Source organism: Ictalurus punctatus, chromosome 5, assembly GCF_001660625.3.
Source record: "Ictalurus punctatus breed USDA103 chromosome 5, Coco_2.0, whole genome shotgun sequence".
NCBI classification, from domain to species: domain Eukaryota; kingdom Metazoa; phylum Chordata; class Actinopteri; order Siluriformes; family Ictaluridae; genus Ictalurus; species Ictalurus punctatus.
In genome coordinates, this window is record NC_030420.2 from 19,107,423 (window position 1) to 19,218,985 (window position 111,563).

Sequence of the window (111,563 nt, forward strand, 5' to 3'; positions counted from 1 at the left end):
CTCTCAAGCTCCATCAGGTTGGATGGGGAGCGTCGGTGCACAGCCATTTTCAGATCTCTCCAGAGATGTTCAGTTGGGTTCTAGTCTGGGCTCTGGCTGGGCCACTCAAGGACATTCACAGAGTTGTCCTGTAGCCACTCCTTTGTTATCTTGGCTGTGTGCTTTGTTGCCCTGTTGGAAGATGAACCTTCGCCCCAGTCTGAGGTCCAGAGCGCTCTGGAGCAGGTTTTCACCAAGGATGTCTCTGTACATTGCTGCATTCATCTTTCCCTCGATCCTGACTAGTCTCCCAGTTCCTGCCACTGAAAAACTTCCCCACAGCATAATGCTTCCACCACCATGCTTCACTGTAGGGATGGTATTGGCCAGGTGATGAGTGGTGCCTGGTTTCCTCCAGGCATGACGCTTGCCATTCAGGCCAAAGAGTTCAATCTTTGTCTTGTCTTTGTCTGAGAGTCCTTCAGGTGCCTTCTGGCAAACCCCAGGCGGGCGGTCATGTTTCTTCCGTCTGGCCACTCTACCATACAGGCCTGATTGGTGGAGTGCTGCAGAGATGGTTGTTCTTCTGGAAGGTTCTCCTCTCTCCACAGAGACACGCTGGAGCACTGTCAGGGTGACCATCAGGTTTTTGGTCACCTCCCTGAGTTTGGCCCTTCTCCCCGATCGCTCAGTTTGGCCGGGTGGCCAGCTCTAGGAAGAGTCCTAATGGTTCCAAACTTGTTCTATTCACGGATGATGGAGGCCACAGTGCTCAAGTTGTAGAAACATCTCAAGGATGATCAGCGGAAACAGGATGCACCTGAGCTCAATTTTGAGTGTCATGGCAAAGGCTCTGAATACTTATGTACATGTACTTTTTTTGTTTTTTATATTTAATAAATTTGCAAAGATTTCAAACAAACTTCTTTCACATTGTCATTATGGGGTATTGTTTGTAGAATTTTGAGGAAAATAATTAATTTAATCCATTTTGGAATAAGGCTGTAGCATAAAAAAATGTGGAAAAAGTGAAGCGCTGTATTTAAGTTGGGTTTTTAAAAAATCAATCTGGGATGCTGGGTCAACATTGCTGAGTTAAAGCAACCCATACTGGGTTAGAAGAACCCATGCTGGGTTAGTCCATATCGGACCCAGTGCTGAGTTTCTATATTGACCCAAATTTTTAGTCCCTTTTTTAAGTGTACTGTTGGTAAATAAATAAAAATAAATCTGAAACATTAAATTGCTATTAAATTGCTACTTGCTTAAGCCACGGGGGAAAAAGGAATTTTGAAAACAGTGAAAAACTTTGGCAGACATTGCACTACACTAGCATATGGCAGAGGATTTATGCTTGATACACCTGACAACCTACAACCCCATTTGCCACACATCGAGTGTAAACCCACACAATAATTAAGGGTACATGCACCCAGCTCAAATATCCTGTCCTCCCAATACCTTGAACTCACTACTTGGCACACAAATTGCCTGTGGTGCTTGCCACGTGTTTCTGTGCAGAGGTTTACATATGAATCATTAAAGTGTGGATTTCAAATATACTGTATACTGGTGTTATATCTGTTATTGAGCTACCTAGATCTTTGAATGCAGTTTAATGTCTTCCTTTTATTTACTTACCAGGATCCCCAACACATTCTGCCATATATATATATATATATATATATATATATATATATATATATATATATACACACACACACACACACACACACATTAACAATCTAAAGCTGTCAACTTTTCACACCTGATAAAGTAATTTGTTGTGTTGGCAGTGTTTTTTGGCTCATTGTCTTGCTGCATGATGAAGTTCCTCCCAGTTAGATTGGATGCATTTCTCTGTAAATGGAAGGCACGTTGTTTCTGTAATGAGCCGATTCCAGAAGCAGCTATGCAAGCTCAAGCCATGATACTACTTCCACCATGCTTGACTGGATGAGCTTCTATATTTTAGATCATGAGCAGATCCATTCACTCTCCATACTTTGGCCTTTCCATTACTTTGGTAGAGGTTAATCTTGGTTTCAGAAATGTTGTGGGTCATCTCTGTATTTCTTTGTGAACTCCGATCTGACCTTCTGATTCTTACTGCTGATGAGTCGTTTGCATCATGTGGTATGACCTCTACATTTCTGGACAGAAGTCTTCTTCTAACAGTGGATTGTGGTACCCATGCCCTGTCAAGGATGTTGGTGATGTCACTAGCTGTTGTTTTTGGGTTTTTCTTCATAGCTCTCATAATGTTTCTGTCATCAACTGTTGTTTCCCTTGGCCGACCTGTTCCATGTCTCATTGGTAGTACACCAGTGGTTTCTTTCAGGACATTCCAAATTGTTGTATTGGCTATGCCCAATGCTTGGGCAATGGCTCTGACTTAGATTTTCCCTCTTTTCTCAGCTTCAAAATGGCTTGCTTTTCTCTCATAAACAGCCCTCTGGTTTATCCTTTTTAACAACAAATGCAGTCTTCACAGTAGACATTCAGAGCTATTAATCCTTTTAAGCAATCAATTTTCAACAGGGCACACCTGGGCAGCAAGAAACACCTGTCACATGTTCTGTCACATGTTCCAATATTTTTGATCACTTGAAAAATAGGTGGGTTCAAACAAAAGTTGCCATGTTCTAAGTTGTTCAACACATCTAGATACATGCATATACATATATACATATCTTACCTTTACAATTGTACAGCTTTGGTTCACACATCGAGATACTGCAGTATGGTATGTAAGGTGTTAACTAAACTATTAATTAAGATATTAGAAGTTGTTATTATTATTATTATTATTAACAAATTTTAAATTGGACACCATTCCAGTGGACAAAATAATTTCAGAGAGATATGATGTAATGATGGTTGCATCAACAGGATAAAAAAAGGAATAATTTGCCTCTTATCTGAAGGATATTTGATATACATCAAATTAGGTAAATGCATTTATAGTTTGTAAAACTTATTTGTGAAAAAAGAGAAACAAATGTAAAAAAATAATAATAAAAAAAACAGGAAACATAGAAAGGTATGCATCAATATAATGGTGGGATGATGATTACAGTGCCCTCCACTAAAATTGACACCCTTGGTGAATATGAGCAAACAAGGCTGTGAAAAATTGTCTTTATTGTTTAACCTTTCGATATTATGTTTTTTTTTAAAAAATCACAAAAATTCTCTTCTCTTATGGACATCAAACAATTTCAAACATAACACAAGTTTATAAAAAAAAATCTTTGTTAAATATAGGTGTGCAACAATTATTGGCACCCCTATGAATTCATATTAGAAGAATATTTGAAGTATATTCACATTGATATTTTAAATACTTTTTAGTACACCTGGGTGACTAGGAACAGGAAATTGTTAAACCACGACTTCCTGTTTCACAGGGTTATAAATATAAGGTAACACATAGGACAGTTTCCCTTAGTCATTCATAACAATGGGTAAGACCAAGGAATATAGCTGTGATGTGCAATGGTTGTTGAACTTCACAAAATGAGAAGTGGCTATAAGAAAATAGCACAAGAATTGAAAATGCCCCTTTCCACCATCAGGGCAATAATAAAGAAGTTACAGTCAACTGAAAATGTTATGAATCAACCTGGAATTGGACGTGTGTCTATATTATCTCAACAAACTACAAAGAGGACGGTTTGAGTGGCCAAAAAAATCTCCACGGATCACAGCTGGAGAATTGCAGAAGTTAGTTGCGTCTTTGGGTCAGAAAGTCTCCAAAACTACAATCCGAAGTCACCTACATCACCACAAGATCTTTGGAAGGGTTTCAAGAAAAAAGCCTCTACTTTCATCCAAAAACAAACTCAAGCGTCTTCAGTTTGCCAGACACTTCTGGAATTTCACATGGGACCGGGCTCTATGGTCAGATGAAACCAAAATAGAACTTGATGGCAATAAACACCGGAGGTGGTTTTGGTCCACACAGAGACGTAACCATATGGAAAAGTACCTCATGCTCTTTAAAGTGGTTCTTTAATGTTTTTCTGCCAGAGGACCTGGACATTTTGTTAGGATACATGTCATCATGGACTCTATAAAATATAAACAGATATAAAACCTGACTGCCTCTGCCAGAAAGCTTAAAATGTGCCGTGGTTGGATCTTCCAGCAGGACAATGATCCAAAACATGCATCAAAATCAACACAAAAATGGTTTTCTGACCACAAAATGAAGGTCCTGTCATGGCCATCACAGTCCCCTGACTTTAAACCCTTAGAAAACCTGTGGGGTGAACTGAAGAGGAGAGTCCACCAGAAGAGAGATCTGAAGAGATTCTGTATGGAGGAATGGTCTCAGAACCCTTGCCATGTATTCTCATGTCATGTGGGGGGGGGTTCTCCCTTCAGTCTCCTCTTCAGGAGGTGAAATGCATGCTCAACTTGGTAAAGACATGTTGATTGACGTGGCCAGTTTGAAACTGTCAACTTTCCACACACTGAAGGTCCAGCTTGTGGCTCAGTTGAGTCAGACTGTACAGAGATCTTAAAAAGGCCTTTAGCATGCAAAGTTCTTTAATGGAGATCAAAAATTTTATGTGCCTTCCCCTTGCAACAGTAGGTAGATGAGTAGATTAAGGCAGGGTCAGTCCATTCGAGTCAAAAACACAGCTCTTAAGTTGATCATCAGAGATTCAGGTGGATGGACATCTAATGCCCAACTTACAAATGTTAGTGATTTTCTGGGATTTGACTGTTATTCTAAAGAGTAAAGAGGTGGACCAGTGTTCCTGCCTCTCCTCATCTAGTGATGTTGATAGGCTGTTGTTCAAAGCAAAGTCCTGGGGTGGAATTCTAGTCACACCCTGCCGACTGCACTTTGGGAACAACTTTTTGCATGTACAGACCCACCGAAAGTATTGGAACAGCAAGGCTAATTCTCTTGTTTACTTTGAAGACATCTATCAAATTCCTCTTTTGATCTCAAATTTAAATGTCTTCACTATATAACAAAAACAATAGAATTGGCCTTGCTGTTCCAATACTTTCAGTGGGGTCTACATAAAATGCTCATGAAGGTCATGAAACTGTAGTGTTGTGCATTCATGGAACTTACTCCAAACCTCCAAGCATGATTTTACAATGCATATGACACCAAGCATTTCCTAGTTGTTAAATTCCCTGTGCCTTTGAAAAAACAGAGGGATTACACATTCATTGAGCATACAATTATCACACCAATAACACAGATCATAAAAAGGAACTTATGAATGTCCTGATAAATTTTCTGAAATGTCTTTGAAAGGAACATGTTTTTTATTTTGTGAGATAACACCAGCGGTTTGGATATATTTCTGTCCCATTGTCTTGCTAAAGAGAGACTTACCTTTCAGGACTCCGCCCAAATTGGAGCAGAGAGGCCTGGAGTCTTGTGTTGTGGCCATCCTGGTTGTTCGTCTTGCAGATAACCTCATTTAAGCTTCACCATGCAGTTTTTGACCATCCCAGGCAGGCAGAAAGTGGAGTTTATGTAAAAAAAAAATATATTTGTCTTTGTCGACCTTACTTGGTATGGTTTATGGCTGTATAGAAAAGGTCATACTTTAGGTTCCTACACTGCTGTAAATAACATTTTGCACAGTGCAAATCTTATATTCCCATCCTACACTTGTGTCTCTCTCTCTAGCATCACAGATGAATGCAGGTTACCTGTGCCTGAGGGTTTTGCCTCTTGGAACACTGCAACCCAGCAGTCCAAGAGGCAGTCCTGAGCAGCGATTCAATCATCAGATTAACTGTTACCCTACTTAAATAGAGACTGGCCCACTGTGTGGACATTATCACCTTGGCCTACAGACATACCTACCGTAACATTCCACTCTTCAATGACTCCTCATAACTTTTGGGAATTGAAGATGATTTGGCAACAGGAATGGGCCAAATTTAACCACAATGCTGCAAAAAGCTAAGTACTTACTGTAGACATTTCAAAGCTGTAACTGCTAACAACAGCTTTGCAATAGAGCACTAATATTGCTCATTTGTGGTGTGACAATACTTTTTTCCTTATTAATTCTGTTTTTTAAACATGTTTTTTTAACATAAAAATATTTTTTTTTATGTGATACATTTTTGTTCATTTATCTAAATGCAACGTCGAAGGACATTTGAAGTGGATATATGCACTAGAAGTATATTAAAAGTAACGAGAATGAAATTGTCTGAATACTTTCCCCTCACTGTACACTAACATACCCAGGGTATCAGTGTTTTCTTTACAAATGTTCTGTATACGCTGGTTCTGAATCATGGGGCTCTGATCTTTTTTAAATCTGAAATCTTACCCCTATCTAACTCAAAAATAAAGGGAAAAACAGATACAAGTGTAAATTTATTAAATTCACCATAGAAAAATTTAATTTTATTTAATGTGATCTGTATATAATTCAAATATATGAAATTCATATTCAAATACTTTTGTCAGCTTCTAAATTTCATACCCTACCAGAAAAATAGCTAGTTAAACAATTAACTTCCACATTGTGTAAAGATTGTACAGTGTTAACTTTTAACATAAAGTTTTACACATGAAGAGTTTTTACAGCAAAACCAATCAATTTAGTCAATTTTTTTCCACTTCAAGCACTGCATATAAAGCAGAGACCCTTGAATGCACGCAAGTAGATAAATAAACGATTAAGTTAATATTAATATATACCACAGAGAATTATTAATGACAGTGTCTGCAAGACAGATAAGCAGTAGAATAAATATACAAGAAAGATATGCTATTAGTGCCGTATGCTACTATGAATTTCAACTAATGAAAAGTTCCTACAAGATAAATGAGTACAATTGGATGCTCTCTGGCAGATAAAGAAATTAATAGTGGTATATGCCTCAGGTGCCGTCGTGTCAAAAATTCAGAGGCATGTTAAGAGTATATGTTACAATTGTTATATTTTCAAAGGCTGTTAACCGGTGACAAAAATCATATAACAGTCCTGAAGCATATAGCAATATTAACCTAAAAAAAATTTCCTACTAAAATGTAAAAACATGTCTTCTAAGCATATAGGCCTATTATTATTTAACGTCATCTGAGCTAATTATTAGAAACATATCTAACTGTTGTGGTCAGTTCTAATCGGCTATCTACTGCCTTTTACGAAATAGCTGCTCAAAACACAGTTGTGTGTCTGGCAGCTCCGAGGCAGTGACTGACTGAATAAAAATTATGTTAATTTAATTACCTTAGGTTCCATGAAAGACTTGTGAAGCCTGTCATTTACACAACATAAACATCAATACTCTTGAATTAAAACTGACATTTGCACATTAACCCCACCGTGATTATACATTTTTAAATGTAATTTAACACAGGATCAAAACAACACAAACTGTATCCAAGTTATTATCTGCATTGTAAACTAGCTTAATATTGTGATTTAATTTGGATTTTAATTCTGTTCATTCAAATTCAAATGTTCACCCATGTAGGTTCTCTGCAAAATACATGTAAATAAATAGTTACTCAGAATAAAAAGAACTAAACAAGGCCTCCTGTAACTACTGAAAAGTTAATATTGATATACTTGAATAAGTAATGCAGTAGTGAAGAATTCATAAAGAGAAAATCAGAAAATAGATGACACATTTTAGGTATTCATGTAGGACATTTACTCTTCCAATATAGTATAATGGATATATAACAAAAATAGTTTTATATATATATATATATATATATATATATATATATATATATATATATATATATATATATATACTAAAAAAAATACTATATTACTAAAAAAAATTTTTTTAAAAATATATTTTTTTTTAAATTTAAAAAAAAAAAAGAAAAGATATTAGACATTTGACAGAGAATAAATTTGTTGTGATACATAGCACACTATCACTAATAAGAATAAGATATTTTTGTCATATCTTATATTTTAATAAGATATTACATCTTTCAATTTTATCTACACCAGTTAGATAATATTATATAACCTAAGGCCAGAATGTAATGTTCTATTTTTACACTAATTTGAGATGTTATTTATATTACTTTATGCTATGTTAAAACATCTGCCAAATGAATGTAAATCTACTATCTCTGATAGGAGACACAATGTTGTATGGTTTTACCTAGAACCTTTAAGGATTCTTCCCATAGGACCCTAGAGTTAACCTTTTTTTCTACCAAAGTACTGTACAGTAACTGTGATTTAACTTTTGTTTTTGCCATTACATACATTTTGATGTATTAAAAATAGGATTCTACAGGTTAAAAATGGCAAAAATTATCATCACTGCTATGCAACTTTTGACTCCTTGACTTCCCCAGGCGTCTGTGTAATGACTGACATTTTGGGATGATGACAACACTCTGCAATCAGTATCTGAAATTTAAAAAAGAAAGAATGTGCAAGTGAAAACTTATTTAACAATTTATGTGGCATCTGGGAAAACATAGACATCACTGTTGCTGAATTCCACAAAAATCTTATTTTGACTTTGACAGTTCTGCTTCATATTTCATCAAAACAACATAGAAATGTTTTTATTTACTTTTTAATCTTGCCAAGGCTTTCTGCAATGATCATGTTGGGTAAGGGGCCAGTGGTTGTAAAAACAATTGCTCTGCATAAAGCTGTCAAAAAGTTTGCCAGTTAAGTGTGATGTCAGGCTTTGGACATAAGACCAGGGGTGTCACCTGAAGCAATTTACTATGGCATGTGCCCTAGTAAAATTATGTTATGCCTTAGTAAACAAAATAGTAAATAATTTCACATAAAACACATTGATTTCATTTTTGAGCCACAAACAACTTGCTGTTCACATTAGTCTGTATAGTCCCTACCGTCAACATAATAGTAAATTCACCAACATGTTGTTAAGCTGCCTTCAGGCACTCCCTGGACGTTTGTGCATACCAGTTTGGAGGTCGTGACTATGACAGGGTGTGTGTTCAAGTGGTTGTGGTTGGAAAAAAATGGATTGAATATGCAGTATGCATATTATATATATAATGAATTTTTATTGCACACTGCACATGTGATGATTGTTACTCATGCTAACTACCTGTATTCAGTAGCAACTGCACCAAGCAATAGACCAGGCAATAGATCTTCAAACGAAATACAACTGGAAAACAGGAAGATATGACAGAACAAAAAAAATAAAGAAGGGGGAAAAAAAGTAAAAAAATGCGTAGGTGTTAAGGTGTTAATGTGTAGTGTGTATGTATTTAACGAATGGGAACATGCTGTAGTTGATGGTTCAGGGTGTTTATATCAATGCGTGTGTGTGTGCGCACATGCAAGATCATGTATGTATGGGCAATCATAGAGTAACTATAGGAGATGTATGACAAAGAAAATTTGGAGGAATTTTGGAAGGTCGGCCATTTTTGGGAAGGTGCACTACTGTGCCGAGTTTTTCCATTTGGAGATAATGGCTCTCACTGTGGTTCTTTAGAGTCCCAGAGCCTTTGAAATAACTTTGAAACCCTTCCTAGACTGATGTATTTCAATCACCTTCTTCCTCATCGTTTCTGGAATTTCTTTCAATTTTGGCATACTGTGTTACTGTGTAAGACCTTTTAACCAACTTCATGCTGTTGAAAAAGTTTTATTTAAATGTTGATTTGATTGAACAGGGTTTGTAGTAATCAGGCCTGGTTGCATTTGGCCCAGCTGAACCCCATTATGAATGCAGGTTTGGGGAATCAGAACTATGGGGCAAATACATTTTCACACAGGCCCAGTTGGTATTGGATAACTTTTTTGCTTCAATAAATAACATTATCATTTAAAAAATGTATTTTGTGTTTACTCAGATTGCCTTTGTTTTATTTTAGATTTTGTTTTAATTTCTGATATAAACAAAACAGAAGAAATCAATACTTTTTAACATCATTGTACCATTAATAGATGGTTCAGATTCACTGTCACTCATGCTTGAGTTGCTACACAATGTTCAAAGCGGCAAACGAAACACTGCTCTTCATTTCATACTAATCAAGATGACATTAGTTGACAATAGGACTTGAAAGCAGCACTAGTTTGCCCACTGCTGGCCAGTAAGCGGTACAGAAACATCAAATCAGAAAAAGGCAAGATTTTCATATACACAAAGAGCAGTAACATGAAGAGAAGCAACAGACAATGGTATTTAACTTTTGGGCAATACAATCACAGGTGAACTTTTGGATTGTGTTTTTAGGTGTTTTTTGTTGTTGTTGTTGTTGAATTGGACATGAGCAATCAGACCTAGCCTCAGGGTCAGATTGGCCATCAGAAGAGCGGGAAGTTTTCTTGGTGGGCCGATAGGCCAGTGGGCTGATAGGGGACTGATGCATGTTGAGATATATAAAAAACAAATAAATATAATAAAATGTACTTTTTCATTAAAACCAGCCAACTGTAAACAAATAAATATTTAAAATATGATACAAATATCACAAACATATAATTTTGCAAATAAACAATACCCCTATGCTCCCCCATAATTCTTCATTCTTAAATGTTATGTGCCACGGCAACGACATCACTTACAGACGATGGATCGCAAAAAGGGTGGTGCAGAAAAAATGTGATTTAAAAAGCTGAAAAGTCTGCAGCAAGATGCCTCAAAATGTACAAAATCACTGAACTTTTGTTCACAACAAAACCTAAAACGCTTCAGTGTCGTCAAGTGTTTCTCCTCAGGAGCTGGAGACAGGTGAGAGAGAGACCGAGCCTCCAGGAATGTTACGAGAAGATGAGGCAGCAGGGCTCAGCAGCAGCAGCCCTAGTCAAATGCAATTTGTCCAAGAGCGTACTGATTCTGAAAGTGATTCAGAGCAGGTTTGAGGAAAGAAGATGAAGATTCCACATTTTCCTATTTTGCACGGGCTCATCCAGGTGAGCTAGAATTGTTTTTTCAACATCATCCATACCAAACATCTTTAAACACCGAACTCAACAAAGCCTATTTTTTGCAAATATGGGACTAATAGGAAATGGCTTTCTTACTGTGAGAAAATAAATTCCCTGTTTTGCACTGTGTGTCTGGCATTTTCAAAAAGTGGCAGTTTATTCATTGATGGACTGAAAAACAAGAAGCATGCTTGAATTGAGGAACACGAGAAAAGTAATGCTCATGGACTTTGTGTTGATGCCTACCTTCTATGGACAAGCAAGTCAGGAATAGTTGATTTGTTAAAGAAAACAAAATGTTTGTTCGTAAAGAACAGATTAAAAAGAAACGACTGGTGCTGGAGTGCATTATAGACATTATTAAAGTGACTGGGAAACGAGGGCACAGTTACAGAGTGGGGCTTGACTCTGAAGCTGCATATAAACTTGAAGATACAACAGCAGACCACGGGATCTTTCTGGAATTAATTTTGCAGTTAAGCAAATATGACGTGTGCCTAAAGGAACATTTGAACCATTGCACTAAAAAAAAGTAAAACCATGCAAGAGGCAGGAGGAAAAGGCAGGGGTTCGCTCATCTCGTTCCTCTCTAAAACCACTGTTAATATGATAACTGATGCTATCCACAGTATCTTTCAAGAATCCATTTGCAGCAATGTCAAATATGCTGGAATGTACTCCGTGCAAACAGATACTACGCAAGACATTACCTCTATGGATCAGTGCTCTGTGATATTGCAATATGTGACTGATACTGTGTATGAGATACTAGTTGCTTTAGTAGATTATGAATCATCATCTGGGCAGCATTTTGCTGATATGGTAATTCAAACTTAAGAAGCACTGGGACTTGAGAAAGATAAATGCATCGGTAATGCAACAGATGGGGCAGCAAATAGGCAAGGGAGTTACAAAGGATTCTCTACTTTACTCGCATCCCAATCCCGCAGCAGCCACGTTCATGTCTGGTGTTACTCACATGTCCTGAGTCTTGTGCTCTCTGACATGACAGGTGTAGTGGTTGAGAGTTCATCGCTATTCAGCCTTGTGAATGACATTGCTGTTTTTATACAAGAATCGTACCAGAGGATGAAAATGTGGGATTCCAACACAAAAGACACAAACACACGCCATAAGTGGCTCTCACCAATCGGTGACACAAAGGACGTGGTGGGCAAAGGACACAGCGCTTAGAAAATTGTTTGGATCTTTTGACAAACCAGAAAATGCCCTCTATGTCAATCTCATGGTGACACTCGGAAAAATTGAGGAACATGCAAGCAACAACCCACACATTCATGTGAAAGCCAGAACATATAGGGAAGGATTACTTAAACTTAAATCCTCACTGCTCAAATATTTCTGTGGATATTTTAACATACAACTCTCCCATCAAAATACCTCCAAACAAACGGAATAGACATGTTCACTGCACACAGTAAAACTGTGCAAGAGAATTTGAAGCTTTAAAAGCAGCAGCCTCTCACTTTGTCGACTGGGCAAATGCCAAGTTAATGGATGATGAACATGAATGCCAGGCCCCTGTGGAAGTGTCCCTTCCAGAGAAAAGAGGATGAAAAAAGAAGTTAATGCCCGGTGAGTCAGCTGGTGATGAGACATTTTCAGACACAGAGTCAGCTTTCAGAATTCGAGTACACAAACTGATTTTCGACACAATAACCGATAGTCTTAATCGTCGTTTTTTTTTTTTTGGAAAATGGAACACTGTACGCAGATTTTGCCTGTCTGGATCCCTGGCACTTTTCTGATATTCATAACAGGGACTTGACTCATGTGCTCTTGAAGAACTGAGCAAAAGACTTTTGCCATTTGACAGCGGGGCGACTCCTGACAATTTGCAATTAGAATTGACCAATTTAGCAACTCACTGGGACAAGCTGAAATCCACAGCTCTCGAGGAACATAAACGGACCTCGGATCCTCTGATTCTGGTTTGTTACCTGTTCCGACTTCTCGTCTACACTCTATGGGTGACAGGGCCTTCTCTTCTTCTGCTCCAAAACTATGGAACTCTCTTCCCTCTGAGGTTAGGCCTGCTGAATCTTTGAGTATTTTAAATCTTCTCTTAAAATACACTTTTTAGAATTGCTTTTCTGTGATTATTATGTGATTTTTATTGTATTTTTCTGAATTGTTCTTATTGCATGTTTTCTGTTCATTTATATTTCATTGTATTTTTATTTCTTCTCTTGTAAAACGCTTTAAGATGAGACTTTTAAAGGTGCTATAAATATTATTATTATTACTGTTATTATTATTGTTATTGTTGTTGTTGTTATTATTATTATTATTATTATTATAAAGTATTTTGTCAGGCAACACCCCTGAATAAGTTGAATAGATGCTAATGTACCACAGTTGGAACGCAATGCCATTTTCTCCCTGTTATAAATTTACTTCTGTTTAAGGTACATAAGAAAAACATATTTCCATTCAGGAAAACCTGCTCAAAACTCTATACCGTATAGTAGAAACTGTCAAAATTTCACCACATGAAGGATTTTCCCAGGCTGCCACACACTTGGCAAAATCAATAAACATTTAAATAATTTGTTCAGTAGAATGTGCACTATAGAATGGGAACTATAGAGAACCACATATTTTCATACATAGTTGTGATATCTGGTCTCATTTATGATTGGCATTTGATAAAATACCAAAGAAAATCCAAAAGATATACATACACTGCACACTTACTGAGATATACTGCAACCAGATGTATGGACATAATTGCCTGTATACTGAATGTCACAGCGCATTATGTTATTGCTAAAGTCTGACTCTGGAACCTGGTAGCTTGGATTCACAGTTATCTGCAACACAAACACATAAAATGCATCAGACTCACACTGACAGGGCACACACATCACTCCATAGTTAAAACATGTGAAATCTAACCTTGAGAATGTACTTTCCAGGTTTGACATCAGTAATATCAATCCACTGGCAGTCAATGTCTGCATTGTAAGTGTCATAACATCCTGGGCTCAGACCCTATTAAGTCAACAAATCAATTTGTTAGAAATGTTAATACCAGTCTATAAAACAAAAAATACTGTACAATAGATTATACTTTCTTTTGTTTTGTGTAGAGAAGACCTCAACCACAAATGTGTGTTTATGGGGAAAATGGCAACTTCAGGCATTCATCTCAGAGACTCACACACTCTAATAATTTTACTGTGAACACTCTTCCCTCTCTGTTCCCTTGTTAACACTTTTCTTCTTTGTTCCTCTGTTAACACTTTTTCCTCTGTTCCTTTTGTTAACTCTTCCACCACTGCACGAAAGCTGTTTCAACCAGGTACAGACAGATAATGCCTTTGACCTTGTCTTCCCGAATACCATTTGCTCATATTCCTATAACTTCCTGAATACCATATATGGAGTTGTTCCTCTCTTACACTGATATGCTTCCTGTTTTATGCAAATATGCCCTTCAGCCTAGCCAATCAATTGTTAACCCGTTGTCTCTTTTGTGTGTCAAACACGATACATATACTCTGCCTTTCTTTGAATAAATTGAAGATCTTGCCATTTGAATTTTGTGTATCTGTGTATCATTTGGCAACTCTCCCAAGGCCTTGGTGTGGGAAGTGTGTAGCATGGTGAGGGCACAGTCTTTTTTGTGTACTTTCACTTTCTCTTTTCTTAAAAATCATAACCGAAGATCACAAATCCTAACACACTCTATTGTCACAGAGCAACCATAACAGTGCATATTGATGGGGATTGGGGAAATAACACACCTGAGTGTGTGATGTGCAGGCATAGCGCCTATGGTAGCCAGGGTCACAAGAGGTATCTTCCAGACAGAAACTGGCTTTGTGGCCTTCAGCTACTTTGTTCTGGGAGGAAGCATCCAGCAGATCATAATGGCAGAACTCGTCCATGCTGTGGTAGTGTCTGGGTAGAAGGGAAAGAACAACCAAGTTTCCCTTAAATATTGCTAGGAAAAGAATGTTTATATATTCGTCTGTTTTTCCAACACCATCAAAGTAATTTGCATATGTTTTTATTAAAACAGAAACATTAAAATCATGTATAATACAAAAATGGTTTTAAATGAAAATTTTTCTGTAAAAATTAATAGTACAACCAGAAGTAGAGGCCTCAAAGTATTAGATAGAAGATACTGCACCATGCCTGTTGAATTTTATTCTAGATTTTTAACAAATGTGGCCAAGATGTTAAGTTGGTTTCTTTGATTTGATTGAACTTATCCAATGTTTTTAGGTTAAAAAGCCATTATCTCACTAAGCATTCCAAAAAAAAATGCTAATCTGCACAAATACAACCAACACTGAACAGATCCAAATCCATGCACTGTAACTACATACAGGTACATATGAATTGCTCATTGTGATCACTGAAGAACAGGAACTCCTTCCGTTTTTTTTTAAATGCACATGAAATTTGGTGATGAAAATAGGAGTAGTATAATTTAATTGGAATAATTCAGTTTGTTTGAGCATAGAACATACAGTGGTGCTTGAAAGTTTGTGAGAATTTGTAGAATTTTCTAAATATCTGCATAAATATGAACTAAAACATCATCAGATTTTCACACAACTCCTAAAAATAGACAAATAGAACCCAATTAAACAGATATTATATATATATATATATATATATATATATATATATATATATATATATATATATATATATATATATATATATATATATATATATATATATATAATACTTGGCCATTTATTTATTAAGGAAAATGATCCAATATTTCATATTGGTGAGTGGCAAAAGTATTTGAATCTCTAGGATTAGCAGTTTAATTTGAAGGTGAAATTAGAGTCAGGTGATTTCAGTCAATGGGATGACAATCAGGTGTGAGTGAGCACCTTGTTATATTTAAAGAACGGATCTATCAGAGTCTGATCTTCACAACAATGTAAATGAACAATGAAAAATTGAGATTTCTGAGGAACTCAGAAAAAGCGTTGTTGATGCTCCCAAGGCTGGAAAAGGTTACAAAACCATCTCTAAAGAGTTTGGACTACACCAGTCCACAGTCAGGCAGATTGTGTACAAATAGAGGAAATTCAATGCCATTGTTTCCCTCCCCAGGAGTGATCAACTAACAAAGATCACTCCAAGAGCAAGACTTTTAATAGTCCACATGGTCACAAAGGAACCAGGGTAACTTCTAAGCATCTAAAGGTAACTGGCTAATGTTGGTGTTCATGAGTCCACCATCAGGAGAACACTGAACAACAATGGGGTGCATGGCAGGGTTGCAAGGAGAAAGCCACTGCTCTCCAAAAAGAACATTGCTGCCTGTCTGCAGTTTGCTGAAGATCACGTGGACAAACCAGAATGCTAATGCAAAAATGTTTTGTGGATAGATGAGAGCAAAATAGAATTTTGGTTTAAATGAGAAGCGTTATGTCTGGAGAAAGGAAAATACTGCATTCCAGCATTAGAACCTTATCATATTTGTGAAACATTATGGTGGCATTATCATGGTTTGGACCTTTTTTTAAGCATCTGTGCCTGGACGGCTTGCATTGATGGAACAATGAATCCTGAATTATATCAGTGAATTCTTAAGGAAAATGTCTGGAAATCTGTCCATTAACTGAATCTCAAATGAAAGTGGGTCATGCAGTGAAACGACGGCTGTAAGCACACAAGTCGTTCTCCCAAGAATGGTTAAAAAAAGAATAAAGTTAATGTTTTGGAATGGCCCATTCAAAATCCTGACCTTAATCCAATAGAAATGTTGTGGATGGATGCATGTGTGGAAGCATGTTCATGCGAGGAAACCCACCAACATCCGAGAGTTGAAGCTGTTCTGTACTGAGGAATGGACTAAAATTCCTCCAAGCCGATGTGCAGGACTGTTTAACAGTTATTGGAAATGTTTAATTGCAGTTATTGCTGCACAGGGGGGTCACACCAGATACTGAAAGCAAAGGGTCACATACTTTTGCCACTAACAGGTATATAATATTGGATCATTTTCCTCAATAAATAAATGAACAAGTATAATATTTTTGTCTCATTTGTTTTAACTCGGTTCTCTTTATCTCCTTTTAAGACTTGTGTGAAAATCTGATGATGTTTTAGGCCATATTTATGCAGAAATATAGAAAATTCTGAAGGATCCACAAACTTTCAAGTACCACTGTGGTAGGCTAAATTATTAGTATGTCAAAATAATACATAGGCCTATGGTATCATATTTAATAATATAGGTAGTATGGCTTTTTTGTTCCTAGCCTTTATTTGGGGAGTTACTCACTGGTGACAGCTGTGCCATTCCCAGGCATATCGTGGTCTGTTGGGGAGAAAGTCAGCAGTACCTTGGTTCTTAACGCGCTGGGGAAACCTGAGCAGGACGCGCGTATCGTAGTCCCGCGCATGCGCAGCTGAGCTGTCGGTATACACACAAGAAATGATCTTTAAAAGCTGTGATGAGTTTATCGGACTTGAAACAAGGACGTAAGATATTTAGATAGCTAAATAACTGTGTGTGTGTGTGTGTGTGTGTGTGTGTGTGTGTGTGTGTGTGTGTACAGGTACTGTGCAAAAGTCCTAAGAAATTTGATCTCATTAAAAATAATTAGATTAAATGTTTCTACATTAAATAATATACTATACAGAGCCTCAAACAGTAATAAATGAAACAAAGTCAATATTTGCTGTGACAGCTCTTTGCTTTAAAAAAAATAATCTCAGGTACAATTTGTTTTATAAGGAAATGAGCTGTAAATTATATTGAGCATCTTGCAGAACCAGCCACAGTTCTTCTGGAGACTTTAACTGTTGCACTTGTTTCATATTTCCTCATGCAAAACCCAGCAGTCTTCATAGTGATTTTGTTATGGTTTTTTTGTTTGTTTGTTTGTTGTTGTTGTTTTTGTCTGAAATGTGGTCTCGTATTATGCTTCTTTCTTTACTGACATGCAAACATTTAAAACAGTTCCAACCTTGTCAAGCAACGTTCCTCAGCCGCGCATCTAAGGTTGTACATTGGCACCCTCTGTATATAAGTGGAAGTTTGCACATAATACGCGTCTGGAATCAGATCTGGAAGACCTGTTGATAGTTGCATCGTAAGCGCATCGTAAAACTATGGTTTTCGCATTTGCACGTGAACGTAAACCTCAGCCATGCTCTTACCATACTGGAAATATCTCGTCTCATAGCCAGGTCGAACTCTGTTCCTGGAGCGCGGCTGGTAGTAAGAGTCGTAATAGTTGTAGTACGGGTTGTAGAGTTCGTTGCGAATGGACTTGTAAGGGTCGTACGGATTGTCTGCCATCATCACGTCTCCACTGTCGGTTTGCGTGGGTTCTGTCTGCGCGAGTCCGGAATTGGACTTGGCACGCGCGCTCGTGCGGCTCGGCACGGTGTCGTTTGATTCTCGGATCACCAGCGCAGGTCTGCTCGCGTCAACGTTCCCTCGTCTTCGCGATGGTAGATATTCAGAACCGTGGCTCAGTAGGTTATACACGCGGCCGTTACCCGTCCATCGTATCGCCAGGCGTGAGGCACCTGCCCGGTGTCCGCGTGCTGATTCTCTGGACCCAGCGCGCGGCTCACCGTGAACAGCCTGTAAAACGCAGCACATTAAGCCAAAGGACAACAGCACGAAAACTCTAAAAACTATGTTCCTCATATTTTCTGCTCAAAGGGGTATGGGTCTTCAGAAATGTGTCCCTTTCTGGGTGCTTGAAATAAAGGAAAGCGCGCGCAAATCCCAAAAGAACTCGTATTTTTTAGACGACTCATTGGAATGAATGAAAGCCATACATCTCGGGGAGAGTCTCATAAGGACTAGTGCACCTTTCGTTTTGAGAACCTGTGTGGGCTAAGCTTTTGCAGGGAGGGGGTGGATTTTTTGCTTTCTGGACTGGTTTGAAAGCACACTAGTGACACTGGTTATGCGCAGAATATGGTAACAACTTCACAGTGTGAGAGTGGACATCACATCTACATTTAGAGCATAATCAAATACAATGGTGAGTTGTAAGAGTCTTCTGCTGTAAAATGTTTGCTTAATAAATCTTTTCAATGTCATTAGTGCTCGACACAAGCAAAAAAAATTCAGTAAAAAATTCTTAAATAACACTAAATATTCATATAACGGGGTTATTTAGTTGGGTGTGCAATTTGGAAGCCATGGTATACTGAAGGTATATGACCATCAATCACCACACTAAATCATTAACCTTTTGCATCAAATTATCTTGCTAAAGCAAATAACTTTAATAAATTTATTAAATAGCAATATCTTGCTATTTAATATATATTTAATATATATCTTGCTATTATATATATATATATATATATATATATATATATATATATATATATATATATCATTAATAATGTATAAACCTGAATAAATTATGACTCAACTGGAGCTTTCACTTATCAGTGCTCTTTTGGTCATGTATTAGGAAACTGTATTTCAACACATAAGCAAGTTTATTTGTTTCTTATTTGAGCTACCTTTTACATTGGATAAACCTAAAGAAGCTAAATGTAGACACCAAGCATGTCTGGGCTGATTGACAACAATGTAAGTAAGTGGGTATTTGACAGCTCTAGCTGTCACTAATGAACACAGTGAAAATAGAAGAATTTTTAGAATAGAAGAACACAGAGAATTTTTGTGAAAACATGAATTTTACACTGCTCATTCTGATCCAGAATTGATTGTTTTAATGTCACAAGAGATATAGTTGCTCATGTAATTTACTATTTGGGATTGGAGGGTGTCATAAATCCTTTTGAACAAACTGATCTGTATTGCAGGCTGCCTCTTTTGCTGATGATATGCACACTATAGCACAATAAGAATACTTAAGAAAGCTTTTATGCTTTTTCTCATTTCCAAACACTTCTGGTATTTATGAGTGGTCATCGTGAACTCATAAGCCTTCCCTGCTATTGTGGTGAACAGTTTATTTTCTCCTCATCAACACTACACAGAAAATAACACTGTGTTAAGAAAAAAAACATTATGCACTCAGCGGGTTTCAAATTATTTTGGGACCTTAGGTACTTTATGCAATGTCAGCTTGCTACTAATCCAGCAGAGGCAAATGCTGCATGAAACAGCCTCCAAACACTAAGCATATGTTTTATTAAGGCCTCATTGCACTTCAACTCTCTTGCTACACAGCTGCCATCTTAGGGAACTTGAGGGTGTTTTAAGTGATATCATATGCAAAGGTAAGAGCCGTTATGCCCTCTCCTTAAGACAACAAAAAAAAGAGAATTAGTTTAACAGTTGGTAGTGGGGACTCTTTTACTTTGCTGAGGAGAAAGTGGCCAGTAATTAAAATGTCCAACATCATTTTTAAGATATTTTATAAAATTACATATAATCTGTTTGTAGTGGTGGGGTTAATAACGGTTAATGGTTTTTACTAAATGTGCATTTACAGCAGGAAATGCATATTAACTGTAATGGGCTATTGTAATTGTCTGTTTCCATTGACATTGTGCTACGTGAAGGGAAGCAATCCTGTCAAACCTTTGAAATTATTAAAGTGATTGTTTTGTAAGCATACGTTGCTTTGACAAATTGTATAGTGTTTTCAACAGATAATGTTTACTTATAAACTTGGAAAATTAATAATCAGTATTGATTATGAGCAATGCTAGTTGGATTTATTGCCTGCCAGCAGTTTCAACATCTGTCACTGTAGATGAAGTCATGTCTGTTTAAATGGTAGTATCATCTACCTTGTGAAGAATTTCCTAAACATCCCTAAATGGAATAATTCAGAGTAGCAGATTTCGATTCAGTATGGAATTTTCTTCTCTTAAAACATGTGTACATTTGCCATTTTGCAAAGTTGCCCTGTATTTATATCCTTATGGCACCATGTAGCACAAAGACAACTTATTGAACTTCATTATATGACTGGTTTAGATCTATATAAGCCATCTCTATTAACATCCCAAGAAATGCTACTGTTCTTTAAAAAAAACATTTGGGATTAGCTATTAGGTCACATGCAGTAGACCAGCTGTTCAATTGCCTTAACAGCTTTCCACGTTGGAAAAAGGGAGGGAATTCTACTGAATGAGACACATTTTATATGCTCTACAAAGATCAAAGTTAAAGCAGTTTACCACACTGAATGTATTTCCTACTGAATATACAGGCATTCACATTGTGTTACAATTAGTTGCAGGTGTGTGAGATTGACCCTGGCACTTTAATCTCTGTAATAATGAGGCGGCTCTCCACAGGGATACAGACTTCTAGGACCCCCGTAGGACATATAAAATACATGGAAAGTAAGATGCCATAAGATCATTCCAACTATTAGCATGAAAGTATAATACACAAGGGTAACGTGCCCTCCACTACTGCCTCTATGCAAGAAGTGTTTTTGAAGTTTCCAAAGTAGTCACAACATAACAGAAGTATTATGTTATATTGAATGTTGCTAAAGTGGATTGTAGGATACAGAACAAATTGTGACATTGTTCCATGTCCATATGTTCTATATTAAGAAGGACTGTTCAGAATTTGATTTTCTTTTTAAATGTCATATTTGCAGCAACAGTAAACAGACTTTCTCAGAAAACTTGTGGAATGTAATCATTGTATATATAGCAAACACCTCATGTTCTTTGACAGATTGCCCCATTACATCTGGTTCTGTTTACAGTTTGGAAAGCAACGTGGCACACAGCATGCACCTATCTACTTCCCAACCCTTCAGAGAGGACTACTGTTGTCACAACAGTATTCAACAGTGGGTGCAGTCCATGAAAAAAGCTGAACACTCAGCATATACAACATACACTATACAATATACACTGACTGATTGGCACATGACATATTTTAACATAAAATAAATAAAGTATAACTGATTGCGTTTGTCTTGTGTTTAGTTATGCACTTGTTTCAAAACTGGCAAGTCTTGTGATGCTTGTATTACTGTTAGCTCCTTTACACATTGAATATAATAATACATTATTATTATTAAAAGCAGTCCACTGTGGACTGCTTTTATGTCCCCACCAGTGTGAAAATCAAACCTACGCCCTTGGCTGTGAGGTCAACCACAAGTTCACTTTGGAGTTGTTCGGCCACCATTGCCAAGGCTGGTAGTGCTCATGTTCTTTTTGCGGAAGTAATCAATAATAGACGCCCTTCAGTTTGACAATCTGCAGACTCATATGGGGCAGCATTGCAGTATAATGGGGAGATCCTAGAGGGATCCACCTGGGAAAGTGTGGTGGACAAAAGTACCTTGCTCCTTTCAGAAAGGCTTTGACAAGTTTATGAGCCCTGAGTAAGACACCATTCACAGTGCACTCAAGTGTTGCAATGGCTTTTATACACTTTCTATGTAGATGGGGACTTTCCAATGTCTAGAAGCTCTGTAGTAAGGCAAGTACTTTAGGAACCAGGCAGTGCACTGGATTCAGGGGCACATGTATTAAGGGTTTTTGTGTGTATGAGCATCACTTCGCCAGGCGAGGATGCCAGGACAATTCCAATTATCTCTCTCTCTCTCTATCTCTCTCTTTACACACACACACACACACACACACACACACACACACACACACATACAGTCAGAGTAAAAAGTAAACCGTTCCTCCCTCTAAAATTATTAAGAGAGTAATTATCAGCTAGGTGTTACTAATGAAATGCACAACATTTGTTAATCATCAAAAAGTGTGACACTGTCTATAATAGCAGAAATGTTTGCAGTTTGGTGTTCTGGATCACTTAGGCGTGTGTCTACAGTACATCATACCAAGAAGAAAGGGCATCAGCCATGACCTTAAAGAAGTCATTTTTACTACTCATCAATCTGGGAAGGCTTATAAATCCATCTCCAAACAATTTGGTATTCACCAATCTACAGTGAGAAAAACTGTTTACAAATGGAGACCCTTCAAGACAGTTACCAATCCTCCCAGTAGCTAAACCCAAGAGCTACATCATGTGAGCTACAGATAAACAAAAAACATAGAATTGAAGGAGGGTGTACTTTCTTTTTCCCAGTCCACTCTGAAAGTATTGGAAGAGGAAGACCAATTCTTTTGTTTTTGCTATACACTGAAGACATCTGTGCTCTGTGGTGTTGGGAGCATAAAAATGTGCATCACAGAGATCCACGGATAAGAATCAATCATGGGCTACACAGCAATAATATCATTTGAATAGCACATAGGTTAGGTTGTACAGAGTTGATTTACATGTGTCCAGCAGTGTGGACTGTGCCATCCACCCTCCATATTAGCCTAGGTGTCCCACTGTCAGGAGTGAGGTTACCGTAATTTCATCACAGAGAGGTCATTACTACAGTGCTAGAAGCAAAATGGCTAATGAATTGGCTGTTTCCACCATATTCTATACAGTGCATCTGCGTTCAGTGCAGTGTTTGAGTCTGTCATGTATGTGAGCTAATTAATTTATGGATGCTGTTGAAACCAGAGTTAACTGTTGGTTTACTGTCAGACTGGAAATGTCTTCCAGGTGCAGCTCCCAGATGCATCCTTGCACTCCTTGAATGAGGAGAAGGAGGAAAAATTAACTCCCTGGCTATAAGGAGGACTCTACTGAAGGTTGCAAGTTTCTACTATGCATTGTTTCAGTTCCAGGATCACCAATTTCATTTGAGCCACTACTGATGCCAAGCCATCTGCACCCTAGAAAAAAAAGACTCTAATCACTGCTATTCACTATACTGCTAATCACTTCTATTTCTTAATGTTTTTCAGTTGTTGTTGGACATGGATATTTACAGTCAGAAGGTTGTTTAAGTAGCAGCACTTCACTTGGGTCACGTTCAACTCCAAATCAGACTCTAGAGACAGAGCCAAAGTTGTGGAAACCAGTTAGCCTACTAACTAATCCTAAGGATCATGCAGGATGAAACACTTTAATAAACCAGTAATAGTCTACACCTGGTAGTCTTCAGATGGTGGTGGATGTGGAAGCTGAGGAATGGATTGGCTTGGTGGAGAGAAAGATGGGTCGGCTAGATTGTTATGTGTGGATAGTGAGGGAGCATAAAGGAAGTGCAGATGTCTGGCTAACATAGCAAGCTCAACAGTAGATAGTGGCAGTATGTTGAGGGAGGCCATTCCATCGTGTTAGGCATGCTTAGCCGTAGTGGGAGGGCTGCGGCACTGAGCTGAATCACCAAAGGAGGCCCTACTTGCCATGGATACTGGAAAATGGCGGGGAACACAACTGTTTCCCCTGTATGTACATATGCATGTGAGCAGATAACTCAATAGCGCTAGAAGCATGTATTCACAAACCAGCAGGCAACAGATGATAGGACATGTGAAAACTCAGAGCGCCGGAAGATTTACCTGAACAAAGAATGAGCGGAGGATGAGGTACCTGACCAAAGACAGTTTGTAGGTAACTCATGGACAGCACGGGAGTGATAGGGGCATAAAGGGAGTACAGAGGTCTGGCTAACATGACAAGCTCAAGCTAGTAGCCATGGGGTTCCAAATGAAGTACAATATACAATCAGTGCAGCCTGTAAAGTTTAAAGGAGATGATAGGGGGTTATCACTAGCTTTGGAGGAGAGGTTAACTGTAGTTCTGACTGTAGTAAAATGATGTTAGCTCCTGAGATAGCTCCAAGATGCACATGAGGTCCGAAATGTATATGAGGCAAGAAGGGGAAAGGGAACGATGGCCATATGACAACAAAGTGTTCAAATACTAAGCCATACAGTTAATTGATGACTTTGTTGTATGTTTCTGCATGTGTGTGCTATTCACAATAAGGTATTCAGAAGATAATCACCATGGTTAGAAGGGGTGAAATAGAACAATGAAAAAGAGAATACCCAAAGCTCAAATAACAACAGTATGCAGCAGACACATGCAGATTTATATATGTAATGAGCAGTGGCAGCTCATCCATATGGACATTTATATCAACTATTCAACTTTAAAATCATTATAAAGGTCTCATTCACAATGCCATACATTTTAAATTCTACTGAAATACAATTAACCACTTTTGTGTGACCAATGATTATTTTATTTTTTATTTTTAAAACGTTGCTATTTCACAGCGAATGTTTCATTGATTTGCTTGCCTTTCAGTGCACTTACTGTCACACAATTATGTTATGGAAGCATGCACATGACAAGTTAGTTCGTGTTCTCATTTATGTTATGAACAGCTGCTCTCTCAACAGCCTCTCCTGTACTCTCTCTCTCTCTTGAAGTTAATGAGGTAAAAACAATGCAGCTTGTCATTTTACAGATTAACTGGAACGTATAAACTCCTCTACCCTGAAGACTGTACTGTGCTGGGTTAATTTACTGTGCTGACTCCCAAGATTCCTTTCACAAAGGTCACATATTAGCTTTGATTATGTGGCACATTCGGCATATCCCTGTGCATGAGCTGTTACTATAGAATCAATGATGTATTGGAATGAGCATTTTAACGAAATCCTATAGTTTATCTCACAGCCGGAAATACTGTCCTAGCCATGCTGTTATGTAAAAGTAATCCTTTTCACCAATCAGATTTGAGAATTCAACCATGCTGTGGTATAAAAATAAAACTTAATCCACAACATTCGATCAATCAGATTTAAGAATTAAAAGCAATTATCCGCAGCTGTACACTACAAAGGCAAGCAGTGCAATCATCTATCTCCAATTAGTCCAGAATGCAATAGCTAGAGTCCCTATTGGAACCAGAATGTTTGATCATTTCACCATTATTTTATCTACTTTACACTCGAGTGAAATCCAGTTAAATTTCACGTTGATTATAAAATAGTCAATGCCCAATAAAGCACTGAATGGTCTTGCCCTACAGTAGCTGAGCAAACTGTTGTCTTTTATTATTATGTTTATTATTATGATTTGCCTTGTTGGCTTTTATCAAATGGCACAGATTCTTTAGCAGTACTAGAATAAAGAAAACTACAGCAAGAAGCATTTTCCTACCCCAGCTATGGCATAACTGTCCTACCAATGTATGAAGCTTAGACACAGTAGTAATCTTTACATTTAATTTTAATATTTAATCCTAATTTTTATGTTTAGGTTGAAAGCCTATTTAGCCAGGCATTTTGTTAACTAGCCTTTCGAGAACCTTTCACATAATCACTCAGATTTGTTAACTGTGGATTGGCAGGATGCTAATGTTCTAGAGTGTCTTTATGACACAAGTGCTGCATGTCAGGTAGTGAAAAATACTCAAATACTACGTGCATTCTTCATTTCAATGTGGCTTGTTTGAATATGAATCCCAGAAACATTTCAAAGTATTAGCAAACAAAATCCATCTTTGCAGTCAGAGCAATATTTGTAATAATAATCATTTTTAAATAAATGAATAAAATAAGAACAACCTCATGTGGGGTCAGGACCTCTAGTTTGGGAACCCCTGCTGTAGTAATTATAATCCCAGTGTCACCCAGGAGAGGATGGTTTCCCTTTTGACCCTGACTCTTCTTGCGGTTTCTTCTTCATGTCATCTAATGGGAGTTAAGTCTATACATAAAAGACAAGTGCCTAATTAGAGCCTAATTTTGACTTTTTGGGGTGAGATTAGATATAGATAACTGCTGTTTATATTCACAAATGATGATCAAAGGATGAGTCTTTATCTAGTTGTTTAAAATGTTCTTAACCTTTCTGCTTGAAGAACTAAGAACATGTGTAGGTTGCCATCTTGTGCCATGTTCTTTCATTACAGTGGTTAAACTTCATATATTTTGTTGGCTTGCAAAGTAACTGGTACAGTGACCAAACTCCAGCTTCGTTCAGTGTAGATCAGTCAGGCAAGGTAATTGACTAAAAATTAGAAAAACTTAATAGCAAATACCACACCCTGCGAGTGTGTGTGTTCCCTTTCAAAAGAAACTCAACATTGTGTGTAGGAGTGCCTTCGCGCACAACCGGTATCTGAAGTCTGTGTAAAATCATTGCCGTGGTCAGCTTCTTTGTCTTCAGTGAAACAGCACATACATATATATATATATATAAATATATATATATATATATATATATATATATATATATATATATATATATATATATATATATATATATATATATATATATATATATATATATATATATATATATATATATATTTCTCTCTTCTGTCACTATCCTGTGCATGGGTCAGAGAGAGTTCAGAAAGTGTGTTACTCCCTGCTCTTGTTATATTACAGAGGGGGTAGACACATTATTAAATGTCTGTTGCAGCAGCCCTTGAGGGGGCTGACTGCACTCATTTTGAATGCCTCACAATGAAGCAGCTTGGCTCTCGGCTCTCTCTTCTCAGCTGAAGGGAGATGGGTTCCGGAACTTTAGGGCTCTTGGCTGGCCGCTGTCAAAGTAGCTAGTAGGCTCAGATCCTGGGAGTCCTTTATGGATCTGGAGGAGGAACTGGAGACAAGCGCTGCTCTATCTCTTGCTTTTCCCTCCGGATCTGACTCTCAGATTCTGGGTTCTGGGTTTGGAGCTCGCTAAGCGACTTCTCCTTCTGGTATAGAGTCAACCCAAGCTCTCTGACTCAGAGCCAGAGTGGGGAGCCAGTGCCTCAAAATCAGAGAGCAGCTCTCATTCCTATAAACAACTGCTTGGAGTGATCACTAGGGCAGTCGAGAAATTAAAATTAGAATGGTCTGGGGAAGGGGAAGAGGCTCTTGGCAGGCTGCACAAACACTTCCTTTCCAGTGAAACTAAAACTCTCTCAAACTGCTGAAAACTCCCCTTTTTTCAAGAGGTGTATCATGAAAAATTGTCCTTCTGGGGAAAGCCAGGCAGGCAGACCTGCTGAATGAGCTAGACATTGGGGAGGGAATTGGGCCTGAGCCGGTGATGGAGCTTTTCTGCGCCATGGATTTGTCTGTGTGACCAAGCAAACTGCCCATCATATCAAGCGTTCAATGGGTAGCTTGATCACAACAGAGATGCACCTGTGGCTCAACCTCTCGGGCATGGGGGATAAGAATAAAGTCTCCCTTCTGGACACCTCTGATACACCTTCCGGCCTGTTTGGCAGCATGGTTAACAGCATCATCAACAGGTTTTGGGAGACAAAACAGCAAACGGCGTCAGTCAGCCAGTTCCTTCCTCATCGTGTCGAGTTCCCCCAGGCCACCATGAGTGGAGCCCGGGCCAGTACAAATGTGAGGGAGGCACATAAGGTGAGTGTGGTGGCCCACCACCCCCTGCAGAAAGCCAGGGGGGTGGGTAGCCACAGTCACAGCCTGCTGTTAGGCCTGATTTAAGAACAATATTCAGTGCCAAAAAAGCAAAGAAGAAATTGTGCTGATGGGCCACAGAGGGAGGTATCCGGTGCTAAGAGGTTGTTAGGGCAGTTAGCCTCCAGTATTACTGTAGGGCTCCCACTAGTCAATGTTGTCCCAGTTTTTCAGTGTTCTCTGGTCAGTGAACTGTCACAGGGCAATGAAAATCTGATGCTTTCCCTCCAACAAAATGTGGAAAAGTTAACATCACTAAAAGACCATTTGGCAGCATGGAAACTACTGAAAAATGTATCTACATGGGTTCTATCCAACATAGTAACGGGTTACCAGGTCTAGTTCAGAGCTCAACCCCCCCCAGTTCAGAGGTGTGCTCACCACAGTAGTCAGCACAGAGCAGAGCCCGACGCCCAAAGTAAGATCTATCTTGAACAAAGGGGCCATAGAACATGTACCTCTTTCTCTGAGGGAGGGAGGTTTTTACAGCCATTATTTCTTGGTCTGCAAAAAAAATTTAAGTATGCGGCCAGTTTTAGATCTGCGTCATCTGAACTGTACTCTTCGGACATACAGGTTCAAGATGCTGACCCCAAACTTATCCTTCCACAGATTCAGTTTGAGGACTGGTTTGTGACGATAGATCTAAAAGGTGCATATTTCCACATAGAAATATCGCTAGCTTTATCCCCTCGCACCTTCACAAAGTGCATGGATGTCATTCTGGCTCCATTGTGACTCCAGGGTGTACTAAACTACCTGGAAGACTGGTTAATTCTAGCAGGTTCCACTGGCGGTTCAACATCAAGAGCTTAGGGCTCACGTTGAACCTCAGGAAAGTATGCTTTCTCCAGTGCAGTGCACAACTTTTCTAGGGTTTATAAGGATTCTTCTACTATGAGGACGTTTCTATCCCTAACATGCGTAGGGTCAATCCTATCAACATTGAACAAGATAAAGCTGGATATTGGCATCTCCTCCAGTCGCTATGGGTGACTATTGGTGCTTATGGGCAGCCAACGTCATAACATTGGGCCTATTGAACAGGAGACTGTGCAAGGGTGGCTGAGAAGTTGGGGGTTTCATCCAAGGACGAATTTGAGTGTCCCTGGTTCGGGTGTCTCCTTAGTGCAAGACGGTAATGACAGACACCTCCTTCATGTGCTGGGGCACGGTCTTGGACAGTTGTCCAGCTCACAGTCTCTGGAGCGGCCCTCATCTGGAGCGGCATATAAAATGCCTATAAATGTGGGCCATATTTCTAGCACTGAAATTCCTTCTTCCTCAACTGAGAGGTCACCATGTGTTTACAGACAACACAGCAGTGGTCTCATATATTGACCACCAGGGTGGATTATGTCCGGGCCCCCTGTTCAGGCAGGTGCAACTAATTCTTCTCTGGGCAGAGGGAAAGTTTTGTTAGTGAGTCAATGTGCATTCTGGGCAACTGGAATATGCGGGCAGACTTACTGTTGAGGCAGGGGCTGAGGCCCAGGGATTGGTGGCTCCATCTACAAGTGGTGGAGTCCATATGGCGGAGGTTTGGCCAAGCAGGACTGCATGTGTTTGCCTCAGAGGAGATAATTCACTGCCGGCTATGGTTCGCCCTCACTCCTCCCGCACAATTAGGGCTGGACGCCATGGTGCACATGTGACCGAGGTCACATCTGTATGCTTTTCCCCTGATCGCTCTGCTCCCACAAGTTCTAGCGAGAGTTCGCCAAGACAGTCTATGTCTGCTGCTAGTAGCACCTTATTGGCCAGCTCGAATATGATTCTCAGAGATAATATCCCTGCTAGATGGCACTCCTTGGGAGATTTCCATCCGCGGGGATCCACTGTAGACCCAGTGAACTGCACAATAGCTACAGTCCTGGAGTTCTTACAAGAACGTTTCTCAGCGGGGTGGGCTCCTTCTACAATCAGGGTTTACGTGGCCGACATTTCGGCCAGCCGCGCCCCGTTGATCAAGCTTCTGTGGGGCAACATCCTCTAACTTCAAGTTTTATGCGTTCTGTCAGGCGGTTGAGACCCATCCGCAGGCCGCGCATACCTTCCTGGGACCTTTCTGTGGTCCTGGAATGTCTGTCAGGTGCCCCATTTGAGCCCGTAGAGTGGATCTACTGTCTCAAGCTGGAGGGCTGATTTATCACCCTCGGCCAGAACTATGGAAACTTTGGGTCTGGCCTCTGAGGGGCACCAGCTCATAGATTCTGGTCTCACAACTGAGGTTGTAGAGACCATGTTGAACCCTAGAGCACCATCCATGAGGAAATTGTATGCGCTCAGGTGGCAGCTTTTTGTCTTGTGGTGTGAGGAACGCCAGCTAGACCCAGTGAATCGTGCAATAGCTACAGTCCTGGAGTTCTTAAAAGGACATTTCTCAGTGGTGTGGGCTCTTTCTACAATCAGGGCTTACGTGGCCGCCATTTCAGCTAGCCACGCCCCTGTTGATGGAGCCTCTGTGGGGCAACATCCTCTAACTTCAAGGTTTATGCGTGGTGTCAGGCAGCTGAGGCACATCTGCAGGCCACGCATACCTTCCTGGGATCTTCTGTGGTCCTATAAGGTCTGTCAGGTGCCCCATTTGAGCCCTTAGAGTAGCCTCTGAGAAGCTTCTGACCCTTAAGGTAGCTCTTCTGCCGGCACTGACATCTCTCAAGTGAGTAGTAGATCTACAAGCTCTCTCAGTTGCCCCTTCCTGCCTTGCCTTTACCCCTGGATTAACAAAGGCCTTCCTGTATCCTAAGCCAGATTATATTCTTAAAGTGCCTACATCTGCTGCCCTGCCTGTGGTGTTGCAGGCTTTCTGCCCTCCTCTGTTCCTCACACCGGAACAAGAGAGAATGCCCCTGCTGTGACCAGTAAGGGCTCTCTGTACTTAGGTCCACCGCTCCGGCCAGTGGCATAAGTCAGAGCAGCTGCTGGTCTGCTTGTCGGTGACAATAGCGGTGTTGCTGTGTCAAAGCAGCTCTTCTCTAATTGGATAGTGGAAGCAATCTCTATCGCTTACGAGGTGCGCGGTCTCGCTATGCCTCTGGGCATAAGGGTTCATTCCACTAGGGCGGTCGCCTCCTCGAAGGCTTTGTCCAACAGGGTATCCTTACAGGATGTGTATGCTGCTGCAGGGTAGTCTACGCCAAACACACATTCATTCAATATTACAGCCTGGATATTCATCCCACCCAGGGCTCGAGTGTCTTGCAGTGACACTCTGGCTTGTTTCTTTTTGAACAGGCCGTACCCTCGGTATGACCGAGGGGGTATTCTTGTTCCCGTAGCGTTATGCTAAACGCAACGTTGAGTTCCCTTTGGAAGGGAATGTCTGGGTTCGGCATGTAACCCTGTTCCCTGAGAAGGGAACGAGACGTTGTGTTGCTTTGTCATACCGGGATAGGCCTGTGAATTGCGTCTTCGCTTCAGATAATAGAGGCTGACGGCATGGTTCACAGGTGCCAATACAGTACCTCACAAAATCTAGTACACCCCTCACATTTTTGTAACTATTTGATTATATCTTTTCATGTGGCAACAGTGAAGAAATGACACTTTGCTACAATGTAGTGAGTGTACAGCTTGTGTAACAGTGTAAATTTGCTATCCCCTCAAAACAACTCAACACACAGCCATTAATGTCTAAACCGCTGGCAACAAAAGTGAGTACACCCCTAAGTGAAAATGTCCAAATTGGGCCCAAAGTGTCAATATTTTGTGTGGCCACCATTATTTTCCAGAGCTGCCTTAACCTTCTTGGGTATGGAGTTCACCAGAGCTTCACAGGTTGCCACTGGAGTCCTCTTCCACTCCTCCATGATGACATCACGGAGCTGGTGGATGTTAAAGATCTTGTGCTCCTCCACATTCCATTTGAGGATGCCCCACAGATGCTCAATAGGGTTTGTGAGATACTGTATATATCACGCGACACGCTTAATTGCCATGTCACCTGATCATGGCAGGCCTATAAATAGGCACGATTTTACACAAGCTTCAGATGTCGGTCGTGCGAGGGGCGCTCCCATAGTGTTATGCTAAATGCAACGTCTCATTCCCTTCTCAGGGAACAGGGTTACATGCGTAAACCAGATGTTTTCTTTTGCTGTGCTGTTTGTTATAACTGTTTACCACTATTGTGTGTGCTATATGGCACTCTACAGAAACTTAGAGTTTTTAAGCAAACAGTTTGGCTAGTAAGTTAAGACTGACTAGCCTTTGCTCAACTCATGTTTTTATGGTAATTATGGTATTATTATCAAATAGTGAACCACTAATTACATGAATTATTGCAGTCCTTTAAACCATGGGCATGTTTTCTTTACAGGAGAGTGCATCGAAGTAACGAAACCATTGCCATTAGTTTATTAATTTGACAATTCAAACAGCTAATTAAAAGCATACTAAATCTATCTAGTATATTTGGCAAAATATATCAATTATATAATTGATGTGAATTTTAGATAGTTTACTTAACTCAAATGATGTACTTGTAGCTCAACTGATCTTACCTATTACAAGGCTTTGCTTTGCTTGGAGTGGGTGTGGCTCATAATAATGTTTGGAACCCCACTGAAATAGTGCAGTCTCTCTACTTGAAGCACTAGCAATGTGTACATTGCTATCTTCACTATGTTTTCTAACTACAGTTATACACTACCCCTGTGTCAGATTCATTAAGAGAATTCTATATATTTTACATTTATATTTGCAGCATTTACCAGACCCTCTTATCCAGAGTGACTTACAGAAGTGCTTTTTATTTTCCATCTGTTTGGTTTGCATTTCTTTTAGCAAAAGCCTAATGTGGTAAAAGATTAAATAGCAGGCAATGCTTACACAGAGAGATAAACACAGACAGACACACAAAGAGAAAGCAAATCTATTTCAAATCACTCTGTATTTAACATAGTAAACGCAGTCCTTTATCCTACTGTATACCGTCTTTGATTTTCAGTGCAAAGTGCTAAGAATGACATCTTAAAAACCCACAGGAATTTTTCTTTTTTTAGGGTCGTTTTTGTTGGACATGCCCATCTTTACAACTGTTATTTGGCTCAAATATGGTGCTACTGTTTAAAATAAATACGAATGGCGAAGAAGATGACTAAGAAGATGACTAACCATTTCCCAGTATTTTCACTGTCATTAGACAACACACAAGTAACTAGAGTGGACTACGTGAAAAAGTGTTCTACTTACTGGATATCTCCTATTGTTATTATCCTCAGAAGAGTAAAAAATATTTATTTAAATAGCTTGCAGCTGTTGCACAATTTCCTATATCTTTGAATAATACATAAATATATTATGTAAATAAATGCCCTTTAAAATCGTTTTAAGAAATATCAAAAATATGTTCATATACACACACACACATATATATAAATATATATACACATATATATATATATATATTTATTTATTTATATAAATAATCTTTTATAAAAACATATACTGTGTTTGCACACTTAAATATACATTTCTCTATATCTTCGAGAGGTTACCCACATCATTCAAAGGCAATATTTGAAAGGGCTTTGCTATTATTATTTAAATATGGTATTAATTACACAAGAAAAGATGTACAAAGCTGCAATAAATTTTCAGATCACTGTAGAATTTCTGCTACAGAAATAAAACAGAATGCCATATGGAATGAAAAAGAAAAAAAGAAAAAATTGTAGTCATGTCCTCCTTCTCCTCAAAGACTACACAAACTTGTCTAATAGAATCACATATGTGTTTCTACAACAAACTACATTTAATATCGTTTGGCCATTATGATTAAACAGATTGTAGATGACTCAGGTGAGTAGCCTTGCTTGTCATACATTTTTCTTTGTTTGTGATGGGGCCTTTGGTAGTGATCTAAGAGCTTTCTGAAGTGAGCATCACATGAAATTGAGGTGAGCAGATGGTCAATATGGTATTTCTTCAGTCATAAAGGGACCTGTAAGGAAAACATATGAAATATATTTTAGCATAGCATGAGAATTACACCTGAAAATTGAACTGAAAAAATTTAGGGAATGTGACAAAGGGAATACACGTAGCATGTTGAGCATGATGGAACTATAATATCTCATACACAAGCAGCCTTATATAATAGTGGTTCTTAAATATCTAATGTCGCATTTATGTGATTGGCTGTGTTTCATTTCACATTTATTAATTTGGTAGATGCGTTTATCCAAAGTGAGGCAGAATATAGTCCAAGCATAGAGCAAAGCAACTGAGGGTTAAGAGTCTTACGGGCTCTCTAGCAAGCCTGGGAATTTAACTCTCCCTTACAAGCTCACCAATGGGAACTATTCAGTCAGAGTACTATGCCTGAAAACCCAGCCAAAGGGATGAGCTGATGCCCACTGACCTAAAACTTCTATCTGTTTTGGAAGCATGACCATGATTGGCAGGCCTGATATCCACTGTTATTGTAAAGAGAAACCTGGTTTGAGCCCTGGTGCAGCAACAAGTCAATGGCCACAGCTGGACACATCTGCTAGTAATTTTAGGGTATTTTCACTGAGCAACACACAGAGGACAACCAGCTCTCCTCAGTACCCCTTACAATCGTTTTGGGTGCCCTTTAAAGTGTGTCATCATGAACCTAGTGATACTAGCATGTTGAGCATGATGGAGCGTACAATATCTCATATATAAGCAATAATTCTGGTTCTTAAACGTTTCATGTGGCATTGATGTGATTGGCTGATTTTCATTTTATATTTATTCATTAGGTAGATGCTTTTATCCAAAGTGACTTGCAAGTGAGGCAGAATGCAGTCCAAGCATAGAGCTAAGCAGTTGAGGGTGAAGGTCCTTGTTTAAGAGCTTAACAGTGGCTCTCTAATCCTGGGAATTTAACTCACAACCCTGTGCTCACTAGTACACAGCCTTGTCCTTTGAACCACCACTGCCTCTTTTTTGTATTTTTTTAAAATAAAGTTTATAGTAATCAGAACAAATAATTGGTGAAAGTCTAACAGTAATTCAATTCTTATACTGTACATCTCAAACTATCAAATCATAAAGCAAACAACAAATATTATTTTATCTTTTACACTGGTAAGAATATAGCTTAAATAATCATATCTCACTGCATTTCTGCCTCTAGTGAGCACAGTAGGTTTTCTCAGTGAATATAAGGTATGTGGGTTGGGAGTGGTGAAAGATATTGATTTTTCCTCCCACTCTGGGGAGTAGTGCATAAGGAAGCATAAAGAACATACTATACAACTACTGTATTACAAAAGGTGCAAACATTCACTAATGCTCAAGAAGGCAACATGATACATTAAGTTAACTTTTGAACAGGATGATCTACGAAAATTGTTTAAAGCTCTTTTTTTTCCATTTAGTACTGCCCTTCAGAAGCTACATAATATATTTACATTTTTTTAGAGAAGACAAAATAATAACAATTCTGCAAGGGGTATGTAGATTTATGAGCACAACTGTATATGAGAGTGATAATGTTTCTGGTATGACACTTATTTGACATCATTGAGCAATTTGAGCAATTTTTTGCTCAAAATGATTTGAGCAATTTTTTCTGCCTGAAGTCTTTGCCCTAACCAGCCAATACAGCTGTGCTAGCAAAGAGATTTGTTGTTCCTCCATTTACCTCTGGAAGAACAGCTGAGGCATCTGATCTTCATGCCATTATTTACAGCTGCTGCATGCTGTATTGCATGTTATATTGCTTTCAGATATCACTTTAAGAAACTTCTCAGTTGCTAATCACATTTTCTCACTACATTAGTTCATACTTGTCAGAATAACACTTTCAGCCATGATCAATGTCTTCAAAAGTAATACTTACTAAAGCAGAAATACATAGTCTGACACAGTGCAAGTTAATCCCAAGGAACATCTTGAATTTAGATAGCATCAGTGTTGCCATTAGAATATTTCTGACAACTATGTCAATATGGCTACAGTACATTTACTACACACTTAGGTTCAATGGAGGCATCCCACAAGATAGGTTTAAAAAAAAAATAAAAAAAAAAAAGGTTTCATATCTGCTGCATGTGCAATATAATGCCTCTGGGCTCTTGCATGTGCCACTGAGGTGGAGCTTCTACTAAGCACCTATGGCTGGAGAACTCCTAGCATAATAATCCTTATCCAAAATGACTTGAATAAGCCATTTGTTGAAGTCTGTTTAAAGTCCCAGCTGATGGCTGGCCTGTGTGGGCTCCTCTAGCTGGGATATCCAGGCCCCTCCATCAACTAACAACAGCTGATGACAAACATTTTGAGAGCTGTGAATCCTCCATCACCCTCCACAGGGCAAGGGGTGAAGGCATATAGAAGACATATAGAGCAGGCATATAGAGGCCACACTACAAGATGCAATACACTCATAAGTGGTAAGAAGGCCAGATTGGAATTTGCAAACAAAAATACAGAGATAAGCCACAAAACCAAGATTAACCTCTACAAAAGTGATGGAAAGGCCAAATCATAGATTTCCTCATAATCCAAAACATAAAACCTCATCTGTGAAACATGGTGGAGGAGGTGTCATGGCTTGGGCTTGCATGGCTGCTTCTGGAATGGACTCACTAATCTTTATTGATGATGTAACTCATGATGGTAGCAGCAGAATTAATCCAAAAGTCTACAGAAATAATCTGTCTTCCAATGTACAGAGAACTGCATCAAATTGGCAAGCAAGACAATGATTCAAAACACATTGCCCACTCAACAAAGGACTTTATAAGGGGGAAAAAAGTGGAAGGTTTTAGACGTGCTAAGTCAATCACCAGACTTTAACCCAGTTGAGCATGCATTTCCCCTCTGAAGAGGAGACTGAAGGGAGAAACCTGCCGAAACAAACAACAACTAAAAGAGGCTGCAGTAAAAGCCTGTAAAAGCAACACAATAAAAGAAACCAACAATTTGGTGAGGTCAGTGAGTCGCAGGCTTAATGCAGTTATTGCAAGCAAGGTTTATGCAACCAAATATTAAGTGTTATTTGCTTTAACTTACTTCAAGACTTTTCTGTTCCTATACCTTTTGCTCAGCTAAAAATTGGATGGTCTGATATAAAAGATGTGTAGTTTAACACATCTAGATGTAAATACCAAGAAATAAAAACTGAAATCCTAAACTCCTCTTGTCACATATCCATCTTTTGATCTCAAATCCAAAAGTCTTGCGTGTATAGCACAAACAATTGAATTGGCCTTGCCGTTCCGATAGTTTCAGAGGGGACTGTAGATAATTGGGTACGAATCCTATGCCAGAAGGAAAACAGAGTCCTTCCTGTCAGTCTCTATGAGCACAACACCTTAATGCTCCAGGAGAGGAGTAAGGGATCAAAGAAGTGGTACTTTCTGGCAGGTCTCACTAGCCCCAGAATCCCACCCTAAGACCAGCTTTAGCACATCCATGGACAGCAACTATAGCAAAAAAACAAATGCACCTCCCTACCTCTAATCCACCTGAAGTGTGGAAAGCACAAACCACCCATGGCTACGTGCGCACTCAGTATTATAGTCCTTCATAGCTGACAACCTATTTGAGGAGCAAACAGAGACAAAGAAAATGCTGACATTTCATTTTCACAGCCCGTGAAGTCCCACGGCTTTGCTCTTTTTTGCTATGTATTAGGAGACTCCTCTGAAAAAGGAGACCTTTTAGCTTAATGCTAAGAAGTTATCACACAGAGCCATAAAGCAGCAAATGCTCACCATCCCAGAGCTTCATCTCACCATTCCTTTTGTTTCCCCTGTAGGGATTTATGTTCCCCCATAAATTGTTTTGTGCCACACATAGTTAATGGCTGGCCTGCATTATTTTGACCAAAAGTATTATTTGCTGCATTATGCAAATAATACTTTTATAGCAAATAATACAGCAAATACAGCAAATAATACTTTTCTAGCCAACAGAACAGCTTCAATGCACATCTCTGGAACTGTGCTGGAGGGATATTGTAATTAATCAAAACATTCAAAACTTGAAGCACTGTCATATAACAAAATATTATAAAGGGGTTATTTACATATTGTAGCCTTCTGTTATATCAGTATTGCATTTAGACAAATATCAGTATCAATATTGTGCAAGATGAGAAATGCATATAAATGAGGCTGCACTGGAGGAAAATATGACACTCTATATTCAGAAGATAAATTTTACTGTATTTTTAGTTTCACAAAAATGACAAATACTTTCAATTACAGTACAGTAAAATCAGCAGTCAATCTTTTGGTTGTTTGTATATAGGTTATAAATTAAAGGTAAAACCAACATATGGTGTCTTATTAAGGTGTTGGGCCACCACTAGCCACCAGAACAGCTTCAGCGCACATCTCTTGAACTATACTGGAGGGATGGAACATCATTCATCCCCAAGATATTCCCTCTATTGGTGTTCCCTCAAAATGGTAACCCTGGTCCCAAATCAATTAGAATAATTTTGTATTGATTTGCATTGATACAATGCCAGCAAGATGCCCCCCACACCATAATAAAGCCACCGGAGTCACTAATTTGCACCAAAGGCACTTACCCAATATGATGCTGAATGACTCATATCACTTTTTCACATCTCTATAGACCAGTGTCTATGAATTTTTGCACCTCTGAATTTTCAAAGGTGCATTTGTCTTTGTAATGAGGGGTTTATGCATTGCAACCCTACAATATCCCACCCTATGCAGATGTCAACTGACTGTTCTTGTTAACAGTCTGATCACATTCTGCACTGACATTCTCTATAACCTGAAGAATAATTCCTCTTCTGTTTTTCCTTACATATCACATTAATGCATGAGCATTATAATAATTGAATGTGCATTTTTGACCACAATTTACAATTGTATTTACTGATGTCTTTCCTATAGACTTAAAAGTAAATGTCAGTTCAGTCACTGTTCCTATTGAAACACAGCCAGCTAAGCAGCCTTTATGTCTGAAGCTTCTGCTATCCGTGCCCCAATAATGAACCCCCTTTCAAAGTCACTTAGATCTCTTCTTCTTGCCATTTTCATCCAAAATCCTGAGTTATGTTTTAATACACTGCTTGAGTATCTCTAGTATCCTCCAACTATATATTTTAAAGCAAGTGGTTTCTTTTACAAAAATACAAACTGTCTGACATAATATGCATCTCTTTCTTTATTAGATGTCTCTTTCAGACAAATTGGGACAGCACAACTGTCAAAGCAAGACTTACAATTTTATTTATTTATTATCTATTTCATTTATAATAGCTCGCTGTTCCTGGTGCCATTTGCCATAGAAAAAAATTCGCTTTGTCACTAAATAACATTTGCTACATTTTATGGCACCATTTCAACATTTCCATATCCTATTCCTTGTGAACACTATTAGTATAAATTATATAACTATATTATATAATTATATTACTTTACTATTTGGAAAAAATACACATGGAATATTGGGAAATGAGAGGGTCAAAGGAAAATCATTTAATAGTTACACACTCATAGCAGAGACTCTTGAATGTGACCAATCATATGTTGATATTCAAATATAAAAACCTTATTTAACACACTTTATTTGATCACTTGTTCATTTGCATTTAGGCTCTTGCATAATTTGGAAGTTGTCCTGAATAAAATCATCTGCAAACGTAGTAAATGTAAAATAATTGTTTAAATAATAAAGTTTATCTATAAATCAGACAGCCCTATTTGCTAAATTTCCCGGTGTTCTAAATTTACTAATATGCACTCAGGCTCATAATGCACATTTTGCACAGCCTTATTAAACACCACCATGCCCTATAAACAACATTGTAACATAGGCACAATAACATAAATATCCAAAACAAATAACTTCTTTGCCTATTTAGATTACTCGACCACACTTTTCCTGGCTTTTTTCCATTTCGAAAACTCTTTGCCTAGCAACACTGATACGTGACCAACTATTGATTGATAACTTGATTATACTGTGATTATGATTTGAATTATGTATTTTCATTATGGAAATAGTCATTCATCTTCTGTAACTACTTTAATCTGGTCAGGGTCACAGTGGATGCAGAACCAGAGATTCCCAGGAACACTAAGCATGAATCAGGAATACACTCTGGATGAAAATCAGTCCATCACAGAGTACCAGGCACATACACACTCACACTCATTCACACCAAAGAAGGAAAATGGAAAACCAGCAGGAAACCCATATAGACACTGGGAGAGTATTCACAGAAACTCCACATAGACATTAAACCCAACCTCTGGATCAAATTGGGAACTGTGAACCTGTGAGGTGGTAACATTAACTGCTATGCCACCATGGAATGCTATCATGATAAGATGACACACATTATTAACAACCTCATATAATCTATTAAGTTGTAAGGAAATAATAAAAATATCCATTAGGTTACATCAGTCCAGCTGAGATGCACACAATCTATGTTACAGTGAAATTAATAAATAAAATATTTCTAAAATCAGAAAAGAGCCATCTGCTCTATATAGACAAACCACAGCATATTGACTTTACTACTATTAAATTCACTGCCTACAAATTCTCTGTAATGTAGAATAGAAGTGTCTTATTCACTCTTGGTATCCTGACATTAGCCTCCCACTATCACATTGAGCTGATTTATTTAAGGCAATCAAATGGTGTCAGATATTTCAGCAATTTGGACAAATAATCTCAAACTTTCCATGTGTATTTTGACCTAGCCTAGAGAACCGAGTGACTTCCAAAACAGAAGTGTATTCTTTGTATTTATGTATTCAAGAAATCAGTACAGCAACACAGGCCACTGAGGATTTTTGCATATGCTGGTGACCTAATAACTTTTGTGAATATTGGGAAACTTAGAAATCAGTTTTCTATTTTCGTTTGTTCTGTAGCACTCTAAGGAAAGATTATTTTAAACATTTGCAGGAAGAATTCAATGGGGATTCTGTTCTAAATATACTGATGGTTTCTATGGAATTACTTACTTATATTCTCTAAAGAGTAAAACTGTGAATTCTCAGTAATTTGCTCTGCCCATGTCAGCACAGTTTCTTTTCTTCTTTAGTGTATGAACAGTTCCATCACCTCAACCATTATCTATTAATCTATTATCCATTTAATATCTATTAAACTGCCTGGAATGATCTGCCTAACTGATAAAAGGAAGCTTGCTTTAAAATAAAATGAAAGGAAAAATTAAACATTAGAAAATGAAATATAAAAAAAACAAAAGAAAGAAAGAGTGATTAAACGATTTGATAAATAAAATAATAATAAAAAATATTGTAATACTGTAATAGCAGGCATTAAATTTTAAATATGCTTATCTGCATATTGATGATTATATATTTACAAAAGGGCACATCTAAGTGATTTTGTTTTGGCTTACCCTTGTAAGTTTTAATGCCTGTCTGGTTTTTGTCTGGTTTTTGTCTGGTTTTTGTCTGGTTGTTATCAATGAACGTTGTCAAATGTTATCAATGAACACTTCAAAAACTTGTCTATGTTTAGATTTCATTATTGTTTCAGATTACTGGGAGTCTGTCAAGTGGTATTATGTATAAGCCTGTCTTGGCATTATCCTTGTTTTTAAAATTTTTACTATTGGACTTGCAAGTGAGGAATTTTGTGATGATAATTGATTCAGATTATTGATAAAGGATGATCACTGGAATAGATAGATAATTTATTGTTACTGTTTGGTTAAAGGTTCAAAATGTAGTAAATACAGCTTAAATGGAAACAGTTTGTTTTTATACTGGAGGGAAAATATGCACTTCATTAGGATCAAATAAGCTTGATGGAGTTTTTACTAAATGTCAGCTCTACTTCTACCAATTCAACAACACAAGGAGTGTCAGTGTACATAGCAGAGGTGGGTAGTAACATGCTACATTTACTTTGCTACATTTACTTGAGTAACTTTTTGAAGAAAAAAAAAAAACTTTTAAGTGTAGGTTTAACTGGCCATATCTTACTCAAATTAATTTTTAAATCACAGAAATGTACTTTGACTTCACTACATTCAGTGTCATTCCTCTGTTACTGTTAAATATTAATTAATATATGTAGTTTTAATAATTTGATTACATCATGTATAATGAGGTCACGACACACACACACACATACACACACACAAACATATTAATGCGCACACTCACTCACTCTCTCTCTACACACACTTTCTCTTCTGTTCTGTTCCATAGTCTGTTCTTTTCATCTCTGTTGTCATGTTTAAATGCAGTTGCTGACAAGTTTGTGTTGTTAACATGTGAAAATAAGGACAGTCACCTGTTGGGAAAATGTTTGTTTTTTGGGGTGTGTGCGTGAGATTTTGTGTTGAAAATGACAGGTTCTGTGTTATTGTACCCCTGAGATATACTGCTTCCTCTTGAACATAGATTTTATAATCATATAAACAGAACAGACAGACTTTCAAGGAGAGGTGTGCCTTACAGTTCTCCATGTAGTCTGAGATTCAGGATATTCCCTTCATTTTGATCAGATCCAAAGTAACTAGAAACTTGCTACTTGAGTAGTTGTCTCATTGGATACTTTATTGCTCTTACTCAAGTAATTATTAACATTCTTACTTTTACTGTTACTTGAGTAATTATTTTTATAAGTAGTTTTACTTGTACTTGAGTAAATAAATTTTGACTACTTTACTCACCTCTGCATCTTAGTTTGATCATTCACAGTGTTACATTTCTTTACACAACTACACTGAATTTTGACACTTGAGTTGATATTTAGGTTGATGCAAAGCTGGGGTGAAATTCCATAATCAGCATTTGCTTAATTTCTTTAATTAGTAGAGGTTGCTATTTTCAGCTCCCTCCAGGGTATGCCCCCTTTCTAAACCCTTAGCACTCAAAAAGCCTCTCATCTCCCTCCTTGATTTGAATGTAAAAATGGCGACATGGTGTCTAGTGTCAGCATCATCATAACGTAGTGTAAGTTGCAAAAATATCTCAGAATAACTCTGACATGTTCATATACAGTATAAATTCTTAATCTTTCTGGAAGAGCTGTAGTGCAAATTCATAGTCTAGGGATGTGGATAATACATTACACCCAATTAATAACATTTTGGATATCTGCCATTCAGTGGAAAACCTGGGCCAGATTTGTCTTGGTGCCTGACCTCAACCCTCAGAAGATATAGCTCACATTTTCATAGACCACTTGAATTGTTATGAGTCTCCATAAATATTTAATGACCATAATGTCTCACCTGAGGTCATTATCAAATATACCTTTATCCTGATTCTCAGTATATTCTGCTCATTTGAAAAAGTACTCACCGATCACTTACTTTCTTTGGACTTCCAATGAAGTACTGTAAAGCATCCCCATAGCCTCTTTCCTTTTTAATCTTCAGATAATCCATTTTATACTGCAGTAGAAAGTGCTTATGACATCAAATAAAACATACAAAAGATTATTAAATGTCTCTTTAGGGGGATTTATATATCAAACAGTTGTTGTAGTGGACTTGCGCAGTATGGTTTTCTGCGGTTTTGGAGTAGCATGATGAGGCACACAAGATTGATTTGAAGGAGGAAAGCTGTGACTGAGGCTCAGGCCACCATTTTCCATCAGAACATGGGCTGGGGCCATAGAGGAGCACTGATGAATGGGGCTTAGTTTCATGTCAAAAAGATCACTGTGTAAGTGCATATCCGTGTTGTCAATGTCGTACTGTAGGTCACAGTCCGGGCAGTAGCCGTGGTACTGAACCTTTTCACTGAATCGCACCCGCTCCCGTGTCACCTGACGACATCGACTTTTTTTGTGCCGCAGAAGGGGTATCAGAGTCAGTCCTTTTTCCGTCGAGCTTTTAGGCATGCATACCGAATCTCTGCCGGGTATGCTAATGGGCTTTGTAGAGAAGACGCCATTGCGCATGAGTGTTCTGTTCTCTTTGGCTTGGTTCCCTGAGGACAGGCTCTTGCTGTGGTCCTCGACTCGGGCTGGCGTCAGGCGAGGAGGTAGGAGAGGAGGATGGGTCCTCTTCAGTACTGTGAGCATGCCAGAGGCCATGGATGGAGGTCTCAGGAAGGCGTCTTCAGGGTAGATCTTAATTCTCTCAATGCTGGAGGCAGTGGTCGTGGTTGTGGTACTGCTTGAGCTGCTGTTGAGTGTGTCAGTCTTTGAGCTGTTTGCCATCTCCTCTAGCTGGAGGTCTGAAGTCAGGGAGTCTATCTCATGAACAACCTGGAAAATGTATAAAAGACAAATATACATTAATACTGCAGGTATCTAGAGCACCATCCAGTTAGACATGCACTGTGATATTATTTAATGTGGCTAGGGTGTATTTAGGCTACACAGATAAGGATAAATACTAAATAGCCACATAATATGCTAAAAAAAGCCTAGGCTTATAGGATGCTATAGTATAAATAAATACAGTTTATGAATTTAGCAAGTGATGTCAAAGTTTAAGAGGTCCCACTCTCTGTTACTGTGCAGATGATTATATAAGAGCTATGAATGTAATTGTAAAATTGGGATATCTGCAGCATATAGACTTATAGACTTATATATAGACACATAAAAGCCACAAGTGCTTTCTACCCCTCCTACTACAATGTTCTGGACATGCTCTTCCCACACTCACTAAGAATGAAACGGACAAGCAACATCTGCATTGCAAATTAAGCTATACATATGATTATATATAGTGTCTGTTAGTAAAACAATACAAAGACTTTTTATGCCTGAATGGTTGCTGCTATGGCCTTTAGGACTGCAGTTACCACATACAATTTTGCACTCAAGTTTCCTTTAATGAACAGTGGGATTGGTTCAACAAAACAGACTTCATATAAAAACCATAATGAACTTCCCTTTACTTTCACACTATCCGTTGTTACTCAGATGAGGATGGGTTCCCTTCTGAGTCTGGTTCCTCTCAGGGTTTCTTCCTCATATCACCTTAGGGAGTTTTTCCTTGCCACCGTCACCACTGGCTTGCTCATTAGGGATAAATTCACACGTTTAAAATCTGTATCCTGTGTTTATATATGTTTCTGTAAAGCTGCTTTGAGACAATGTCCATTATTAAAAGCGCTATACAAATAAAATTGAATTGAATCGAATATTGGTATTTTCTTGTTTTGGTTTAGAGTGTGCTGGACATTGTCTGTCATCATTTGCAAGGAGATATTTACCACTATAGCCAACCTGGACTATTTTAAAGTAAGTTAGCTGTAGTGCTATATTCAGTTAATATATAGAGCCTATGTATCATCTGTTAGTAGTATGAGTGCTACATCCTAAACCACAGTGGCAGGACGGCAAAGACTGCAGTTTTCCTTTTGCTATCCACTGGCCTTAATATCAAGGATATAAACAATTAAACCAAATAAACAGCCATGTAGGGACGCCATTCATTAATGTACAGGGAAAGCCATTAGCCTCAGTGCGAATATTATCGCATGACACCGGCGACGCCAGACATTAGCCAACAAAAACGGAGAGCTTTTAAATGTCAAACCAAAAAAGCCTGTATTTGGGAGAAGTAAGCCATGTCAAAAAAAAAAAAAAAAAAAAAGTAAGCCATGTTTGGCATAACTGTGATAAAAGGCACTGAATGGCTATATGATATTTAATTTCTAAGCAAAACCCAAACATAAATCATTTGAACATGTCATCACAAATCTTCAACAAACAGCATGAAATATAGTACTGTACACGAAGGCCGGGTGACTGAAAGCTCAGACAGTGTGCTGTGAATCCGCTGAACCTCACTACAAGCCTTCATAAAGACATGTCATTCTACCACATGACGGTATCAGAGAAACATCTGATCATCGCATTACGCTAGGATTTTTATTCAGTACCCAGGTCCCATCACGGACACAACCAACCTCTTTGAGTTCTTTCGCTACATCCTTCAAGTCTCCCAAGATGTTCTCCAAATCTTCCACGATTGTCTTGATCTGCCTTTTTATTTGAACTTTGGAGACTCCCTCTGATTCCGCATTTGCTGTCCCTGACATTCTCTGTAAAACGACTCCGAATCAAGGACTACAGCTATATCCTCTCATTGCGATCGGCGCACTTTGTTTCGTGCATTTTAATGTTATGTTTTCTTCTCTTGGCTCTTTATACATTGCAGAAGAATCTGGAGGAGGAGGAGGATGAGGAGTGGGGGGGCGGGGGGAGGGAAGCGGAGGACGCGTCCCGGTACACGCGCATGCGCAATAAAGCATTTCATTGCCGAACGGGCAAGCACCCTTGTTCATTCATTTAAAAAAAATAAAATAAAATAAATAAAATAGAAGCAACAAATTGCAACGAATTCGTACAGAGTGTCCTGCATACGGCATCCAGCAGCCTAATTCGACATTAAAACAAGATCCGGGAATCAATCCTGAATCCTGATTGACATTTCACTTAAATAGCCTAATAAACGTTTTCACACACACACACGCACACACACACACACACACACACACACACACACACACACCAAAACAAAACAAAACAAAACAAAAAACAACCCAAAGTGCTCAGGTGTGCATACCAAATTTTGAACCTGTTATTAGATGTATTTATAGAGTTATTAGATTATGACAATAAATAAGCACAGATTTCCAGTGTATTAAAGCTCTGGGATTTTCTCGTCTTTGCTTTCTGTCTACTGTTTGAATTGGAAAGAGCAGCAGTTGTTCCAAATAATTATTTGTTAATCCGTATGTTAATTATATTTTTTGAGGGCAAACCAATTTATATATATGAGATATCTCCTGCTCAGCATTTCAGCAGTGTTGAAGATGTATGACAGTAATTCTGTCTAGTCTATTTTTGGCCTTTTGGCCTCAGCATGTTAGTGAAGGTGCTGCAGTCATGTCAGAATAATATGAACATACTACATAACACTTATGAAGAAAGGCATATTAGTTAAAATATATTGATACATTTTCATTCATTATCTTGCATTTCATTTGTCTTATTATGTAAGGATTGTCAATTGCCATATTTGATGCTGCTAATTAATGCTATGCCTACACCTAACCCTGACACTTACCTTAACCGCAGTAACCAAAATATAACCTCGTTTACCCACCCACTTTCAGTGAGCGTTTTATTCTGGTGAGGGTCACACTGGATATAGAGACTATCCCAGGAATACTGGGCATGAGGTGGAAACTCACACACACACACACACACACACACACACACACACACACACACACACACACACACACACACACACACACACACACACACATTCAACCACTCATTCATACCTAGGGGCAATTTAGTGTAGCCAATCCACCTGCCATGTTTTTGGGAAGTGGGAGAAAACATTAGAACCAGAAGGAAACCCATGTAGACACAGGGAGAGCATGCACAGAAACTCCATACAGGCAGTAACCAGAGCTCAAGGACTGAGCTCTTTAACTTATTGTGAGGACCAACCATTGCCATAATGGTCAGTGTGTCTGTCTGTCGATCTGTCTATCTGTCTGTCTATCTATTTTTCCATCCATCCATCCATCCATCCATGCATCCATCTATCTATCTATCTATCTATCTATCTATCTATCTATCTATCTATCTATCTATCTATCTATCTATCTATCAATAGTGTAGACTCCAGCACCAGTCAAACATGACCTTTATGGTAGCCTAGTTTGTCCATAAATGGCCATTACATACTTACATACATAAGTGGCCACTATGAACTAGTACAAAAAAAATTATGTTGCACCATGTAGCATAGTTTTAAAGTAGTCTTAAGGTGTAACTTTAAACATACTGAAATATTGAAATCGCTTGTATTTTTTTTCACTTGAGGTTATTTGTTTGTTTCTAGAATATGGTGAGGATCACACAATTGTTGTTCACATAAAAACACAGAATTGAAGGAGGGTGTTCTTTCTTTTTCCCATGACTGTACATGTGGTGGGAGATCTTTTTACCCAGAGTACAAGAAAATGCCAGAATATCATAATGGCAAACATTTCAAGCTAGAGGCGACAGTGAGAAGGATGATATGAGGAAGAACTCTTGAAAGGAACAAAGGGTTTGATTACTTCTGTTAGTATTTCTTTTAGATAAGATGAAGGTAACGGATTTCCTGAAAAAAAGAAGAAAAAATCCAACATTAGTTAACAAATGAAGCATTATGGGAAGATTTTCTTTCCTTAAAGGTACTAAAGTAATATACAAGTTGATACAGAATCGTGTCTATCCAGTTAGCAAAGGGACGTTGATTTAATATATACAACAAAGGTGTGAGTGTCAGTACTGTGTGAGAAACATTATTGTAGAATTTTGTATTATTATTAGTGTTTTGCGTTTTCAGGTGAAACATGCTCATGAAATGTTTCATTTGGCTCAAAAATACAAATTGTCGTGGATTTTTTTGTTGTTGAGAAACTCGTTAGCCTATTTGACACTCTATTCTAGAAAGTGTATAAACCATGCCGAACTGTAGACTAAAAACAAGCAACAATGATTAAAAGTAGTGCACTACATAGGTTGCTTCACGCCGTTCATTAGTAGTGAATCGCGAGTCATTTGGGACTCGCCCTTTAGTGTATCGGTTTTATTCAATCCCGAGCATAGCGCTGATTGGCTGGACGCGATGACGCGATGTCATGACGTCGAGGTCAAGGTGAACGCTGTCAGTTTTCCTGCAGAAACGCTGAGTTGTTGTCATGTCCGTCATCCCTTTGTCGTTTGCTAGAAAAGTTGTTCTTGTGACGGGAGCTGGCGGTGGTGAGTTGAGACGGCAGTGCCCTCTTTTAAACCGTTAATAACCCGCTGTTGCTAACTAAAACAGCTTCTTGTAGACTCGCTATCAGTAAGCTAACAAATAGTTACTAGCTAGCGATGCAAGTATGCTTCGAAATTGGGTAACTCCATTTCGCAAAAGCAAACAACAACAACAACAACAACAACAACAAACCAAAACTACGCTTAATGCGGAGAAAATATAAAGTTTTATTTCAGCAGCTAGCTAGCCGGAAAATATCAGCAACAACTTCCGCACAGATCTGTCGAGTTAGCTCACATTGTGTTCAGTAAACAAGCTAGAAAACTCACCCGTGGCTCTGAATTAAGTAACACACACTAGCTGGCTGATCCATGTCCATGTCCATGTAGTAGTGTTTCAGCTAAGTTGTCTTTAGTTCTGGCATCATGTATAAAAGCGTGTGTCCAGACACCAGAGCTGTTTATATATTTACAATATCAGGACAAAATATGTGTTGTCCTAAAAAAGACGAAATTCAGGCTATGTGACTGATCAGTATTACTGAAGTCAAAACTAGCATTTCTGGTTAAAAAAAGCAACAACAGCGCCATCTGTGTTATAAGATCATTTTAACTGCGTTAGAATGGATTATTTTTCTTTTCCAACTTCTTATTAGTATATTGTTTTTATTTATGGCACATGCTTAATCATTTATCTGTTTCCTAATGTTATCTTATTAAATGTATACATTTTAAGCATTTATGACACACCATGTAAATAGTGCGGAAGAAAAAAAAGCTAATCAGAAAGTATTCCTTCACCTTTGGTTTATGTGTCAAAGGTAAACGCAGCTGCTATAATTTGATAGTATACTGCTGGTAGTAATGATTATGTAATAAAGTTTTACACTGCTTTATAGAGATATAACAAAAATGAATTGTTTTAGTCAAGGCATTATTCTAATGGTGTGTGTGTGCACGCACTTTTGACTGTTAAAGCAATATATTCTTTTTGCTAGGTCATGATTTAAAAACTAGTAAATAATTAACCCTTGTGCGTCAATTTAAAAAAGTTACATATAGGTCCATAAAGGACAAAAATGTCCATGTCAAAAAACTGTCATAGAATGAGATATAGCTATCTATGTATAAAATATTAATGTTATAATAATATAATGTATATTATATTTTTCCACTTTCACAATTACCAAACATTTATTCATTTTCAGAATTGTAACCCTTTAAATGCTGGTTTGTTTACATAATGCCACAGATGTTTTTTTTAATGAAAAAAAAAAAGAAAAATTGTCATTATTTTCCGTATACTAAATGCAAAGCAGAATTTTGCTTCTTTGATTAATACAGTCTTTGATATGTCAATGATTAACAGCGACATTCATTTTGATGCATTCATATTTTTTTATGCAGTGTCAGATTTATTTTAAAAAAACAAACAAAAAAAAACCTTACCACTCTGGTCCATAAAGGACAAAAATGTCCATGTCCAAACACTGACATAGAAATATTATATATAATTTAAAAAAAAAAAATTCCACTTTCACTGACTTCAATTTTTTACCAGTGTCAGTTCTGATAATAATTACCAAACATTCATTCATTTTCATAATTTTAACCCTTTAAATGCCGGTTTGTTTACATAATGCAAATATGTTCAAAACTCAGTAATCTTCTCTGACTCATATACATGGGGTGCGATTTGTGATTTCCAGTACAATATCATTTCTTTCTTTCAAACTGTTCACACATGTGTAAAAAGTTGAATACAAACACACCCATGTAATTATAGCGGCATCATTTATTCAGCTGGTCTGCAGCGCTCTATAATACAGCAGAATCAGGAAAAAGGAAAAGCATGGATTTTCCCCACAGACTAAACCCGAGAAAATGCTACACATTTCGGAATTATTATTATTATTATTATTATTATTATTATTATTTTTAAATCAATGTTTTGAAAGCTTGTCAACAAAATAAAAGCCTGTTAACACAGAATGCATGATTTTATGCTTAAACATCATGGGTATTAAATATTGCAGTTTGAATGGGTTTCAGTGGGAACATTTTTCTGCTTAAGGTCCTGAGTGTAACTATTTTGTGTACCTAGTTTGAAATAGATTTATGAAAGCAAATGAGGGTGGAATATTAAAATTCCAATAAAAATACACACCTTTTGCAAAACTTATGCATTAACTATTTGCATTAACACAGACAAAATGATAAAAAAAATAAAAATAATTAAAAAGACAAAAATGTCTATAAGGACGCACAAGGGTTAAAGATTTTCCTCTTGTGTAATTAGTTTTTCTATTTAGTTGTGATTATAATTTGTCAGATAGCCTCTTACTAACATTGTCATTTTTATGATTTCATAAAAACAATCTTCTTAGCAGGATTCACTTTTAGCAAGATCTCTTCTCACAGTCCGTCTCTTTCCAACCTTTAGTAATCCTTTTCTCTCCGTAACTTCATTTCCATAGTACAGTTGCATAACAGCTTAAATGTCTGTATTCATGTCTGAGTATATTGTCTGTATGCCATTGTGCTTTTGTAATTTATCTTTTGTAAAGCATCCTTAATAAAGTGAATTTTGCTGCACAGAAATGAATGATGCTTTACTGCGGACTTTATACAACAATATGCATTTTATACTCTTGAGTGTCAGTGTTGCAACAGAGCCTTTTGTGCACAGAGCAAAGGGCAACTGAAATCACAGTATTAGTAAAGTAGAGGACAACAGCAGCACTATACCTTTGCAGTTGACATGATTTTTTTTTTTTTAGTAACAATTTATATGTTGGAACTAAACTATTAATACGAAAACTAATCAAGCATTCACCTTCAGTAATGAGTGTTTAATTCAGCTTATGCAGTTACTATTAAAGTCTCAGTACTGATCACATGAGATGCTTTCTGACATATTCTTTTCAGGACTTGGGAGAGAATATGCCTTAGCTTTTGGAGAGAGAGGAGCCTCTGTTGTTGGTAGGTTATTTTTGGAGACAATCTGTTTTAATTTTATTTATGCTGGATCGTTTCATACGAATTTGTCTATTGTCTGTTCTACACACAGTGAATGACCTTGGGGGCGATATAAAGGGAGGTGGAAAGAGTTCGGCAGCTGCCGATAGAGTAGTGGAAGAGATCAAATCTAAAGGTGGTAGGGCCGTGGCAAATTATGGTAGGTAATCTGGTTCTGTGAGTTTTATGTTTATTATTTGCTTGGAAAGGTGGTTTAATAATACCTGTGTCATCATGACATGTTGGAAAACACATTGAATCCTAACTAAAGTTTTTACATGTTTATTAGGGGAAAAAATACAATGCTTGCTTATACAGTCTTTCACAAAAGAAAATGTTTCAGTTGTATGCAATTGTTTGTATTTTTACAGATTCAGTAGAAGATGGTGAAAAACTAATCCAGACCGCTTTGGATGCATTTGGAAGAATAGGTGATTTAAAATAGATATATTTTAAACCATATAATGTTACTAGAGACATATTAGATGGGGGATTCTTATGATCTTTGCCAAAGTCCTATCAAAAGGTACAGTGCCCTCCACTAATATTGGCACCCTTGGTAAATATGAGCAAAGAAGGCTGTGAAAAAAATTGTAGTTATTGTTTAACCTTTTCATCTTTTGTTAAAAAAATTCACAAATATACTCTGCTCTCAAGGATATCAAACAATTGCAAAGACAACACAGGTTTATTTATATATATATATATATATATATATATATATATATATATATATATATATATATATATATATAATATAAAACCTTGTTAAAAATGTGTGGCACAATTATTGGCACCCCTATGAATTCATATGAGGAAAAATATATTTGAAGTATATTCCCATTGATAGTTTACATTTTTGGATCTTCCAGCAGGACAATGATCCAAAATCAACACAAAAATGGTTTACTGAGCATAAAATGAAGGTACTGCCACGGCTATCCCAGTACCCTGACTTGAAACCCATAGAAAACATGTGGGATGAACTGAAGGAGAGTCCACCAGTGTGGGACCTAGTAATTTGAAGGATCTGGAAAGATTCTGCATGGAGGAATGGTCTAAGATCCCTTGCTATGTATTCTCCAACCTCAAATTGGCATTATAGGAGAAGACTCAGAGCTGTTATCTTTTTTTGATAAACCTGTATTTTGTTTGCAATTGTTTATCACTGAGAGCAGAGTAATTTTGTGAATTTTTAAAAATAATTTCTCAATTTTTGATGCCTAACTTTTAATGCAGCTCTCTGAATCTACAAATGGCAAAAATAACATCCAATACCCGTAGTCTTGTGCTCTTGGATTAACTAACAGTGGGCAGAAACGGCTACTTTCTCACACATTCTAGCATGTACAATTGCTGTGTTCCATCATTTATAATAATGTGTAGAGCATCCTTGATTATAACCTTGGACCTTTTTGGTGTGGAGGAACTTGCTAGTTATTTACAGCTCTACAATCTGTATTTAAATGCAGTCCAGCAGGGCAATCCTTCAAAAACATTAATAAAGCTCTTTTTTGAGTGGCATAAAAATAGTCTAGGTTTTACTGACTCTATTTGTATGATTACAAATAGTTTTTAAAAATCTAATGTTAAGGCTTACTGCATAATGTAACTATATTGCAGGCATCCTGTTTCTTAATGAAAGTTTTTAGGATTAAACTATGGGCCCAGTGCATTGTATTTAAATCTCTTTTATATTTGTATTTAAATGTATTAATTTAGCTGACACTTTTATCCAAAGTGATGTACGACTGAGACAGGATACTACTAAGCGACTGATGGTGTTAAGGGTTAAGTACCCAACCATGTCAGCTTGGTAGTGCTGGGATTTGACGGCACCATTTAAATTTACCTAATGCCTTAAAACATTACTCTACATTCCTGTGTCCTATTTTGGAAGATGCTGCTTGGAAATGGGCAGTCTTTGTACTCACAAGATAGTCTGTCATATTTGGAAAGTAGCCCAGAAATAGCTGCGTCTTCTACAATCTCTTATTTATTAAATAACTGCATGTGTCCTTGGAGAAGGCAGTCTCATAATCTAGTAGTAACGTACTAATTGTTTTTAGAATATAGTGATAATGTTGTAAACTGTAATAAATGTGGCCTCCAATTACAATTATCCTGATATGAAAATGTAATATCACATGCCTACTCCTGACATATAAGAAACAATAGGGAATGGGTTGAAAAATAGTAAATCTAGTTAAAGCGCACCTATTATATTTTTGAAACGTCCATGGTTGTGTTTTAAAAGTCTCATACAATAGATTGACATGCATCTAAGGTAAAAAAAAAACACTTTAATGTGCTCATAATTTAATGTATCAAAAACGACTCGTTCAATGATCCATCCTCAATGATTCATTCTAAACTCCTCCTTTCAGAGAGCATACTCTGCTCTGATTAGTCAGATGTCTCAGTCTGTTTGGTCTACCGCTGTTAGTGTGTGTCGAAAAAGGAAACGCCCACTACCCTAACGAGTTTCAGCTCCGTCTTTTCACGGGCAGCCGATGAAGACCAGAGGTGGGGCATTTTATTACAAACGTTTGTAGGTTAGTGCAGGAAGTAAAGTCTGGATTCACTAATGACTCGTTTCAGCTATGCAGAATCGGTTCCTTCTTTTGGGAGTCAATAACCCCATTTGTCGTGCGCTTTGATTTTTGAAACTTTGCAGACTTTTTACATTCACAAACAGCTCTATGACACTACATGAAAGGTAATATTTGAAAAACCATAATAGGTGCACTTTAAAGTTCTAAAGTTTTCACAAAAAGTGACAAATTTAGTAAAAATAAAATATAGGTCAATTCCATAATTACTACTATCATTTAAGTTTGATCTGTGAATTGAATTTATTTAAGAAAATGAAAACAAATATTTGGATTAAATTCAGATGCATTTCAACAGTGACAGGTGAAAAATTGTTTAATACAATATCATAACTCAAATGATCTTAAAACAGGCTTCATTTCCTATTGGAATCTCTTTCCTGGTGATGATTTTAATGTGATGTATGACATCATGAGTATCCCCCAAAACATTACTGTGTATACTTGTATTACAACATGTATATTTTGTCTTCTTCTTTTCAGATATTGTGATAAATAATGCTGGGTAAGTTCATAATTTGAGTCTGAAACTCTTTGCTTGTATATTCTTTGTTCCTTTGCACACCACATGTAATTTACACCTCCAAATCTGTGGATTGTAATGTACTTCTTCCTCTGTGCTCCAACTTTAAAGGATCCTTCGTGACCGATCTTTTGCTAGAACAAGTGACCTTGACTGGGGTACGTACTGATGAGGATAGCAATGAAATTCATTTTAAAACCAAATACCTAATGTGCATATTCTTTTAAGGCATTCAAATAGTATCTTATAGCGAGTGTGTGGATGGCTGACCTGAGCGCACATAACGTTATCTGTGAGCATGGGCATTATAACAATGAGTGCAAGTTAGCATAAATTCTGAGCGCACAAAGGTATTGGCAAGTAAAGCGAACATGCACGGAAGGGTTCTCGTATGAGTGCTCTTCAGTTCTGAAAGCATGGAGCACTGAGAGATGTATGCTTCATTTCCACTCGCTCTCCAGGGTCTGCACTTTGCTCACAAGTCATGTCGGTTTGAGACTTTGGAGCAAGAATAAAATGCATGTCTTCACTCCCATGATTAGACACTCAACCAACCCTTTTTCAGGAAAGACAGAACGTTGTCTAATTCATAGTAGAATTGTTAAGATGATTGAGACAAATGAGGTTAATGTATTAATCACGCAAAAACAAAATGACCTCCTGAGAACTGGTGCATTGAAATTCTAGAATATTATTTTATAAAAATTCATTTTACCTGTATGTTACTTGTTACTGTTAGCCACACGCTGATAAAAACCTAAGACTATTTAAAATGGATGCGCTTTTAGATCGAGGGCGTAGATCAAGGACATAGTCTCTTAGCTGATGAGCCTAGTGTGGAAAAATTTTGACGGTTCTGTGGGGCCATAAAGGGGTTCACGCAACACAAGGCAGGGCCTCGTGCTGAAAAAGTTTGAGAACTACTGCTGTACCCTGTAATGATTTAAAATTCTAGAGGATGGGTTCCCTAATGAGTCTTGGCTCCTCACGAGGTTTCTTTCTCATGGTGTCTCAGGGAGTTCTTCCTTGCCATGGTCACCTCTGTCTTGCTCATTAGGGTTCTAGCTCTGCAGTCCGGATCTTGGTGACTAATTGACTATATTTTCTCCTGACAACAGTGCATGCTGAGAAGTGGGGTTGTATTCAACAGATCGCATAGCAAAGCAGGTTATTTGTCAGAAGAGAGCTTATATTATGTGAGGTGTAATAAACATTTAAAGTAGCATCCTCTTTATCTTAAATCAAGAAAAAAAGCTTCTCCTTTTCACAAGCTAATATGCTAGTAGCTAATAACACCCACACATGCACACGCACACACACACAAAGCAAAAGCAAAGTCTCTGTGCTGCATTCAGGCAGCCTTTTATGGCAGATTCTGGGTTAAAAAAAATCACCATGGTGACTGGAAAGACTCTACTCAGTATAGTAAAGAATGCAGGATTCATTCTGTTTGAGCTACAGAATATCTAACAGCACAACTGGAAATAAAGGGCACCATAACACATGCCCCATTCCCATGTAATTTAGTTCCATTCTTACGCATAGCTTTTGTTACGGTGTAAGTTAAGAGTCTGAATGAATCGCGCGCACACTCCATCATTAAAAAGTTTCAATTAATGTACCGTGTTGAATCAACTGAAAATGGAAACCTAAGGCACATGTTCAGCCCATGTTTATTTTTTCTGTATAGCAAATGTCTCGTATTGAAACACCACCACATATCAAATTTGAACTTTGTATTTTGGCACACTTCTACTGAACTTAACAGCAGGTGGCATTTACATTCACTGACTTTTGAGCTGAAAACCGAATGAATATATAGAACTAAGTCAAAATCGTAGCCTTACTTATTCATGTTAGCTAGCTAACAAGACATATAACATTATTGTACATACATTAGCCTTACCTACTTAATTCAGTTGTAGCTGTAGCTGGCTTCAGTTGAAACTGAGTTTAGTGTGTTGTGACCTCATCTCTTTCATCTCTGCCATATTGGGGGAATTTTTCTTTGAATCAGATTAAGGTTTGTTTCCTATGACGGTGTTTTAGGATCGCTGTTAAATTTTTTAGCATTCCAGATTTAGTCCCCCCTTTGATGTTATAATAACCTCTGAAGGGTTTCCACTAGATTTTAGAGCATGGCTGTGGGGATTTGCCCAATCAGCCACAAGAGCATTTTTGAGGTTTGGTGAGGAGACCTGGGATGCAGTCGCTGTTCATCCCAAAGGTGTTCAGTGGAGTTTAGGTCACAGCTCTGGGCAGGCCACTCCAACCTTGGCAAAGCGTGTCTTGTGCACAGGTGCATTGACATGCTGAAAAGTGTTTGGGTTCCTTACCTCCACTGAAGAGAAATTGTAAAGCTACAACATACAGAGGCATTATATACAGTTGTGTGCTTCCAACTTTGTGGCACCAGTTTGGGGAAGAACCACATATGGGTATAATGTTCAGATGCCCACAAACTTTTAGCCATATAATGTACGACATTGTCATGATATTTCAAGAAAAATGTCATAATATTTTATATTAAGAGAGAAATGTTGCAATATTTTGATAATCTAGTCATAATACCATGCATAAAAGTGCATTTTGATTCTAGTATTGGTTTAAACAAATAAAGAATTACTTAATCTTCTGGCACAACATCACCGGATTACTTGAATATTTTGTGTGTGTGTGTGTATATATATATATATATATATATATATATATATATATATATATATATATAATTTTTTTTTTTTGGCTGAAGGAGAAACCACAGGCAGTGGTCACCTTCAAGGCTTCTTAGATCTTCAGGATAACAGCTGTAACTCAATACAGCAGTCGAGGCGCTAGTGTGTTTATGGAATATGGACTCGCCATAAGTGTTAAATTTATTGTGCAAGTACTTCTGCCATAATGCATTGATGGCTCAATTGCTCTTGATTCAAATTGGCTGGATTTCCACTTCACACCCTCATTGAATGCCATACAAATGTAACCATCGATAGCCTTGAAGGTGACCACTGCCTACAATTTCTCCTTCAACAAAAGAGATAATAACTTCACCAAATCCTCAACATCCCTCAACACACAAACCCTGCTCTGATGTGTACCATTTTTCACAGCATTATGACTTCATTCTCAAAATCTGTGAACAGATTTTGAACAGATTCATAGTTTCCACCACCACCCCACATAAAAAAATAAATAAATCAGCTTACCTTTATGTACCTGCAATTCACACTTCTTTGCACGGTCTGTCAATAACTAAATGCACAGATAATGTTCAATGCACACAGTGTCTTCACACTCTCTTGTAAAGATCCTATTTAAATGCCATATTCTTCTTCTTTCAGACCTCATTCACAGAGTGCACTTGAGGGGTTCGTTCTTGGTTACCCGAGCAGCATGGAATCACATGAAGAATCAGAAGTTTGGGAGGTAATGTAATGACCATGTCTATACATAACAAAGTATTGTATTCTCTATTAAAGAAACACTTGTTATATGGCATCAATGATCTGCCCAATACTTTGCAGAATCATCATGACCTCATCAGCTGCTGGAATCTATGGGAACTTTGGTCAGGCAAACTACAGTGCTGCTAAGCTGGGCATTCTGGGTCTGGCCAACACTTTGGCCATTGAAGGCCAGAAGTACAACATCCACTGCAACACCATTGCTCCTACAGCAGGCTCACGTCTCACTCAGACAGTCATGCCACCAGGTTAGAGACCTTTTAGACAAGTAATTGAATAATAAAGCCAGGTTTTACTGTGGAACTCTTCATGCAAAGAATGTCATGCTATTCAATGCAATTTTTATCATGGCAGCTTTTCCATCTAAGCAGAAATTTCCCCTCCGAGTGTGTGTATAGTGCTTGTCTATCCAGGTGAACTGTACTTTATACAAAGCATTGCATGCAAAGCACCACATGGGCCTGTATTTTAACGTGAAACCTTATTAAACCATTTCATGGCCTATTCACTATGTTTATACTAACCGAGCACTCCTTTTGTCTTGGAAGAACGCAACAAATAAACTCCAGTCTAGCTTGGTACTGATATCTGCTGGATATGTTTAGAAATGCAGCATGTAAAGCTACAATACAGGAACACTGTGCTAGTATTAGTACTTTAGTCTACAGGGTGTCCCAGAATTCTCCACATATAGGGGACTATGTTTGCCAGTACCATGTCGTTTGTGCCTTCATCAGTGGATGTTAGTGGACGTCCACTTCTTGGTTGGTCCGCAACACTTCCAGTCTTTTTGAATTCCTTAATAAGTTTGGCAACAGTGGTGTGTAATGTGCTTGCCATGTTTCCTGATAAAGTTCATTGCAACCTTGAGACATCTTCCAAATCCAGGCATGTGAATGATTTCTATATGTTCTTCTTTTGTCAAAGGCATTTTTAAAGGCTACAGTGCCCTCCACTAATATTGGCACACTTAGGCTGTGAAAAATTTTCTTTATTGTTTAACCTTTTGATCTTTTGTTCAAAACATTTCACATAAATACTAAATACTAATAATAAAAAATGAAAACCTCTGCCAAAAAGATTAAAATGGGCCGTGGTTGGATCTTCCAACAGGACAGTGATCCAAAACATACATCAAAATCAACACAAAATGGTTTACTGACCACAAAATCAAGGTTGTGCCATGGCCATCCAAGTCCCCTGACTTGAAAACCATAGAAAGTTTTTGGCTGAATTGAAAAGGAGAGTCCAGCGTGGACCTGGAAATTCTAAGGATCTGGAGAGATTCTGTATGGAGGAATGGTCTCGGATCCCTTGCCATGTATTCTCCAACCTCATCATGCATTATAGAAGACTCAGAGCTGTTATCTTTGCAAAGGAATGAAGCACAAAGCATTGACTAAAATGGTGCCAATAATTGTGGCACAACTATATTTAACAAAGATATATATATATATATATACACACACACACACACATACATACATACATACATACACACACACACATATATATATATATATATATATATATATATATATATATATATATATATATATATATATATATATATATATATAATTTATTTTTGATAAACCTGTGTTGTGTTTGCGATTGCAAGAGTATTTTTGTGAATTTTATGAACAAAATATCAAAAGGTTAAACAATAAAGACAATTTTTCACTGCCTTCTTTGCTCATATTTACCAAGGGTGCCAATATTAGTAGAGGTACACTGTATCTGGAATTTTTTTTAAAAAATATATAAACTAGGTATGAATTTTGGAATAATGGAATAATTTCCACTATGTATGGAGACTTTTGGGATGCCCTGTAGTTTTGAAGAGCACAATGTAGTTGTAGGTTGGACAAAATCTAATAAAATAAATTTGAGAGATTCAAAAAAAAAGGTGAAATAAAGCACAATTTTTTTTTTGATCCTTCAAGGAGGTACAATGGATATAATGGATGGAAAGCCATTTTGAGCATTGTGATATGTGATCAGTTTAATGCAGATGTGTCTGAGAATGAATTGTATGTTTATGCATATCCACAGTTAAGTCATGTGATTCTACATCCTTCTATAGGCCAGTACTGAAACGTCTAGATAATCTGACATCGAATACAATTTCACAAATAAGTCAAAAGTCTCATTTTATTTTTTTTTATTTTTTTTGTCAATAATGCAAAATATAGGAAATCTTAAAGCTACAGGATGTAAACATTTTGGACTTTTACCCTCTTTGGAAGAAAAAAAAATGCTATTGCAAGTTACTTGCCTAAGAACACTTTGTATTGTGGCTTGCGCTGTGTCATTCTCCATAGCATGGATTAATGTGAAGGCTGTGAGAGACAAGTATTATACATTTAAACAAGAGTTCAAGGCTCTGTCCCAAACCAAGGTCTGTACGCTCAACAGAATGCCTAAATAGTACATAGTACTAAATAGTAGGAGTGTATTTTATTTTATTTTTTACATTTTTATTTAGTTATTTTTTAACCCTTTGCTCTGGTGATACAGGAGACATCTGAAAACTGCTTTTCTGCTTTATAAGCTAAAACACAAGTTGATCAAACATGAATAAAATTGGAATGTGCATTTAGAGGTTACTTTTGCTTTGCACTTGTAATGTGTTTTGCGAACGAGTCAGATCTTTGAGTCGGCTGTTTGGGTGAATGTTGAGAACTGACTTCATTTAATTGCAGTGAAGTTGTGTAGTTTTAAAACGTTTCCAATGAGAGCTCTTTTCAATGGTGAGATGTGTGTATGATGCAGTGTAACAGAGAGCCACTGCTGCTCGTTGAAGATTCCAGTGTGGAAGTGGTTAACACCGGTTAGAACTAACATAGTGCTGATCTGTGCAGCTTGACAGTAAGACATGATAATTGTTAGTCTACATGCTAACAAAAAGAGCTAGCTGAAGCTACATGGGAGAAATTGAAATCAGCTAACGATATACAAATATGTTGATTTTATAAGTAATCTGCTTTTCTGTGTCAACAGTCAGCGCAGGGTGGATTGTGCTAGCAGTTCATAGGGTAAAATTAATGTCCAATGATTAACAGGAAAGAAAAAGGTTTCACCAAAAACCGCACCTCCACTCCATCCCACCCCCCATCCTGCATTCATGTCAGTGCCAAATTAGAAATAAAGCATGGTAATTACCTGGAACGGATTAATAAATAAAATTAAAAAATATTTTTTTAATTACTATAAATTATTATTATATTGACACAGGGGTGGAATGCCAAAATATTAGCCATGTGTGGGGAAACGCTTCTAGAAAGACAGTACTGACTTTGATTTGCTCCATGAGTATTCATTTCCTGAAGTGCTGTTTTCTCAATATTCATTTCTATGCTGTAGCTTGGAGAAAAGCTTAGTGAGATTATTCTGCAAGATAAGCAGTTTAATAACCTTTGAGTGTTTTTGTGATTAAGTAGTGTGATCAGATTTACTTTGAGTTCCCTCTTGCTGTAATTGTTAGTGACCATATGGTATTTGTCCTTGTCAGATCTGGTGGAGTCCTTGAAAGCGGAGTACGTGGCTCCTCTTGTCCTGTGGCTCTGCCATGAAGAGTGTCAGGAGAATGGAGGCCTTTTTGAAGTGTGATTCTGAATTTTACGATTTTATTAAGTTATAACTGTTAGTTAACTTTTTATATATTGTGATTGTTCTGCTAATTCCAACTATTTCTTGTTACTTTTCACAGGTTGGGGCTGGCTGGATTGGCAAATGTAAGTGGAATTTTGCTGGTCTATATTTTTATTATTTTGAAACTGTTAATGAATTTAAGACTACTTGAAGGCTTTGAATTGCATGTGGATCTGCAGTGAGATGGGAGAGATCTTTAGGCAGTATCGTCCGTCATAAGAACCAGAGCATGAGCCCAGAGGATGTCCGGGATAAGTGGGACCAGATATGTAACTTCACCAATGCCGCCAAGCCAGCTACTATTCAAGGTAAATACTGAAATGGGTTAAGGATCACCAACTATGTGGTCCCTATACCAAGCTGAGTTTCTGGCCTTTATTCATCCGATAATAGCGCAAATGTAAATGCTCGTTTTTCCATTTTAAGCGTGAACTTGTAATTAAAGCCAAGCCTTTTCAATTCAGTTTTATTTGTATGGCATACTTGGCCAATAAACATTGTCAAAAAGCAGCTTCACAGAAATCTGGATCCCCAGTGAGCTAGCCAGACATGACGGTGGTAATAAAAACTCCCTAAGATGACACCAGTAAGATTTAAATGAAGATGAGTTGACAAAGTATATATTGCACAGAAAAATATATTTGTAGAGTAGTATATTTCATAACCAGTTAATGTTAATATATATATATATATAAAAAGTTTATATTATATATTACCAGTTTGATGTTCACTGATGAAGTAGAAATGCTTTTGTTTGTGGTGAGTGAATGTGAAGCCTAACAGGAGGTTTTTTTTTTTTTTTTTTAGAATTCAGTCAATGTTAATATGAATTAATAACATTTCAATAAGTTAAGAAATCTTAATCTTCAGAATTTAGTTCATGTGTTAATGTTAGAGTAATGTGTTTTCTGTTTGAGACCAGTTACTGTGAAACAACTTGTTGAAATGAGAATAAAGTTTTTATTTGCATTTATTTCAGAATTCTTTTAAATGAATTATTAATTTAAAAGAAGGCATAAAAGGCAGAATTGACGGTTATCAGTTTCAGCCGATATCACTCTGAGTAATCGGTTATCTGTATCGGCTGAGAAATTTAGTATCGGTGCATCTCTGTAAGTAATGTAATTTTATTGACATCAGTAACTGTAAACAATTTATATAAATTTAAAACATAGTGTGTTGCATTACTGCGTTATCAGAAAAAGTCAGAATAAAATTAGAATTACTTTAACATGTGTGTTGAAAGTATGTACAGTATGAACATCATACTCTTTACGACTACAACATCGGTACTTGGGTACTACATTCTACAGTATCCTTGAGATTATCCGCTGAATTGCCAAGGAAAGTTTTGGACAGTTACGTAGTGATACTGTACGGCAGGTGCATCTTTACTCAAAGTGCTACCCAAAGATCCAATCCACTTATTACACACGAGGACACTTCAGTGAGGGTCAAAGGGCAGCCCCCTCCATGGGGTCTGTCTGTGCACATGCATACAAATACATATGGAACTAAACATAAATATTTCCATTAGCAGGAAATCTAAGAGAGCCTCATCCTCCTGCGTGTGTTTGCTTACTATAGCTGCCCTCAGGATGGACTGCACAGAGAAGGGAGGGTTGCAAGAAGGCTTATTAGCATGGCTTTGTAGTGCGCATCACTTGTGTTATATTTGCATTGAGCATGTCGCTGTCTTTGTCTTCTGAGTGTGGACTAGTTAATTAAACATTCCATCTCCTTTTGTGCTCTGCTATTAAGAGTCGATGCACTTGCTGGTGGATGTGCTGTCGAAAGTGGAGGCTGAGAAAGGAATTGGAGCCCTGCCAACCAGTGCCGTGACCTCAGCATCATCTGGCATAAACCCTGTGAGTACTGAATATGCAGCTTTAAATGCACTTATACATTAAAATGACGTTACAGTTATGGTCATATACTCACACAGTATGTATAGACAAGAGGACACAAGTCTGTACCAAACAACAGATATATTTATTTTTTGTGAGCTGAATAATATCAGTTTAGAGCTTTTCAAGCCAATACAGTTATACTTGTACGTCTGCAGGCAGAGGCCGTGGGGAAGGTGCTTCCCGAGATGACATTTAGCTATACTAACATGCACTGCATCCTGTACGCCCTCGGAGTGGGCATGTCTACTAGAGAGTCCAATCACCTCAAGTTCATCTACGAAGGTCACGAGGAGTTCAGCTGCCTGCCTACATTTGGAGTCATCCCAGCCCAAGCGTCAATGCTAGACGGAGGACTAAGTTCTATTCCAGGGCTCAATTTCGACCCCACCAGAGTGAGCAACTTTTTTTAAAATGCTTTTCAGTAACGTGACTTTTTTTTTATTTTATTTTTTTTATTTTATAATTATGCACACAGTCGTCACTGATGTCATCAAGGCGTTTTGCTTGATCTTGGCGGATTCACTAGAGTTAACATATCTTTCTTGCTTGAAAATTTTGATCCCATTCTTTTATGCTTTTAAGGGCACACTGAGTGAAATGGAAGAATATGTTTTTGTTATAATTAATGCTTATAATAAGCTAGCTTTCTGTATTTTCATTTATAGCTCCTACATGGAGAGCAGTACTTGGAGTTGTACAAACCTTTGCCTACTTCAGGTATATCTGCTTTCCAGTAGGTTTTTATGATCAGGGTTTTTTTTTATTTAACCGGCTGGTTTTAATAACATCTACTGTATCTTCTAGGAACACTGACCTCAAAGGCATCAATAGCAGACATCCTTGACAAAGGCTCTGGTGCAGTCATACTCTTGGATGGTGAATTGTTTTATTTATTTTATTATTATTATTATTATTATTATTATTATTGTTAAAATATAATAATGAACTAATTACTGTAATGTGTTTGGGTTGGATTATATGTGAAAACTACTCAGTTTTAAATAAATAAATAGCTGAGCAAGAAACAACATGCACAGTACAACGATGCTGCATTTTCTTTCCTGCAGTTTACACATACAACAAGCAGGAGTTGGTGTGCTACAATCAGTTCTCGGTGTTTATTGTTGGTGCCGGTGGTTTTGGAGGAAAGAGAGCATCAGATAAAGCTGTGGTAATGAATAATATACCGTCTAGTCTTGTAAAGTATGTAAATAATGCAGTGTTTATGTATTCTTGTTTTAGCATTTATAATAGTTATTCTTCGTTTCTTCCCCCCCTAGGCCACAGTTGCACCTCCAAACAGATCACCTGATGCAGTGTTGGTTGATGAAACCACCAGAGATCAGGTAGGGTCAACTGTGATGGTGATATGACAATAGTTAATGAATGGATGATTTAAAAACCTCACATCAAAATTACCGTTGCGCTCTTAGTATTTTGTAGGCCGTGTTTATAAATTACAGTATACATTACAATTATGTTAATTCATATTCATGCAGGCATACAGATATTATGGTCTTTACTATTTCACAACTTTGTGAGGTCCCATTTTCTTTTCTTCAGTGATACTATCAAAAACCTCATTCCTGTATTGTAGGCTGCTTTGTATAGGCTGAGTGGTGATTGGAACCCTCTTCACATAGACCCAAGCTTTGCAGCAATGGGAGGTAAGAAGAGGTTTCACTTCCCTCTTTAAATGAGGAGGATGCTTTCAGAATCAATTACAGTAATATCATTTGTACTAAAAATGTTTGTAAAAAAGCTTTAAAAGTTATCTAAAACTTTAGGATTCAAATCTCCCATACTGCACGGCCTGTGCTCATTTGGATTTGCTGCGCGCCATGTCCTGAGGCAGTATGCTGGAAATGATGTTTCCAGATTCAAATCTATTAAGGTGATGCAAATTCATTTGGCGCTGCCACTCACAACCTCATTAAACATTTCTAACAGATATTCAGCTCATCTATAGTGATTTACAAATGATGTAATATCAATATCTGCAGTTTTTCTCATGTATGCTTAGTTAAAAGCAAATTGCTTTTATCTGTAATAATGTACAACCTGCTTGCTCCCTTTTTTTTTTTTTGGATAGGTGCGATTTGTGAAGCCAGTGTTACCAGGCCAGTCTCTGCAGACAGAAATGTGGAAAGAGGAAAACAGAATTCACTTTCAGTGCAAAGTGAGAATAAGTGCTTGTTTATACAACTTACATCAGTCTGTAGTGTACATTGAATGCTGAACCTATTTTATCCTATTTGTTATTCTGCTGTTAAAATCATTTCCTTATTTGTCCTGGCTGTTCAGGTGAAGGAGACAGGAGATGTTGCGTTATCTGGCGCATATATAGATTTACATGCAGCTCCCGGTGCTGTTGCCAGCTCTTCTCCAGCAGAGGTACAAGCATCATTTCTATTAAATATTAATAATATCTTTAAAAATAAGTGATTGGAAAGAAGAGCATAGATCCTTTTTTTGCGTTATATGCAGAGTTGGGTTTAACACATTACTGTAATCTAATGACTTTTTCCGATAACGCAGTAATGTAACGTGTTGCATTTTAAATTTATATAAATTCTTTAGTTACTGATGTCATTAAAATTACGTTACAGAAGTAAAATGCATTTTTAGACTAAATTACGTTTTGCACCGAAGATTTTTTTCTTTATTCTCGAATAATTCTCCACTTGGGGACCCTAACCCAGACAATGATGGCTTAGCGGTGCCTCCCCTTGGCTAGCGACACAAACTAGCCTAGTTAGAAAAGTTTTATATTTTATCGGTCTGGTAATCCTATAAACAGTGACAACACCTAAGGTTTTATGATAAATCCAACTTTTCCTGATCATGTCATACATTGATGTGATAAATTTACTGAAAGAACTACGAGTTTCACTTTATAGTGTATTTTTATAGGTTTTGAAAGTAAAGTAATTAGTAATCTGATTCATTTTTACATCCAGTAATCAGTAATCTGTAGTGGATTACTTTTTTGAGTAACTTACTCAACACTGGTTATATGTAAATATGTGAAAATCATTGTTAATCAGAATGTAACTTTACATTTCTAGATAGAACTTTATATAGAACTTTACTTTAATCAGAATGTAACTTTACAGAGCTTTTTTTTTTTTAACCATTTACAGAGCAGTGGACTTCAGAGTGACTTGGTGTTTGCTGAAATTGGACGCCGGATCAAAGAACTGGGTGCTGAACTTGTGAAGAAAGTTAATGCTATTTTTGGATGGGAAATTACCAAAGGAGGAAAGCCAGCTGCCCAGTGGAGTAAGACATCAGCTTAATCATGCAAAGGGCTTAATCATGCTAAGTGTCTGCAAGTATCTCAATCCTTGTTAAGCGGCAGTCACACTAGACTTTCAGCATGTGAAATTTCAACCGGATATGACATCACGCACCAACATTTAAAATATACCATCTGTTCCTGTATGCAGCAACACAGGCAACTTCTCTTTTGATGTTGACTTTATATTCATTGAAAGTAGTTTTGTGTAAACTGCATAAAATGGGAAGGTGTGACACCGCTATAATCGGCGCTTGATTTTCTGCAGAGGTCATGCCGTGATGTGTCGATCTTCTATTTGGTCAAACGTCTTCATGTGATGTGAAATCGCAGGTCTGAGTTCACCAAACTTGCACTGTGGAACACAGCGAAATGGAAACCTTCTTTGCATGAATCTTGCGTTTCCAGTCTCCAGCATTTGCATGAATGGAAGACAGTTTCGCATGCTGAATATCTAGTGTAACCGCCCCTTTAGATATTACAGGTAGGGACTCGGTGCTGATGTTCTCTCCACGGCAGGTTGCAAAACATTCGTTGTAAGGGTTCAGGGGGAGAAAAAAGAAAAAAAAAAAGTTCTCCAAAAGGGTTACATGGCATATGCTGTAACTCTCATTGCACATAATGTGAGATACTATGCAGTGATGATAATCTCATTCATATTTATTTATCCCTGTTAATCCAAGATCTGATCTGTTTCTGTACAGCCATTGATCTAAAAACAGCACAAGGTGCACTTCATAAGGGTCCATACCACGGCAAAGCTGATGTGACATTTACTGTGGCTGATGAGGATTTCATGGATGTAGTCATAGGGAAGCTCAACCCTCAGAAGGTACAGTTATGTAACGTTTTTTTATGAAAAAATTGAGGTTGATTCACCAGATGTGTGAATGTTAGGAGTAATCTACCACGTTAAAGCTGTTCTGTTTGTCCCCTCTCCAGGCGTTTTTCGCTGGCAAATTGAAAGTCAGAGGGAATATCATGCTGAGCCAGAAACTGGAGACAATACTGAAGGATTATGCCAAGCTGTGAAACTGCAAACAGTCCAGGGGCTTAGAGAAATGCAGACCGCATGACAGTTTTAATGAGGGTGTAAGATTGTTTCTAGAATGTTGAGATTTAAAATCGAACGTCTAACAGTTATTGATTTGTAAATGTAAGAGAATTAAACACTAATTGGAGGGAAGGAAAAATAACCATATTCAGGTTAGACATGATCTAGTTTTAATGTGTATTTCCTGAGTCTTTGTTGGGTCCAGATTTCAGTATATTACACCTTTCAGCCTTTTTCTTTAATTACAGTCAAGCTTGTCCAGACCAAACCTAAGCTGGGAAAAGTGAAAAACATGTAATGTAAAAAAATTCATACTATGTAACAATGATCTTGTAAACTTGGCACTTAACAGTTGTTGAAGCTGACTCCCTCAGGATTCCCCTGAAGTCAGTAGAATGCCTGAGTGTGTTATTGACGGGATGTGTCTGAATAATATTTCTGTGACTAACAACTAGAAGACAAAATCTTTTGTTCATTAACAATTACAAGAGACTAATAAAAATCATAGTTAATCTGATCAATTTAAAAAGTTACTCATTTCAACCCTACTCTTTTTGTCAAATTAAATGACCATGTATATTTAATATGCATTGTTAATTTGTAATAAATCCCACCGTTGTTTAATGCCTGGATGAAATTGCTCAATTCACTTGGTTAAAAAATAAAATAAAATCACAAACTCTTATCATTAATGTTGCAGCAGGTTGATTTATTATACCATTACATTTGATGTATATTACATTTCAATTTACAATGTTTTTATCCATAATAAAATTAGATGGATTTGTGTATATTCACATTTCAGAGATTAAAGGGAAAAGGCCTGACATGCTACACACTACAACTACAGTTGATTTCTTATTTCCAACTTGATCTTCATTTAGGTATTATTTCATTTTAATATGGAGTCCTATGACTGGTTGGTAATACCACTACTTGTAGAGCTTAAACTGTACAACATGAGTGACACCAGTGTGTAAAGTGTGCATGGGAATCTCATAGCAAAAGCTAAAAACAAAGGAATGAAATTATATATATAGCCTGAAGGCGTTTCTAAAAACAAGAATATATTAAGAGTATAATTTGCAAGATCTACTATAAATGACACACTAATCATAAATATTTATTTTGTTAAACAATCGTTTTAAATGGCCTACAGTTAGTATGGTTCAATCAAGATATTCTTTATTTTATATTTACATAAACAAAATAATTGTATTCTTCTCCGTTGCTCCCCGAAATAAAGCTAATGTACATTTTTACACTTTTACGTTTTATTCTTGTGCAATGGCTGACTGTAATCAGTCCTCATAAACCACAAGGCTGACAAAAACATCAGTCTAACTACTTATTCACCATAGGCTATCAATATGTACCCTTTACCTTTGATTCAAAGAACAAGTCAATAAATGATAAGCTGAAGGCGCAGAGTTGAACTTTGACAGATTTGACTTTGGCAGCATGAGAGAGGGAAAGGACACTCGGTTCAATTAAAATGAACACTTAGTGCTGCTAGAGAAGTGGCACAGCACGACTGAGATTCAACTATCCAAGGGCTTGATAATTAGCTGAACTGTTGAATCAGAAAAAAGTAAATAAAAAAAAATATATACTAGAAATAATCAGCTGTCAGCCAGACACCGTTGGACCAAATTATATATCTTTGTTGGAGGCAATAGCATTTATTTATAACTGACTACGGCAATTCTATTGCAGTTACGTACACATGAATGCTTACAAATTCTGATTACCTGTGCACAACTGCTACAGAAAAGTGCTTTGTTTGAAAAGTCTTAACCTTCTTTACTAGAACAATCTTGACTACAAGTTCATTTTTGGTGGAACAAAAAAAAAAAAAAAAAAAAAAGAAGCTTAAAAGCTTAGATTGCCTGCGCTGGTATACATATTTACTGTACAGGTCTTAAATGTATCCAATGAATGACTAGGCTACAACTACCTAAATACTGTTTATCTTATTATTACAGAATACCTTGCTCATACCATTAGGGATACAAGCTGAAACTAGTACACGGTTAACATGTAAGAATGGTCACAAAGTTAGAAGCTACAGTATGCAAAGACCTTTACAACCCTCACTTGAACCAACAGATGTCACAGAGGTCCATGGTTGTAGTTTAGGTATAAATATAAGGACACTTTCCACTATTTTATCTAGACCACAAGCACAACACTGCTTAGCAATAGATTATTTAAGGCTTATTTATGTGGTAAACATGTTCCAATAGGATTCGACTACCCATGAAATGCATTTAAAAAGGGATAAAATGTATTACCTAATGTGCTTAAATATAATGATGTTTCTATGCTCGATCCAGATTTAAGTGATATGAAAGGGAGTCCATCTAGAATTCAGTCAGTGTTGCTCAGTCTTGTGCAGGCCCAAAACATTGACTGCTCAGGTCAAAGATCCCCTTCCCAGTGGTTCGTATTGCTCATCTTACCCTGTGCAAAAGTTATTCCTAACGCTTCAAGTTGTGCTAAATGATGAACTTGACGTCATTCTTCACATTGTTGGTGTAGGAGCTGACGTGGTCGGGCAGCACACGCATTTTCATGGTGCCGTCAGCACCACAAGAAAAGATGTGATTGCCTGGTGCCGTCTCGATCTGCATGACGCCTGTGCCTAGGTTGCGGAAGATGGACTGCCGGGCGTGTTCGTTCGGGAACGTGTGCAATAGGCACTGCGTAAACATGTTCCACACCTGCATGAAAGCTCACCAAATTAGCATCATTCGTCTCTTGGCCATAAACACAAACATCATTTTACATGTTTACAATAATACATTTCATCAGAGTCGTCTTTAAATGACCAGTAGTAGTAAACATGACTTGTGCTGTTAGAATTAGAGGTGTGATGGTGACTGTGACGAAGAGGAGGAGGAGGAGGGAGAAGCCAGGGTGTGAGGATGCACACCTGGCACTGATTTGGCTAATGAGAGTGAGAGAGAGGAACAGCTGGAGTACTCGGTGTTCCTGTTATGTTTGAAGTCTGTTTAAAGTTTGTTTATGTTGAGAGGGAGAGAGAGAGAGGGAGAGAGAGAGAGAGAGACAGAGAAGCAGCTGGAAGTGCCAGTGACGGAGTACTTTGTGTTCCTGTTACGTTTGAAGTTTGTTTATGTTCAGCCGGTTCCTGCCTCCTCATTGGCGACTTTAAAGTTCCCCAATTATGCTTTTGCAAATATTACCTTTCATGTAGTGTGATGTAGCTGTTTTTGAATGTAAAAACATCTGCAAAGTTTCAAAAATCAAAGCGCATGACAAACCGCATTATTGACTCCCAAAATAAGGAAGCGATTCTGAACAGCTGAAATGAGTCATCAGTAATTCCAGACTTACTTCCTGTACTAACCTACGTAGGTTTGTAACAAAAAGCCCCGCCTCTGGTCTTCATCAGCTGCTCGCGAACAACGTGTACTTTGACCCGCCCCCAAACACTACAGTTGTAGTTGTGTTGAGGATTGAATGAGGATTAAAAAAGCGTCAGTGGGTAGAATTCATTTTTAAAATGATACCACAGCAACTCAGACCTTCGTTTGTGTTCCAGTCATTTCACTGACATCTGCTTCTCAAATCTAACTGAAGTCAGCGTGAGATTTGCGAAATGATTATTTAATAAAAACGAGGCCGTACCCACTTTATTCGGACCATCTTGAACCCTCTGGATCACAACCTGTTAGTATGACTAATTATTTGTGTGTATATTTTCTAATGAGTGTTCCAAATGGGTAGTTTTGTGCTGTATACGTCAACAGCCATTGCACAGCTGTAGGCCTCTGCTAACTGGCTAACTTACGTTATTGTCAAACTACATATAAACTTACCACTGAGAAATGTCCTGTTCTCGTCGTGCTTGTGATGGTGGTTCGGGTTGATCTTCCGATGCATCACTATCAGACTAGCAATTGATAAGGTAAAACCGACGACATTATTACTGAGCTGAAATTTAAATATGGTACTGGGTGTTTCCTTTCTGACACATGCTCACAACAGACTGGGACATCTGACCAACCAGAGCAGAGTAGGCTCTCTGAAAGGAAGAATTTAGACTGAACGGATCCTTGAGTGAATCATTTGTGACACTGAGAAAAAGAGGTCTTTATTTGTAAATGATGAAAAAAAGTGTTTTTTGACCTCGGATGCATGTAAATCTCTTGTACGAGACCTCGAAAACAAAATGAAGCACTTTCATATAGCAATAGGGGCACTATAAAGTTTGTTACACTGGTGCTGAAACCCGGGAAGGAGGATGGACACGCTGTCATAGAGCTCTCGCCACTGTGGGAGGATTGCGATGCCAAGGAGGCAGTGGTACTGGAGAGGTTACCGTTACAGAAGGAGTGGTAGCCGTACGCCAGAAAAGGGGAGGAGTCATGGGGATCGCTTCCCAGCAGGCTGAGAACCAGATGACAGCGTGTCAGGGGACCGGAGTGTTTTTTTTATCCCCTCGCTCTCCTCTCTTTTCTCTCTGGTGAAGGGGTGGGAGGGGGTGTGCGTCAATCCGGGGGCCTGAATCTGGCGGCAGAGGAGTGTGTGACGAGGAGGAGGGAGAAGCCAGAGTGTGAGGATGCACACCTGGCACTGATTTGGCTAATCAGTGGGAGAGAGAGAGAGATAAAGGAGCAGCTGGAAGCTCCAGCAAGAGAGCACTTAGTGTTCCGTTTGTGTTTCCGTTATGCTTAAAATGAAAGCTTATGTTCAGCCGGTTCCCGCCTCCTCCTTGCCCGACTTTAAAAGTTTGTTACAGTGACAGTATACTGCAAGCAGTAAATCAAACATTATTTAATAATACAATGTCCTTAACCCTCTTCTAAATATTTTGAGCATGGCAGGTAAATAAAATAGTACCTTCTCTTTGCCTCCAGTTATTTGCTGCAAACACTGAAACGGTCTCACTCGGAAATATATGTCTCAATACATCATAAAAATGTGGTATAATTTCAAATATAATTAACTGATGCTTACACTAATGTAAATGAGAACATACATTATTCATTATTTTGCCCCAAAGTGAATAACTTATATAACACCATGAATTTAACGTACCTTGATGTTGCCTTCAGCCGAGCCGCTGATGAAGCAGCCTTCAGTGCCATCCACAGCCAGCGCTTTGACAGCCGAGTCATGGGCCTGGAAGCTCTGGCGCTGGAGCTTAAGTGTGAGGTCCAGCACACTGATCCAGCCTTTCCTCCCTCCACTGAGCAGCAGCTGCTGTTTAGGAGCAAGAGCCAGCACAGTGGCACCAGACTCGTGGCAGCTAAAGCCTGCAATCAGACAGACACGCTTAGTGAGATTTATAGTGAGCCCCGATTATATAGGCTAAGGGTGTGGTGATGGATATGACTGGTACACCAGTATACACTACATAGCCAAAAGTTTGTGAACACTTGACCAACACACCCATATGCACTTTTTGAACATCCCATTCCAGATTTAGTTCCCCTTTGCTGTTATAATAACTTCCACTCTTCTAGGAAAGCTTTCCACTAGATTTTGGAGCGTGGCTGTGGGAATCTGCCCATTCAGCCACAAGAGCATTACACAAGAGGTCGTTTACCGGTGTTGTGTGAGAAGGTCTGGGGTGCAGTCCAGTTCATCCCAAAGGTGTTCTATGGGGTTGAGGTCAAGACACAAAACCATGTCGTAATTGACCTTGCTTTGTGCACAGGGGCATTATCATAGTGGAAAATGTTTGGGCTCATTAGTTCCATTGAAGGAAAAGTGTAAAGCTACAGCATACAAATACATTCTATACAATGGTGCCCAGTTTGGGGAAGACCCACATATGGTGTGTGGTGGTCAGGTGTCCACATATTTTTACCCATATAGTGCAACATGGTACACCTGTATACACAATGCTTAAAAACAAACAAACAAGCAAACAAACAAAAAAGCATTACTGCCAAGTGCAGTGCGTTACACGTAATATGGTCAGGGCTGCTGTTGTCAATATCGCCATAGCAACACTTAATTTAAATATTACCCGGCAACGCTACTTTTCACAGCAGGCAAAGAAGCAGTTTTGCTGGTGAATAATACATATTTGTTTGAGTAGTAAAACGATTGGCGGTAGAATCTAGTTAAATCCAGTCCTGTGTTTTTCTAGGTCATCTAGATGCAAATCCTGTGCCTGTCAGAGCAACTTGCAAATCTTCTTTTCCCACTGTTAATGGTCAGAGGTACTCACAGAAATGCCTAAAAAATGTGCATGATTTTTGAAGACCAGAGATGAGGGACACATTCATTAGGATTTATTAAGTAATGGCAGCATTAATGCTATTAATGTTATAACACTACTGCTAGCTAATTCATATTTACTGATTCAAGATTCATTTTTATTTGTCCCACAATTATGTACAGTATATAACTTGCAGTGAAATGGAAGCAAATGATAATATCAACCGTTCAGCTTTGAAATATCTGGCCCAGTGCCCTTATGTAGTTACATCTAGCATGCCTAGAAAGTTGCTCAGCAAGCATGTAATACATGTTTTATTTCCTTTCCTTTCTTTTTGCTTGGTCAAAGGCAGTCCTGGGATCAACGGCTTAAAGGTGTTTATGGCCAAGAGACCAAGCACTTCAGCAGACATGAACTTAGATTAACTATAACTACACGAGGTTTTTGGGTGGTTTTGGACCAAATTCATACGGAGTTTTAAAGTTATGTTTTCAATTTTTCAAAATGAGCTTCATTTGGAATAAAATGCTGCAGGATGATTTTTACAGTATTAGTCAATGACGACATTAAATAGAAAAGAGAAGCATTGATTTTCTTTTTAAAAAATTTTTTAAATAGGCATTTTATAAATAAAAATCATTACGTTCTTATGTGAATTAATATAAAATAAAATATTCTGTGATTGAAATCAAAATGATATAGTATAAAAGTATTATATTAAAAATGGCTGATAGTGTTGTATGGGCACAGCATTTATGCGATACATGTGAACTGCTTAGTATGGAATTTTGGTAATACCGTACCACTCTTACACAAGTAATAGCACCAGGTTTTTTTTTTGTTTGTTTTTTAAGGAGAGTGTTAAAAAAAAAAAAAAATAAAAAAAAAAAAAAAAAAGACATTTTTATTTCTCCGTTATGCTGATAAACTACTGAAAGATAAAAGTGAACCACTTAAGAAAGTGTTTAAAAAGAAATGCATATAAGTGGTTTCCTTAACCAAGGTAATAAGTGCACTTAATGGATTTGCTGCTGCTGCTGCTACAGCAGCGTTTTATGTTGCTTAATGTCATCATCTTTGAGCTTGCAGCATATTTACAGCATTTTCAAACACTGAGTTCTACAGTCATTATCTGTTCCAACACAAATTTAGAGAAACCAGAAACCTGTCGTGCTTAATGCATGACAGTGTAAACTCACCATGAACCAGGCTGTTGGATGGCATGACCAGTGTATCCCACAAACATACATTTCTGCATAGTGAAAGACAGGGAGGAAGGCAGGGAAAGAAAACAAGTTTACTTGAGTAGCATGGTGTTGAAAGAAGTTGGGCAGAAAAGGAAATCAGCTATGATCTGATGGCTTGCTTGGTCTCCAATGCCAGATCTGCACAGTGTACCTGTTGTCAGTGGAAAGGCCTGCAGTGGCAATGAGAGACGATGAGCCCACAAACACAAAATCATGAGCTGTTTTGTTATGGCACTGCAATGTCTGAAGAGGAACACAAAGAACACCATCTGTTACCACCCCAAATGAAAAAGAGCAGTATTAAGGAAAAAAAAACAAGAAAAAAAGAAGAAAGAAAATGGCACATACCAGGTAGGGTTTAGGGGTGTTCCCTGATGTATTTGTCTGCCAGAGACTAAGAGCTCCATCTGCATCAACAATACCAAACTGGGGGGGATATTGGTTAGTTGTAATAAGAGATACTGACAATCTAAATATTAAAGAACAAAAATGTATAAATGAACTTTAAAAAAAATAAAATAAAAAAAATAATTAAAAAAAAAATAGAAAAGAAATTGAATGCATATAATCTATACTAAACCTTGTATTAGATAAGCTATACTTCTTACTATTTTTAAATTCATTATAAAGCACATGAGACCTGTGCTTGCTCACACCTTATTCCCCTGGTAGTTAAATCTGATCCTCATAACCCTGGAGTTGCCAGGGCTCCTAAAGCAGATGATCTGCTGCGAATGGCCCCATTCAAACATCCTCACGCTGCCATCCTGAGCTCCTGTTAGGTCTGTATTCAAAGAAAAGATACCTGATTATACTGAAAAATACGAATTCTACATGATTTGCTCTAAATTATACCAGAATTAGGATTACTAGAGAATACTGGGACTAGTTGTGTTTTGGATAGGTTTGTCTTTCTCACTGGATAAAGATTAGCCTGTTCATGTTCACAAAGGGGGAATGCTTTGCCTGGGGTTTACTCTGTAATATTTTATCAGCAAAACATTTCTGGTGGCACTTACAGTATGGGAGGGTCGGGTGAGACGTCATCCTCCTGACGTTGTTAATGTTGCGTTTGATTAGCTGCACAGAGGATAAAGCATTGTGTAAGTTCTAGAAGGATGCTACATTTTTAGGATACAGCTATAAGGATAAAACGGCACGATCTTAAAGACGAATACACCATATATGGCCAAAGATTTGTGAACCCCCGACCATCACACGCATACAGTATGTGTTTTTTGAGCATCCCATTCCTGATTTAGTCCCCCTCGCTGCTGTAATAAGCTCCACTCTTTTGGGAAGGCTTTACACTAGATTTTTGGAATATGGCTGCAGGGATGTGTCCATTCAGCCACAAGAGCATTAGTAAGGGCAGGAGCGAGGAGGCCTGGTATGCAGTGCTCCAATTCATCCCAAAGATGTTCAGTGGGGTTGAGGTGAGGGCTCTGTGCAGGTCACTCGAGTTCTTCCACTCTAACCTTGGCAAACCATGTCTTCATGGACTTCACTTTGTGCACAGGGGCGTCGTCATGCTGGAACATGTTTGAGCTTCTTAGCTCCAGTGAAGGGAAACTAATGCTACAGCATACAAAGACATCAAAACCAGTTGTGCGCTTCCGATTTTGTGGCAACAGTTTGGGGAAGAACCACATATGGGTGTGATGGCTAGGTGTCCATTAACTATTGGTCATACACTAATATAAAGTGGTATTAAACCCTAAGAAATAGAAAATGTCTATTAATTTGCAAAACTATAGACTTGCACAGAATTATACCACTCATAGGCAGTAAGAAATGATCTGGAATAATAAAGGCAGCAATACGGTCATGGGCTGCTCACCATGGCTGCTCCTCTACCAGTCTGGTGGCTGCCCAACCAGGGCATGTTAATCGGAGTGCCAGGGCTGCTGTGAGTGTAGGGTGTTGTGCCATGCAAAGTGGTGAAGTCATCCCGGGTCTGGACCACCAAGAAGTCATCTCCTCTGAAACACAATGCAGGGCCAAATGAGAACTGAATAACATTATGCCTGCTTCCTTCCTGTTAACTGAAACAGCAATTTAAACAGATCATTACTGTGGTTCATGGTCAAATGAATCTGAAAACAAAGCATCCGCATTGATGATCAGGTAATAATGAGATCCAAATATAATTTCCTTCAGTCTCTGCCCAGTGAATGAAGCGGAAATAAGCTACACTATCACTGCATTTTATTCATTTATACCTCATTCGTATAAAGGGCTTTTGTGTAGCTAGTGAAAAGAAGATGGGACTCTTGTGACTGAGAAACATATGGTATATGCCTTGTTAGAAATATAATAGAAGCTGGTCAAAGGAAATACAGATCTAAACTAGCACCTTCATTCCTGCTGTGCGACTGCAAGCAAATTGTCAAAGGAAAGTTTCCTGCTATTTTGTCACCATGACAATTTTCCTGGACTTGAAATTGGTACGGTTTAGAGGAACTTACTTCACTTCCATGTCTGTGTCATCATCAATCCATGTCAGTATCTGAGTGGCCAGGATGGAGGACACGTCCAACTCCTGGATGTCATGTGTGGACGCAATTACTAAGCAGTTACGGTTGGCCTGTGAAAGCATGACACATTTCATTACACATACGCCCAGTTTCGAGCTAAAACCAGAACTTTAATCTGAAAAGGCCAGTGCTTCTCTCACGCAGCTCTGCACCTTGTTAATGGCGAAGGCAGTGATGATGTCAGATTCCTTGTGGATGATGCGTGCTTTGCCTGCAGGGTAACCTAGATCTGCCTCGATCTGTGGGAAACAGTCATCATTTTCAAGTCTCATTGAGCCACTAACATTTGACTCCTGTCTACAGTAATTCTCACATTCCCGTAATATATAACAAATAACAGGACGGCTGATGTTATGTGAGCAACTGTTATTTTACTGTACATGGCTCTAAAGAAAAAAAGGGTGATTGTGAATTAGTACAGCTGTATACTGTTTCTCCAAAAATTGTAAAGTTTAGGGGATTTACTGTGTTGTGAAAATATTTCATATAAAGATTTATCTTCATAAAACCTACACTAGGATTTTCTTTTGCATTCTAATGAGAATATGTGATAAATCAACATTGTTTAAACTACAGATAATGTATTTCTGATCAAATGTAAAAAAATAATAATAATAATAATAAAAAAAAAGACTGGTGTGTTTTTCGTGTTATTTAACTAACATCAGCTATTACACGGGCGCTTCTCAAATCAGAGATACTCAAAGTGATATTATTTTTGAACAGTAAATAGATCCCCTAGCCACAGAAGGGCATCTTTTCCAATGTGTATTTCTATCTCACCCAGTGTTCCCAGGATAGGCCAGGAGAAAGTGGTTACTGCTGAAGAATGAATGGATGGATGGATATAAATATATTTGCATTATTAGTGTAATAGCCATCTGTATATTAACATGTACAAAGAAGAACCAAGATGTGCAATGTATAGGTGGGGGTTTTTTTTCGTAACTTGATCACATACTGTGCTTTGGTCTATAATTATTTTAGCCAAACAGTATTCTAGTTTTAAAAATGTCAAGCTTTTATTCATCATTTAAACATGCATGTAATAATTTAGTTATCCTGATCTTTAGAGAAAGGGAGATGCAATGCACCTTAAGACAGTAATAGGGTAAGAGGTAAAATCACAAGGTGCTTCATGAAATAAATGTGAAGCATGTATGCATACACGACAACATTAACCCACATGCACCACAAATCTAAATAAATAAATAAAAATGAAGAAAAAAAAAAAGAGAGAGAGAGAAAAGAAAAAAAATTAAGACACTATAATATGCAGTACCTGATTGACACCAGGCTCCTCCATCCCTGAATACCTCATGCTGTCAGTGCAGTCCTCAACCGACTTAATTATTCAAAATTGTCACACATCAGATGAAGAAATGAAACGAAAACGTGCAAGTCAGTAGCTCACATCAAAAACGTACAATTAGACTGTTAATTAACAAAAAATTCATTGCACAGAAGCAACAACAAATTACATGAACACTAACTGTCACAAAAATTCAGGCAAAACAACTGTAGAACACAACCAACATTTACGGCACCAAACTAGAAACATGTACAGCTCTTTTCCTTGAATATAAATGCATTCTTAAAACCATTCTAAGATTACTACTGCGCTGAAATCAAACGAAGTTGCTTCCACAGCTACAATATTCAGTGTACCTCCACTAATATTGGCACCTTTGGTAAATATGAGCAAAGAAGGATGTGAGAAATTGTCTTTATTGTTTAACCTTTCGATCTTTTGTTTTTAAAAAACAAACAAACAAACAAACAAACAAAAAAAAACTCTGCTCTCAAGGATATCAAACAATTGCAAACAAAACACAGGTCTATCAAAATAACTAACTAAATAAATAAATACTTTGTGAAAAAATTCTGGTCTTAAATTGCTATATTCACCAGTCATCTTGCCTCTACCACGGGTGCCAATATTTGTGGTGGGCGCTGTACACTACCAATTTCAATACTCTTGATGGCACAAATGCGAAATGCATATAAATGACTGTACCTCTTTCTGATCCTGCTTTTTTGTAAAGATGTTGCGGATAAAAGTCTCCTGCACCTCTTCTTGTTTCACCAGGTACTGCCACAGTCTCTTAACAGAAAGTGCAGAATGACGTCGGGACCTAGATGATTAACGTGCACTGTCAATACACTAACATTAATGCTCAACAGGTCGTATTATTGTCCTGTTTAAAAATCTAAGTATCATTTTAATCACAGTCCAGACTGTTGGTCATTTGATGACACCGGTACTGTGTGCGTGTTTGGGAAAGAATCCAGAATGTCTCATCATAGCTGACCTGAATGGTGTGTTAGAGGGTTCGAATAAGGCCTTGTGTCTGAGGAGTGCTAGTCCAGATGCCATGGTCCCATCAACTGGGTGTGTGGAGATGTATTTGGAAGGAGGCCCACCGAAAATCTCCAACCTCTTGAGCAACACCTGTTCCCAGCGCTGTAGTGTTTTCATCACGGAGTGGCACAGTGGGGAGCACACGGGTAGATCTAAAAGACACATACAAAATGGGCATATAACTACAGCACCAACAAAACAGTGAACAGCAGCACATAACACCCTAGATATGACTTGAGTTTTATCAGACAAACTCAAAGCAACAAATCTACTATATCTCAACCGTGGAATTCGGCTATCTTAAGGACTTCCAGAAGATTTCCAGGCATACGCTATACAGCCAAAACTCTGAACACCCGACCATCACACCCACATGTGCTTTTTTTTTTATTTTTTATAAACATCCCATTCCAGATTCAGTCCCCCTTTGCTGTTATAATAACCTCCATTCTTCTGGGAAGGCTTTCCACTAGATTTTGGAGCGTATCAGTGGGGATTTGCTCACTCAGACACAAGAACATTAGTGAGATCAGTCACTGATGTCCAGTGATGCGGCCTGGGGCGCAGTCGGTATTCAAGTTAATCCCGAAAGTTTTCAGTGGGGTTGAGGTCGGGGCTCTGTGCAGGTCACTTAAGTTTTTCCACTCCAGCCTTGGCAACCCACGTTTTCATGGCCGTCACTTTGTGTACGTGGGCACCGTCATGCTGGAACAGGTTTGGGTCCCTTAAATCCCGTGAAGGGAAACTGTAATGCTGCGGTATACTGTACAAAGACATTCATAGTATAATTGTGTGCTTCCAATTTTGCAGCAACAGTTACAGCGCATGTCTTTGAAGTAACGTTAGTAATTATGACAGATTCACACAGGATAAGTGCTCTCTGTATGAACCACAGAAACGGGAGTGGCTTCATGATGTACACATAACTGTTACAATAAAAATGTATCCATACTCCTCATTTTAAATCCATACTCATTTTAATACAAACTGGGTTGTTTATATATCTATATTAAAAGTGCTTGCTGGTGGGCTTGTAGTCACACAAGTTGTGCTTGATCGTTAGTAGATCACAAAGGTTCATGCATGGGCTCACAACATGTACTTTTGAGTCATGTACTCTTTTAGAAGCTCAATAACTTACCAAAAACACCCTGAGGCACTCCTTTTGAAAGTATATCTATATTTTATTATTCTGTGTTTTAAACTCAGCCAATGTTTATTCCATTTTGGTTTCTGCAGGAGATGATAGAAAAAAATTGAGCACTTGGTGGAGTGTCTTTAGTGAGTAAGGCGCTCGTTTTTACCCAAGAGGTCATAGCCAGCCATGGGATAGAAGGATTTGAAGTTGACCAGCACCAGCTGCACCATGGCCAAGCGCATCAAACACCAGCTAAAAACAGAGGAATTTAGCATTTAAACATACTGCCAGAAAAGCACAGCATAATCACAAAAAAAGACAAGCTATACAAGAGCCCTGCATACCTATACGAGTTGTTATTGGAATGTTCTTGAAGGGGAGAATTGGAGTCAAATTCATCTCCAAAAGCATCATCATCTTCTTCTTCCTCGTCACTCCCCTGGCTTTCCTCTGAATCGTACTCAACTCCGCTTACAGAAGGTGGCAGGAAAGGCTGTGGGAGTCATGTGAATGTGGAATACGTCAGGCTTAATAACAAGTGAAAATACAGAGATGATTGGACAGAACGTTATTTGTCTTGTACCTTTGCAATAAAGTAGTCCCAGATGCTGAGCTCAGGAGGCACAAAGCGTTCTTTAAAAATTGATGCTTCCTGCTCTACTATCGGGCTGGGGCTGACAGGATTGTCTGGTACCTCCCTGGAGCTGCTTCTGGAAGAATGCAGCCTGAAACGCTTCTGCTTAAATTCCTGGTCCTCCATCGGGGCTGGAGCTAACACACATAGCAAAGTGTCATTAGAAAATATAGTACGCTTGCTTACTAGACAAGTGTGTTTATATTGTCAATAAGTACAGTAGACCAATGTTGAAATGCCCTAATAGCTACTGAATAATGCATTTTATTTCTACAGAGATAAGCACTGCATGGGCCAGGATCTTCTGCTGTCAAAGAAACAGCAATTCTCATCTTTATAAAGCACTAACCCGATGCTGGGCTGGATTTTCCAGCTACAGGAAGGCGAGCCCCCCCACCAAACACAGCCACCCACAGCTTGTTGTTGAGCGGATGAGCCACAATGTGGAAGAGCTCGTTGCTCGAGTGTGTGGCCAGGCCGTGCACAAACAAGCTGAAGAAGACGGCTGTGAGGATCTCACACAGAAGCACACCCACACCTGGCTGGTTCTCCTCTGCTGCTGCACCCAAGAGACGGACCAAGGTACTGACACCTGCAGCACAAATAATAATAAAAACAGTAAATAAATAAATAAATAAATAAATAAATAAATAAATTCGCCACATAGCTATCTGTGCAGCTCAGACAGAACACTCTCTGTTCATGGATACAGAGGTCAGCTGGTTGTATAGAGTAAGAGAGTTAATGTTGGCCATAAGCTATTATCAGCTCAGTATACTGCTAAAAGTACTTTCAAATTTCAATTACAAATGGTGTGGTAATACAGAACATACAACACATTTATAATTGATTTGTGATGTACATTGGTTATATAAAATTCTTTAACATGTTCGTTATTATAAATAAACTTTGAGATTTTAAAAACTCAAAATGAAACTCAAATTAAATAACAATTACCGCAGCAGCAGCAATAATAATAATATAAAAAAATAATATATGGTTAGAGTCTACCTGGCCACTTTGCTGGAGAGGTGTTAGGAATGACAGCTTCATCCATACTGAGATTCCGCACAGGGTGCTGATGGGAAAGCAGGATGCTCTCGTAGACAGTGCCTGTGAACTGGTTGATATGACTGTCGAGAGGAAACATTATAGATATATAGCTTAAACAGTAATATAAAGGCCTCCTAGTTATTTTGCCCAAAATATATATCATGCTATTTTCTCCTTTATTAATTAATGTAAGAGTACATACAGTCACAACGAAAAAAAAATAATAAAATAAGTACACCCAATGGAAGGTTTTTTTTTGTTGTTTTTTACATGTTTGGACAAGCAAACATTTGATGACATTTAAAAAAAAAAAAAAAAAAAAAAAAAAAAAAAAAAAAAAAAAAAAAAAAAAACAGTCACATGGAAAAAGTAAGTATACCCCTACATTTATCACACCTTCAAATCCACAAAATTAGAATCAGGTGCTCAAGATTGGGTTCCAGTAATTAGAACCTGCTTAGGGAGTGCAGGTGGAACCTTATTTATACCTCTCTCATATTTAGTGTCTGGTGTTCCCTTTGTTATTGAGGTGTGTGGTGTCATGTAAAACTGTCTTTGAAGTCGATGACTGATAGGCACATTTATACACACCATCTTTTTTTTTTTTTTTTAAAAAAAGAAGAACTCAGCATGAGCATGCTTGACAAAGTTCTCATATAACCTTTTCCAATTTTTGTGGAACACAATGGGTGCTCTATAGCAGGGTTCAACCCACCTGTAACTGTGTCCGTCACAAAGGCACTGGTAGATGCAGGCGGACAGAGAAGCTGCCAGTGAGTGCATCACGTAGATCTGTATGCAAAGCAGATGTTGGATTAGAAGCGAGAGAAAGAACAGGCAGTGTAACAATAAAAGATACAACAAGAAGCTCATTTCTTTATCTACAAAAAAAATTTCTCCATTTGGAAACAACCAAAGTACAAATTCGTTCCAACAAATAATAAATGTGTTCAAGACTTTAGACATTACTCGAAATTGGGAATTAGGCTAGAATTCAGTGCCACAGCGCAAGATAAACCGCTGCAGTCTCTGAAAATGTAAAGGTCATTACAGGGTATATGCAGGCATCAACACTTCAAATTTAATACTTTTTAAAAACCATAATCAAGACATTTGCAAAATAATTTAACACCTGCACTTCACTTCAATCATGCTCCACAATACATCACCGATAATGGATTGTGTTCATGCATATACATCCATTTCTGGGTTTAAGTAAACTATAGCAGGGTAAATTTCTATAGAGGTAGATGGGAGACCAGAGCAAATATCCTTTTTGCATCACCATTTGCTCAAATAGTGAAACAAAAAAAATCCAGTATTTCCTTCCCATGACTTTCAAAGAGAGGGAAAAATATAGAGAGAAGGATTACGGCAGTCAGAAGAGAAAAAGATGTCAAATTTACCATCTCTCCCTCAGCAGCTGTATTAGAAACCCCCTCGCAGCAGCGTAGTTTTTACTAGTTTTTTTTGTGATTTAATGCCACAGTAACGTAACAAGTAGTGTTATAAATGTACATACATTTTTGTAAAGAAGAAAATATATATATTTAAAAAAACCTTTGCTATTTTGTACTATTACTATTGCACTGAATAATACATTTTTATTTAAGGTACAAATAGTAATATAACAATAGTAATATATTTCTGACTTAATTCACTTTTATGTGTTAGATCTTTTATTCTGGTGGAAACACACAGGAAGACCTCCTTTTAGTTGGTAACAGTTTTTAAAATTCACCGATCAGGTGAAATGTTGCAAAGCTCTGCCCACAAAAATGTTTGAGATTACGCTAACGTTTAACCAAAGTGAATCTGGTGCATGCCGTATCTAAATGCAGGTTATAAGTGACTCAAACTCACAGCACAGCCAGAGATGACGTTGGTGTGGAGCGGCAGTTACTGTGGATTGAGCTGCTCTAAAACACTGATGAGCCGCACACACACACTGAGTGCAACACAGTCACATGGGTTTACCATCTCAAACAGCAACCAGCCAAAAATAACATCTAAATCTTCTTTACGGTGTCGGTTCAGTTGCATCGTTAAGACCTTTGAAACGTGAATTTAAGACATTTTAATGCTAATTAAGGCCTTCTTTTTACATTAAGGAATTTAAAAACATTTTACGATTTTTTAACGACCCACGGACACCCTGTCATTAACACATAAGTAATGTGTCATCCTCTGGAAATCTGCCATACCTCATTGTTAACGACGTCAGGGTGAGGAGGAGAGTCCAGGGCATTAATGGTGTGCAGTATGTCATGTGTCAGGTTGGTCAGGTGAACTATAGGATTGGCCACCACAGTTTTGGAGCTTGCAGTGCAGGCCAGCAGCAGAGGAACTGATGCTTGCTGCTGAACAGCAACCTGAAAACTGTCATCCTAACACAAACAAAAGTAGATTAATTCATCAAAAAGAGAACTTGTGCCAAATAATATGCTAAAATGCACATTTAATTCATATTCAAATAACAACAACATAAAAACTCAAACGATCTTCTGTCAGAGTTAGGAGACAGAAACACAATTGGGATTAAACAAAGGAGGCGACCAATTCCTGTGACAGCCCTTTGCTGTGTTTATTCAGACAGATCTTGTGTCTGTTTGAAGATCTGCAGAAAGGAGGACAGTCTCCTCAGAGCCCTGTGCTTCAGCTCCATCTGTCAGTCAGTGCTTGGAATGTCATTTGCAGCAGTTTTTTTTTTCCTAATGCTGCAATTATTTTTAGCTGATGTTTCCAAAACAAATCAAGACCATTTAACTACATTTTGGTCTATTGTTCTGTACCTTTCACAGTACAATAAACCTGTTAAGCTCTTGCTTAGCTATACCTTCGTTTTTTAACAAACTCAATATACAGCTACAGTGAGGGGAAAAAAGTATTTGATCCCCTGCTGATTTTGTACGTTTGCCCACTGACAAAGAAATGATCAGTCTGTAATTTTAATGGTAGTTGTATTTGAACAGTGAGAGACAGAATAACAACAAAAAAATCCAGAAAAACGCATGTCAAAAATGTTATAAATTGATTTGCATTTTAATGAGGGAAATAAGTATTTGACCCCCTCTCAATCAGAAAGATTTCTGGCTCCCAGGTGTCTTTTATACAGGTAACGAGCTGAGATTAGGAGCACACTCTTAAAGGGAGTGCTCCTAATCTCAGCTTGTTACCTGTATAAAAGACACCTGTCCACAGAAGCAATCAATCAATCAGATTCCAAACTCTCCACCATGGCCAAGACCAAAGAGCTCTCCAAGGATGTCAGGGACAAGATTGTAGACCTACACAAGTCTGGAATGGGCTACAAGACCATTGCCAAGCAGCTTGGTGAGAAGGGGACAACAGTTGGTGCGATTATTCGCAAATGGAAGAAGCACAAAAGAACTGTCGATCTCCCTCGGCCTGGGGCTCCATGCAAGATCTCACCTTGTGGAGTTGCAATGATCATGAGAACAGTGAGGAATCAGCCCAGAACTACACGGGAGGATCTTGTCAATGATCTCAAGGCAGCTGGGACCATAGTCACCAAGAAAACAATTGGTAACCCACTACGTCGTGAAGGACTGAAATCCTGCAGCGCCTGCAAGGTCCCCCTGCTCAAGAAAGCACATACACATGCCCGTCTGAAGTTTGCCAATGAACATCTGAATGATTCAGAGGACAACTGGGTGAAAGTGTTGTGGTCATATGAGACCAAAATAGAGCTCTTTGGCATCAACTCAACTCGCCGTGTTTGGAGCAGGAGGAATGCTGCCTATGACCCCAAGAACACCATCCCCACCGTCAAACATGGAGTTGGAAACATTATGCTTTGGGGTTTTTTTTCTGCTAAGGGGACAGGACAACTTCACCGCATCGAAGGGACGATGGACGGGGCCATGTACCGTCAAATCTTGGGTGAGAACCTCCTTCCCTCAGCCAGGGCATTGAAAATGGGTCGTGGATGGGTATTCCAGCATGACAATGACCCAAAACACACGGCCAAGGCAAACAAAAGGAGTGGCTCAAGAAGAAGCACATTAAGGTCCTGGAGTGGCCTAGCCAGTCTCCAGACCTTAATCCCATAGAAAATCTGTGGAGGGAGGTGAAGGTTCGAGTTGCCAAACGTCAGTCTCGAAACCTTAATGACTTGGAGAAGATCTGCAAAGAGGAGTGGGACAAAATCCCTCCTGAGATGTGTGCAAACCTGGTGGCCAACTACAAGAAACGTCTGACCTCTGTGATTGTCAACAAGGGTTTTGCCACCAAGTACTAAGTCATGTTTTGCAGAGGGGTCAAATACTTATTTCCCTCATTAAAATGCAAATCAATTTATAACATTTTTGACATGCGTTTTTCTGGATTTTTTTTGTTGTTATTCTGTCTCTCACTGTTCAAATAAATCTACCATTAAAATTATAGACTGATCATTTCTTTGTCAGTGGGCAAACGTACAAAGTCAGCAGGGGATCAAATACTTTTTTCCCCCCCTCACTGTACTTATTTGTTATTATTGTTCTAGATTTCACCATTAACAAAAAAGGTCGAGTTTTAGAGCTAATTTGTCAGCATTTGTATCATGATGCAAGTTACCTGTTGGGATTCCTGTAGAAGCAGAATGAGCTCCATCCTGACTGAAGCCAACCCTCCTCCATGGGAACCATGCAGGCCACAGTAGCTTAGAAAGATGCGTAGCAGAGGCTGGTTTCTCTGGAGCCACAGTCTGCGCCTGTGTTGCACCTCTCTGACTTGCTCTGCAGTCCCTTGGTACTCTTGCTCATCTCCAGAGGTACCACTGACTTGGCCAAGCTCAACCGAGATGCCCCCGGCCACCTGCTGAAGGTAGGGGTTATACCCGCAACACTTCTGAAGGGCCACCACCTCACGCTCCAGCCAGTGGCACAGTTGGTGGCGCAGCTTTCCACCATCCAGCTCATAACCTGTGGAGAGAGTCCGCAGCTCGGCAGTCAGCATCTTCAAGCAGGAAATGAACTTGAACCGAGCAGCAAAGATGTCCTCAAAAAGGAAGGGAGAGTTGTCTACAGTGACATCCGTAGACATGGAGGTAGAGTCAGGAGCATCGCAAAGGACAGCAGAGCTCTCAGGTTTGATTCTCTTCATCGCTAGGCCAGCTACTTCATCCTCAGATTCCTCTTTGTCACTATCCCACTTCAGCTCCAAAGGCTCATCTTGCAAAGTCATGGAAAGCTGACTCCAGTCAAAGCTCAAAACAGAGTCTGAGTGGCTATGGTCTTCTTGTGGAGAAGATAAGGTATCCGAGACAGATCCAAAGCCATTCAACGTAGGTTGGGACCAGTCAAGGGTAGAGGCCTGGTCTTTCCCACTTTCACAGTCTGGATTGTCAGGACCACTAAATGTTGGTGAGGGCTTGTCTTGGTTGTGTAGCATCTTAGATTTCTTAATAACTTTGGGCATTTTGGAGAGGATTTCTAGAGCCAACATAGGGCAGCCAGCTTGTAAGTGAGCATTAGCAGTAGTGAAGAACAGTCTCCTTTCTACAAGACTAATGGAGTCAGCCATGCTGCCTTGTCCGGTCAGCCCCACTTTAGCTTTTTCTGAGGATCCAAAATGGCGCCGAAGGAGCAGTGGATGTGTTTTGAGGTAGGTGTAGAAGTTGAAAACCTCTGGATTGCAAGGAGATGATTCTGTGGTCCCTGCAAGAACAACAAAATAAACTGTAAGAGAAACTAGTAAGCAAAATATTTTCTATGTTAAAATATAAAATTACACTGGGTGGATACATAGCATCACTTCCTACCTTGGTGTAAAGCATCAACATTTGGGGTGGGTTCCTCAAGCAAAGTATCCAATGCTCGGCTGTAATCATCTAGAACCCAATATGCCATACTACGTAGAAACGGATCCTGGTGCATTGGAATCTGGTGGTCGTGACCCAGCACATACCTCTGTAGAACCTTTTTATAAGTGGAGGATGTCTCAAACTCAGACTCATATAACCTGCTGATCACCAAGGCCAACTGCAGGTCCTGCATCTTCTCCAGGCAAACCTAAATGTATATATGTTTAGTCAGAATTATCATTCGTAAAACTAATACATAATAAAATGGTAAATAGTATAGACAAGGACATACAAGTAGAAATTTATTCTATTTAATTTGCCTGATTCCTCTTTGGAATTAAAGCAGGAAGCATTTTATTTGGTCAAGCTTAAAAGACATGTTTGATTTGAGCATTTGGGCTTTTGCTTAACTTCTCCAAACTTGTACATTTGCAAAGAGCTGCAACAAAGGAAAAACCTTCCTAAGGACAGTTACCTCAACAGCATCTCTGAGGGAACCCGCCAACAGAAAGAAGGCTGCAGAGTGCTGAAATCTCTGCTTGCCAAGCAGAGAGAATGCGTTCTTCAATGCAGCCTTCCTCCATCGGTCCTCATTAAAGTTGTTACTGAAGAAAGCAGTCATCTTCACGTTCCTGTGGGACCTTCACATAACATGAATTTCCTAGTTAAACCCGGCCAGCAGAGAGTTGCTGTTAATTCGCAAAGCTCACAAAATGTAAGATGAAAAAGTTCATACCTGTACAGTCCCCAGACCACAGCTTTCTTCTTCATAGCCAAATAAAACAGGGCTGCATCCAGAGGATCATTGCTCTTTTGGAAAGAGGCCTTTGCTACCTAGTAAGAGTGATGGTAGCATGAATAATTGACTAACAGAAGCAAAAAGGAAAAAAATAAAACCTCATACCACTACAATACAAATTATGCACATTAAAATGGCCTAATATGCAAATAGGTACATTCCTCTCTAAAAATCCTATAATCAAAATATGTTTTAATATACTGTTGTTTTTTTTTAACAAAGTTTAGACATTTTTGCCTGTACCAACCTTTTCAATGCATCTGCGAAGCTTATTGGTGCTCCTTAGCCACCAGCCTACACCCATGGCTTTCAGTTCAGGCCAAGTGGGTTCTCCTTTCTGCATGCAAGGCAGCATGTTGAGCAGTTCCTCCTCAGCTTCAGAATGAAATGCCCAGATGTAGTGACATGTAGACAGTCCTGCAGGCCAGGAATCAGAATTAAAGCCCCAAGTCCTCAAGCACCAAGAAGAATAACAACAAAGTGACAGCATAGCCAGCTTTCAAGAATGCGATCAAACCAAAGCAAAAGATAAACACCTAAAAGATTTATCTTCAGTCATAAAAGCCCGTCCGTCTATTTGGGGAATGAGGTGAGATGACATTTACAATACTGATACTGGTGCTTTGTTAATGTACCTTGGCAGAGGAGCTGTGCACGATGCACTGGAGGTAATGATGTCAGAAGGAACGTGTGCAAACGAACAGCAAGCAGGAACTTCAAGCCACATTCATCCAGCGTCTCTCCACCTAAATTTGGTTACCACATTTAGTTAAGAATCTACATCATCAAAAGAGCTAGTCATAAAGAAGCAGACAAGTAAACAAAATATACTGATCTTGACCTTTTCCCTGACTCTCCCTGATGTCTGTGCTGGTTGAGGCAACGGTATCAGCCAAGGCCATAAGTGACATCTGCTCCATTCGTGTGAGCCCAGGTAAGCTAGAGTGAAGCAGGTGGCTTGACAAAACCTGGGCATGCTCTGGGCCAAAGAAAGTAGGACCGTATTTTGAAAGATCAATGACCTTAGCTTTAGAGTCCTCCTCTTCACCATCTAAGAGATCCATGTCATCCAAGCTCACAGGGCTGGTCTGGAAAAGCTCATCGTAGGTGTCTGCTCTGCTGGAACCATGGCCGCTGTCCCCACTAACACTGGATGTTTTGACTTTAGCACAGTGGGCTGTATCATCATCTGCAGCAAGCAGAGCATACAGGGGCAACGGTGGGATGGAGTCGATCTCTGTGTAGTCTGAGCTTTCAGTTTTGTTAAACATTTTGGGATCCCTGGAAGTAATGCCACTAGCACTAATAGTGAGGGATCGTAAACGACGTTCCTGGTTGACACTGGTGTCCTTCAGAGTCACAATCTCTCCAGCGATGCACTTAACCAGATGGGACAAAATAGCTTTGGCCCGTCGTACCTTGCCTAGGGCCATTAGTTCCAAAAGCTGCACTGGATGATACTGGGGGAGGGTAGGAAACAAGTGGTGTGCTGCCTCAAATAAGCCATAGTCTTCCATTTCAGCGGGAAGGTCATACATCGTCCTCTTACCGCTAAGCTTCTGAGCCAAACTGGTCATCGACCTGGTAAGAGTCTTTTTAGAAGGTTGGAGACTTAGTCCCTCTTGCTTTAGAGCTGTGCTAAGTGAGTTCATGCTGCCACCATTTGCATCACCTACAGTCAGTGCTGATTTGGCTAATGCTGCAGGCTGCCACTGAGAGTAGACATGCATTTCACAGTCCATGCCCACAACCAAAATGCCGTCTCTAACCCAAGACAGGGAGACCGGGATTGGCAAAGAGCCCTCTACAGAGGAGACCAGGTCCACTACACGCAATAAAACAAGCCGTGAAGAGCAATGCTCCCTGCTGTTGTCCGACAGCCCCAGCTCTGGAGGTTTTCCTGAGAGCAGCCCATACATGTACAGTTTGGAGCCAAGACCTACGGTCAATATATGAGAACCATCCTCTCTAGAAACCCAGTCCAGATGAACTAAAGTTTTACCACTGCTGTGTAAACAATCCCCAGTACTCACTAAACCATCCTGGAAGCTGGGCACAAGCAGCTGTTTATCTGAGCCATTGTTAGTAAGACTATTTGAAACATCCAGTTCAAGTGTCTGTTCCAATATCCACTGGGACCCTCCTGTGGATTCACACTGGAATATGCTCACATGAATTATGGGCTTCTTGGCAAGTCTGGAAGGCTTTGACTCCCTGTATGCCACAGCTACTCGGCTAGTATGGCAGCAGCTAATGCCCACAGGTTTGTCTGGAATGTTCACCGCACTGCTGTTGGCGAGATCTTCTTCCACTAGCAAAGGCCATTCCTCCCAGATGTAAGGAGATGCGTCAAGTGTTTTGTCATTATCAGAAACTACTCTACAACTCCAGAACCTCACAGTTCCGTCTGTACAGGACGTTGCAAGAAGATATGGGGCCCGGCCAGTTGGCTGCAGAGATGACGAGCTTAAGTGGCCTACAAAGGATACAATTAAAGAGGAATTTAATTAAAAGGTAATGACAAACAAAATGTTTAGTTAAACGATAACATGCACAACAAATAATTCATGTTAATCAAGATTGTGTTTTATGACTGGAAATCACTAAGAAATCATTGGCCAGAGTCATTAAGCATACTACCTGCTGCTGGTGTGGCAGATATAACCTCTACCCCTTCTGGAAGTGTAAGCTCCTGACTGAAAACTCTCTCTTTGGCCAGGGTGAGTCGACAGGCACTTCGCAGGTTGGACCTGCTAAGTGGCGATTTATGGGGTGATGGGGAGTCATTTTGCAAGTTGCTGATAAATGAGGAAGACACAGGGTCTTCATCAGCAGGGGTTGAGGTCCCTCCTGAATAAATTGTGATAAATATAATGAATGAAATGATTAAATATGAGCAAACAAACAGGATACACAATCTTGTGCCAGCATAAAAAAATGCATCTAAAGTTTATGTATATCTATGAAAACTTCGTGATATATCACAGCGCAAAAGTACAAAGACTTGGGCTGGACATATCACTAGCCTGGGCGCCTGGGACAAGCAGATGTGTCCGCGCTATTCGTTTGATTTTCGTGGTTTGTGGTTGCCCAGCTAATAATAAACAAACCAGGACAAGATAACCACTATTGAAAGAAACTAAACCTCACTTCCTATTTATTAAACATTTGCTAAACAAAAAGGTTTTCATTTGGAATACAGTCCCCCTCTGAAAGTATTGGAACAGCAAGGCCAAATCTATTGTTTTCACTATGCATTGAAGACATTTGGGTTTGAGAGCAAAAGATGCGTATGAGACAATAGATCAGAATTTCAGCTTCGGTGCTGTGAAAAACTATTTGCCCCAACCTGATTTCTTCTGTTTTTTTGTATATCTCATACTAAATTGTTTCAGAAATTAAAACAAAATATAAGATAAAGGAAACCCGAGTAAACACAAAATTCAGTTTTTAAATGATAATGTTATTTATTGAAGCAAAATTGTTATTGAATACCAACTGAGAATGTGTGAAAATATATTTGCCCCCCATAGTTACTAATTCCCCAAATCTATGAAACTGCATTCATATTGGGGTTCAGCTGGACTAGAAACAACCAGGGCTGATTACTGCAAACCCTGTTCAATCAAATCATTACTTAAGTGGAACTTTTCCAACAGCATGAAGTTGGTTAAAAGGTCTTACCATGTAACATACTATGCACACTATAACTAAGTTGAAAGAAATTCCAGAAATGATGAGGAAGAAGGTGATTGAAATACATCAGTCTGAGAAAGGTTACAAAGTTATTTCAAAGGCTCTGGGACTCCAAAGAACCACAGTGAGAGCCATCATCTCCAAATGGAAAAACTCGGCACAGTAGGGAACCATCCTCCAGCAGCACAACAACTACTCATCCAGGAAGTCACAAAAGAGGCAAGAACAACAGGAACTATCTCTTGCATCAATAAAGGTCACTGTTCATGACTCCACTATCAGAAAGACACTGGGCAAAAATGGCATCCATGGAAGTGTGGCGAGGCAAAAACCACTGCTAACCCAGAAGAACATTAAGGCTCATCAGAATTTTGCCAAAACACACTTTTATGATCCTCAAACCTTTTAGGAGAAAGTTCTGTGGATTGATGAGTCTAAAGTGGAACTGTTTGGAAGACAGGGGTCCCTTTACATCTGGCGTAAACCAAACACAGAATTCAACAAAAAGAACATCATACCTACAGTCAAGCATGGTGGTGGAAGTGTGATGGTGTGGGTATAGTTTGCTGCTTCAGGGCCTGGGCAATTTGCAATAATTGAGGAAAACATGAATTCTGCTCTCTACCGGAAAATCATAAAGGAGAATATCTGGTCTTCATCTATAAATTGAAACTCAAGCGCAACTGGATTATGCAGCAAGACTGATCCAAATCATAGGAGTAAGTCCTAGTCCTAGAAGTAAGTGAAAAACTGATCTCCAGTTATCGGAAGTGTTTAGTTGCGGTTATTGCTGCTAAATGTGGCACATCCAGATTTTAAGTTTAAAGGGATCATTAGTTTTACTAAGGTTGGCTGTGTTTTATGTTGTATTTCGTTTGAAGTTCTACAAAACTATTTAGTGTGAGATATACACAAAAACAGAAGAAATCAGAAATCGGGCAAGTATTTTTTCACAGCACTGTACGTGAAACTATTAGCAAAATAAAGTGCAGCGCAAAGCTGTCGTAGTCCATCTGCTCGCACAAAACACACATCATCAAGCAGTTAAAAGTTGAAAGAGAAAATACTTGTGAAAATTTACTTGATGTTAGAACACTAAAGCTTACAGTCAAAATCACTGGTTGGTCAAAATTAACAACCACTTAGTGATTAGTTTTTTTGTGAAGGTCGCAAACACAATGCGCAAAAAAATTGAACAAGTGACGATACAGACCATGGCTACAAACTGTTCCCTCAAGAGGAATTCATATACACTGTTTCCTTTAGTCAGTAAATAGCTCGCCATATGTTGGCTACCACGTTTTAGCTTGGTCACTTATTTTTCCGGGAAACCAAAACATGGGACTGAGCAACCACACTGGAGAATCCACTTGTCTAGGGGAGGGGAAGGGGAGGCTAAAGAATTCATAATTTTTCCTCTCATGGAAAGAGAATATTTCCTTTGTAAAAATCAGATACACACCCATGGTAACAGGTGCTGCTGCCAGCTGCAGATGCCACATATGAAGGACCGATCTCCTGCTCTGGGTAAACTCAATCACCACCAGAAAGAAGCGTGCCCAGAATAGTGACAGGCCAGAGGCTAAATAAAGGACAAGGGAAAATTACATTTCACAGGTGCACAGTAAAAAAAACTGAAAGATCAGATAGATTTCATCGAAGGCACCTTACTATTCTCATCATGCTGGAGCTCCTGTGAGCAATCATCCTTCTCATTTCCCAAGATCAGGTCTACCTCAAACACATGTAACAGCTGGGTCTCCTTGCCTTGCTGTGGAGGCATTAACAAAAAGTGTAAAGTCCCAAAACTGCTACTAACATGTAATATGACAATTTACTATTTGGACCAGAAAGGTTACTCTGAACATACGTACAAAGTCTGTGATGGCATCAAGCTCAATGATGCAGCCTGGCTTTGCAGTAGATTGCTGACTTATGATGTTGAATATTTCTCCCACATGTTTCTAAGACACAAAACAGGTGAAGTGTTAGGTTTTTTCTTTTATCTGAAAAATCAATTATCTTAAATATACTTACTGATATTTCAGGATTGGAGAGTTCACTCAGCAATTTCTTAGCCTCGATAACTGCCTGATACAATCTCAAGGAATGGCCATCACTTGCTACAAAACAGGCGCTTGGCGAGTTGCCATAAACACCTTTGAGGGACGAGTGAATTAATAAGTAGACACGAAGGCAAGCGGAATGTGGAAAGAAGCATGCGACAAGATCCAAAAACAGAACAGAATATAAAGAGACACCCTTACCAAGGCAGTTGCTTGGGATGAGAGTTGGAAGCCAGGCCACATTGGAGAAGGCTGATGCATGGAGCGAGTTGATTCTGGCCAGCTCAGACACACCCCCTGAAAATGAAAGGGGTCCAACTGGATCCACCCTCCATAGTATTAGTTCACTATAAATTGCATTTGGGTCCTGGGAAACAGCGCCCAGGGATGACCGGTTTCTTTGGCCCGAAGAGACTGGCCCAGGCCCTGAGTAAGCAATGGGGTTGCACACCTTGGCATTGTGGTGTGAGGTGGTTAGAAGCAGGGGCAGTACAGAGTGGCAGGCCAGGTCATTGAGGTGGAAACGATGGCCACAGTAGCGCGACTTGTGTGAGACGCTGAGCACAGTGGAGAAGGCTGAGCCCTCAGCAAAGCTCACTGACCACTGGTTGAGCGAGCCATCAGAATGCTTAGAGATCATCAGCACATTGGGCGTGAAGATACTCAGGCGCAGACCATTCGGGCATTGTTTGCCTTGGCCCAGGCCAATTAGAACTGAAGAACTGCGTTGTAGCCCTTGGGGATGCTGGCGACCATGCTGGATGGCCAAATCCACATTTTTGTTACAGGCATACATTACTATGCTACGGCTGAGGGAGATAGCATCACCTGTAGGGAAGGCAACAGGGATTCGGGATGCGAAAGACACCTGTGACAGAAAAGATATGGAGGACAATCTCTATATGCCACTAGAAATAAGAGTAACAATAACAAGTGCCACAGCAATAATACAAGTGAAGACAAAATTCAAATACAAACAATTTAATAATTTGATTTTGTGTTTTTCATTTAGTTATCAAAATGAATACATTTGGAAATAACACTAATTCACTTTATAACTATTTGAGAAACCTCAAAAAAATAAATAAATTGGAACTGATACTGACTAGAACAGTACAGTCCTTCATGCATTACTATTCCAATTGGGGTTAATAAAAATATTTTTGAGGGTAATAATAATAATAATAATAATAATAATAATAATAATTGGATAAGCATAAATTAAATTCGGTGGAACCCATGGCACATTTTGTCCGCACCTGTGCCTGTCGGAACATTCCAGGCTGGTATTCATCCAGCCAATCAACGTGCCATACGAGTAGCGAGCCATCCATGGAGTGGATGCTAAAAAGCATGTCTGCTCCCCTGTTCCAGTCATTCAGTAACACCTCCACCTGGTGATTCACTGCAGCTTTAGGGAGAGGAATTGAGGCTCCATCTTTGAAGCTGGTCTCTCCTTTTTTGCTTTCAGGGCTTATAGTATTGCCCTCCTCATCACAGTCTGTATCATTGTAAAAAGGAAATACTTTATTTATGTACAGAATTCCTAAATAATTGAAACATCTAATTTGTCAAAAAAAATTCTCATAATTAGTCAAAAGGCCTTCAAATGTGTAAAATGTGGTCAGAAACTACCATCATCAGCTTGGCTAGCCTGTGGTGGCTTCTGATGCTCCAAATTGCTCCTAAACTGCTGGAGGAACACCTCCATGGTGAGAGTCAGGTGCAGCTCTTTGTTGTTGAGCCAGTGAACGTTGAAGGGTCCACCAGGCTCCTCATCATCTGAACTGTTCAGAGATGATATGGAGGGCAGCAGAGGAATATCTGGAATAACACAGTCCATTTAAAGCAAACTGGTTTCTAATATCATCGAATGGATGTAAAATGAGTGCAGGTCGATAATTACATTCAATACAACTTTTTTTATCAAATAAACATCAATATAAACATATGTACATAAGACAGACAGTATGGCATAATACCTGCAGATGATAATGGTCTAATAGAAAAAAAAAAAAATCAGTTACATACACTCATTGAGCACTATATTAGGAACATTTTACTAATACTGGATAGGACCTCCGTTTGCTCTCAAAACAGCATCAATTAGTCATCTAAAGGATTCCACAAGATGTTGGAAACATTCCTTTAGATTATGTTGACAATTATTTTCTTCAGGTGCACATGCTGTGAATCAGATGACTTTTTTTTGTGACATGGTGCATTACCAGGCTGGAATTAGCCACTTGAAGATATGCAAATTGTGGCCATGAAGGGATGCACATGAACAGCAACAATACTGAAATAGTCCATGGCATTCGAGCGAAGATTGGTATTAACGGGCCCAAAGCGTTCAAAGAAAACATTCCCCACACCATTACACAACCTCCACCAGCCTGGACAGTTGACACATGGCAGATTAGGTCCATGGATTCATGCTGTTGGAGCCAAATTCTGATCATAGTGATCCTACCATCTGTGTGCCTCAGCAGAAATGGAGATTCATCAGAGCAGGCTACGTTTTTAACAGTTTTCAACTGTCCAGTTTTGGTGAGAGTGTACCCACTGGAACCTCAGCTTTCTGTTCTTGGCTGACAGGAGTGGAACCTGATGTGGTCTTCTGCTGCTGTACTGCATCCGCCTCAAGGCTTGAAGGGTTGTGCCTTCTGAGGAGCTTTTCTGCTCACCACAATTGTTCAGAGTGGTTATTGAAGTTACTGTAGCCTTTCTGTCAGCTCGAACCATTCTGGCCATTCTCCGTTGACCTCACTCATTAACAAGGCTTTTCTGTCCGCAGAACTGATGCTCATTGGATTATTTTTCTTTACTGTGCCATTCTAAGTAAACTCTAGAGACAGCAGTGTGTGAAAATCCCAGGAAATCAGCAGTTATAGAAACACACAAACCAGACTGTCCGTCACTAACAATCATGCCACAGTGAGATTCACTGAGATCATATTCACCCGCCCCCAACCCCATTCTGCTGGTCGATGTGAACATTACCTGAAGCTGCATTATGCATTGAACTGCTGCCACATGATTGGCTGATTGGATAAATGCGTGAATGATTAGGTGCACTAGGTGCACGGATGTTCCTAATAAAGTGCTCAATGAGTGTATATAATTATATGAGTCAACAAATGTGGGACTGATCTAGTAACTTTTTTTTTGTCGCACTCTATTGTGATTATAAACACAGCAAAAACCTTTGATCATTCTCAGTGCCTAGTCAGCTGCCACTGAAAGTCTGTGTGGTTACAGTGGAAAAAAACACATCTTAAACATGACAAGCGAGTTCCTCCCACACACTTGCATAACCTTTCCGGCGTTTGTCAAAAAGCATACTCGCCCAAACAGAACAGAGGAACAGAAATAAACATCGTTATGTAAACAACAGGCTGTGTAGATGGACAGGTTCAATGTCAAATTAACCAAATCTGTGTGTACAGAAAAGTGCATGGAGAAGAGTTTACCTGTGGCTGGGTTGATGCTAGCAGCAATATGAAAGTGGCACAGTGCATTGGTGTGAGCGATGGTGGCTCTGTGGGTGTAATGCTTATTCTGCTGCTGAGGGAGAGGCCTTGCGTGAGCCATACCTCTGACTGGTCCCCGATTCAACTCTGCCAGGCTCATCTAGGCACCATATAGAGAAAGGGTTACAACTTAAAAGATTTGCAACAAAGATTCCCGTTTGCCTCTTTACTTAATTTATAACAAGAAATGATTTAAGGAAAACCATTCATTACTTAATTACTAGTCATATCAATATACAGCAAGTTGCCATTTTAATGGGTGTAACAGTGCACCACGCATAATACACACAGACCACCACACCAATTCCAATGATGGTCCCTTTCTACTGACGAACAGGTTAAACAGGGGATTAGGGGCTGATAAGCATAGCAACAGTTATACAATTGTATGCCTAGTCGGACCTAATAAAATGGCCATTGAGTGTAGCTATAAGGTTCAGTGTGTGTATCTAATATACTCACAATTCAGTACATGATTATTAAATCATTTGTATTATGTGAATGTCATTTCATGTTTGCACTGCTGAACACTTGTAATTCAAGCCAGAAACGGGCTGCACTGTGGAATTTTATGAATTTCACTTTTATCCTTTTATTGTGATCTTTTTAAATCTGTCCTTCCACTTTTCCCTTTAAAATTTTTGCAATACAACGTTCTGATATAAAGGTGTGATGTCTGTGATGGAAGCATGAAAGTGCATCAGAAGGCTGCAGACATGAAAGGGTATGAAACAAACTGTGCTGTGTTTCTGAAAGTCCACTTCATAATGTGAAGTGTTTAGATCGGCCATATACATCCAATCCTCTACACAGGTTTCTTTCATCATGGTGGAACTGTCACTCACCTCGGGCAGGTTTCGATTTTGGCCTTTGTTATTGTAATGAGCCTTTTTTATGTTACTGGATTTGACTGCATCATTGGTGCTGCTGCTGTGATTTTGTCTTAGTCCAGAGAGCAGGCAGTCGCTGGGCAGCAGTGTTTCAGCCCACAGCCGACACACACTGTCTTTACAGCAGGTCAGTAACACACTACACACAGCACCTCTGGAAGCAGAGAAGACACTGTTTAAGTGACAATGACTTGCTTGTGTAACAGACTTGAGTTGGATAATATCGGACCCATGGTAACGTTAATCCCAAAAACTTTCACGCATATTCAGACTTTAGATACAACTATAGACCTAATTAGTATTCAGAGAGTTGTGCAGGAAATCCGCACGCAAAAGGTAGAGCTTGCCTAAACCAGGCACTTCAGTTACACACAATTTTGTCCTAAGCACCTTTTTTTTTTGCTTTTTTTTTAAATTTAATTTAATTGTTCGAGCAAGGAGCAGTATTAAATTCAGTGCCACTGACAGACAGTTTGATGTCACCACAATACGTAATGTTTAGTACACTGGCTTTACAACCTAATATACTTCCATTAGATCATTTCAATATTTCATTCAATCATCATCATCACATTAGTCTTTTTTTTTTTTAATTGTGTCTTGCTTTTTGTTACATCATATGACATTTAACAGCATTTTATTAAAAATGTAATTAAAAAAAAAAAAATTTATAGTCTGGACCATGGGTGCCCACACTTTTTTGACTTGCGAGCTATTTTTAACATAACCAGTCAAAGAGATCTACATACACTAAAAATGCGAAACATACTTATTTATATGTATATACTGAGTATACTTCAAATATATATACACTCACAAAATATGTTCAAGTACCTTGCATAACTGCATGAGTCCTTATGGCACACTAGAATTCAGTACATTTTTGGTCATTACCTTACTCTGATGACTTACACTGAATAGAATCAGCCAGGGTTGCATAGTCCGGACAGTAGCTGCTGTTAGCCAGCCTCAAGCAGGCCTCCAAATGATGATCAGTCATTGTGGAACGGTATTTGGACTTAATAATCTTCATGTGGGTAAAGGCTGACTCACATAAATAAATAGAGCCAAATAATGCAGTCAAGGAGGTTGCACATTTCCTCATGTTTGGGTACTTTTCGCCTGTGATAAAGTTCCAAAACTGTCCATGAGCCCTGGACTTCAGCTGAATGACGGTCTGTAGTTTCAAAATCTCATCCTACACTTCAGACAAGTTCAGGTGAAACAGCGTTGCAATTTTCGATGTAAGTGAATCAAACTCAACATTGTCCCTAAATGGGTAGCACATGAATGTAGCGACTGGCTCCAGTAAAGCAAAGTCTTGATAGCGTCTGTCAAACTCTGACGGACAGCTGTCAATCTGCTCCGTGTAGCGTGCAATGTTAAATTGCACACAAGCCTTCCACTGCGTCTCCAGATCTGACGCGAGGTTTTGAAAGTTCCCAAAATCATGGCACTGCAGCTTTGAGGACAGAAGTTGCATTTTCCGTTTAAAGGCATTAACTGAGCTGATCATATTGACCACCGTTCTGTCTTGACCTTGCAGCTCCAAATTAAGCTCATTTAACATGTTGGTCAGTTCGGGTAAAAATTCCAAGTCCAGCAGCCACTGATCAACATTGAGTTGGGTGTATTCTGCATGTTTAACAGCAAAAAGAAACTCACTTATCTCCGGACAGAGCTCTTGAAATCTCTGCAGGGATGTACCCCTACTAAGCCATCTCACCTCAGTGTGTAGCAGGAGCTCAGAGTGGTCGCAGTCTGCCTTCTCCAGATGCGCACGGAACAGCAGTCTTTGAAGTGATCTAGCACGTATAGAACAGGTGATCTTTGTTGCCACATCCATGATCTCTTTCATGTTTAGCGTTTTTGCACATAAGGCTTGTTGGTGTATTATGCTGTGGTAGTTAAGGAAGTCAGGGAAAGCATCATTTTCAATGCACTTGGCAATGAATCCATTTGCGCTGCCAACCATTGCAGGCGCAACGTCCGTGGTGACTGATATCAATTTCCACACTGGGCGCTGGGTTTTGTCAATGAAGTCTTTAAAAGACTTAAAATGTCTTCTCCCTGCGTGTGTTCTTTCTTGGGCAGTATTGTTAACAGCTCTTCTTTTGCAGTCATATCTGTAGACACCATCTGAATAAAAACGCACAACTAGGCCGTATAACTTACGTCCGTAGACTCGTCCAACTGCAGTGAGAAACACTCGCAATCTGTGATGTCCTTCCAAAGCTGTTGTGTCAAATCCTCGGCCATGACTTCACAGCGCCATGTAACTGTACTTCTTGATAGCTGGAGAGCTTTGATTGAAGATAATATTTCGGCTTTGTTTTTAAAGTCCTGAAACAACGAGTCAGCTGCGTCTACGGATGCCTCCATCATCATCTCTCCGTCTTGGAATGACTTCTTGTGTTTAATGATGGAGTGACTCACGCGATGCTTCGGTGGCTGCCTTAGCATTTGAAGTCAGTCGTGAGAAAAATGACTGCTGTCCAGACAACTGTGATTTTAGTTCCTTCACCTTCCTCTTTCTCAGCTCGCTTTTCGGAGGGAAGTCAGTGTCATAGTTTTTATGAACAGTTCTAATGTGCCGCTCCACATTTCCCTTTTTCCGGAATAGCAATGGTAGCTTGGCAGATCAGACAAACGCACTTCGAATATGACATCGTGAACAAAAAAAAAAAAATCATCCTCCCATTTCGCATGGAAGTGATAAGTCTTCTGTTTCTTGCTTGATCCCGCTACCTCACTCATTTTGAACCCTTTCTTCAGTAGGAATAAATTGGAAAGTTAACTCAGTGATTTCGCTCGCTAGCCTTTAGCAGTAGCTGGCGCGTTTGATCGCACACGCGTGGTGAGAGAGAAGATGAGATCTCAGACTGGCTGTCCTGTACATCAACGCTAACATCAATTTATTTTTTTGAATGGCGATCTACCCGCACTTCCTTTGCGATCGACCGGTCGATCGCGATCGACGTATTGGGCACCCCTGGTCTGGACGATATTGAGAAACTCCATCTCAGGGCCCTCTACTCAAAGAAAATCTGGCAACATCAGACGTATTAGGTTTTGGAATTAAGTCTCCGGCTAAAGAAGTACAGCTTAACACGGGTGAGCTGTATACCAGTATAAACAGGACACTATTTGAAAACCAGACAAGCTAATTTCTTAACAGTGTTTTCAAACACAAAAGTAATTTGTGTGTTCTCCTTACAGTGTTACATTGTTATGCATTCTAAACTGCAACACATACTATAAAACATCATTTATCATGCACCACCAAAATAATGATGAAATGATTGTTTTCATGCTTTCAGGTCCAGATTTGTCACACGTTAATTCGACATCATGTTTAGCAATACATGCAGTAAAACAGAGTAAAGATCAGATAGATTTCCTCGAAGGTGATAATTTGGAGTTATTAACATGGACCGTTTTATTGATATATTTTTAACTTTTTTAAATTATTATTATTAATATGGACTCGTAATTTGGAGATATTAACATGGAGCTTTTAATAAGATACTTAAGAACATTTGCAGATTGTTTGCATGTTGGTTAGGTTTCTTTTCTATAACATGGCATAACTATCTCAGATTTCCTCATTCAAAACACACCGTCATATGCCTATTGCAGTTGTCTCATCAGGTATTGGAAACCTTTGTTGGCCTCACCTGGGTATGTACTTGCTGGTTTTCCTCCAGGAGAAGCCAGTGACCGAGCGTGGATGAGCTAAATAGATGAAGGAGAAGTCCGGCTTCCCTTGAGAGTTGAGTTCAGGTGGGGTGAACAGCTTTGTGGCATCAGACTGCCACTTGCTCGTGCTGTACCACACTTTAACCAAACAGTCATCCTGAGATCACACATGACCGCACTTATATTTCAACACAAACAAGATGTGTTGTATTTAAAGCCGCAAATCAGTTATAAACATAAAAGAGTGCTGAAATGTATACAAACCTGCCCTGCCGTGGCAAAAAACTCTCCGTCTGGACTAAACTTAATTAGGTGGACGGGTGAGGCAGTCCTGTGTGAAAAATAGGAACAAAATGAACCGTAGTAGCGCCACGATTACAGACACAAAGCAAATTAGATCTCAGCGTGATCAAGTGCAAATTTCAAGTGCTTTGACTCATAAAAAAAAATCTTACTTGAACTGCCATATACACCTCCAAGAAGACAGAGGGTCATTACCCATCTCCTCTTCAGCACCAGCACAGAAATTCACACTGGACCATAACTGTAGGCAGCTTGATCCAGTCAAAAGGCTAGATCCTACACACAAACAATCAGGTAACAGAGAGTTACAGAAATGGACACAACCTTAGGAGCAAGCACTGATCTGATTAACTTATATAGATACTCATGTACCTGTGGGGCTCCAGGCAATGTTGTGTGCTATAGACTGCAAAACAAACTGGCCTGTTTTTTGCCAGTGGTAGTTCAGTTTCTGTTGAGATACACAGTATGCGATTAAGATGAAACAATACTAGTAAGTAATATAACTGGGATTCTGGTGGTGATAAATAAGCTCACCATCAGCATCTTTTCCTTTGGGCTCATCAGCACAGGATCGAATATGCAAACAATGTTTCCATAGGATGCAGCAATCTGTGGATGACAAGATGAAGTGGTCGCACTTTCAATAACAACAAACATTTACACAGCTTTGATCTCTGCAAATTCTGGGGTTTTAAGACATGTACACGGGTAAAAGAAAAAAAATCTAAGTGCTGACATACAGCTTTTGTTGCTTGATGGAAAATGGGTGTTGTTAATAGCTGATCCTCTTTGTTTGGCTCAGACCTGTAACTGTCTTCTACATTATCCTGAATGTTGCAAAACAGGTCCATAACCAAGCCTAAGTGTATATATGATACTTCTTAGCTTATCATCATGCTAGAATGAGTCACACGTCTCTTAAGCACAGAGACATATTTGGCTTATGTCTACTCTAAGCCATAATGGTGCATCATCCATTTATCATCAGTCGATCAGTAACTCCACCCAAAGTTGTAAACTGCACCTGCAGATAAACCTTCCAAAAATATTTCAATAAATGTGTGCAATATCGGAGTATAATCGTTTTGCTTGGATGAAAGATCTGCACAAAGCTTTACACCTACTGTCAGTTTTTAGACAATGTACACTTCCTGTTTTGATGGAAGAACGTGATAGACATGTGATCATCTGCAGTCAAACCACAAGTAAGCTGCTATGAACGGTTTGATTTATAAAACAGTTCAATTTGGAGGAATTGAATTCCGCACAGTTTAGATACAGACAGACAGTCGTGCCATGTCAACCTTCTGAACTCTGGCGCTGAAGTGTACACGACTATGACGACCTCATTCTGAACTCAGTCACTGAATTGTACACCCCAATTCTGAACCTCTGGTCATTTGCACTACCATGGTAACTTGCCCATAAACCTCATTCTCAACCTTGTCTTTTTGCACATTACTGATTGAAAACTACCCCTTGTCATTTGCACTGAGCTGGTCTCTACTGTCTCTACCTCATACCTTTGCAAAAGTTTGGAGACGCTTGACTGAAATGTTTCTCACGATCTTAAAAATCTTTTGATCTGAAGGTGAATGATTAAATGTTTGAAATTGGTGATGTAGACAAAAATATAATTGTGCCAAAATATTTGTTTCTTTCATTAGAAAACTAACATTTTATTTACAAAAAATACATAAATAATATTTTGCACTTCTGGTTAGATGCTAACTACATTATTTCATTGGCTCTTTATTTATACTCTGCACAGTAACAATAAAGTTCAGACTAATCTAATCTAATTTAATTTCAGGTGGCTTGCTTCCACTGTGATTAAAATGAGATCAAATGCCCTTTTTAATAATTTCCCATATATTAAGCCTGCTTTCTAATGTGTGATTATGGTGGTCTTATAAGATTGTTACTTGTCACACTGCATGAGATGATCCCAATAAAATCTTGGCGGAAGTCTGTGTATTCATGTGAAAATCTGATGAATTCTATGAGATAACGTATTGTCAATGTCAGATTACACGATGAAGACCCTCTAATGATAGACCTGCGATCTCAACTCACGGCCAAAGAATTCTTTTATGATGCAATTGTTTGTCTGCAACAGCAAAACTGGGCCAGAAATCATTCGGTGCAAATCAGAGCTAAAAACTATAAGAAGTTAAAGCATGCACAGTATTATTTTTCTTTTCAGAAATTATACACTGACAAAAATAAACCCTGACATTTGTGGCTTCAGTTCGCAAATATCAAACTGGAAGAAAAGATGAGACACAGGAAAACCCATAACTCTTACCTGTCCTTGTTGAGAACAGTCCACACACGCAACTTGGATGTTCCCATGCTTGGCACCTGGGATGATCTGAAGCCTCTCAAAGTCACTTCCCAAGATTACAATGTCACAGCCAGAGGCATAGGCCTACCATACAAACCAATACGACATAAATATGTACTTCAAGCATAAAAGCACACATTTATTGCAAAACTACATGTTATCAATGATCAAAATAAATAAAAAAAAACTGATTAGTGAGTGAAAACTATTTTTTAAATTATTGGCAGATATTTTGAATATTAAAAAAAAAAAGTGTATTGTATTATTCCTCTATTCATCATTTACAATTTATTTTCATATTTCTTCTCATTTTATCCATTCCAGCATATTTAGGCATATCTCATCACTGCTTATATCGGGGGTTTGAAAACTTTTTGGTCAAATAACCGCAAATGACCATTATGAATCTTTCTGTACATTTCACTATTGCATCATTAAACTGGCAGAGAAACAAAACTATTATGAGCCAAGTTTCCAGCTTGTCCCTTTCAGACATCCTAAAAAGCAGAAGTAAATACAATGTGGTTGACACTGACTACGTTTACATGGACAGCAGTAATCTAATTATTGACCTTATTCTGAATAAGACAATATTGTGATTAAGGTGTTTACATGAGCTGCTTTTAGAATACTCCTGTCATGTTCCCGTTTTACATGCAATAGAAGATAGATCGATTAACGGCACACGTCATTACGTCCGACGTTCCATCCAGAATTTCACATATCAACATACAGTTCGTATTTGTTATGGTACTGTATACGGTTTTGAGTGTTTCATTTTTAATTTTATGAAAGCTTCAAGTGCAGTTAATTATTTGTCATGCTATACGTGCAAACAGACAGCTGTTTGAAGCCATGGGCTGTGTCTGAAACCGCATACTTACCTACTATATAGCAGCTGAAATACATGTATTTATCATATTATATACTGTGGTAGGTAAGTACGCGGTTTCGGATTCAGCCGTGCTCTTCTGTTTGCCGTAAAACGGTAGAGAGCTGCCTTGTGTGTATGTGTCCTGTCACAAAATGCAGTGAAAACTCCCACACGACGATAATAGTGTGATTAAGGTGTGTACATGTCTGTAATACAGTTCGATAATGCGACTAAAACATGAATATTCCACATCTCAATTCCATTTGTGTTCACTTCGAGTATGACTTTAGCTGGATTAACATAATCAATAATCGTTTACATGCTAGTTTCTTAATCAGAGTACTGTCTTAATCGGGTTAATATCGGATTATTGCTGTCCGTGTAAACATGATTTCCATCCATGCAGGCAACTTAACACAGCTCAAACAGTGAATAATGGGAATGGAGTCATGTCCAATGATTCTGGACTCATGGGTGCATTTTTTTTGCGAGGCGCGTGGCTTTCTTACCGTGAACGGCACGTTGTTTATGCTTCCTACAGAGAAACAATTGTCTCCGGGGTTGACGGCCCCTGTGAGTACTTGGTGTAGATTCATTCTCGTTAGCGCACCTAAACTTCAATTTCCATCCTCAGAACATCTGATACTCTACAGAAACCCATGCAGTGTCATGAACACTGTAACGCCCACATGTTGGTCACTGATATTCACCTACAAGATAAAATGCAAGGATCAATAAACAGTCAGAGGAGACAAAGCAACAATACATAAATCTTTTTTAAAAATCTGTTATCCTGGTAAAATGCATGCTTCAGCACTGTCTAATACTTTTTAATTATAAATGTTTGAGATAAATGCATTAATACCACCATTTGTGAAACTCAGAAGCCACTATAATCGTTGCTAAACTGCCTGCTCGAAATTTAAAGTAAAAATGAACAATGAACACTATGAACAACTTGCATATCCAATCCCTCCAGGATTTCACGATCGCAGAAACGAACATGATCAAGAAAACTCTGATATTCGGAGGAGTTCGCATTTCTAAATTACCGTGGATTTTGCGCAGATTTGGGCAGAGACCGACATCGTAACGCACGTTCGGCCAGAGCCCTCTTCGATTCACGTGTGTCGAACATGAGTACAGCTAAAAGGTCTCATTTACCAACAAACATCGCTGCGAAAGACCGCGCAAAACTATTTCATGCAATTGCAATTCAAGAAGTTTTCTCTTAAAAAAAAGTAACAATTGCAACTCCACAAAATGCATCGCAAAAACCCGCAGCATTTGTGTCAAGTATTTTTAGCCGCAAAAAAAACAACCAAAAATAAAACCCACTGAGAACTCCTGCTTATCGAGCTTCAGAATTAACATGTGATCTTCACTAGCATCCAAGATTGATTTTACAATGAAATTCAGAGTTGACTTTTTTCCCCCTTTTTTTAGTGTAAACTTTAACATTACCACTTTGATGAACAGTTTCTGACCTTACCCACAATGCCATTTTCCTACCTACTGATCGTGGTACCAGAAAGGTTTAGCTTCATTTTTACCTAAAGAGAGCGATCCGGCAGCGCTTTACTCCTTTCGCTCTCTCGCCACCTCATCTCTACACTTTGCTCAAAACAGAGCAGGTTCCAAACTTAAACTTTGTTCTCACTAAAAATGAGTGAGACAAGCCACACTTGCTACTGTTTTTTTTAGGACCTAGCAGTGAAACCTGACTGTTGTTTCTTTTGTTTGAGATTAACGCCGGTGTAACTGTGCCAGAAATAACCCCCTATCACATCATCATAGCGCACAACCACTAACTCTCAAAGGAGTTAAATATTTATTTTTAAATACAGCACCAAACAAACTAATTAGTACCAAAATCGTTAATAAAATCACAAATACTTCAATATAAACATATTTAAAACGTTTCACGCTGGAGGTTTTCTTTAATACCAACACTTCTGTAATACACCAGAGTTACCAGACCAGATCAAACAAAACATGTTTTATTTATTATGGCTCAGTCCCGAGAGGATACACATAAAACACGCAGTGCCCTAGCCGACATATAGCACTTATTACTTCCTATCCTGCATATATAGTGGGAAGGAAGACATTTAAAACACAGCCTTTCAACTGTCCACAGGGGAAGTTCCGCACGCTGCCTCACGTGATCACGTGACCAATACGTGGAGGTTCTGACTGATGTAGCATAACCGCTAAATCATCTATCCCGAAATGCTCAATACAACGCATAATAAAACGCCCCATTGCTCTGGTTAACTGTTAGCGACACAAGCATTAGCCAACTTTACAAAACTATTTTTTTAAACGCATTTGTCAATTTCTCACTCAATTAATGAGCTGTTAACTGACTAGCTAGCAAGCTAGTGCGCTAAGGCAAGCTAGCTGTCAATGTCTACGCATCATGAATAGACATGTAGTGCTAACTATCTGAGTGAATACCGGCTAGCGACTATATAAATACCGAGCTTATCAACAACAGCTAATGCGGCCGTGTGTGTAATTTACACAGTACTCACTGGCTTGCTTTAAGGTAGAGAGTTAGCCGGTTGAAGTATGCCAGCTACTAGTTTCTACAGAACTACTGTGTTGTTTCAGAGCTAACTTCGCGAGTTCAGGAAGACTACACACAGTGCTATAACCCAGCCTGAAGCCCGGTTCTGCGGTGCCCTGCTAGCATTCACCTGAGCCGCTTGTGGAAATGTTATCATGGTGTGTTGCTAACGTTAGCACCACACACTTCTGACCAAAAACACACTTTGCTGCAAACCATACAATAGATGACGTTATCAAGCTTCTCACAAAACGTTACACTGGTGTAAAGATGTTTAGAAGTTACCACACAGGTCCTACCTCATGAGTTCTCTGGAAAAACAGATCATGTTTAACAGGAATACATTTCTCCCCCAATTATAGGACTGCCATACTCGCTTACTCGCGTTAGTGTAGAAGCTGAGCTCCACTTGTGGACAAAATGTTTGGTAAGGGCTTTCCAGCGCGGTGCATTGTGGTCGCTGTAGTTCCTGCATAGACGGGCTACCGAGTGCGCGCTGAACACTTTAGCCGTGGTTTCGTGCGTTTTTTTTTTTTTTTTTTTTTTTTTTTTTTTTTTTTAAAGGAGATTAAACAAGGAAGTAATTCTTCTACAACTGTTCTTGTTGTCCACATACTCATTTCGGATGATATCATGTGACAAAGGAGAATAAATTCCTCTGAGTTTCTGTACAGTCTCCTCCGAAAATACTGGAACAGCAAGGCCAAGTCTTTGTTTTTGTGTTTTTGGCTACACATTGAAAACATCTGGGTTTGAGATCAATGAGACAATAGATCACAATTTCAGCTTTCAGTTCCTAATAATTACATCTAGATGTGTTAAACAACTTAAAACATGCCACCATTGGCGCCAGGCCACTTAATTTTTAGGTGAGCAAAAGTATAGGAACAGACTGTCTCAAAGTAAACACTTACTATAGGGCACATGACATGTTCGCCTCACACTGCCAGGGTTGGTGGTTTGATTCCAGCCTTTGGCCTGTGTGTGCGGGGTTTGCATGTTCTCCCCGTGCTGTGGGAGTTTCCTCCGGGTACTCTGGTTTCCTCCCCCAGTCTAAAGACATGCATGGTAGGCTGATTGACAGACCAAAGTGTCCGTAGTGTATGAATGGGTGTGTGTCCAGAGTGTATGAATGGGTGTGTATATGTGTGTGTGACTGTGCCCTGTGATGGATTTGCACCTTGTCAATGGTGTAACCCGCCTTGTGCCCTATGCTCACTGGGATAGGCTCCAGGTTGCTGATGAGACCCTGAAGGATAAGCGGTATAGAAGATGGATGGATGGCTGGACCACTTATTAGATATATATTTAGTTGCATATCCCTTGCTTGCAATCACTGCATCAAGCCGATGACACACTGACATCACCAAACTGCTACATTCTTCTTTTGTGATGCTTTTCCTGGCTTGTACCACAGCTTCTGTCAATTTTTGGTTCAGGTTTCTCCACTC

The 111,563-nt window shown here is 38.7% G+C and overlaps 4 protein-coding genes across 10 annotated transcripts; 1 reads left to right on the forward strand and 3 right to left on the reverse strand.

Moving 5' to 3' along the window:
- Nucleotides 1-7,845: 7,845 nt before the first annotated feature.
- LOC108265136 (protein-lysine 6-oxidase) lies at nt 7,846-18,867 on the reverse strand. Its single transcript, XM_017467270.3, has 7 exons — nt 18,051-18,867; nt 17,858-17,966; nt 17,170-17,301; nt 14,654-14,810; nt 13,803-13,898; nt 13,602-13,717; nt 7,846-8,363 (listed from the first exon to the last, which is right to left on the reverse strand). The coding sequence occupies exons 1-7, from the start codon at nt 18,547-18,549 to the stop codon at nt 8,357-8,359; spliced, it is 1,116 nt and encodes a 371-aa protein (XP_017322759.1). The 5' UTR covers nt 18,550-18,867; the 3' UTR covers nt 7,846-8,356.
- Nucleotides 18,868-32,878: 14,011 nt separating this feature from the next.
- On the reverse strand, nt 32,879-49,376 carry prr16 (proline rich 16). Of its 4 annotated transcripts, none has more exons than XM_053680286.1 (4): nt 49,155-49,376; nt 48,140-48,183; nt 43,394-44,306; nt 32,879-34,071 (listed from the first exon to the last, which is right to left on the reverse strand). In XM_053680286.1, the coding sequence occupies exon 3, from the start codon at nt 44,256-44,258 to the stop codon at nt 43,563-43,565; it is 696 nt and encodes a 231-aa protein (XP_053536261.1). In that variant the 5' UTR covers nt 44,259-44,306; nt 48,140-48,183; nt 49,155-49,376; the 3' UTR covers nt 32,879-34,071; nt 43,394-43,562. The 4 variants fall into 4 exon arrangements, with proteins under 4 accessions (XP_053536261.1, XP_017323243.1, XP_017323242.1 ...); XM_017467754.3 differs by having other exon boundaries at nt 43,405-44,306; nt 45,965-48,183; XM_017467753.3 differs by having other exon boundaries at nt 45,965-48,183.
- Nucleotides 48,672-69,049, forward strand: hsd17b4 (hydroxysteroid (17-beta) dehydrogenase 4). 2 transcript variants are annotated; one of them, XM_017467752.3, is made up of 24 exons: nt 48,672-48,827; nt 51,753-51,806; nt 51,895-52,002; nt 52,214-52,273; nt 54,938-54,959; nt 55,089-55,135; nt 58,319-58,403; nt 58,502-58,689; nt 61,956-62,047; nt 62,154-62,178; nt 62,275-62,403; nt 63,857-63,963; nt 64,161-64,397; nt 64,671-64,722; nt 64,810-64,881; nt 65,073-65,176; nt 65,286-65,351; nt 65,603-65,672; nt 65,793-65,899; nt 66,098-66,184; nt 66,310-66,399; nt 67,149-67,287; nt 68,008-68,135; nt 68,246-69,049. In XM_017467752.3, the coding sequence occupies exons 1-24, from the start codon at nt 48,767-48,769 to the stop codon at nt 68,333-68,335; spliced, it is 2,220 nt and encodes a 739-aa protein (XP_017323241.1). In that variant the 5' UTR covers nt 48,672-48,766; the 3' UTR covers nt 68,336-69,049. The 2 variants fall into 2 exon arrangements, with proteins under 2 accessions (XP_017323241.1, XP_047011537.1); XM_047155581.2 differs by lacking the exons at nt 48,672-48,827; nt 51,753-51,806; nt 51,895-52,002; nt 55,089-55,135.
- dmxl1 (Dmx-like 1) lies at nt 69,046-110,609 on the reverse strand. 3 transcript variants are annotated; one of them, XM_017467749.3, is made up of 45 exons: nt 110,412-110,609; nt 108,050-108,250; nt 106,628-106,750; nt 104,854-104,928; nt 104,689-104,767; nt 104,469-104,592; nt 104,278-104,344; nt 103,992-104,170; nt 100,270-100,468; nt 99,365-99,524; nt 97,527-97,715; nt 97,151-97,392; nt 96,093-96,759; nt 95,863-95,984; nt 95,700-95,789; nt 95,497-95,596; nt 95,288-95,407; nt 92,770-92,979; nt 90,971-92,605; nt 90,765-90,875; nt 90,377-90,546; nt 90,067-90,164; nt 89,806-89,971; nt 89,289-89,538; nt 88,103-89,184; nt 85,729-85,911; nt 84,240-84,316; nt 83,483-83,604; nt 82,821-83,063; nt 82,421-82,608; nt 82,182-82,330; nt 82,004-82,089; nt 80,650-80,851; nt 80,355-80,472; nt 79,620-79,682; nt 78,490-78,576; nt 78,269-78,387; nt 77,641-77,782; nt 76,820-76,880; nt 76,457-76,584; nt 76,149-76,226; nt 75,952-76,043; nt 75,753-75,805; nt 73,422-73,639; nt 69,046-71,080 (listed from the first exon to the last, which is right to left on the reverse strand). In XM_017467749.3, the coding sequence occupies exons 2-45, from the start codon at nt 108,134-108,136 to the stop codon at nt 70,856-70,858; spliced, it is 8,979 nt and encodes a 2,992-aa protein (XP_017323238.2). In that variant the 5' UTR covers nt 108,137-108,250; nt 110,412-110,609; the 3' UTR covers nt 69,046-70,855. The 3 variants fall into 3 exon arrangements, with proteins under 3 accessions (XP_017323238.2, XP_017323239.2, XP_047011536.2); XM_017467750.3 differs by having other exon boundaries at nt 110,494-110,607; XM_047155580.2 differs by lacking the exon at nt 79,620-79,682.
- Nucleotides 110,610-111,563: the final 954 nt, after the last annotated feature.

Coding starts and splice junctions, on each gene's coding strand:
- hsd17b4 (XM_017467752.3), top strand. CDS start 48,767: ATGTCCGTCATCCCTTTGTCGTTTGCTAGAAAAGTTGTTCTTGTGACG. Junction 52,274..54,937: donor GGATGCATTTGGAAGAATAG/GTGATTTAAAAT, acceptor TCTTCTTTTCAG/ATATTGTGATAAATAATGCT. Junction 62,179..62,274: donor GGCTGGCTGGATTGGCAAAT/GTAAGTGGAATT, acceptor GTGGATCTGCAG/TGAGATGGGAGAGATCTTTA.
- LOC108265136 (XM_017467270.3), bottom strand. CDS start 18,549: ATGAGGAACATAGTTTTTAGAGTTTTCGTGCTGTTGTCCTTTGGCTTA. Junction 17,302..17,857: donor GAGGAACGTTGCTTGACAAG/GTTGGAACTGTT, acceptor GTATACCGACAG/CTCAGCTGCGCATGCGCGGG. Junction 13,718..13,802: donor CTGGAAAGTACATTCTCAAG/GTTAGATTTCAC, acceptor TTTGTGTTGCAG/ATAACTGTGAATCCAAGCTA.
- prr16 (XM_017467754.3), bottom strand. CDS start 46,096: ATGTCAGGGACAGCAAATGCGGAATCAGAGGGAGTCTCCAAAGTTCAA. Junction 44,307..45,964: donor TAGCGAAAGAACTCAAAGAG/GTTGGTTGTGTC, acceptor TACATTTTCCAG/GTTGTTCATGAGATAGACTC.
- dmxl1 (XM_017467749.3), bottom strand. CDS start 108,136: ATGAATCTACACCAAGTACTCACAGGGGCCGTCAACCCCGGAGACAAT. Junction 104,768..104,853: donor CAAAGGAAAAGATGCTGATG/GTGAGCTTATTT, acceptor GTATCTCAACAG/AAACTGAACTACCACTGGCA. Junction 76,227..76,456: donor TTAACTACCAGGGGAATAAG/GTGTGAGCAAGC, acceptor TATCCCCCCCAG/TTTGGTATTGTTGATGCAGA.